This window comes from Mytilus californianus, unplaced genomic scaffold (genome assembly GCF_021869535.1).
Source record: "Mytilus californianus isolate M0D057914Y unplaced genomic scaffold, xbMytCali1.0.p SCAF_15, whole genome shotgun sequence".
Taxonomy (NCBI): Eukaryota; Metazoa; Mollusca; class Bivalvia; order Mytilida; family Mytilidae; genus Mytilus; species Mytilus californianus.
Window position 1 is genome coordinate 22690939 of NW_026262637.1, and position 132538 is coordinate 22823476.

Sequence of the window (132538 nt, forward strand, 5' to 3'; positions counted from 1 at the left end):
TAGTTTTTGCCGATTACATAATCAAATGCTATAATGTTCGTCACGTGATTTTAGGTCAGTTGCTCCCGAGATACTCCGGGGGTTTGAAAGACAATTATAATAACAAAGTTATAGAGATAAACAAAGAGCTACGAAAAAATGTATATCAACGTTGTGATATTAGCTACTGGTAGCACAGGGTTTTTTGGAAAAACACTCGAGCACTGTTTTCAAATGACAAGGTGCATTTAAACGCTATAGGTATGGTCAAATATGCCAAGAGTATTCGTGCAGCTGTAGGTAGTCCAGCTCGAAGTTAAATAGTTATTTTATCACTTTTGTTTGATATTGATGCAATTATCTAATATACAAAAATTGGATATGGAGGCTCTTGTCATGTGGTAACTTGACAAAATATTATGGTTATTTACTGAAAATATGGTACTCCATTACTACTTAATTTATATTATTTAACATATGTTTCCTCTGTCTTGCTTTGGTTTATTATGGTTGTGACACAAAAATGGTTGACATTACTAATGTCTTATATTATTACATGGTTCAGTTACATGTTATGTTTTACATGTGGATTAACTATTTAATCATTTTCCATGTACATACATGTGTATTGACTTTGGTTCAAGCAGAGGAACATACTAAATGGTTTATTACCCTATATGGTTGTGTCACAATAGGGTAAATTGGTTGTAAAATTTAATTTTACATGTTTTCTATACATATAATATTTGTAGTTCTGGAGTTATTATATCAGTATGTATAAATTTTAAATTCAATATTGGTTGAATCTATGTATTTATTTACACATGTATAGGCTTACAAATATGCCTAAAAAGTTTTGGATCATAATTTCCTCAATTGGCCATATTAAGAAAATATTTTACTAACAATTAAAATAGTATACACATATATTTTGTTTTTAATTCTTAATTATTTCAGTCAGAATGCCAAAGCAAAGAACAAAAAGGAAAGCTTCTCCCGGACATTTGACTGAGGCGACAATTGGGGATGTTTTTGGGATGGAGACTACTGCTTTGCTGCCATTAAATAGACCCAGGACAAAGAAACGAAGGAGTACTAGGACACAACCGCAACGAGCTGATTTGCCGGACAATATTATTATGAGTCCTTCCAACAATAATCTTCATACCAGTCCATCCGCTGATGACATTGCTGAAGCATTATTTGCAAAGTTGCACAGTTCTGGCATTCAACTAGTAAAGGACAATAACGTGATGCCGACCAGTGAGATTTCAGCCATACTGAATCCTTCATTACAAACGGGTATACCACCGTTGACAACTATACAACATGACAACAGTGATGACCATGGCTCATCATTAGCATTATTTCAGCCAACATTATCATCGGATCCGTGTGTAATACCTGGTGAGCAGTTCCACTCAAGCTCTGCTAATGTAGACACTCCCTATGCATGTCATATGTTAAAACATTCTATACCAATAGATTTTCATGTTAGTTGTAAGCTAAAAGATGATGTTTGGGCAGACAATTATGTGAACTTTGCCTTCTTGCTGCCGTCTCATATTGAGGAAGATTCCTCAACTTTGTTTGAAAATTTTAACATCACTATTTCAAATAGGAAAAACAAAGGGGAGCTCCAATCAATTCATCAGTGGATGAATAATTTTGACATATTTATGTCCATTTATTTAGGAAAGTCTTTGAATTCTGCTTTGGCCTTGATAAAGTATGGTTATACTATTCGTGGTTTATGTAAATCTTTGGGGTTTCAAGCAGCTAAAACATATGATGAGAAATTTAGAAGGGTTAGAAAAATTCTACATTTGAGATGGGATACCATAAATGACGAGTTATGGAGGTCTGTATCTCTGACTGAACGGTCTAACAGTGTCACGTCTCAGGATAGGAGCTCCTTTATGAATACCTCTAAAAATACATTTCCAAGAAGGGTCCAGCAACAATTTCAGTTCCCCATCGGCTATTGTTGGGCCTTCTGTAAGTCAGGGGAATGTACCTAAAAAAACTGTAAACTTGAACACCAGTGTGTCCATTGCAGCATAAAAACATTGTACCCTCATTTGTACAGAGAGCCAAGTTAAACGAGCAACCTCTGCCAAACCTTCCTTCTCCGGTAAAAGTTCATGAATTGGATAAATATTTATCGGGTTACAATCAACAGTTGAAAGAGAAATTGATACATGGTTTTACACAAGGGTTTTCAATAAATTCTTCTTTTTCAAGATCTGAATAAAATTTTCCTCGAAATCATAATAGCGCCAGAGAAAATCCAGTTGTAGTACAATCAAGAATTGAAAAAGAATTAAAGTTGGGGCGTTTTAAAGGTCCCTTCAAAAATGCACCTTTCCCTAATTTTGTTTGTTCCCCTTTAGGGTTAGTTCCAAAGAAAGAACCGGATTCATTTAGATTAATTCATGATTTGTCCTACCCTCAAGGAAATTCAGTTAATTCTGGTATTTCTCCAGAATTCTCAGCAGTGCAATTCCAAAATATTGAGACAGTTATAGAGTTAGTCCAGTTGTATGGTTCACGGTGTCTAATGGCTAAAAGTGACATTAAAGACGCATTTCGCTTAATTACTATTTCAGAAAAGGATCATCATTTATTAGGATTTCAGTGGGATAGTAAATATTATTATGACGCATCTATACCAATGGGGGCATCCTCGTCCTGTCAGTTATTTGAAGCTTTTTCAACGGCACTTCAATGGATTTTAAATGAGAAATTTCACATTCATGGGGTATCTCACTTACTTGATGATTTTTGTCGAGCCTTCGACTTTTGTCGAAAAAGCGAGACATAGCGATCCTACATTCCGTCGTCGGCGTCGGCGTCGTCGTCGTCGTCGTTGTTGTCGTCGTCGGCGGCGGCGTCCACAAATATTCACTCTGTGGTTAAAGTTTTTGAAATTTTAATAACTTTCTTAAACTATCCTGGATTTCTACCAAACTTGGACAGAAGCTTGTTTATGATCATAAGATAATATTCAAAAGTAAATTTTGTAAAAACAAATTGCATTTTATCCGTATTTTACTTATAAATGGACTTAGTTTTTCTGCCAGGAAACATTACATTCACGCTGTGGTTAGAGTTTTTGAAATTTTAATAACTTTTTTAAACTGTCCTGGATTTCTACCAAACTTGGAAAGAAACTTGTTTATGATCATAAGATAGTATCCAGAAGTAAACTTTGTAAAAACAAAATTCCAGTTTTTCCGTATTTTACTTATAAATGGACTTAGTTTTTCTGCCAGTTAACATTACATTCACTCTGTGGTTAAAGTTATTAAAATTTTAACAACTTTCTTAAACTATCCTGGATTTGTACCAAACTTGGGCAGAAGCTTGTTTATGATTAAAAGCTAGTATCTAGAAGGAAATTTTGTTAAAATTTTATTCCATTTTTTCCGTATTTTACTTATAAATGGACTTAGTTTTTCTTCCAGTTAACATTACATACAGTCTGCTGTTTAAGTTTTTAAAACATTTATTAGATTCATAAACTATCCTAGATTTTTACCAAACTTGGACAGAAGCTACTTACAATCAAAAGATAGTATAGAGAGGAATATTTTTATTAATTTTTTTCCTCATTTTTGTTGAGCCTGCGATTAACAGCAAAAGTAGGCGAGACACTAGGTTCCGCGGAACCCTTACGATTTTTTTCTTTGTAGGAAAGTTTGGTACTAATAATTGTTTGACAGCATTGCACACTTTTATGAGCCTTGCTGAGAAAGTGGGGGTTCCCATAAAAATGGAAAAAACAGAACTCCCAACAACCTGTCTTGTAATATATGGGATTGAAATTGATTCCGTACAGATGGTTGCTCGTTTACCTGATGAAAAAATTCAAAAAATTTCACTATTACTCAATAAATACAAATGTAAACGTAGTGTAACTTTAAATGAGTTACAGTCATTATTGGGTCTTTTGAATTTTGCCTGTGGGGTCATTGTTCCAGGTAGAGCTTTCTTACGCAGATTATTAGATTTGACTATAGGTCATACATCTCCACATTATAGAATAAAGTTAAATTCTGAAGCAAGACTAGATCTTAAATTATGGGATTTATTTATTAAAGATTTTAATGGCAAATCATGTTTTTTATATAACAAATGGGTTTCCTCAGATGTTTTGAAACTTTATTCAGATGCTGCTGGGACACATGGTGGATTTGCTGCTGTTTTTGGCATCAAATGGTTTGCAGGTGAATGGCCACAGGAGATAAGAAATTTACCCATTACAATAAAAGTACTTTTTCCAATTGTTTTGGCAATTGATATTTGGGGTTCATTTTTAGCCAACCATAAAATTTTGTGGAAAAGAAAAAGAAAAGAATATTATGAAATTGGTCCGGAGATTGGTACTAGCTGCTTTAAAATACAATATTCATTTTCGAGCTAAGCATATTCCTGGAAAGACCAATGTAATTTGTGACCTGTTGTCTCGTTTTTCTTTTCAAAAAGTTCATCGGATAGCTCCATGACTAAATCCTTCTCCTGTGTACATTCCACCTCAATTTTTGAATCTGTAACTGATAAACTCATTTGTTTTTTTTTTGTCGAACATGCTGGACTTACTAGTAGATGTCAACATGGTTTGCTCTGCAGTCTATTGTACCTTTTAGTATATTTGGGTAGAGGTAAAGATGGCTTGCTCTACATTGGTTTTTCATTCAACATGTCCAATACATGGTGTTTTGTGTAATAAATATATTTTGTTCGTTTTTTCTATATTCTAGAATTTTTAGTGAACATTTTTACATGACTATTATTAACAATTTTTTATTTTCACATGTGTTTTCGTCTATATGGACAGTACAGTTCAACATGGCTTCCTCTGCATTTAAGTGGTCAGTAATGGCTTATTTTCCTTAGCTTTATATACTGTCTTCCCTAGTTCTGGACAGGGAGTCCTCGGGTGGGGATCCCCTTTGGAGATTTGTGGCATTTTCTAAACCCCACCTTTGCTTTTTAATGTCATTGTCATTTATTTGCTACTATTGATATTGTTAATATGTCATTCTCAATTAATGATAAATTTTGAATAAATGACATTTTGCTCAACTTGAGTTTTATGTTAACAGCAAACTTAGCTCGGCCTCCCTATGGATTTGTTGAACATCATCTTGAGAAACCTTGGCCAGCAAAAATAGTTTTTTCAGAATTTTTTACCCAATTTTGTAGTTATAGTAGCTGAATCAGCCATGTTTGATGGCTTTTGGTGTCATCAACCATTTTTATGAAAGACAATCATAAGTGTTTCATTTATCAAGATTTTTTCAATTGATTTCTTGTCCAGTTTAATAGCAGTGGTCATGTTTATGGGAATCAACAATAATTCTTAAAGGGATCATGAATGTATCAGTTTGTCTACAATTGGCAGCTATATAACATTGCAATATAATAATGGATTTTTAATATAATGTTATATTGGTTTTATTCCCCTCCTTTCCTTTGTTATGTTTTAGGAACAGATAATATTTTTGTTGATCTACAGAAACATCAGATTAGATTTTGAAAATGGACACTCGACAGACTATAATTTCAATTTTACTAGTCACTAAAGATGGATGCTAAATGAGAAGAACGCTCAACTCTTTAACCTTTTTATACCTGTAATATAGTTTTTTCCAGGCCAACATTCTTTCATCTTGCATAAAAAAATCAATACAACAAACTTATAATGTTTTTATTGAATATTAAAACTACATAAAGAGGTACAGTAATACAAAGAACCCTGGTATAGTGTTAAATTTTTACAAATGAAAATTCGATATCTAGTCTTATCGACTAATACTTCTTTTTTCAGCCATTTACAGAGCAATGTTGAGTATTTCAAATGATTGTACAAAAAATATTCTAGATTGTACAAAACATATACTATACTGTACAAAACATACAAGTATGCACAATTTCATTTGTATATAGCAAACAAAAGGTAAATTTAGGGGCTGATATTATTGGATACAACTTGCCTGTCTACAAAAAATACAACTTGTAGCATTTATGAAAACATCTGGGGTCATCTATTAAGACAACTCAGCAGTCATTCTGTACTTTTTATTCAATTATGAAGGCATAACCAAGATATTTATGCAGATAGTACACTTGGTTTGTGAAATTTTGGCTAAATATTTTTGTTACATGTTAGTTTAGTCACCGTTTATAACCAACAATGATTTGAATTACTCTTCAAAATGTTAAATTGTTTAAGCTAAAAAGTAAAAGATATACCTGTCATAATATTTTACAAGAAATACAAAATGATGAGGTACATAATGTAAACATTGGAGAATAAATTTTAAATTAAAAGTCCAATCAATTAGATTGTTTATACTGTGAAAACAAGTTGTATTTCATAGGTTTCATATTGCCCTTGTTACAGACAAACATGTATGTAATCTAACATATCATTATTATTATTTCCACTGAAAGTTTAAGTTACAAGGTGACATGTGGATGATACAACATTTTAGGGCATTTGAACAACATAAAGGCTAAATAGCTAAATATTTATTTACATATTAAGTTTCCAAGAATTCTGTGTCATGTTTTTATTTAATCTTTTTCTCCCACAGTAAAAAGGTTTCCTTAGAATAATAATATTATGTTTTTCAATTGTATAAATAAATCATGTTGCTATGGAACACCAAAAAATATCTTAAAAAGGTCAGAAAACTCCTGTTCAGATAAATGCTTTCAACACCAAAAAATTCTTGGTTGTCCATTCAGTCTATAATGCAGAAATTGTTTATAAAATATAAAGCATCTGGATCTCATTGAAAAAATTAAACACAGGATTGTTCTTCTAGACATTGAAAATAGATCAACATTAGTTGTTTCGAAAACAACAATAATCTGTTATTTTTCCCATGAATAAAAAAAAAAAAGTTGAAAACACGAGTCTACAATTAAAATACTGATATACTTTGTTATTTTCAAATATATAATAAATGACAATAAGACAAGGGAACAGATAATGGAGGAAAGATGTAAACAAACAAAGAATACTTAAAAACAAGGATTTGGACAATAAGATCTCCCTCAAAGTGATATCTTGTACTCATTAAGGAAAGACAAAGCATATGCTGATTTACATGTAACACAGTGTGTAAAACCTTTTTTTTTCTTACTCAGCAAATTGGCGAGAAGCTTTTCATTTCAACTCGGCAAATTGAAATTCCACTTGCCAGCTTGTCAAGTGACTAACTTTGGGACTCTCTGTCTTTTCCATAAATAACTATTGTATGTAATAAAAAGATATTATTCGAAGTCTACTTACAAAATGTATGAACTTATGTATTTTATTCAAATCTTTAACTAGTAACCTGACAAATTAAATTACAATCTACATATATAGTAGTCTCAGTTATACAATTGTTATAAGGGAGCAATCTATTTAGTTCCTTCCATTTTTTAATTGTTTAGCCCTACAAACTTGTCCATATTGAAATTACTGTTTTAAAATTTGCCTCCACAATGACCAGATTGAACTTGTTGAACATTCAAAGAAGTATAAAATATGGCCTTCAAATCTGGTTAACAAATACAATGTCCATCCTGTATTTCTCTTAAAATAAACATAAATGGACCAAAAGAAGGTAAACATATTAAACATTTTTTTTAATTTGTGACTCATTGATACCCAACTATATCCATAAAAAAAATTTATTTCAGTCACGTCACGAAATGAAACTCAGTGTGGTCGGGATCTTATTTTAAGTTTTAGAATACTACTTCAATGAAGTGTCAAGGTTGTCAAAATAATGTTTTAGTTTGCCAATCGTGATTTGAATAAATTGTTAAGGAGCTAGGAATATTATTATCTAGTAACACTCCACATTGAAATTGGTTCAACAGACTTAAAATTCATGAACCTTTGACAATTTAAGTCCTTGCAACTGTCAAAATACTTCAACTGTCATGATCGTAGTCTAATAATTACATTGTCATGATTGTTGTCTGATAACTGCATTGCAGTCTAAAGAATAGGATAGTTTCACTTAACATCAGTTACCTTAGTTCTTTTCAATGATGGTTAGTTTAAATGGTAATTTCTGGGAATGAGTATTGATTAAAATAACTACAGTTTGGACCTGAAATTTTGGCGATAAAATTAAAAGAATTATTTTAAAAGAAATTTCATAAACAAAAAATTGATAACAAAAATGTATAGTGAATATATTTCTTCATAAAATGAATAAAAGCCCTAAGATAAAAATGTAAGGACAAATGCACAACTATTCTGACAAATATTCTTTAGTATAATAAAGTCTCCAATGTAAAAATATAAAATGATTTTTCCGTACATCATATTATGACAAAATGACACTGAGATTCCAAAACTGGTTCAACAGTTTAATATATGAATAAAAGTTCTATTTACATACAAACACAAATAATGTAACTGTAGAAATTATTGTGTATACTTTATAACACTTTTATATATCAACAGACAACAATGGTATATTAATGTATTTCAGAAAACGCAGCAAATAACGCTAAAAAATTAAAATCTACTGAAAACCATACTTGCAATGCTGCATTTTTCACAAAGAAAAGCAATTATTTAAGGTATTTTCCAAAATATTGCAAAAATTTCTGAATTTATATAACATTTATTACTAAAATTACTTAAATTGAAAAATGAAAATGAATTTCACTAAATCTATTTCAGAAATATTTTTAAATCTTGAAATTTTTAAATTATACAATCACCACTCGTGAAGAAAATTCAACCATGATCATTAATTTTCTGTTTGTTATGTTTTCAAACAAATCTTTATGTTAAACAACTATTTACAAAATTATATACATTTGACCAGCATTGAAATTCATATTAAGAAACTGTATTAAAATATATATACATATACAACCAATGGAAACTTTGTAAATAACAAATACACATTAAAAAAAAGTATATAAAAAAATTCTTTATTATAACCTGATAAATGCAATTTGACTTGTGAAAGATGAACTTTGGATTTTTTACCCATTTTTATTTTACAGAAATAATTTATAATTAATGAACAATGCTATGAATAATTGATAATTGTAATGGCTAAGATGATAAAATACATGAAGTTTTTTTGTGATCATTTATTTTGTCTGTGTAAAAAGAAAACAATACTTCAAAGCATTTTTTATTTTAGAGATGATTATATAATTTAAAAGCTAAAATGTCTTGCCTGCTTTAATGATTATAACTGAAGTTTTTTAGTGGGATTTTTGTTTATAGTTGGTAGTCTTACTGCTAAGACAATTTTTTTTTAACATGATCAATGATCCCTATAAAAGAGGTCACAGTCACAGGATTTCTGCCAGACAGACATATATACCTTACAAGGATTCTTTACACAAAATTTATTTGACTTTTAACTTAAAGTTACTGAGATTTATGCCTTGCTATTATTCGATATACCAAATACAGTTGTTCTATAACTCATAATGAAAATTGTAATGATAAAAAAACTAGGTTCCTTTTTGCATTCATGAACCTTGAAAATGTGGTTAAGGACAACGGTCATCTGCCAGATGGAAACTAGTGACCATAAGGCATCTTTATATAAATATGGATTGTCAAGCTCTTCTACCATTAAAATGCAAAGTTTTGTACAAAAAAAATTGACAAACACTGCTGCAGGACTAGCAAATTTGCATTTCAGGTCAAATATGTCACAGGCTATACAAAAATTGTTTATATTTCCATATTATCTAGAAACATGAGAAAATTCTTTCCACTTCTCAATTACAAATTTGTATTCAATACATTCAGAAGATCAGCAGATTCCATATTACAAAATTCTATTAAAAGTTGTCATGGATACATTTAACATAGGTTTCATTTGGGATTAATTTTAAAATGCATTCTACCGCTAATGATAATGTACCTATTTTGGCCTTCTATCTATATTTATCAAAATGTAGAGAGCATTATAAGCATCCTCAAGTTACCAATGAGATGACCATTTGTTTATTTACAAGAAGTAAACTTACACAATAAATTGTATTTTATACACAGTCTAAATGGTAATGAAAAACTTGATATAGCAGTTAAGATAAAGAAAATATAACAAATATTAAAAGCAAAATCTTAAAATATCAAATAAAACTTCATGGCTATAACATGCCATTTGTATTTTAGTTTTTTCTCCTATACAATAAAAAAAAAACGGTTGTTTAAACTCCATATTGTGTGTTCTGTTATTTACCCATTGGGAAATATTTAAGGATTCCAAATTCTTCATTAAAGAGCCAATAAAGATATCTCTAGATGTTTAATTAATTAATAATTGACTTCACAATTAATTTTATATATATTTTACTTTTTTAGAACACCAAACAGTATCTGAAAAAATAAATAAAGTGGCCTCCTCTGTTGAATTAGATTCTGGCAAAATTTCTAGTGATATAAAATTGTACTCTGTATTTCTTTGCTACAAAAAAAAATTTCATATAACTCTTGAAATTTCAAGAGTGACATAATATTGACTTCAGTGACATGACTCATGAAATGAAGAGCACCTCCAATTGATAAAATATACAAAAAATATACACATTTACTACTAGAAGTCATTAACTTATATTGGGATAAATGGTTTCTCCCCCATTATCAGGATCTTTGGGATCATTATCATCGTTATCGTTGTCTGAATTGTCTTTGGGTTCTTTCTCTCCGTCCTCAATTATGTTTAGTTCCATATTCATGTCAGGTACGTGGTTCAAATCAGCTGCCAGCTCGGCTTGAGATAAGTGAGCTACAATTCCTGCACCATAGCTGTCTCCTAAAACATTGATGGCTGTTCTAATTCTGTCTCTGAAATAATATGATAATATATTTGTTATTAAAAACTTTTTTATTTCTTGGATACTAAAATTCAATACACATCAGAATATTCAAAATTGGGGAAATACTTACGATCTTGTCAAATGTTAACGTCACCTATCCAAAGTCAGAAACCTCATCAAAGATTGTCTATAGATATATATACATGCCTTTGTCCTTCAGGAATCTCATCAAACATTGTCTATAGACATACTGTAAACTAACTAATTTTTCGCAAGCGATTTAACTTAACAACTTTAAAATATTGCAAATTTAAATAGTCGTTAATATATCAAATTTGATTACTAATCTTTTATATGAATACACCAACAAAGATAGGAAATCGTGAAAATTGGCTAGAAAGGGCTGAATGTGAAGGTAACCCTCATCAAAGGCTGTCTTTAGATAGATCTCCATGACTTTTGTCCTTTTATAAAGGAGTAGGTCCAGTAAGACCCCTTTTTGGGCCCGAAATATAGCCTTTTTACGAATTTATTGAAATGTAAACTTTAAGCTATTTATTGGAAAGAAGAATACTTATGTTACATAAATATGGGCTGTTTTTGACAATACAATGCACATGCATCAGATACTAGCATCATAAATTCATGCAATATTACTGAAATCTTCACAATTTTAGCATTTGTGTTAATTTTAAGATGGTTTTTGTCTCAAATGGAAGTGGCCGCATTTGTGTTCAGTCTTAATATTTAAATATATGTTGTATTTGGTGATAATACATAACATATATAAAGGTTGTGACTGAACACGAATGCGGCTACTTCCATTTTAGACAAAAAACATCTGAAAAGTGACGTTTTATGGCATATTTGATAGATTTTTGATACTCAAGCTTGAATTTGAACGTCTTTAATGACCAAATCAGTTCAAATCTTTTACATAAACTATTTGAATCGACTTAAGTAGACACATAAGTGTTTAAAAAATGTAAAAACTCTTTCATCAGATGTACTTCGAATTTTAGGCCAAAACTAGCCCTTACTGGACCTTCTCCTTTGTTGTTGTTTGCAGAACTTTTGTAGTCACTGTTATATTCAAAACTTTTCTAGAATTTGGGGGAATTCAAAGCTTCACATATGGGATGGATACTTATTAATTATTATGTTGTTAGGTTGCTGTCTCACTGAAACCAACTCCACACCTCCTTTTAATCATATTTATATTAAATGGAATTGTAGAAATGTACTACATTAATAAGATCTATTTCAATACAGCAGCTACATCTTTATATGGGTCATGTAATAAATAAATGTTGCTATTTCATAACTGAATTTAAAATGTTTGAATTCTGAATCAGATTTAGTGAAATTCACGTGAATCTTGTCTGGAGATAATGATCATTGCTTTATTGTCAACACTTACAAAGTTACTTAAGGATGTAGTCATTTCAGATTTACGAATTTTGTCAGATGTTAGGACTCCTTGGTTTTTTTTCTACGATACAGGGTAAAATATTTTGACCCATATCACCCATTTATCTTTTCATAGCAGACTTCAATAGCTCATAAAAGGTCATTACCAAAATTTAAGCTGATTTTAGATCTCTTTTCTTACGATTTGAGACCCAAATTATGACAATGCTAAATATAAGGTAAAAGTCCACGTCAGCCTTTTTCCCCATTTAAAAAAAATCAAATATCTCGAAAAGGAGTTCCATAGCCTATCAATACTTTTAGCTTATTTTGTTCCCTTAACTAATGCTCTTCTGATTTTTAGTATCAATTCTAAATTTCTGATTTTTTTTATTTCACCCGACTACATCCTTAATTCACAAACAATTTTGAAAAGCAATACTTAGGGAATGTGGATATTTCTCTACATAAACAATTAAATCTTTCTCTGTGTTACTTACAGAAACCAGTCAACAGCCAGAATGAGGCTGATATCCTCAGTAGGTAAGTTAACAGCTGTCAGAACCATCAACATGGTAACCAGTCCAGCACTAGGGATACTCGCAGCTCCAATACTGGCACAAGTGGCTGTCAAGCTGTAAAATAAAACATCAAATTTGTCATTTTACACTTAAACGAATCGGTGGTCTAAGTAGTTCATCTACTGTATCACTAGCCTGTCAACACTGAGATTGAGAGTTCGAACCCTACACACAGCAGGTCTTTCAACCTTAATCTTAATCGACTAGGATTGTCAGTTTTCCTTGGGAAGGTCAGTGGTTTTCTCTGGGCACTCCTGCTTTCTCCACCAATAAAAACCATATAACCAATAGTGCTGAAAGTGTCATTAATCACCAACAATCAATCAACTTAAAAGTATAATTATAAAAGAACAGAGTTCCAATGTCCCCCACGTTGCACATATTTTATCTATCAAAGATACAAGGGCAATACCTAAACAAAAAAAAATTTGTTTTTGTTCTTTAAAAGTTTTTATAAATATCTTAAGAGAAATGACGGCATGCAATGCGATTTTTTGTTATAATAAATATTTCCAAGGGCACAACTCATTAAAATATTTGATCAGCACTTATTTTAGAAAGTGTCAAAGTCATTGCTGATATAAACCTATGATATAAGTTTCATAAAATTCTGGCAAGAATTGTACACATGAGAGCACTATCAATGCAATTTTCCATATAATCAATATTTCCAAGGAGCATAAATCTTTTAAAATACAGTCAAACCTGGGTAAACCGGACCCTGAATAAACCGGTTTCCTGTCCATTCCGGCCAAAAATTGAAGTCCCATTTTTTCCCCTTCAAAGTCTTTGTAAAACTACCCCAGTAAACTGGACCCTGTGTATTCCAAATTCCGGTCTAATTATGCAGTCCCAATACTCTTAATCACATTAATTATTACCTGTCAAAACCGGTTTGTTTAATAAGTGATATCTGTATTGATTGATATGCAATCAAAACATAACTGTTTATACAAGATGGTTTTTCAGGATAACCAATTAGCAAGGTTAAACCATGAACTTACATTAGAGAGCTTTATTATTGAAACACTATTAAGTTTTAATCAAAAGAAACTAAAAGAAACGCCAAATATATCTCGGATAGAACTTTATGTTGTATCTTTGATAAATGTTTCAAATCGCAATGGAAGAAATTTACATCAGATGACCAGGATGACAACATTCCAATTTCGAGATTATGTGTATCATACTTTCTACGACAATGTTTCAATCATGATGAAATTTCTTTTGATAAAATTCTTGATTCTAAATCGGCTATTCCAACATAGAAAATGAACTATGGAAGTAAAACGAAACTATTGTCGAACAATTCAAACAGCTCAAGGATTTTGATGCAAATGAAAACAATGAACTCAAAAGTGAAACTGACAATGCTACCGAGGTCGATTTGACATACGAAGATATGTAAAAAAAAGTTAAAATATAATTTTTTTAAATTTTGGAGAACAACCAATTACTGAAATTTCTAAAGCCAATGAATATGAAGACTCAAAACAACAATCGTGCGTAGTTAAATGGTGAAAAGGCAGGGAACACTTTTAATGTTCATGTCACAATATTTTCACACAAATCATGACATAACTTTTAATAAATAGATTATTACGGCATTTGTATTTATTAGTTTACAATTTACAATGAGGCAGAACTTTTACGTGCAAAATATCTGACGTCACAAGTCAAAAACTTCCTGTCAACCTGAATAAACCGACCCATTGTCCAAACCAGCCCCTTTTCATAGTCCAATTATAAGCCGGCCGGTTTATACAGGTTTTACTGTAATTGGTCGGCATTGATTTTTCAAACTTGTCAAAAACATTGATGATATAAACCTATAATGAAAATTTCATAAAAATCTGGAAAGAATTGTACACATGAGAGGGCTAACAATGGAATTTTCCATATAATCAATATTTCCAAGGGGCAGAACTCTTTAAAAATAATTGATCGACACTGATTTTTTAACTCGTCAAAGACATTGATGATATAAACCTACAATATAAATTTCATAAAATTCTGGCAAGAATTGTACTCATGAGAGCACTAACAATGCAATTTTCCATATAATATTTCCAAGGGGTATAACTCTTTTAAAAATAATTGATTGGCACTGATTTTCCAACTCCTCCAAAATATTGCTGATTTAAACCTATAATATAAGTTTCATAAAAATTTGGCATGAATTGTACACATGAGAGCGCTAACAATGTAATTTTACATATTTTATTAATGTTTCCAAGGGGCATAACTCTTTTAAAAATAATTGATCAGCACTGATTTTGGAGTCGTCCAAGACATTCCTCAAATAAACCTATGATATAAGTTTCATAAAAATCTGGCATGAATTGTACACATGAAAGCGCTAACAATGCAATTTTCCATATAATTAATGTTTCCAAGAGGCATAACTCTTTTGAAAATAATTGATCGGCACTGATTTTCAAACTTGTCAGATACATTTCTGATATAAACCTATGATATAAGTTTCATAAAATTCTGGCAAGAATTGTACATGTGAGAGCGCTAACAAGACTGGATGGACGGACGGATGCCTGGTATTTCTATGTCCTCCACAACGTGTGTACGGGGGGAAAGAAAAGCTTTTGACATTTCCAGAATAGTGACTCAACAAATGAATGGGATTAAAATATCAAGAAACAAGTTAATTTTGCTAACTATTCCAAGGCACATAGACCTTACACAAGTTTACAAACAGCCTCTCATTGGGTATAAATCTGTTTTTTGTTTGCATCCTCCTCATCATGCATACAAAGATTTAATGATGGGAAAATAATTAGCATTGCCTACATTCCTCAATTATATATGATTTGTGTTACTGTTATCAATATTTAATGGCTAATCTGTTGTTTGTTTATTAGAATCTGATCATTCACAATTCTATTGTTAATGATTACAGAAATGATTGTGTGCATTTATTATTGAGATTTTTTAAAGAATGAACAAAAAGCGAGATTAACTATTCCAATTTAAGGAAAATCTCTATACAGATATGTGTATCAGATATTAGAATGAGAGTTCTTAATACTGTGATACTGAACCAGTCGCATGACAAAACTCGCAAAAAATTCTGAATTTACAGTAATCAAATGATCATTCATGCAAGGAATGATAAATACAGTCCTTAATATGAAATTATTCTTTACTTTTAAATTTTGAAAGGGTTAACTAGCATGACCAATTATCTATCTAGAAAAAGTTTCAAGATGCTAATAATTTATAATGTTGTTTTTTTAAAATGAGATTCTTGAAAATTGATGTATTAAGTCAAAGTTGAATTTATATTTTATTTACTTTAGTCATATTTCTTTGCTTTTGTCAGAAAGTAGAATGTCATGTTGGTAATTCCATAAGTCCATTACTAGAAGAAGTGTGTAAGCTCTGCATGTAATAAGTTTAGTAGATCACAATGTCCCCAGTAGACTTAGAGCTGTTTATAAGTCAGGGCTCTGTAGTACTATAAAAATGTGAAATTTTCCAAAAATATGAATAATAGATTTCCTGCCAGAGTTCAACTGCAGATAACATTTCACATTAAAAAATGTTTTCATTTTTTTACTAACACATAAAACAGATACATTGTACAGCTAAATGATATGGCCATGCTAATTAATTCATGGAATAGGTAAACAAAATTTCATACCCAGAATGCATTATCGAGTGCAGAACATTTTTCTGGACATCAGGATTTACATTTATCAGGACTCAGGAATAAATGATTAATTTTTTGGGATCCGTGAAAGAATGTTTTGTTTTTCAGGAATTCATGATTCAGCCTTTAATCTTCAAGGAATTCGTGATGACACCCCTCCGACCCCCATTATCATAGATACACTCTTGTTTATCCATGAAGTTTGAATTAATGGTAAACTTAAGGCCACTCATTGTTGCTGCCCTACATGCCAATGGCATACTGGGCAGTAAGTAAGTAAGTTAAGGCCACTCAATCATAAAAGAATATTACCTGACAATGATGATTTGTCCAAAAGAGAGATCAATGCCATTCATCTGAGCAATGAAAATAGGTGCCACTGCTTCATACAAGGCTGTGCCATCCATGTTGATAGTGGCACCAATTGGCAGAATGAAACGTGTCACACGTCGATCAACTTTCAAGTTTTCCTCTAAACAACGGAATGTAACTGGCAGTGTAGCAGAGCTGAAAAATCATAAACATATACTTAATATGCAGAACCAAAAAATCATTAACACATGCTTAAGATACAGAACAAGAAAAAAAGGAAAAAAAAAACATTTAGATAACACTACTTTCAAATCAACATATTTCTAGCTCATAAAATTATGTAATTGCACTAAAAAGTTATGTTTCAACTCCTTCCAGTAAAGTAACCATAGAACTTTGTTCTGTTTATGCCTAATTAGTTTAAATGCTATCATAAGTTTTATATACCTGATGAATATTATTCCAGAAACACATTGTGCACACAGTTATATCTTACATCTCTCTATCTCTCTCACTGTTATTCATTATTAAAATATTTGGACATGTATTTGATATGTGTTTAAACTAACAACACCCTCATTTGAATGTGTAAACAAGTTGTGTTCATTTTTAAAAATTTAGTTTGTTCCTTTTTCTTTTCGAAGATAGGCTGGTTTAAGGGGATGTTTAAGGGGATTTTATACAGTTAAACACTGTATTGTCATTCTTTGTGATATGTTGAAGATCTAGATAGGCTCTTATAAAAATTCACAAAATAAAATAAAGCTTACCGTGCTTTTTTCAAGAAAAACATGAAAAATGAAGTTTGATATTGGGAATTTTTGTAATTTTTATGAAATTTTCATTCACCTTTGAGATTTTGGAAAACAGGTATTTTTAGTGATAAATTAGACAACTTGGATATATATCTGAAAGCTATGATAAAATGAAAAACGTTGATAAAAAATCTCCAGTTATAAGGCCCAAAAACTCCAGCTGAAAATTTTCAAATCTACAGTTGTGACAAGACAACTCTGTCAAATGTATGATTTTTGTATTATTTGTTATAACCTTATTGCACATTCATTATTGCGTTAATAATTTTCTCCACTGAAACTGTTACAACTTTCGTGAAATAACAGAAACTGATTTTTCCTCCAAGTTGAAATGAGATATTACCTGGAACCAGTTCCCAGAGCTGTAACAAAGGCTTGCAGTATTCCCTTGAACAATACAAATGGATTCTTCCTCGTAAAGAAGAAATAAATGAGTGGTAAAGTAACGAGAGCATGTATAAATAATCCTGATAGCACCGTCACCATATACATTCCCAGTCTTTCACCGACAGCTCCAGGGTCCTCAAGTGATAAAATTTTACCCGTAACTAAGAACATGATACCTACTGGAGAATACCTGAAATAGATAAAAAAAAATGTAAAGATTACACTCTCATTATTTGCACATTGAAAAAATTCCTTTGATTGATCTAAATATCTATTTTACACTTGTTTCACTTCAGTGAATGTATTTATAATGTGATATACCATTTTAGAAGCTGAAATCTTTCTGTGTAATATTTTCAAAAATGTACTCCAACATTTGTCAGGGGTTAACAACTTCCTTTAAACGGAAATTTCCATCTTTATCAAATTCGAATCCTTTTTTTTTATGTACATATGAAGTGAGCTAAGGGTTTTCATAATATGTAACAGAGATTATTTACTCCACATTTATGATTACTCATGGTATTTGCATTTGTTACACTGATTGTTGATTGCTGCATTCAAATTATTAATTATACAGGATGGAATGTATGATCACTATGTTTTGCAAACACTTTGATAGTTGTGAATAAATGTCCTTGCTAATCACCTACTTCAATAATTTTTTTTTATTGTAATGGTGGAATGTTTGCTATTGGACAAGTAACTGTGTAACAACTACTACATACCACATCACTATAGTAACCATTCTCATGATAATCTCATTGAGTATTGTGAAGAAGTTGATCATCAATTGTGCCTCCTCTCCCATCTGACTCAACATCATTCCAAATGCAGTGAAAAAAGCAATTATACCTGTAATTATACATTCAAAATGAAACTAGCAGAAAGTCAATCAGTTAGAAGTTTGCAAGGCAGCATATATAAAAATAAGCAGATGTGGTATATCTGCCAATGAGACAACTATCCACCAAAGTTCAAATGAAGTGGATGTAAGCAATTATAGGCAACCATGCAGCCTTCAATAATGAGAAAAACCCATACCGTATAGTCAACTATAAAAGGCCCTGACATAAAAAATATGAAACAATTCAATTGAGAAAACTGACAGCCTAATTTATAACAAAACAATTTACAAACAAGAATGTGTGCATAGTACATGGGTGCCCACTCGCACTATCATTTTCTATGTTCAGTGGACCGTGAAATTGGGGTCAAAACTCTAATTTGGCATTAAAATTAGAAAGATCATATCATAGGGAACATGTGTACTAAGTTTCAAGTTGATTGGACTTCAACTTCATCAAAAACTACCTTAACCAAAAACTTTAACCTGAAGTGGGACAGACAGACGGACGGACGAACGAACGCACAGATAAAAAAACATAATGCCCATAAATGGGGAATAAAAACAAACATGACAGACATGAACCAACGACAACCTCTGAACTACAGGCACATATAGAATGTGGCTGGGTTAAACTAGGTTGCTGGCGCCAAACCCTCCCCCTAACCATGGACAGTAGTGTAACAGTACAACATTAGAACAAACCATAATAAAAGAACAGAGTTCCAATGCCCCCAGCGTTGCACATATTTTATCTATCCAAGGGCAATAACTTAAAAAAGTCCCTTTTCTTTGTTCTTTATAACAATTTATAAATATTTTAGAGAAATGAAGGCTTCAGAGCAAATGCAATGCGATTTCCGTTAAAATTAATTTTTGCAAGGGGCATAACTCATTAAAAATATTTGATCAGCACTTACTTTCGAAAGTGTTAAAGACATTGCTAATATAAACCTATAATATAAATTTCATAAAAATCTGGCAAGATTTGTACATATAAGAGCACTCATAAGGCAATTTTCCATATAATTAATATTTCCAAGGGGCATAACTCTTTTAAAAATAATTGATCGGCACTGATTTACGAACTCATCAAAGCAGTGCTGATATAAACCATTGATATAAGTTTCATAAAATTCTGGCAAGAATTATACATATCAGAGCATTAATGATGCAGTTTTCGATATAATCAAAATTTCTAAGGGGCATAACTCTTTTAAAAATAATTGATTGGCACTGATTTTCGAACTCTTTCAAGACATTACTTACTAGATATCATTGAGATGGGAGCCATCTCTGTGGGCCCCGCTGTGAATAATGTGTGGTAAAAAATTTGTATCTTTATCATTGGATATGGGGTTGTCAACTGAAACCAAAGTTTTTGACCTTGACCTTTGACCTAGGAAGTTGTACATAAATTATGACACACCCTCTGGTGTTGGTTTATATATATGTCAAGTATAAACTTTGAAATCGTAACGGTTCTCAAGAAATAGAGCAGACACAATTTGTTGTATCTGTATCATTGGACATGGGGTTGTCAACTAAAACCAAAGTTTTTGACCTTGACCTTTGACCTAGGAAGTTGTACATACATTATGACACACGCTCTGGTGTTGGTTAATATACATGTCAAGTATAAACTTTGAAATCATTACGGTTCTATAGATATAAAGCAGACACAATTTGTTACGGACAAACGGACAGACTCATCACTATAGGGCGTCCGCCATTCCGCGGGGCCCTAATTAAACCTATGATATAAGTTCCATAAAAATCTTGCAAGAACTGTACACATGAGAGCGCTAATGATGCAATTTTCCATGTAATTAATGTTTCCAAGGGGCATAACTCTTTTAAAAATAATTGATCCGCACTGTTTTTTATAAAGACATTGCCTTTATAAACCTATGATATAAGTTTCATAAAAATCTGGCAAGGACTGTACACCTGAAAGCTCTAACAAGACCGGACGGACGGACGCCCAGTATTTCTATGTCCCCCCACAACATGTTATCAGTTGAAAAGGGCTTAACTCATCAGATCGATACAAAGTAGAAAACATCTAACAAAAACACAGACCAGATGTGGCAGCTTTTCTATACATCCAACAACAAAACCGACACTAAGTAAAGATCTAAGAGTACTTGCAGTTACTGACAGCTAGTTCAAAGCCAATAACAACTTATAAAAAAAATCATGTATCTAAGACTAAAATATCAATCAGTACACATCCAACATCTAATGGATTTAGTGTAAAAATGTCATTAACAGTTGGAGAAAAACATGATATGTCAATTTCAATACTAAAATTAAGTTCATTGCACAATCAACGCTAACTGTGATGTAAGATCATAAGCATGGGAAAATGCACGAAAGTGAAAGTCTTCAAAACATGGAAAAACATAAAAACAACAATGATATGATTTGCTGAAGCCCATTTTCGGTTAAATAAAAGTAAGATTCATTAATTTTATTCAGTAATCAAGCAAGTAAATATACAAACGAAAGCGATATAGGTCTAAAATATTTATTTTTGGTTTGCATACACAGATACTTGCATCCGACCTACTTCATTCCACAGTGCCATTTGATATATATTTGTTTCACCACAGTTTGGCTCTTTATAAGTTTCAGTCCCAAAATTCCCAACTAATATGTTAGTTTATAAAAGCACAACATTTGACTTCCGTAATTGAGTATTCCTGATACGGTAAATAATAGTAAAATGCATTGAAAGCAGTAAAACACTTTTGATTCAGTAATTGCATCTCTGGAAATATAAATGGGGAATGTGTCCATGGAACACAGATGATGCCCCCGTTTGCATAAAACATTATAAAGGGACATTACTCAAGAACGGTAAAAGTGATGTTACCCAAATTTGTACTTGATCTGAGTTTTGTAGTAATAGGCATTGTGTATAAGTTTCATAACATTTGGTTAAGGCAAACTAAAGTAAGAGAACGGAAACGAAAAATTCAGCATTTTTTTCATTTGTAAAGGGCATAACTCTAGAACGGTAAAAGTGACACCACCAAAATTCAAACTTTATCTGTGTTTTGTGGTAATAAGCATTGTGCATAAGTTTCATAACATTTGGTTGAGGCAAACTAAAGTAAGAGAACCGAAATGAAAAATTTAGCAATTTTTTAATTTTGAAGGGGCATAACTTTAGAACGGTAAAAGTGACGCCACCAAAATTCAAGCTTGATCTGTGTTTTGTGGTAATAAGCATTGTGTATAAGTTTCATAAAATTTGAAACTAAGGTTGTAGAATGGAAACCAATTTGGGGACGTATGTACGGACTGACGTACAGACGGACAAGGGTATAACTGAATGCCCCCTCCGCTATGGCGGGGGCATAAAAATTTGCATTTCACTGATTGCTGAAGTTCCTATTTTGCTTTTCCCTATCAAAACCTTTGTACACAGTTCAAATAATACTGATTCCACTGTATCTATTATCAAAAATTTTTTTTTGAGAGTTTGAAATTAATTCCGTTACATATAATGATAAATTACCTAATACATTGATGCCATTACTAAAAGGATATTGCTGAATAGTCTTGTTATATGGCACTTTCATTTTGATAAGTGTGTAGTTGTAATCATCAGACATGTTGTATCGGCTTATGTTTACTACTTTAGCATTCAGCATCAGACCAAGCGTCTTGTTGACGTCATTAGATGACAAATTCAAAGCATCATAATCCGATGTCAATATCTTCTTGTCTACTTCTTGAAACTTGACAACATCTTTATATTCTGTCCTGACATGAGCAAAGCAAGCTTGTACTATGTTAGTTGGGAATACGTTCCTGTAAAAAAATTATTCATATTGTGTGTATATAACTTCAATTGGTGTTATCTATTGTATGTACAATTATATTCACTAAGTGATGTTTTGTAATCATGCCCACCACAGGCCTTTAATTGGTTTAACATGAAGTTGTTGTTCCTGAGAACGCTGTGACAAAATAGTTGTTTTTATTTACTGTGCTTGTCCTAAAGGCTTTGCCCTTTCACAATACCAATTGCTGAAATGTTTTACCAAAATTGAAGTTTGAATTCAGCTCTACAAACTGATCAACTGGCAAAACAGTTAAGCTCAAAGATAGTGAAAGTTTGGTAGTATGAAGCCAGTGCAGATTAATTTATTATAAGGAGACGTGTCGTGGTTGCCAATGAGACAACTATCCATTTAAGACCAAAAGACAGAGATGTCAACGATTACAGGTCACAATAAAGCCTTCAACAATAAGCAAAATCTATACAGTACAGTAGAACTGAGAATTTGATCCAATCACCGAAACTTAATGTCAATGTAAGAAATTGCCCCATGAAAACTAGAACTGTCCACTAAGCTGAACTAATACTTCCTGCATCCAGGATTGACTGAGTATACTAGTGATTGAAATACAGGGAATCAAAAAAGGTGATGATGTAAAATTGAACTTTTTTGTAGTATTTTATTTGATTTTGTCTCAGATGCATGTACATCCTACATACATGGCCCGAGAACACAGTTATTTCGTAGTGCATTTCCTTTAGACAATAAATTCAAATTAAAAAAATCGCACCTGCTCTATCTCAAAAAGATTTTTACAGTGCAGTGTACTACTATTGATAAAAATAATATCAAAATTATAGAAACTTCTACCAGCTCTAACTCAAAATATTGACAATTCTGTGTTAAGGGGGGCTAAAATTCAGTTTGACAGCTTCAGACATTCTAATTTTTGACCTTTTTTAACTGGACCAAATCACTACTTAACATAAAGATTCAGCACCCAAATTTTTTTAACATGTAATTTCATCCCCTTACTTAATATTTCATGCATAAAATATCAAGAAATAAATTGGAAAAGTGTATAAAAAAAAAATGCAAGTTATACACTGTTCGCACTAGGGACTATATTCGTAGACAACGAAAACCTAAGGACGATAACTGTGTCCTTGGACCACATACATATATTTGCATGTCGGAATCAAACAATATACTAAATTTTATATAGATATGATAAACCATCTTTGAGGAATTGCCATGACATGGTAGGAGCTGGACAAACTTTTCTAAGTTAAAAGAGTCATGACTCCATGGCCAAGGGCATTCTGCCCACATATACATCTGTATATTATCATCTAACGATATACCAAATTTCCTGTAGATACGATAAAATGTGTAGAGGATTTTGATGACAAGTTGAAAAGAGTATAAATAATCCACAATTAGTGTTTTTCATTTAGAAATCAACCATAATTTTCAGAAACACACTGAAGTACCAATAATTGTTCCTACCTTATGAGATCAAGGAATGCATCAATGGAACTAACTCTGTCATCACCTTTACCATCTCCTAAGTCTTTTGGTCGTAAATTTTCATCACCAGGGTGAATAGCTGTTACAAGCACTATTCCCAATATAATGGCACAAAATGTAGTTCCAAAATAATAACATATGGCTCTGAGGCCCATTTTACCACTCGTGTTTGCATCAATGGAAGCCAAACCTGATAATTAAAAAATCAAAAGATAATTTAAATACATTCACTGACCCCTTTTTAATTTGTCAGAAATTATATGTTTTTTCTAACTTTTTCCTTAACAATGTCAATATATTTTATCATAAGGTTAAATAAAGCTTCAAAAAACCAAGGAGTAGATCCAGAAATTTCTTTGGAGGGCTGAGGGCCTGAAAAGTTGAATAAAACAGTAATTGCTTTGAGGATGTTTAGAGGCAGTAGGTTGACTTCAAATATTCTTCCTGAAGGTACCCAGGGGAAAAGTAATAGGTCCCAGTTTCTCCCTCTGAGGGGTACGACTCCTGGACAAGGGGTGTCTGCTTGTCAGCAGGGTGTATAAAGATGCAAACACATCCAGTTTGAATGGGGACTTAAAATCTGATGCCAAGCATATTGAAATGCCAACTTGTCTGCACTTTAAAGTGTCTTTTTATCAACTTTTTGGGAGGTCTGTAAGTTGCTCATTGCAAGACAAAATTTCTGCTAACTTGCCTTAGTTTTCCCGTCCAAATGTCACCCCCTTCATCCCTGTGGACCCTTCTTGGAGCCCCAGTCAACAAAGAAACAAAAACTCTTTTATCTGAATTACCATGTAAACAATTCAATACAAGGCAATATGTCCATACACAGAAATATCATGTGCACATGTTTTTACTTTTTCTTTCTGTATATTAACAAAATATATAATAGATTCTGATCAATATAAAAGAGAAATTTTTGCAAATATAATTGATTGAATACAGTTATATCATTTGAAATTCAGATGGGAAATAAATGTTGATTTCAGTTTTATTCCAGCTTTCATTAGAAAAGATATTCATGTGATAGGAGTACTGTATAATATTTAGTGGCATCCTGGTACGTTGCAAATTGAGTTCATCAGCAAAGCCAATAATAATAAATATTTGCAACTAATTGTATTATTTACATATTAGGTATTATTTATATTGTGAATTTAATTAATAAAATATGTTAACACTACATTAATATGCAACTGTAAAAATAGGAAAAGAATTTCCATTTTTAGTAACCTATTTCTGACAGTATATCAAATTAATTCAAAGACGTCTTTTTTTTTTTTAATACTGTCCAATTATATTGCCAATACAAACTTCAAAGCGGCCTCGGTGGCAGAGTATTCTTAGTAGTTCAACTACTGTATCACTAGCCTGAGGTTGTGCCTCTTAATTGACTAGGATTGTCAGTTTTCCTGTTGAAGGTTGGTGGCACTACCACTTCCTCCTCCAATAAAAACTTACCACCACGAAACAGCAAATAGTGCTGCAAGTGGCATTAAACACCAATCAATCAATCAATCAAACTTTAATTACGGCATTAGAATCACTGATAAGGGAAATGTAACTAAGAACAGTGGATATTTTGTAAAATTTCAGCCATAAATCTATTGATGCAAAATGACCTAACATACTTTGAATCATTTTCCTATAAGATATCACATAATCAAATTGATGGGAATGTGGTGTAACAATGAGACCGCAACCCAATGTCACTGCTTTAATCTTACAAAATCAGCATTCAATTTTCTTCTCTTAAATTCACATATCGTTAAACTAATATAAAACACAGATCATATCAAATGATGACCTACTGTTAACACTGTCAAACCTGTTAAAGGTCACGACCTACTGTTAACACAGTCAAACCTGTAAATAGAGGTCATCATTGAGAACAGAAAAACTGACTCCATAAAACAAGTGAATTTGAATTGAGGTTAAAAATGTATGCATGCATAGGTATAACCAAAGCAGGGTGACCTGAGATGTCAGGGTTTGCTTTAAAAGAGATGACTTTATAGCAGGTTTGACTGAACTAAAATAAATATTTCTTCATTTAACAACAAAAATTATCACCTAATTGTAGTCTTGATAGAATAGATCTTCAATCTCAAAAAGCATTTTACAAAGTCAAGAGTAATTAACAGAAATTAATTCAGACCAGAAATTTAACACCTCATCTGACAACAAATAACCATAAACTTGAACAAATATTACATGATAACATCAACTTAATGAATTAAAAGCAAAATGTCATTATCTTATCATCTTTGTCCATTATAACTGATGTTTCTGGATGAAGTTGGTTTTTATCTCAATTAGCTGTAACAACTTTCACTGAATCTATGAAATGACTATAGGCTGTGTTGATGAAACAAGTTTACTATAAACTATAATGAATTACTAAAACTAGAGACCATTGTAGTGTGAATTAAAAATCAATTCCCTCCTGGTTTCATCTACTAAAATTAATAATGCAAACAGAATGTAATAAAAATGCATCAATGATTTTCTAAATTTTGAATTCTCCTTAGATTTAAAATTAATCATGTAAATGACTCTTTATTAACAAACAAAAAAATACCCATACAATAATATGAATGAATTAAACCAAAGATTAATTTTTTTCACAGTTGTAAATAATTTATCACCAACCTATTTTAAAGTACATTTTGTTGAGAAGATTGAGAATTTATACTGATGGTAAAAAATTACAGACAGAATGGACACATTAATTGTTTAATCTTGTGTGTACCTTTTTTCATTTCACTGATAGAAATTAAAAAGAGGGAGGGTTAAGAACTCTTTTTGAAATTAATTTGCCGCACCCTATATTGGTGCGACTTTCTCAAGTCAGAAAACTCCTCGGTGGTTGTTTTATGTCACATCTTATTGAGGGGCGTAAAGGAGGGGTATCTGCACGGAAGAATGCGAAATAAAATTGCCATTTCACGATGAACGAACAATTAAAAATTTCTTGCACGTTGATCTTTTTACAGGTTTCACGAAACACGGTGAATAACGAACCTTTTTCACTGCTGCTTGTGAAATAAAAATGGCAAAACACGTTGCACGAAAATAACCCTTTACCACCCTCCTTAATCTATTTTTGTAATCTGTAGTATAAGAGTTGATGGCAGTTCTTTGATATTTTCTGTTCACAACTTTTTTAGACTTGGAATAATTTAGAGCTTGACATATTGTAAAGACACCAGTCTGATGTTCTAAACTGTGTGTTGACTTCTAGATGTCTTTTGGCTATTTTTGTTATTGGTGTACTGTCTAAATTATATATACACCACATCTCCTTTTATTCATAAATATTATTATAACTGATTTACACTATATAGAGTTAGAGGGATGGTTTAACCCCACCAAATTGTTGATTAACTGGCCCCAAGTCAGGGGCCTTGGGCTCTTTTTACAAAAAGACTTAACTTTAAGAATTGATCTTAAGTTATATTGAAATGTTCATAACTTACGAATATTTTTTCTAATAAGATTTTTATTGAAATCCAGTGGTTGTTATTGTCTGGAACCAGAGAAAACTATTTATCTAGCACCTTTTTCAGTTTTTAAAAGTGTTTTTCGATTAATTGTAAGGAATGCTTACTTGGAGTGAAACATGTTGAAAAATTGCAAAATTTGTATGATTTATTTTACAACATCAAATTACTTTAAGGAAATAATTACAAATGCATCACACATCTTCCAACTTGATTCTACAGGTCATGCTGGCCAAAAGTCATTACTAAATCAGGTATCAAACACGGAAACTTTTATGTGGGATCTGAATTAAGATATACAGAGAGGAAATGGTTGTGTATTTAGCTATCATACAAGGGATATAATTCAAAAACTTATATAACATAAGGGAGGTAATCTATATCTTATATGCTATAAGGGAGGTAATTCTATAATTAATATAATATAAGGGAGATAATTTTATTACTTATATAATATAAGGGAGGTAATTCTATAATTAATATAATATAAGGGTGGTATTCTATAACTTATACAATATACAGGAGGTAATTCTTTTATTAATACAATATAAGGGAGGTTATTCTTTAATTAATATAATATAAGGGAGGTAATTCTATAACTTATACAATAAAAGTGAGAAATTCTATGACTTAAATTATATGAGAGATAATTTTATGACTTATATTATATGAGAGATAATTCTATGACTTATATTATATGAGAGATAATTCTATGACTTATATTATGAGAGATAATTCTATGACTTATATTATATGAGAGATAATTCTATGACTTATATTATATGAGAGATAATTTTATGACTTATATTATATGAGAGATAATTCTATGACTTATATTATATGAGAGATAATTCTATGACTTATATTATATGAGAGATAATTCTATGACTTATATTATATGAGAGATAATTCTATGACTTATATTATATGAGAGGTAATTCTATGACTTATATTATATGAGAGATAATTCTATGACTTATATTATATGAGAGATAATTCTATGACTTATATTATATGAGAGATAATTCTATGACTTATATTATATGAGAGATAATTCTATGACTTATATTATGAGAGATAATTCTATGACTTATATTATATGAGAGATAATTCTATGACTTATATTATGAGAGATAATTCTATGACTTATATTATATGAGAGATAATTCTATGACTTATATTATATGAGAGATAATTCTATGACTTATATTATATCAGAGATAATTCTATGACTTATATTATATCAGAGATAATTCTATGACTTATATTATATGAGAGGTAATTCTATGACTTATATTATATGAGAGATAATTCTATGACTTATATTATATGAGAGGTAATTCTATGACTTATATTATATGAGAGATAATTCTATGACTTATATGAGAGATAATTCTATACCTGTTATCATACAAGAGGTAATTAAAGGAAGAATCATTAACTTTAACATCCTCATTAACACATCTCCTGGGAATGATATAAGTAGGATGGCTTGCTCTGAAGGTTCTGCTTGCCGTAAAGAAAACCCAAGAATCAGTCCTGCAAACACACTGGCTATTGTCAACGTTAATAGCAGATTGTCTTTACCCCAGGTTCCCAACTGAAAAGGAAAAAAAAAACAAATTTTTACTTCATTTTTCATAATTTAAATGCATACAATATGTTCCAATTATTAGCATTTTTTCTTGTTTTTGCAAATATAATAATCCATGTCAACTGACTTCTGAGTCACCCATACATGCATTTTCTTTGTTGCTGTAATATATCTAACTGGCTGTTGGTGGCCATGACTATATATTGTGTCTTGATATCACAAAAATACAGTTCTTCCATTGTTTTTTCCAATATAATTTTTCCTGGCTATAGTTTATTTCTATGATATGATAGTGTATGGCTTGAATCCCCCTTGATTGTTCTCCACTATCCACTTGTTTAAATCTTAAATTTAAATATGACATCACATACTTTTGCGGTTCTAGCTAGAACTTGACTTTGAATGAAGTGCTAGATTTATTACCTTTTGCTTTTTGTTAACACAATTCATAAACATTCATTTATTTTAGCTGTTGTAGCAGGATCTGCTCACCCTTCCAGCCTTTAATGAGGATTAGTTTTAATTTAATATTTGTTTGTCTTTTAGTCTTTTTCTTTTGCATAAAGTGTGGTTTGAACTCATCAAATTATGATTTTTTTTCAACCCCCTTAGCATGTTCTTATTTTTCAACTATGTCCATGACTTCCCTTATATTGACTGTAGCAGTACTTTTTTATGAAGGTCAACCATTGCAGAAGTTTTCAACAACTGTCGACAATTCGTCTTATACCACAGTGAAAATAACATCAAATAATCATAAAGCTCTCTCAATCAAATAATAATTGCAGGAACACTTAATAATGCAAATTAGATTAGAAATTGGAAACTATATGAGATGGCTGAATGTATAAACAATATAACTGTTTGTTAAATATCAACTATTTACTAGGGAGGGCTCTGTGGCCAAGTGGTCTAATTAATCGAACTACTGTATCACTAGCTAGTCAACACTGAGGTTGTGAGTTTGAATCCCGAACGTGGCAGGTGCGCTCCTCTCCAATCTTAAGTGACTAGAATTGTCAGTTTTCCTACCTAAGGTCATTGGTTTTCTCCGGCTTCCTCCACCAATAAAAACTGACCACCATGAAATACCACAATACTGTTGAAAGTGGCGTTTAACGCCAATCAATCAATCGATCAACTATTTCCTACCATGTCTATCTTTGTGTGAACAGTTTGACATTCAGAAAGAAGACATCTACATTGTAATATAGTGTTTTCATATAGAAGTACCAGCTGATATTAGCTTCTGTGCAAAAATGATTATTTCATTAGAAAGCAGGATGATTTTTATATCATAAGAGCATATCAAATGGTAGAATTCTAAAACATAATATTGTAATTAAAAAATATTGAATTTTAGTGTTTTGTTGAATAAAACTCTATGCCAGTTTTATAATGTAATGGCAGAACTACATAAGGTTTTCTATCCTTCAATACAAGCTAATTTCTGTCAACTCTATATAGAATTATATCCCTTTAATACCATAGGATCAGACATATACTTGCTAACATGAAGAAATGGATTTGATCTGAAATGAAATTACTTGTCAATAAAAGTGAATTTCTTCAAAACCTGTCATGATGCATTAAGTCTGTCTTTCTTCATCAAGCTTGACGTGTGTCAAATCTCTGCAGAGCAATTTATTTATTTATGTCTTGGTTTAATGTGCAAACAAACCTGCAGATCTAATAGAAAACAAATACATAAGATTTTTCAGGCAGATAAGTTCCCATTTCTGGTAAACATTTTTTTCAAGGTGTTTTTGGAAAAAACCTAGATACTCCTACTTTCATTTGGTGTTAACAGAATTTATTACATTGATTGCTATGAAATAAGGGTAAGTCCAAGGAAAGATATGTGTAAAAAAAATTATTTGGTCACAGACTTAATGCAGAAAATTATACCAATTGTCACCACAAAGCAACACACTGCAATATCTGAATTGTTCACTTATCATGTTATTATGGATTCTGACTGTCTCTAGAGCTTCATATATTATCTCAATGTACATTTTCCCACTAAAAAGTCAATTATCCGTCCTCTTAAACTGACTCACTATCACATTATGCATGCATGAAAATGATAAAAAATTCACTCATAGGTACTGGTAAAGAAATGCATGCTTATATTGAAATTGTGAATTATGTCTTATGATGCATAACTTTTTATATGAAGAGATGATGATGGAGGGTTATTTAACGACTAATGGCATATTAAATATGTATTAAGGACCCCAGTGCATGTAAATGTGAAATGAATATGAACATTGTTTTGTACAAGACGGACACTCAGAGCTGTATTATTTTTAAAGGACTAGTTCACAAAGTAACAGTTCACAGGAGGACATCCTACCAGAGACAATTTCAGACTCCAAGCTGACCAGTCTTTGATCTTACTCCAAAATGCCACTTGCTTGGTTGGAAGCAGCAAATACCAGTTTACAAGTCTTTGGTTAGACCTGGCTGGGTATTGAACCTGGGACCTCCAACATGTGCACACTACCACAAGAGGCTGTTTTATGTAAGAAGCAACCTAATTCTATTCACTAAAGAATTCTGTATTGCCTAGAAGATTTTGTTAAAGTTTAAATATTTTGTTTTGTTCAATAGGTCCCTTACATCTGTCATAAAACTTTTGGTTTGGGTCATCCCCTGGATTTCCATTTTCTGATTCCCCTTTTTAGTACAGATTTGGTTTATCCTATCAGTTATTCAGGTAAAATTACCATTTTTGAAAGATTATTGTGGTCATTACTTATCCAATTTCCATGATTTTTTAAAATTTTTATACACAGAAATGCCTACTCATCTGCACATACTATTGACAACAGCTGTACTGACTATCAAGCAAAAGCACTCTATTCCCAAAATATTTATCTTATCTATGCAAAAATAAAGAATTCTGATTATCAAAGAACATGTGTTACATATTTGTTTTTCGTTCATTTTTTGTACATAAGTTTTCTCGTTTGAATTGTTTTACATTGTCATTTCAGGGCCTTTTATAGCTGACTGTGCGGTATGGGCTTTGCTCATTGTTGAAGGCCGTACGGTGACCTATAGTTGTTAATTTCTGTGTCATTTGGTCTCTTGTGGAGAGTTGTCTCATTGGCAATCATACCACATCTTCTTTTTTATATTTACAGAAAGTATATAATACTGTTTTAATTATTTTCAGGTGACTACTTAATTGTGACTGGGGATTGATTCTCACATACTGTAAGTTCAGAAATTATTGATTGTAATTTATGAAGAATGAACAAAAAATGGGGAATGTGTACATGGGACACAGATGATGCCCCCACTTGTCTATCATATAAAAATATAAAGGGACATAACTGAAAAAACGGTAAAAGTGACGCTACCAAAATTTGTACTTGATCTTGTGTTTTGTGGTAATAACAATTGTGTATAAGTTTTATAACATTTGGTTGAGGCAAACCTAAGTTAGATAACGGAAACAAAAAATTCAGCAATTTTTCCATTTGTAAAGCATAACTCTAGAACAATAAGAGTGACACCCAAAAAAACAAACTTGATCTGTATTTTGTAGTAATAACAAATGTGTATAAGTTTCATAGCATTTGGTTGAGGCTAACTTAAGTTAGAGAACGGAAACTGAATTTTTCCATTTGTAAAGGGGCATAACTCTAGAATGGTTTAAGTGACACCACCAAAATTCCGATTTAATCTGTATTTTGTGGTATTAAGCATTGTGTATAAGTTTCATAACAATTGGTTGAAGCTAACTTAAGTTCTAGAACGGAAACGAAAAATTCAGCAATTTTCCAATTTGTAAAGGGCACAACTCTAGAACTGTTAAAGTTACACCACCAAAATTCAAACTTGATCTGTATTTTATGGTAATAAGCATTGTGTATAAATTTCATAACATTTGGTTGAGGTAATCTAAAGTTAGAGAACGGAAACCAACTTTGGGACATACGGATGGATGTACGGACAGATGTACGGATGTACAGACAGACAACGGTAAAACTTAATGCCCCCTCCGCTACGGCAGGGGCATAAAAATGTGAAATTAAAGCTGCATACAGATATATGTATCAGATATCAAAATGCGGTTTCTTATAATTGCGATACTCACCCAGTCGCATTATTCGCATTAATAAAAACCTCGCAATAATTTCTGAATTTTCAGTACATTCAACATCATATTACCTTTTTTACTCTCTTCCTGACTTTACGAGGTTTCAGTTTAAGAAATCTAGACTTCTTTTTAGAATTCTTATCTACATTATCCTGTTCCACCATAGGCTCGGACCCTTCCTGATCAGCCATGTTGTTAACTTACAATGATTTTATCAATTTACTATCTGAAAAAAAACAAACACATCATTATTGTCTTTCAAAACGTTATTTTCAACACATATACTCTTGGTATTATTTTATGTTTGTTCTAAGATGTAAAAGAATAAGACAGCAGATCATGGTCACGTGACATCTTTCTTGATCAAAACTTTTCAGCAACACTCAAGAAATTGTGCAGTATTAGCTTTTTAATAAGAAACTGGCAGCCATGATATAGCTAAGTGTGCTTAATATAATAAACTGTTAACACAGAGATATGTCTCCATGGAAATGAGATGTGCCAATGCTAATACAACTGCAAACCAAATACCAATGACTTTTCATAAGTTGTTCCCTTTAAACAAACCTAAACACAAACATTTAACTTGTAAACTATGTAAAAGTTTCAAAGTCAATGAACCGTAATTAGGGGGTGGGGTTATATAATCTCCAAGGAAATGAAACTTGTAAATGCCAATACATTTGCATACCGAATATCATTGACTTTACATTAGTGGTTCATCTTAAACTGACCTAATCACAAACTAATACATGAAAACTAAAGCAAAAGTTTCAAAGTCAATAGACCATGAATGACGGGGCGGGGCCAAATAATCTCCATGGAAATGAGATATGCAAATGCTTATACAACTGTATACCAAATATCATTGACCTACCACTAGTGGTTCCCCATAAACTGACCTAATCACAAACTAATACATGTAAACTAAGCAAAGTTTCAAGGTCAATAGACCTTGACTGAGGGGGCGGGGCCAAATAATCTCCATGGTAATGAGATGTGCCAATGTTAATACAACTGCATACCAAATATCATTGACCTACCACTAGTGGTTCACCATGAACTAGACCTAATCACAAACTTATACATTGTTGACGCCGCTGCCGCCGCCGTCGTTGTTGTCAGAAACAGCATACCTATGTCTTGCTTTTTGACTCCGTCAAGGCGAGACAAAAATAAGAAGATGTGGTATGATTGCCAATGAGACAACTCTCTACAAAATGATGTAGTAGTTATAAAATAGCAACTATACAGTCTTCACAATAGACTTTTGATTCTAAAGGCCTGAAACTGAATTTTAAGAAAATTTTAGTTACGATTATATTGGCCTGTGGAGATGATTTTTACAGGCCAGACAGAAGTCTTACAAGCCTTGGCTGGTGGGCCTGTAGTTGAGCGTGAAAACTTACTATAGGTCATTGTATGGCCTTCAATAATGAGCAATACCATTACAGCATAGCGAGCTATACAAGGCTCCAAAATGACAAATGTAAAACAATTCAAATGAGAAATATAACAGCCTGATTTATGTACTTATCCAATTTCCATGAATTTTTCAACAATAAATGAAAAACAAAATTGGCTTTGAAGACCTACCATCAATCAATCATTCATTATGATATAACAGAGATAACTTTTTACCTGGGTAAGGGAGATAATCAGCATACCAACAGCTTTATTACATATTCTATCATTCATTATTAATCATGTGCTAGTTCCTTTAGATATTTGATCAGCTATATTGAAAAAAAAGCACATTTTTACTAATAAAACAAGAATGTGTCCATAGTACACGGATGCCCCACTCGCACTGTCATTTTCTATGTTCAGAGGACCTTGAAATTGGGGTCAAAACTCTAATTTGGCATTAAAATTAGAAAGATCATATCATAGCTATAGGGAACATGTGTACTAAGTTTCAAACTTCATCAAAAACTACCTTGACCAAAAACTTTAACCTAAAGTGACCAAAAACTTTAATCTGAAGCGGGACAGACGGACAAATGAACGGACGCACAGACTGAAAAACATAATGTCCCTAGGTTTGGCATAAAAACCGAACTCAAAGGTAAATTTAAAAAGAGTGAAGTTCATAAACAACTGACTGACAAAATCAAGCTTTAGACTTTACCCAAAGGAACGAATGGAAAACAACTGTCATATTCCTGACTTGGTACAGGCATTTCCAAAGAAAATGCAGCAAAGAAATTTAGTTTTCACAAATAAGAAGGTCATAAGCTGATAAAATATATAAAATTTATATGCTATAAATAATCATTTCTGAATAAGTTCAAATCAAAAAATCAAATGTGACCTACCTACGACTGCCTGCACTCAATATCAATGACTGCATGCCTGACATTAAATGATGAAATTCCCATGAGTTAGTTATATAATATTAAAGAACACACTATGTAACAATTTATAAAGTCAAAGTTGTCAGATACATAACAATTAGAGCACATATAACATGCTGCTAGATCTTTATTGATGTAAATTGTTGCAAACTGATTCAATTTTAGGACAGAAGCCCACTAACCTACATAGCACAGTCGTTAAATAAGAAATGATAGTTTTATCATCAGAGATCCTTATGGCTACAAATAAAATTAACTGAAAATCATTTAAAATATATCTGAACATACCTTAACCAATTCTAAAAACTTTTGAACAAGATTTTCAAGCATAAAATAACATAATTCAGTTTAATAAACTGACAATATCAAACTGTTATCATGTACCAATGTTTGAAGGGATTCAGAGGTACACCTAATCACTCCAATCTTTGAACATTGAAATGAGGTCAATGTATGATAGACTTTAAAACATTTACCAAATATCTCTGACTTTTCTTGTATTGCCTCGGTTACTAAGTTGTGCAGACTATATCTTGAAAACTTAAAACCTTTTCCAAGAAAACAACACAAAATATGGGAGTAATTGAAATTTAGGTCAAAGCCATATAAAATAGGTCAAACTAACATATACTTCTTATCACTAATCCATATAGCAAATTATTGTCTGGTAATGTAAGAAAATAGGGTCTGGGTTAGATGAAAATCATAAGCTGATAAGGTTCCTGTCTTAAAATCTTCCCTGAAGTATACATAACAGGGTAAAAACCCATTCAGGTATCTAACATGTCTAACAGAATCCTTATTCCTGCTTCCATTTAGGGCTTAGCATAATTATGGTATAGACACCTTTTTGTTGTTGAAGACAATACGTCAACCTTTAGTGGGCTTGAAATCTATTTTAACTTTACTGTATTGATAGATTGCTGTTTCCTTTTATTCATATCAAGATAAAGAGCCACACATTTTCAGCACGTTAATTACAGGTCAAACAAAGTCCGATAACGCTTTATCTTATATTAGAATGCCTGTAGAATTATTTGAGAAAATCTTGGCTTATTCCATATTTATGTCGCATGAAGACTTGAGGTCTAATGTCTACTTGTGGACCTAAAATTGGAACACTGTATAACTCTGTTGAGTCATCAAGACATATTGTGGTCATTACACCTGTATTACAAATTGTCTTTGAAAGTTTGAAGGAAACACTGTGGATTCAAGTATAAATTTTGCATAGGCTTGCATACAACTTTGACAAATCAATAAAAATAAAATTAAGTATCTACTAAAATTCAATTCTTCAATCCTCAAAAATTTGTATCAATGAAAATAAATGATTCCACAGCAAGCAAAAGCATAACTAAGTTAATAACAAAATATGTATTGAACAGACTGGCAGACATATGTTGACCACTGTTTGACCGATGTACAAAAAGTAAACGAAAATCCACTATCTTGTTCTGCTTCAACTCTATCCATGGTTTCACATTATAAATGTTATAATTATTTCTAATTTCTCCGGATATTCCCATAGTTTTATAGATTGTTATTATAATTATGCAGATTTCTATCATGGTAAATAATTGTGAAAATTTCAGGAAAGGATAGTTCAAGGTCAAATCTACATCAGCATAACATTTTATCTGTTTGTTTCTCATAGTTTTACTACAACATTTGAATAGTCAAGGCTATAAATATCAGTATTTGATCACTTGAAAACTACCATCCATGTCCTTCATTTATATTTGTTATAATCACAAAACAGTTAACAACTCTTAAACTGTTATTATTAAGTAGACATAAAAACTTCTTGTGTCAAGCTATTCTGTAAAAATCTGTTATATATTATATATTAGGGATATCACTCTCTGAATTGGCATCAAATGAAAAACAAATTACTAGGCTTAAATTCCTCACATCCAACCTAAAATCAAAAAGATTGCTACACCATAGTGAAATGCCCCCCACTGCTGTGTAAATGAGTTGCACAACAGGAACATTATAAGCTAACATTAAGAGTGCATTTGTATCAAACCCGAAATTTTGTCATTGATGACTATAGTTTAGTAAATGTTTAAAAGCTGCTAGAAACAAATTCATCGATTAATAACCTTTATCCATCTCTCGTATAGTGAGACAGAAATAGATTACATACACGTATCGTAAACAAACAGGATGGATGACCAGGACTTATTATAATAAACATGCGGTCGTAATTAGTTGAACGACAGAAACTACGCAACTATTTTGCCCATACATTCTTTAGGTGAACGCCATGTCGATGTTGACCAAAAAATATAAGAAACAATTGTTTACATCGTTCAGGTTAGGAACGAATATGTTCTTAGCTCTAGTCATTTCAAAGTTAATGTAGTGTTTCTGTAAATTGAGGAATACTCATTATACTGAAACCCTATGAGATGGTTCATCTACTGTACCACAATGACACTTAGTCTGTTTGGCCTATTGAATAATGACACCTTGTGAATGCATCACAATATTTACGTAGGAAATAGTTTTTGGAAATAGCAATTTGAATTAAAACACGTTCCAAATTTTGTTTTAATTTTTTGTTCATATCCAAATTTCCTTGCATATATGAGTTATGTGCACACATCTCATTTTGGAAGGATAGTAAAACAAAAGTCAAATTCCCATAACTCCAGGTAAAATAGTGGATTCAAAATGACAGTACGATATGTAAAACAGTATGATGACATCAAACAATCCTACTAAGTATGAGAGTTTTCTCAGAGGAGATGTGAGGTTACACAATAGTCCAAAGTTGGTGTCCATACGTAACTCACATAAAATTGTCAAATCAACCTGATAGTATAGTATGGTCAAGAGAATATAAAGACAAATAATCCTACCAAGTATACAAGCTGTCTGTCACATGGTCTAAGAGTATGGTTGTGTTTCAGACTGTTTACTGTAAATCCCAAGAAATATTTTGCTGAGAAATAAAACCATTTCATTAAGCAGTAAATCCCAAGAAATATTTTTGCTGAGAAATAAAATCACTTCATTAAGCAAAGTTAAAATCCTTTACTAAATTGTCTTTTCATTTACTAAGTTTCTATTTTACAAAAGAGACTACCACTTCATCATTTGAAGTTGACACTTGTGATGTAAATATACAAACAGAATGTATTATGTTACAAAGTGTTCAGATGTTAATTAACATGTAACACATATAAAGTCATCTGTTTTCATACATGTAATGTAACCAGTGAACAAAACTGTCAACTTAAATATGATTGAACATTTATATATCAGTGTTATATAAATAAGAAGATGTGGTATGAGTGCCAATGAGACAACTATCCATCCAAGTCACAATGTGTAAAAAGTAAACAATTATAGGTCAAAGTACGGCCTTCAACACGGAGCAAGCTATAAAGGGCCCCAAAAAGACTAGTGTAAAACAATTCAAACAGGAAAACCAACAATCTTATCTATATAAAAAACGAGAAAGGAGAAACACTTATGAACCACACCAACAAACGACAACCACTGAACAACAGGCTCTAATTTAAAGTTTTCCTCTGAATACTTAGATGTAGCAGTCAACTCAACTAGAGGCTCTCAAGAGCACGTGTCGCTCACCTGATTCTACTTTGGTTTTGGAAATCATGTAAAAATAGATTAAAATCATAACAGATACCCTAATAATGAGTGAGGCCAAATTTGGTTTAATATTGGTCCTGTAATTTAATAAAAAATCCTGGTGGCCATCTTGAACAGTAAATCGGCAACAAAGTAGCAACACTTCATCAGCACCTCATAAGAAACATTTATGCCATGTTTTGGTTTCATTCCATTCAGTGCACCTCTAGAAGAAGCATTTGTATGTATTTCCCATAGGGTCTTATGTTAAAGGAAGTCCCCCCATTGGCGGCCATCATGGATGAAGGATCAGCTTCAAAGTAACAAAACTTAGTCAGCACCTCATAAGAAACATTCTTGCTATGTTTGGTCTCAATCCATTCAGTATGTGGTTCTCTAAAAGAAGACATTTGTATGTATTGTCCATAGGGTCCTTTGTTAAACATTGTCCCCATCTGGCGGCCATCATGGATGAAGGATCAGCTTCAAAGTAGCAACTCAAAAGGAACATGCATGCCATGTTTGGTTTCATTCCATTCAATGGTTCTCTAAAAGAAAACATTTGTATGTATTTCTCATAGGGTCCTATGTTAAACTAAGTCCTCCGCTGGCGGCCATCTTAGATTATGGATCGGCTTCATAGTAACAACACTTGGTCAGCACCTCATAAAGAACATTCATGAAATGTTTGGTTTCATTGCATTCAGTGGTTCTCTAAAAGAAGACATTTGTATGTATTTCCCATAGGCTCCTATGTTAAACTAAGTCTCCCGCTGGCGGCCATCTTGGATGATAGATCAGCTTCAAAGTAACAACACTTGGTCAGCACCTCATAAGGAACATTCATGCCATGTTTGGTTTCATTCCATTCAGTGGTTCTCTAAAAGAAGACATTTGTATGTATTTCCCAATAGGGTCCCATGTTAAACTAAGTCCCCTGCTGGCGGCCATCTGGGATTATGGATCGGCTTCAAAGTAACAACACTCGGTCAGCACCTCATAAGGAACATTCATGCCATGTTTGGTTTCATTCCATTTAATGGTTCTCTAAAAGAAGACATTTGTATGTATTTCCCATAGGGTCCTATGTTAAACTAAGTGCCCCACTGGCGGCCATCTTGGATAATGGATCAGCTTCAAAGTAACAACACTTGGTCAGCACCTCATAAGGAACATTCATGCCATGTTTGGTTTCATTCCATTCAGTGGTTCTCTAAAAGAAGACATTTGTATGTATTTCCCATAGGGTCCAATGTTAAACTAAGTCCCCTGCTGGCGGCCATCTTGGATTATGGATCGGCTTCATAGTAACAACACTTGGTCAGCACCTCATAAGGAACATTTATGCTGTCTTTGGTTTCATTCCATTCTGTGGTTCTCTAAAAAAAGACATTTGTATGTATTTCCCATAGGGTCCCATGTTAAACTAAGTCCCCCGCTGGCGGCCATCTTGGATTATGGATCCGCTACAAAGTAACAACACTTGGTCAGTACCTCATAAGGAACATTCATGCCATGTTTGGTTTCATTCCATTCAGTGGTTCTTTAGAAGAAGTTCTAAAAGGTAAAAAGTTAACGACGACGACGGACGACGGACGACAAGTGATGAGAAAAGCTCACTTGGCCCTTCGGGCCAGGTGAGCTAAAAATGAAAGTAAGGGAATATTTAAACACATTCATTTAGCAATTGACATCAATTCATTAGAGGCTGAATATTCAATCAGGAGAACTGGATTCATTTGAACATTATATATTATACCAAATACACTCATAAATAAAGAAATTCTCCATTTATTACTGATCTTCAACTTTGACAGTTATAAACAGTTATCATTCTCTCTTTGGGTGGGGGTGGGCCAGGGATGTAGAATTCTAAAATTGTATTTGTGAAAAATTGTTTTCATACAAGCCCGAAACATTTTGTTCAGACATGTGTTACAGAAAAATCCATATTCATGTGTAGTATTTTGGCTGGACACAAAAATTCTAATCAAAGGGATTATAGAGCTAGACCTTTCTCTCTCTTTAATTGGTGCATTATTCCCATTTTTTGTGATTGCCAGCACCACAGAACATTCTATTCCAGTTTCTGACTGTCCTGCAGCTGTCCTTTTACATCTGTAAATGGTTAAATGGTGTTGAAGGACATGACTTAATTGAACATACTATATGACAAGGTTCATGCCCCATCTATGAGAGAAATTGGTGTATGGAAATTGAGGCCCTACAGAGCAGTTTAATTTTTCACTTACTAAAAACATTTCAATACAGTTAGTAATTTTACACCTGAAATGGAATAGAACCTAACTGAAGTGAGGTCAAGGTCAGAGGTGAATTTCCTATCCATACATCTTTTTTTTGGTTAAAAACATGGGAAAATGCACATCATGCAGATTGATAGTGTGATGAAAATTCATCTTCTTAGAACAACCAATAATAACACAATGGAACAACCTGATTAAAGACTATCAATTGGAAAGAGAGAGATTGTTTTTCAATTCAAAACATAAATCAATCCAACAATGAACACCCCATCTACATCCCCCATATCAATTCCATAATGAAGTGAGTGACATGTGATGCACTGTTAAGATAAGTCAAGGTGCATATTTGTTAACACATTTGACAGAGTGCATGTCTATAACATATGGCAAATATTAGTCAAAGCTGGCAAAATCTTCTTTTTTTCCCATAGTATTGACCTTGTTTATTACTACACCCAATAACATGATAGCTTTAAACAGTTTAAAACATGATATGGAGAGCAGAGGACGGGGGTATTTAAGGATTTGACATTTATTAAGATAAACATGATCATACACATGTTTTAAATGCTGAATTTTTCAAATAAATTTAATGACATCATGGTTTAAGTTATGTTTGATTGATATTGACCTCATTTTCTCTATTTTAAAGTTTGCTTTATTTATTTATCTTATAATAAAATGCTCCGCTGGGCGCAGCTTGATACAACCGCAGAGGTCGAACCCTGAACAGTTGGGGCAAATATGGACACAACATTCAAGCTTGATACAGCTCTGAATTTGGATTGTGATTAAATATTTGACACAGCATAGGTTTCTGACACAGAATGAATGTGGTCTAAGAACTTAAATTTTTTTTAATTTACCTATTATGGTCCAATATCCAAAATCTAAATACATGGTTAGATTCAGCATATAAAAGAATCCAAAGAATTCAATTTTTGATGAAATCAAACGAAGTTTAATTTTGGACCCTTTTGACCTCAATGTGGACCAATTTGATAGTGGGGCCCAAAAATCAAAATACATGGTTAGATTCAGCATATCAGATACAAAGTTAAATTTTGGACCCCAACTTGGACCAACTTGAAAACTGGGCTCATAATCAAAAATCTAAACACATGTTTAGATTCAGCATATCAAAGAACCCCAAGAATTCAATTTTTGTTAAAATCAAACTAAGTTTAATTTTGGACCCTTTGGACCTTAATGTAGACCAATTTAAAAAACGGGACCCAAAATTAAAAATCTAAGTACATGGTTAGATTTGGCATATCAAAGAACCCCAATAATTCAATTTTTGATGAAATCAAACAAAGTTTAATTTTGGACCCTTTTAACCTCAATATGATCCAATTTGATAGCAGGCCCACAAATAAAAAATCTAAATACAAGGTTAGATTCAGCATATCAAAGAACCCCATATATTCAATTTTTGTTGAAATCAAACAAAGTTTAATTTTGGACCCCAATTTAGACCAACTTGAAAACTGGGCCCAAAATCAAAAATCTAAATACATGTTTAGATTCAGCATATTAAAGAACCCCATATATTCAATTTTTGTTAAAATCAAACTAAGTTTAATTTTGGACCCTTTGGACCTTAATGTAGACCAATTTGAAAACTGGACCCAAAATTAAAAATCTGAATACACGGTTAGATTCAGCATATCAAAGAAATAAATGTGGTCAAAGATTTTACAAATCTAATGCATCATACTGTGCAATTAAAGATTACTTCTTGAAATTTTTCAATATTTGGAATTTGCAAAAAAAAATGATATTTGCAACCATAATTACTCATTTAAATTTACCATAGTGCTAACTTAATCTATTTTATAATAGAATTTAAAATATGGTGTCAAATCTTTCATATGGAATTTTTTTGTAAAAAAAAAAAGATGCAGATATTTTTACTGGTCTTCCTTTATAAATATGCATTTCTTTAAACATAATTTAATAGCAGTGTAAGGGAGGTAATCAAAACATTGTATTTGGATTACCTCCCTTACACTACTTTTAAATTGTCTTAATTGTTCATTAACCATTACTTAATATATAATTTAAAAGCAGTGTAAGGGAGGTAATTCAAATGATGTATTTTTTATTTATCTCCCTAATACACTGCTTTAAATTATGTTTTGTACTAAAGTATTTGTCCATTAACCAGGACAACCTTGTTTTTCCCCCTTTTTAGCCCATAATTCCTAAACGGTTTGAGCCATAACCCTCCAAAGCAAATCCTCACCATCCCTTTGTGGTATGGAAACTTGTGGTATAATTTCAGAGAGATCCATACACCGTTCCACAAGTTATTGTCTGGAAACTAGAAAATGCTTATTTTTGGCCCCTTTTTGGCCCCTAATTCCTTAAATGTTGGTACCATAACCCCCAAAATCGATCCCAACCTTCCGTTTGTGGTATTTATCCTTATGGTAAAATTTCATAGAGATCCATTCACTTAAACTAAAGTTATAGTGCAAAAACCAATGTGTCTTCGGACGACGACGCCGACGCCAACGTCATACTAATATACGACCGCAAAACCTGTGGTCGTATAAAAATTGTTGACCTATTGGTTTTAGTATCTGAGAAACTGACCTAACCATCAAAACTTAATATTAACCAATCAATCTTAAAAATGAGGTCAAGGTCAGAAAAATCTGCCAGACAAACATGTACACTTAACAATAATCTGATACACCAGATATAGTTGACCTACTTTATATTATAATATCTGGGAAACAAACCTTACCACTCAAAACTTTACGTTGACCAATGGAACATGAAAAGGAGGTCAAGGTCAGATGAACCCTGCCAGTTGGACATTTAAACTTAACAATCATTCCACACACCAAATATAGTTGACCTATTGTTTAAAGTATCTGAGAAACAGACATTAAATCTCATAAATGTAAAGTTGACCAAAGTACCATGAAAATGAGGTAAAGGTCAGATGAACCTGTCAGACAGACATGAACACCTTACAATCATTCCATGCAGCAAATACAGTTGCTGACAAATTGACCTAACAACTGAAACTTATCTTTGATCACTGATCTATGAAATGAGGTCAAGATCAGTTGAAACCCTGTCTGACGGACATGTATACCTTGCAATGATTATAGACCAAATATTGTTGTCCTATCACTCATATACTGATACATGTGTGAAAATCACGTAACCAACAAGAATGTGTCCATAGAACATGGATGCCCCACTCACACTTTCATTTTCTATGTTCAGTGGACCGTGAAATTTGGGACCTGGGTCAAAACTCTAATTTGGCATTAAAATTAGAAAGATCATATCATAGGGAACATGTGTATCAAGTTTCAAGTTGATTGGACTTCAACTTCACCAATAACTTCCTTGACCAGAAACTTTAACCTGAAGCGGGACAGCCGGACGGACGGATGAACGAACGAACGGACGCACAGACCAGATAAAATAATGCCCCTACTACTATCGTAGGTGGGACATACAAACTGTACTTGTTTAAACAGTTGCTGAACCATGAAAATTAGGTCAAGAACAACTAACATATGCCAGACGAAAGTTTTAGAACACAGTGCATCTGCACAAATATTAAGTATTCAATTCTTCTCCTTCTAAAACATAAAGCTTTAAACAGATAGTTAGCAATTACACATCCCTTTGGCTTGTATTTTGTGACTTCTTGGAAATTTGTGGTAGACAAGACAAAAAAAGCACTGTTCCTGTGATATTTTGGTTTCCATTAGTATTCAAGAGATTGTTATATCATTTATCATTATCCTTTCTTTGTCAAATTAAAATGAAACAAAATATCCTTAGTCTACAATGTAGATATAAACCAAAAATTCATTTACACAATTGATGGATAACTTTTTGTTTTCACATCCACTGAAATAATGACTATGATATATTATCTATATTGTATTAACATACCAACAACAAAGAATCTAAAGTTTGGAGCAATTAATCAACTAGCTATGTTAACAATGTTAATTTGTCTATAAAGTTAAATAGATCTGTGTGTTCACTGAATGACAGTGAGATTTAGCTAAATTTGGTAAAGCCATGATAAACATTAAATTAAGTCAAAACATATAGATGAGGGCCACATATGTGACCAAGTAAAGCCAAAAACCATGAGTAAGATTGAATAGAGACAAACATCACACAATTCAATGTATGGTGAAACTGAACAACTTTTATGAAGGTCAAAGGAAGCAAAAGCAAATATGATCAATGTCCAGTAAAGCAAAGAATTAAGGGCAGAACAATAACACCAAGAATTTATAGCAAGGTAAAACAAATATGTCATCTGTCATGAGGATAGCAAGGACAAAATGATAAAACAAGGGAACAAAACAAATCCATGATGATTGCTACTATGACTAAATTCAGCATTAAGAAAAAGTGAAAAAAATTGCAAGCAACCAAGAATTTGACTTTGAATGAACCAAACTCTGTTTTGAAATCTACTTAAACAAAACATAAACTAGTTTATGACATTACCATCATAATTCCTTCAATTCACATGTGAGGTACAAAAGATGAGAAAAATGTATTTGATAAAGTCTTGAGACCATATAGTAATAAAAAAGTTGATTTATTGGTTGAATTTTAACACAGACCAAATGTAGCAAAGCCCAGGAGAATAATACATTTTTACATGAAACATTAAAGAATTTCTACAGCTTGGATGACTAGGATCCTTCAGTGGATACAAGATTTATTATTTTGCTGCAGATGCTTCCTTTTCAACACGGGTGATCAATTACTGAGGATAAGCATTGATAACATATAGCTCATGTATATCATAATTAACAAGCAATATAATGGCAGATTCTTTTCCTGATGAAACAAAAAAATGCAAGATATATATGGTGTGATTGTCAATGGGATTTAATAAGCCAGTTAAAGACAATATGATACATTGTAACACATTGAACATTGAAAAAAAAATAACAATGATCAAAAGAAAAAAGGAAAAAAAGTTTTGTGAGAAACAAAATATAATTATGTTGAATTTGTCAGCTACTTGTGGATCATTGGATAAATATGATATATTGGAATTAAATAATCTTTAGATTTCAAATAAGAGAATATAATACGGGAGAACACTATTTTTGTTCACTGTCAAATTAAACAGTTTTTTCTATAACTCTAAAATAATTCAAGTAGAATCATAATAAAACTGATTTATCAAGCATTTTTGCTCTAATCATGATTAAACATGAATGAAATATTCCAGGAAACAATTGTTATAATTACAAGGAAAGTGATGTAATTCTATGAACCCAATTATCTTATCTAGGTCTGTAGAGTACAGTCAAACCTGTATTTATAGAAGGAATCCTTGGAACCAGAGAAAACAGTCCTAGAAAGACAAATGCCCTGTAAATTGAGGTTCAAAATGCAAAGGCATTATAAAAGCAGGACAAGAAGAGGGTGACCAGCCAAAACAGGTTTTCCTTTAATACAGGGTTGCATTCAATATCGTAGCAGCTAGTATAGCTATGTCTTAGATATCTATCTATGTTGAACGATATGCTACATAGCTAGCCTATCAAAATGACATCACGAGTACTAACCTTTCCGACACCATTTTGGATTCTCTAGATAGCATACATTTTTTGGGCTATTTAGATCTATTTAGCGGCTAGGCTAGCTACACATTCAGTAGTCAAAATCTAATTGTAGCCCTAAGTAGCAGCTATGATATTGAACGCACCCCAGGTGACCTTTAATGCAGGTTTACTTTACTATAATTTTGAGAAGTAAACTGACTATTAGATGTCTGCATTCTATGAAAAACATAGATTCACGTAATCATTCAAAATTGATTTCAGTCTTTGGAATTTCCACAAGGGAAAAGATGGAATTACTTGAAATCTAGGAAAACTCAAGCATTTCAATTAGGACTCATAAAATACATTAATCCTCTATAAATGTCTAACATTTTATCATGTTTTCACTGTACATTGTTTCGTGCTTCATGGTCATGCAGCTATATCAAAGCTTAAAACATTTCTGTTGTCATTTCCTTTTTTCACAGAGATTTATTTCCTGTTCTGAGTTTTAAAAAACAACTGGAAGGCAAGTCATTCAAGATGTTAAAGCTAATCACTTGGTATTATAAATTTTCCTTAAATTGAGTAATTGTTGTCACATAATACGGAATCACATTAGCTGCAGAAAATCGATACAAAAAACAGTAATTATTTTCTCAAGATGTTTTGTCTCCGTGGTAATAATTCATCTTTACTCAACAAGAAAAGCTTCCTTCAAGCACTTAACAAAAGCAAACATTTTTTTTCTCCAAACATTAAGAGTGATTTTTATCAAGTGTTAAACAGCATACTCCCTTTAGGTGTCAATCCATTATATGACAATGATCGATACCTCTTAAGATCAATGGATAGCAAAAATCTGTCTTCAGCATGAAGAATTATGCACCTATAGATTGTGTAATTAATTATGAATCATTTCAGAATTTCTAGCTTAGAACATTAATTGCTTTTTCAATATTTTTTTTTTAATATAATTCAACATTAAACCATTGATCAAAGGGAGTAAAAGTGAACAAGTTTTGGCCTTTTCAGGTATTTTGGTATATATTCCATTTCAAACAACAGTTTTGACCTACACACTATCACAATCCAAAATGTTTAACTATAAAGACTTAAATTCTTTATAAGATTTTAAGAATAAAAGTAGGTTTGGGCTTTATGTCAATCGAGACAGCAACTAGACAATACAAAATAGAAAAGACATCTAAAAGTCAACAATAGACAGGTGTCTAAACAATGTCAAGCTCTAAATTGCCCAGACTGCAAAAGTAAAAATAAAATAAACAAGTACCATCAATATTCTGACAACATCACAAAATTCAAATTTTAAACTATTTTCAGATGTGTTTGGTTTTAAGCCAATATAGATCTATTCAGTCTGATTTAAAACGGGAATTCAGTATACTAAAGTAGGTAACAGCTATTGGATCTTTCCTTAGATTGACTGCACCATCAGTCTTTACTTTACCACTACCACACGTCGACCACTTCAGGGTGTTGGTTCACTTTACCCATTACAGATTACTTTAGATAGTTTATTTTCCTAGTTGGTATCTTATGTGTTTTAACATAAGATACCAACAAGGACATTGTTTAAGTGTATATGTTCTTGCAAAGTCTAAATAAAAGAAAAATATATATTATGTTCATTTTTGTGACTGTCTGCCTCAAATGGCTGCAAGCAAAGTGTCTAAACAGTATTAAATTTAAGGAAGGGAATAGTTGAATGAACATAACTTTATTATTTCCTGTTTCAATTCTTTAAAACACAATTTAAACCACAATTTATATCAAAATGCCAGTTTCATTTCAAATTGTATTACTCACTGCAAGACCCTAAGTTTCTTATGCCCCTTGACGAAAGCTCTGTTCTAAATCACAGACAATAGATAAATTCCATCAGTGTTAATTCAATAATTATATTTGCTGACATTCAATTATAGCCATCATTTCCTCAATCAATCTGTAATGACCAGTAATTACAATGGTCTAATATTAATAAACGTTGGTCACTTAATCATGAAGGACATTCCATACAAAATATTGGTTATTTTTGTTCAATTCTGACAAGCAGACGGTCACTTGGATTAAACGGACAGACTTAATAACATAATGACATCACTAAAGTTCAGTTGATACTGAATTCCTAAGTTTTCACATATTTGGATCAAGTTTCACACAGGACTTCAATCTAGATGGGGAAGTGGGTAATACAGCTATAAATTGAGTACAGTCCTGTTGTTAACTTGTTTTCTTTAGTCCCTTTATTCATTAGTGGCAATTCTTGCAATTTTAAGAGAAAACTTTTGTCAAAGTGATTGCTATAAAGACTGTTACATATATCAGTATTCACTGTTTATTCCTAATGACTAACTTTTGTGGATTTCAAAGTTAATCAAAGCCATGAATTTTTATACCTACTAAAATTTATATTTTCAACTGATAAAATGTGCAAAATGTAAAACCACAAATTCAAAAATCCACTAAACCAAATAACATTTTAGAAAAGACTGAAAACTGCCATTGAATAGATTCTTTCATGTTCTTTTAAACACTTGTATTCCTTAAAAAAAGGCTGGTTTATCATTTCTAGCTTTTAAAAGAAGAGACTAGTAAGTAACGAGATTTAAATTAACTACTCAGAAAAGGAAGTAGTATTCTGAGAAGAATAAATATTTACTTTGTTGAAATGTTTGCACATGTGGCAGGAGAAGACATTACATTACAATTTTCCCATGAGAAGTCATGACTATCAGTTGATCACCAATCAGAGATAATTGTAATAAATCATCATACTATTATTGTTGGAAATGTCAGGAGAAAAATTTTAAAAACAAAATACTCAAATACTTTTAAATTTTCAGAAAAAAAAAGTAGATTAATATTTTCTTTTTACAGTATTAGGTAATATTTGAGTGCAGTTTTAATACAACAAAAATTAAAAAGGGTGGGTGGATGAGTCCAAAATATTCAATGGCCATTTTTCCTATGACTGATTTCACATAGCTTGAAGTGTAATGAAAGGTGCACATATTAAAGTATAGCATAGAAGCTATGCATATTCAATATTTATACATTTGTATTGTCCATTGTGTTTACATTCTCCAACCTTTTTAAAGAATCATCATTTATGTATAGTTCTTACAGATTTCCAATATAGCTGGTTGAAATAAATTGTTTTCAACAAGTTTGAAAATAACTACTTATAAATTGTGTTACTCTTTTTTCATTGTACACTGCAACACTAAACATGCATTATTTCATTTTACTTCAGTACATACAATTAATGTTACTATCAACTCTTCTAAAAAGACTGCATGACTGTCCTAACTTTTGCATCAACTTTATCAGATATTATCCATTCAGAATGATTAAAAATTACTGGCATAAGCAGACACATGTTTTTGATTAAACAAACAAAGACCAGAATTTTTTATAATTTTTTTATGATTACAAGCATAATAAAGTACTGACAAATGGAATAAATAATTCTACTGTGGACTACTTTCTAACAAAGTTAATCGATGATGCTTATTGTTTCATTAAAATGTTTTATCAAATTTTCTGACTTACCTTACTCTCTAACTCTGTATAACTTCTGTGAGACTTAGAGATCCTGAGAGTCTGTAATGATAAAATAAAAGATCAATAAAAACACACGACAAAATAACAGCATCTGTTTCTGGTTTATATGACACCATTACACTCAAGGTTGAAATTCAGCATGCATGCTAAAAATAGAATAAATTAAAACCAATCTTATGTTTACTAACATTGTAACAGCTTTTTCAAAATTTTAATGGATTTCAAATAGGATTAAAGATCGCAGGTGAAAAAAATATTTAGTAGTAAAATCAATATAACTATCTGTGTGAAATGTGATTATTTACAATCAAAAAGTAATTAACAAATGAGGATGCAAAGGGTAAATGTCAATTATTTATAGAGCCTTATTTTTTTAATCATAAATGTTTTGCTATTAAATGTATTACATAGATCATAAAGAAAATAAATCATCTGGTATTTATAAATTATTGATAAAGTAATTAAAGCTTCTATTGCCTGTAAATCTATATAAAAGTGTTCTATTTTGACAATATTTCTCAATTAAGGCAGCAAAGTAACAGTAAGTACCACACAAAGAACATTATGCTTTCAACTGATAATTGTGCTACGACAAGTTTCAACCGATACCGAAATTTGTTAATATCTTAAAAAAGACTCCAGTGTAAAGTAAATTTTCGGCAGTAATTTCAGAATCAAGCAATTTTTTGCACATTACTTGATAAGAACAACACAAATCTGGTTTCAATTGGTTAAGCAATTCTGTAGATATTTGTTTCATTAACATTACACTATCTTGTTGGCAGAACTCACAGCTCCATGCAAACAAATTGATGGATTTCAACATAATACACCAAAGTGTAAAAAATTCATGAAGGCAAAAAGATTCCAAGCTGACATTTTCCTTCCTGGTTTTGAATCATTACCTCCATGTAACTGGTTTTTCTTAGCTTTTTTGCAGCAGAGATAAAAAAAACCTTTGTCAATTAGACACAATGATATTGATAAAACCCTTATAATGTCAAGTATTTAACTTTCAAGTGGTTCCCTATAAGATCTTTGATGCTTCACCCAATTAGAAAAGTACATTTGTTTAAAGTGTTAATGTTAGCCATAGAACAAAAGTGACAACCTTTTATATAACTGTCATTATAAGGATAGTTTTTGCAAATATTGGTTATTTAGTTGTGTTCACGTTATTCAGTCTTTAGTATTTTTTATGTAATGTTTTGTAGACTGTTGTTTGTCTTTTTCATCTTGTTTTGTTTTTTGAGAAGTTTTTTGTCGGCCTCTCTACAACTTATGAGTTTTGATTCTCTTTTTTTTTACAACAGAAATATGGATTAAATATCGCATTTAAGTGGACAGAAACAAGAGATGCCCCAAAAATTTAATGGCCTTTGACCTAGTGATTTAAAACAACCAAAGGTCAATGGAAAAAATCACATTCATGAGTCAATTCATCCCTGATGCATGCCTTATATGACATAGGCTTACATCCATAAATTCAATTACAATTTCTTGTTTTAAGAAAAGAAATCAATTAAAACCTTGATCATAATGACAATCACAATAAGTTGTAGAAAACTAGCGAATATAAAAAATGTATAAAACCATGCCGAAAATCCTAGCAGCCTACTTACTTAATTCTTACAATAGATCTCTTATTTACTATAACAATGCAAATTTAAAGACATTTCTCCATTTTCTTCTGCAGAATTACATCCAATTTCATGCTTTATGCTTGAAAAAGAAATGTCCACAAAAAATACATTAAATTTTGGTGATTTATGTTTATTTCATTTTTTATGGAGAAAGAGGGTCTACAAGGAATCTTTTTGTAAAGTTAATTCTGATGTTAAATTTTCATGTCGAATTATTAATGCAAACTAAATACTGATTTTTAAGGCTTTTTTTAGACCAGTTGACATCAAGCATCATAAATTTTGACCTTTTTCTCCCCAATTTGTAGGATTATTCATGACTATTTTCTTTACTTTTTAACCATCTATAGGTCAAATCACACATGTTTATACATTGGATTGAGAGGTCAGACATCTTTTAAAAGAAACTTTCAACAATGTTTCAGACAAAGATTGTTCAGAATTGCTCTCTATATGTCAATGTATCAGAGAAGGTTTTTCTAAAGTTTACAAGTGATATGGCAAAAAATAAATGTTGCATGCCAAAAAAGTTGCATTTTGCTCCAAACTCATAACCTGAGATAAAAATTAATGTAAATGTATACAATTTAATTCTTTTTTATTTGAAAAAATCTTAATCTCAAATATATTATATTATTTTTACTGTTTTAAATTTTTTACTAAAATCAAAATTTTTATTTGCTGTATATCATATTTATTTTTCGTTCATTATTTTGTACATAAATCAGGCGGTTATTTTTCTCGTTTGAATTGTTTTACATTTGGCATTTCAGGACCTTTTATAGCTGACTATGCGGTATGGGTTTTACTCATTGTTGAAGGCTGTACAGTGACCTATAGTTGTTAATTTCTGTGTCATTTGGTCTCTTGTGGAGAGTTGTCTCATTGGCTATCATACCACATTTTCTTATTTTTATATTAATATAAATACTTAGTCATCCCAAGTGCTTTAATTAACAAAGTCATTTTCAAATTATTTATCACAAGTCTGTAATAATGATACAGATCAGATAAGTACTTTTCTACTTTATATTTTTTACTGTATCATTTGTAACTTTGCTAATGTAGGTAGAGAATATTATATGGCTTTTTCAATATCACACACCGTATCAACCCTCAATCAATATAATCCCTCGAGCAGAGCTCTTGGGATTATATTGGTGTCTCAGGTTGATACGGATGTGACACCAATATAATCCCAAGAGCTCTGCTCGAGGGATTATATTGGTTGAGGGTTGATACTCAACTATTTAATTATTATTACTTGGGATTGTACATCATTTTTTTATAATCCTATTGCAAATCCCAGTTTCTACAAACCGGATGTATAATGCACAAACCAATCGCAATATAAATTTAAGCACTCAGTTTGCTTTATAATCTGGATGCATTTATTTTATCTATCACATCTTTATATTTTGTTTCCTGCATGGATGCCTTCATATTCTCAACTCGTTATTGAAGTTGTCTGTACTCATGGTAGATGTTGTACAGATAAATTTAAAGTCCATTTTCCATGTGAAGTGAAACCTGTGGCATGCAACTTATAAGAAGGTTTTGTATATTTTTCTCGAGAGTAACACAACAGCTTCATTTGGATCTCTTACATAGAGACTTATTTTGGTCTCATAAAACATCTCAAATTTTAAGGATTTCCTGATTTTACTTAAATCAATCCAAATATTTTATAGTGAAACTTGGTTTTGAAGAATACCTTATTTTCAGAAGTTTTATGAATACCTGAACATACTCTCAAAAGAACCAATTTATATAAAAAGACATGTAGATATAAAAAAAAATACCAGGATTAACATGTTGCACGCCAGAAGCGAGTTAAGTCTACAAAGAATCATCAGTGACGCTCAAATAAAAATAGTTAAAAAGGCCAAATAAAGTACGAAGTTAAGTAATCTATTCCTTGGGTAGAAAATCCTTGGCATTTCGAAAATGTCAAAGTTTATAAAAGGACAGTGACCCAAAAAAGAAAACAAAAGAGAAACAGCCAGAGGTCAGAATACTGTAAGTAATGATGACCGTGCTTAAAAGTCACATGGCAAGCTCTTATTGCCGTGTCCTGAATTTAGATAAGAAAAGCGAAAATTCGCTGTCATAGCTGAGTGGGAGATCTCCCTCTTTGAAGGTTTCAGAGGTTGGCAGGTATGGGCATATCATGTTACCATATTCTTGTCTTGATATGCATGTAATATTTGTCATTTGATGCTAATAATCTAATCCATCATCAGCTATATCAACTTGTGATCAACAAATTTTTTTCTGTCTGCGGTGAACAGTAATACATTGACTTACGAGTGTTCAAAATTTGTAAACACTATTTCTTCTTCATTCAACTGAAGTTCAGGAAGATCTATGTTCAGGCTAGGTATCATATTGTTCGTATAAAAGGTCTTTGATGTTAATTTTTTTTTACATATTTACAAAAGAGAGGCGAAAGATACCAAAGGGACATTCACAAACTCACAAGTCGACAATAAACTGACAACACCATGGCTTAAAAGAAAAAGACCAACAGACAAACAATAGTGCCTAAACAAAACACAACATAGAAAACTAAAGACTGAGCAACACAAACCCCACCAAAACCTGGGGGTGATCTCAGGTGCTCCGTAAGGGTAAGCAGATTAACTAAAATTTACGAAGGGATGATTTCAATTTCATCATTTGGAACTCTTGGTTTAATAGATTCCTTGTGAGCAGCAACCCTATATCGAGGAAATCATGATAGGAAATACAAGCCCTGGAATAATGTATCAACTTGGGAGATTTATGCTCTGTATGCAGGCGCTGCTTGAAAGTTGCTAGATAGAAATGGAAAGTTCACAATTGGGAAGCTGAAATCATCTCTTTTGTCGTAAATTTTTGTTTTCAACCAAAGTCACAGAAGAATAAACAACAATGCTTATTCCAAAGAAAAAGAAAGTTTAAACTAGATGTTTAAACCGGAACAACAGGAATGGCCCCGCTCGCAAAAAAAGCTTGAAGCTATTTTAAGGAGTGGAAATTTTCAAAGCCTGTAATTTTTGGCAAAAATCAGTAGAGTGGAACAAAATGTAAACTCGATCTGTAACTGATCATAGACTTACATACTAAAAATCAGCTCAATATGTGAAGGCGTTCATGAAAAAAAAGTCTGTTTAAATGTTCGCTTCGGAATGATGGAATGACGGATAAGGGTAAAACTATATGGCCTTGACCGAGTACCCCTTACATTGCACAGAACACTTATGATTGACGTAACCATGAACACTCCTAAAAACCAAGATTTAACTAAGTTACTTTTGAACACTATGGATATCCTGCTACACTAGTGGCACCAATAATGTTGTTCAAGAACATTTTGTTTAATGCTGTCATCAATGAAAAGCCATGCATGATAATATTCTTTATGTTTTAAACAAATGATACAGTTCAGTTGTACAGTGTGGGTGAAAGGACTTATGGTGATAATTGAGCAATGATCACTAATTTGCCATCAAAATATTTTTTTTTATAAAAACAATGATTTGCTAAATTTAATGAAGTGAAAGTTAAACTGATGCAGCCTAAACTCCACTGAAATTGCAATTAATGTAAGATGGAAATTGCAGAATTTTTTATGGATTTGTTCAGCTGTTTGGTGTGAGAATAAAGCCAAATAGAAATCTGTTTAACAACTTTCTAATGATCTTTTATAAAGCCTGGTAAATCCTAATTAATTCTATACAACTCTTCAATATATTGGTAAGATTTCCTGAAATGATGATTACATGTCTAGAAGACCTACAAACAGACCACTGAAACCTTTTTCATTGTCTGATATTTAATGAAAATCTTGTTCACCTTCAATATTTTTTTACCAGTTCATATGAATTCAGTACAGAATTTTGAAAAATTGAAATACAGTTTTGTATCTAGATATACTGCATTAGACATTGAAAGCTATGTAACTCCTAAGTTCGCTGTAGTTTTCTGTAACAGTAAGATGTACAGTAAGTTACTCAGCTTATCTTCAAACCTCAGTAACTGTGAAGATGATTAGCAGCAATATCATAAAATGATTTTCATTCAAATATGGCAACAAGCAATGGAAACTGAACAACTAGAAATATTCAAACTTTCACTGGATCATGAATATTAATTATCGAACAAGCTACTTTGGAGATATAGGGATGTTTTAGATAGTTAAGATAACTGTGTTAGTTTTAATAGTTTGTTAGAAAAATTCAGTCAAGGAAAAGGGCTTAATACATATAAATTTTTTAAATACTTTATGTAAAAAGCTTTGAAATGCAACTACCAATTATTTCATATGAAACTTTGAACTTTTCAGACATTGTTTCAAGGTTACAGCAAAGAAAAAATCATTTGCTACTTAAAACAGTTTATCTAATTGAATAAACTTCATCAATTTACTCAAAAGAATTGAATTAGAATACATGATGTTGTAGATGAGTAAAATAACAAGGTTAAACATAATTACAAAAAAATTAAATTAAGTCAAACTGGTGTCAAAAACAGAAGCAGCGCGTTAAATTGCACATGGTCTTTTTATTAATGGATTCCAAACATAGAATTTTTCTGGAAATTATACAAACCAACTGATCTGATATACTGAGCGACATATATTACAGGTCTAAGAAGGGTTTACCTAAAAGAAGACTTGTCAACAGAGTAGTCTGAGAGTTGTCTCAAGGAGTTCACCTCAGTAATGCTTTCTTGCAGCAAATAAATCAACAAAATTATCTGCTCTCTTTTTTTCTCGTATAAAATGAAGACATACATCTCAGTATATCTCGAGTTTTTCAGAATCTCTCATCATGCATGAAATATTTGCCACAGGACGGTTTGCAAACAACAATAAACTATTTTAAAGAATCCTCAAGCTGATTGTTGTCCTGTGATGTCCAATTTCTAACATATTTACTCTTTTTTTATCAAATATAATGAACTGGAGCTAGCTAGTACACCAATTATAAGTTAAGGGTTATTAAAAGTAGGTTGATATGTATGAGATCATTTTTGCTCTCTCCAATTAACACAGCAATATTTACAGAAATAATGCAGAAATTAATATTCTAATTCATTGATTTACCAAAGCCATTATTTCTTCAAAAGTAAAGATATCACAATCCACCAGTACAGGTCTTGCATCAATACTGAAAAAGCCCAGGTGACCCAGTCAACACCCTGAATCTGAAGACATTACATTTAAGTTTCCATTGACAATTTTAATTATGTCAATTTGCTTGCCTTAATTAAATTGAAGTATAGATATAGTCAATTGTATAAAGAAACTATTATACTGGTATAATAAGATGATTAGCCAATACAAAGCATTATTTTTTTATCTACTATAGTATAAGTTTCAATTCTACTTCAATTTGCTATTTCACCATTGCAAAATACTGAATTCTTTTCAAGTTAAAACGGGCAAAGTTATTAACGAGTTATCAAACAATTTAATACTCTTTCGTGTTGAAAAAATGTTGTTATTACTTTCAAAAGAAATGAGTTAATTAATATAAGAATACACATGTTGCCTCCAATAATTTTCATGTCTGGTAAAAAAGAATATTAACAACACAAGGATATTCAACTGAAAAACAAGGAAAGATAAATGACGGCGGAGTCTATTGAAGTGGGTTAATCCAGGTTTAAGCCATTTCTTAGGCATCATAGCAAATAAGAAAATGAGCAGAAAAAATCCTTGATTGAACCGAGAAGTCATTTAGATGCTGATTTCCATTTACTTACTTAATGGGAGTTTTTTTACTTTGTCCTTAAAACTGGTATAGATTTTATTCATATTTCATATATACATATAAGCACTGACTAAAATGGATATTCAGCACACAAAATATAAAACTTGACCTGTTTAAATTAACATTGCTACAAAATGATGCAATTGTTTGTATCAATCAGTTAAAATTTAAATACATTTGGGTAATGAGATTGGATGCCTATAGATATAAAATAACTAGATGTGGTGGTATGATTGCCATCATTAAGACCAAAGGTATATGTCAAGAAAAGTACAGCATTCAACAAACATACATAGATACTGTATGGTTACATAATAGGTCCTGTGATGACAAAATGTGAAACAATTCAGGAGAAAAAACAGTGGCCTGATTTATACAACAGCAATACACTAAAACAATTATGAAACTCAGCAACCAAGGACAATTACAGACTGTAAAAATTAGTTGGAAAAGGCTTGACTCATCAGATTGCTGCTAAGCACAAAAACACAGATACAGTTTCCTTACCATACAGACATAGACATCTTTATTTTTTGTGAAATTTTCAAAATAATTTCATTATGTACAACATAAGTTCAAAGGAGCTTTTTTATAAAAATTAACAAGACTATATTCAACACTATTTATAAATTTAAAATAGCTAATACAAAGCAATATATAAAAGTACCAGTCAATGTTGCCAGTGCTTCCCTTGTCGGTTATTTAGATAACCTGGTAACTTGCAGCAACTAAACATGATTAGGATAAGTGGGTTAAGAACAAGCACAGATTTTATAACCAATTACTTAAAAGAGACATCAATAAATCCTGAAACTGACAAAGACAAACATACTATACAATCTATGTCAATCTATCCACATCAACAAACATACTATACAATCTATGTCAATCTATCCACATCAACAAACATACTGTACAATCTATGTCAATCTATCCACATCAACAAACATACTGTACAATCTATGTCAATCTATCCACATCAACAAACATTACTATACAATCTATGTCAATCTATCCACATCAACAAAGTTGAACAAACATACTGTACAATCTATGTCAATCTATCCACATCAACAAACATTACTATACAATCTATGTCAATCTATCCACATCAACACACATACTGTGCAATCTATGTCAATCTATCCACATCAACACACATACTATACAATCTATGTCAATCTATCCACATCAACAAACATACTATACAGTCTATGTCAATCTATCCACATCAACAAATGTTACTATACAATCTATGTCAATATATCCACATCAACAAACATATAATACAATCTATGTCAATCTATCCACATCAACAAACATACTATACAATCTATGTCAATCTATCCACATCAACAAACAACTGATTGATGAGCATCTGCTATCATCATTGAAAACTCCATTGCAACTGTCAAATTATGTATGCAAGGAGCTTTTCACATAAAGCATCTAAAGGACAAGAAGTTCCAAGGAGCCTGTATTGCTCACCTGTTATTTTTGTATCAAATTGATACAATGCAGTAAGTGTTACAATTTCGAAAAGTTTCCAGTAAAATCACAACAAGAGTGCACACGCTGAAATGTCTCACCTTCTTTACTAACCATTTATTTTATGTTGATAGTCCTAAATGTAAAGCTTTATTACAACTATCACATAAACTTAACATGATCCAAGAAAATGAGGTCAAGGTCAGATAAACCAAACTGGAAATACATGTACACCTTACAATCATTCCATACACCTAATATGCTTTAAATATAGTTGACCTATTGCAAATAGTATCTAAGAAACAAACTTAACCAGGGAAACTTTACATTTATCTTATACTTATTGCTTATAGTATTAGAAAAACAGACCAAAAAACAAAAACTTGACATTGAGCAATGAACCATAAAAATGAGGTCATGGTCAAATAAAACATGCCAGACTGACATGTACATGATAAAATATTTTCATACACCAAATATAGTTGCCCTTTTGCATACAGTGTTAGAAAAACAGACCAAAACACAAAAACTTAACTTTAACCACTGAACCATGAAAATGAGGTCAAGGTCAGATGACACCTGCCAGTTGGACATGTACACCTTACAATCATTCCATACACCAAATATAGTAGACCTATTACTTATAGTATCTGAGATATGGACTTGACCATGAAAACTTAACCTTGTTCACTGATCCATGAAATGAGGTCAAGGTTAAGTAAAAACTGTCTGACGGGCATGAGGACCTTACAAGGTATGCACATACCAAATATAGTTATCCTATTACTCATAATAAGAGAGAAATTAAGAATACAAAAAATCTTAACTTTTTTTCAAGTAGTCACTGAACCATGAAAATGAGGTCAAGGACAATGGACATATGACAGACGGAAACGTCGTAACATAAGGCATCCATATACAAAGTATGAAGGATCCAGGTCTTCTACCTTCCGAAATATTAAGCTTTTAAGAAGTTAGCTAACGCCGCCGCCGGATCACTATTCCTATGTCGAGCTTTCTGCAACAGAAGTCGCAGGCTCAACAAAAACTTTGTGTAAATTTCATCCTTCAAGGTCAATAACTCCTGAGGATTGGACTGAATATTCAAGGCATGTAGATGTTGTTCTGTTAATAATTTTTGCTATTTACAGTTTCTCTCTATCTACTTTAGTTTCTGCACACACAAAAAAACCCACAAACATTGGTAAATATGGTCTTTCAAAGGAAATAACTTATATAGGAGTCAACTGAAAATTTCAGCCATGTATTGTAGTTGCAGCAAAAAGATAAAAATGTAAAGTAAGTAAAAATCTTGATTTAAGGGAAATAACTCCTATAAAGAGTAAACTAACAATTTCAGCAATGTAGATTTTGTGATACTGTTTTTTCTCTATTTTTCTCTAACTGTAATTTTTCACACCAATAAACCCACAAAAATGGGAAAAAGCATCTTTGAAAGACCATCACTGACAACTTTGTACATGTTCACTTATTTGTAGATCTTATCCTGCTAATCTTTTTCTGTTTACATGTAGTTTTCTTTTATCTATTACAGTTTTAAAGATAAATTGCCAAATTCCCCAGTGGAAAAATGGTAAAAATTATCATTTAAGGTCAATAACTTCTGTAAAGGATTGTCTGCCAGTTTTGGATAAAGATGGAGGATGCCAAGTGATGATAAAAGCTCACATGGACCCTTTGGGTCAGATAATAATGTAACGGTTTAATGTTTGTTATTATATTTTTGTTTCATTTATATGAACTGATATGAGTATTTTAGTCTGTTTGTATCATCTGAAGACAACAATCTCTCTACACATGAGCAGATCAGATCATGACACAGATACAAATCACCTGAAGATTTTCAAAAATCTCCCTACACATGATCAGATCAGATCATGGCACAGAAACAAATTACCTGAAGACTTCCAATAATCTCTCTACACATGATCAGATCAGATTATGGAACAGAAACAAATTACCTGAAGACTTACAATAATCTCTCTACACATGATCAGATCATGGCACAGAAACAAATTACCTGAAGATTTACAAATAATCTCTCTACACATGATCAGATTAGATTATGGCACAGAAACAAATTACCGGAAGACTTACAATAATCTCTCTACACATGATCAGATCAGATTATGGCACAGAAACAAATTACTGGAAGACTTACAATAATCTCTCTACACATGATTAGATCAGATTATGGCACAGAAACAAATTAACTGAAGACTTATAATACTATAATCTCTCTACATATGATCAGATTAGACTATGGCACAGAAACAAATTACCTGAAGACTTACAATAATCTCTCTACACATGATCAGATCAGATCATGGCACAGAAACAAATTACCTGAAGACTTCCAATAATCTCTCTTCACATGATCAGATTAGATTATGGCACAGAAACAAATTACCTGAAGACTTCCAATAATCTCTCTACACATGATCAGATTAGATTATGGCACAGAAACAATTTACCTGAAGACTTCCAATAATCTCTCTACACATGATCAGATTAGATTATGGCACAGAAACAATTTACCTGAAGACTTCCAATAATCTCTCTACACATGATCAGATTAGATTATGGCACAGAAACAAATTAATTGAAGACTTTAAACATTCTCTCTACATATGAGCAGATCAGATCATGGCACAGAAACAAATTAACTGAAGACTTCGAATAATCTCTCTACACATGATCAGATCAGATCATGGCACAGAAACAAATTAACTGAAGACTTTAAACAATCTCTCTACACATGTACATGATCAGATCAGATCGTGGCATAGAAACAATTTACCTGAAAACTTATAATAATCTCTCTACACATGTACATGATCAGATCAGATCGTGGCATAGAAACAAATTACCTGAAAACTTATAATAATCTCTCTACACATGTACATGATCAGATCAGATCGTGGCATAGAAACAAATAACCTGAAAACTTATAATAATCTCTCTACACATGTACATGATCAGATCAGATCGTGGCATAGAAACAAATTACCTGAAAACTTAATAATCTCTCTACACATGTACATGATCAGATCAGATCGTGGCATAGAAACAAATTACCTGAACACTTACAATAATCTTTCTATACATGAACAGTTCTGATCGCTGCACATGAAATATTACAATAATCTCTCTACACAGCAATGAGAGCAAAGTTCAGAGAAGATCATTGCACAGAAACATACAATCTGAAGTCTTACAATAATCTCTTTCAATGAACAAAAGAACTACCAGAATACTTAGACAGACATTAATCCTGACATCATTGTAAAAGACAAATGACCAATCTACAATACTTATCACTAGTTCTAGTGATACATCAAGATTGTGAATACAATAGACTCTTAGACAGTGATAATACATCAAGTCTTAAGAGTTGATAACGCTGTATGGAGGAACCAATATTGGTCTCAATCAGTTAATAATTTCCCAATAACAACCAGTACATAAACTGCCACCTAGGGGCAACTTGAACTGTCTGTTTCAGTAAATCTTACGAACTGTAACTAATATCTCTGCACATAAATCACAAGCAAGAGTCCATAATATTGACTAAAAGTTCTCGCTGGGATAACTCTCTCAATCCATTCAAAGTTGTTTACATTTTATGGATGTTCCGTGGAGAATTTATCTGCCTATTTGAGGACATGACCTGTTTACAACTTGCAGACAACTAAAAACATTACTAAAGAACAGTGAAAATCACTTAATGGAATAATGACTTCCCAGATAAGCACTTTTAATTATTCTGTTGTTAACTCTGTAGGAGAACTGTCCCATAAGGATTTAGAGAATACATCCATAAACATGTTGATGTTCAATAGAATGTAGAGGATTAACAAGAGAGGATTATTCCAAGTCAAAGATGATTTTGGTTGTTAAGTTTGACAAAATTGTATAAAATAAAGCCATTTATTTTGGTGTATCAAGGGTCTTAAGCACATTATAAAGTACAGATCAGTAAACAACTACAAAGTCAATGATTACATGTCATTTTTCTTCATGTTATGGAAACAATGTTAACATAGCTTCCAACATGCAAAAAGTTTAGATTTCTAAAATTTCAGTTGGCATATTGATAAGTAACATATAGATTGTCAGATATTTATCATTTCACAAATATTATTTTTAACTTTGTTTGTAGTTGTCCCTGTGATCATCATTCATTATTCTAAAAGAGTGGATAAAGATCTAAGCATTGCTAAATTTTATCAGCCTTGCTGAAATTGATGGCCTGTTCTCTCAGCCATATTTTCATCAGATTTATCTGTTTAACAGCTTCTGTCCTGACAAGTTATGTAGACATAACAAGTCTTGCTTAAGTGCTAGATCGTTTCAAAATGAAGGAATCACAGATTTTAATTTTATAACACAACTTCATGTCTCTGGGGTCTCACCAGGCTACATGCTTTCTTGAGTGCAGGAGGTGGTTGATTTGATATTTGATCACTTGAAAATTTGAATTTGCCCCTATGCATGCAACATTTAGGAGTTACAGCAAAGACTGATCACACTTGGAGTGTGAATAATGTTTTAAAAGCAGAGTTCATATTCATTACTAATTAACACATTCTCGTCCTGATATGCATGTAATATTTGCCACTGGATGTTAAACACCAATTCATCATCATTTACTAAAATATGTGTTCTGAATTTAAAGCTGACATTTTACAAGAAACAAACATATAAGCAACATAATAAAATATTTGATAAGATTCCCACAAATATTTAATTTAAAAAAAGGTCACCTAATATTTTCCAAACAAAACATATAAGGCCATACAAAATAAATCTTTTTTTTTATATTTCTGACCAAATATCATCAGAAATATCTGTTACTTATACATGTACACGATTTGATTATTTTCCTGACTTTGCTTATGGTCCATAAATTAGGTTTTGAGTAGACAAGGGAGGGCCTGGGAAACTAAGGGAGGGCCTGGGAAACTAAATAGTTTTCATTTTGCCTTTATTATTTATCTGACTTAGTATATAAGTACATGTGATGTGCAATATCAACATTAGCCAATCATAAGTAATCTGAGATTATCAAATCCTTTTTCTTTACAATGTTGTTGTTCAATTAATGAACTTCAACGCCTGAAAAGGTGTACAGTTCAGCAACAAATCTGTAGCAAATAAAATAATATTTTCAACTAATTTTTAATCTCATGAACAGATTAATGAAATGTTTATTCACTAAAATAAATGTAAGCTCTCAATTTACAGGGGATTTAGTACAAAGTTTTACACCTAAATTTATTATTATCTAAACCTCATCAAGTTATTTTACATAGATATTTTATACAATTCTGTTATTAAGATTGGCCGAGGAATGCACATGACACCATACAGAATGTATTTTTGTCAAACCCCAATAAAATTACAAAAAGAAGCCTACAATTTATAGATAAATAAAGGAATAAGAGTAAGAGTATGGTAATTATGCCTTATAATGAGGTCAAAATTACAGAATATGTAACAGTTCTGAGCAGTGTTTTATAAACACATAAAGAGCTATCATCCTTAGTTTGTGTTAGGGTCCTAAGAAGTCCCATCACTTTTTAAATTTTTCTACAATTTTTTCAAAGTTCCGTAAACTGAGCTACGTGACAATCAAAACAGAATTAAAATAAAAATGTTGAATTACCAACGGATATGATGGTATAATACCTATTTCACTATAAATGGTAATTTTGTCACAGAGTAAATATATGTCATGCTTCGGTCTATCATTACAACAGTTTCTCAGACAGAGTCAATACCATGTAGAATAAGCAAGTGTTAAATGGAAAAAAAAAATGTCTCTGATTCCAATTCTATTAGGAAGTTAATCAATTATGAAGCTGTAAATTACATGTAATATAGCTAGCATAAGATATTAATGTAATAATAAATAAATGATATATTGGTACAATATTGTCTACTGGTACAGCATAATCATGATACTAGCACATTAGTTGGAAAAATAAATCTCTATGAGAGCAATAATTTCAAATCTACTGGTATATTACTCTAATGGCATTTGAAAAAGATTAACATACGATCAAAAAGTGATAAATAATGGAGAAATTTTCATGTAGGAAGTCATTACTGACTACAGAAAAATATTTCCAGGCGGAAATCAAATGTCAAAGGCGTACATGTATATTATGTTATCATTTAAGCTGACAAAGATCTCAGCTGGCTATCGGGAGATTCTTTGTCATTTCAGCTCATTATCTACTAATTACAATACTGTTCTAACCCCATAAATCTTTAATTATTTTCCTTTCCTTCCCATAATACATCACTTTTTGCAGATAAAATTGGGATATTGTTCAGGATCAGAAAGAAGCATTAAACTCAAGTACGGATGTTGTTATGTGTTGAATAATTGTAGCTGCTTCTTCACTCTTTTTTAATTAATTTTGTCAGCAAAATTTCAGATCAAATGAAAAAAAATATACAATTAGATAAACAAATCTATTGACAGTAAAGGATGCATTCTTAAATGCTCTTTGGTCGGGTTGTTGTCTCTTTGACACATTCCCCATTTCCATTCTCAATTTTATTAAATGCAGTTTTTCTACAGTGTGTCAAACTCAATTTTTTCTAGCTGCTGAAATACCGGTAAACAAATTTAATTAACGCAGGTAAAACTGAGATGTGAAATCATAAGTTTGGTTTGAGTCATTTTGATTTCAAAGTCCTTTTTTTCATAAAGCTTTTATTAAAAATTAGAAAACATCTAACCATTAGCCAGAAGTATGACTATAAGATTAGAGTAATTTAAATAAGACCATGCAATGCATGGTTATAAAAATGTGTCTGCAAAGAAATTTCAGAACTGTTTTTCAGTAAAGAGGGTCAGCTTGGACAATACTTAATTGAAAAACATCACTATACAGTATTGTTTTTGCTCATTGTTGATGGTCCCATGGTGACCTATACTGGTTTACGTCCTTGTCTTTTTGTCTCTGGTCTCATTGACACTCATACCACATCTCCTCATTTCTATATTACTATCACAAATACAGATAAAATCTCCTCTCAGTATATGCTTTCTTGCTATTAAAAAAATGATTTTTTTGTAAACCATATCAGCAATACACCAAGGAATATCAGTTATTTACCTTGATCATGTTATTGAGAGATCTGACACTTAGTCTCAGTTGAGCTCATTGGACTATACCAATGTCAATATAAAAACACAGCAGGTATTATGAAATTATGGAAATCACAGGTGAATCACCTGACAATGTCAATAAACAATTTCTACTGGCATGTGTCACAATGAATCCATCGAGTTTTAAGTGCACATCATTATTTCCACAATGTGCAGCATAAGTTTACAGCTACCTCAATAAATGGGTACATACATTCAGCAATAGAGTAATTCACAATACTTATAAAAATAAGGAGACGTGTTATGATTACCAATGAGACAACTATTCAACAGAGACCAATGATAGAGATGAAAACAACTAATTAGGTCACCGCCTTCAAGCATGAGAAAACCCATACATAAAAGACCCTGGCATCACTATAATAAGAGATTTAATGTGTTGACTTAGAGCCGAAACAACCTATGTACTCAACACAAGAAAAAATTTCCAAATAAAATTGCTGCTTGGCCTTATAACACATTACAGTAATCTGCAGACCAATGTTGACAGACTTTGAAAGTACAAGTACTTACATACTTCACAATTGTTAATGATTTAAATGAGAGCAAATGATGTCATCACTTTTTTCAAATATTTCCCAGGATTCAACAGTGAAGTAATATTCTAAGTTATCATAAGTTCACTAACAGTACTTCTATTGAATGGAAGAAATAATACAAACATTAACTGAACCGCTATACATGTAATACCAAATGGGAAACTACAAAGACTAAATTTGTTTCTATAACATATCTTAAGATACTGTAACAAACAAAATTTGTTTACCAGTCAACTATTAGCTATGCTGGGTGGGTTACCATGCCATAGCTGTATGCAGATTTTCCTGACATCGCAATCATTAATCTCTGACTTTTGTCCATTCTTCAAAAATCGAAATAATTATAGATTATTGTTGGTTATCTCAACGAGATTGAATTTCTCGCTTGAGCCGGTACGACGAAAGTGAGAAAAGCAATCGAGTTGAGATGACCAATGATAATCTGTTTATCGCTATTTTACCTATGAAGACATTGTTAATTTCCTTGACAACGGCACCTGTTCCCTTAGTTTCTAGCGATAATTTTCATATCACTCAACTCCATTTTCATATCACTCGACTCCGTTTTCATATCACTGGACTCCGCTGAGAACGGAAATTATCAGTTAGCAAGATCAAAGGAAAAATTCGTAAAATAGTGATAATAAATGCTCACAATAATTTCTGCATTTACAGTACATCATTATGAGAACAGATAAAAAGTAAACAAGAGTGCACACGCTGAAATGTCTCACTTTCTTTTCTTACCATTGATTTTATGTTGATAGTCCTAAATATAAAGCTTTACTACAAGTAACACATAAACTTAACATGATCCAAGAAAATGAGGTCAAGGTCAGATAAACCAAACGAGAAATACATCTACACCTTACAATCATTCAATAAACCAACTTAGTTGACCTATTGCTTATAGTTTCTAAGAAACAGTCTTAACCAAGAAAACTTAACATTGACCAATGAACCATGAAAATGAGGTCAAGGTCAGATGAACCATGCCAGACAGACATGTACACCTTACAATCAATTTATGCATTAAATATAGTTGACCTATTGCTTATAGTATCTAAGAAACAAACTTAACCATGAAAACTTAACATTGACCAATGAACCATGAAAATGAGGTCAAGGTCAGATGATACCTGCCAGACAGACATATACACCTTACAATCCTTCCATACAACAAATATAGTTGATCTATTGCTTATAGTTGAAGAAAAAAAGACCAAAACACAAAAACTTAACACTGAGAAATGAAATGTAAAAATGAGGTCAAGGTCAAATAAAACCTGCGAGACTGACATGTACATCATAAAATTTTACCATACACCAAATATAGTTGAGTTGACCTATTGCATATAGTATTAGAAAAAAAGACCAAAACTCAAAAACTTAACTTTGACCACTGAACCATAAAAATGAGGTCAAGGTCAGATGACACCTACCAGTTGGACATGTACACCTTACAATCATTCCATATACCAAATATAGTAGACCTACTGCTTATAGTATCTGATATATGGACTTGACCACGAAAACTTAACCTTGTTCACTGATCCATAAAATGAGGTCGAGGTCAAGTGAAAACTGTCTGACGGGCATGAGGACCTTGCAAGGTAAGCACATACCAAATATAGTTATCCTACTACTTATAATAAGAGAGAATTTAACATTACAAAAAGTGTTAACTTTTTTTTCAAGTAGTCACTGAACCATGAAAATGAGGTCAAGGACATTGGACATGTGACTGACGGAAACTTCGTAACATGAGGCATCCATATACAAAGTATGAAGCATCCAGGTCTTCCAAGCCTTTAAGAAGTTAGCTAACGCCGCCGCCGGATCACTATCCCTATGTCTAGCTTTCTGCGACAAAAGTCGCAGGCTCGACAAAAAATCACCAACTAAGATATGATTATAATGAAAAATTAACCGATAACCAGAAGGCAGACAGAACGTTTAAAGGGAGAAGAAAATAAAGGGCTGCCTCATAATAGAGGACCAAATGGTAACTGTAATAACGTAATAATAAAAGACATCTCATCAGATGGTCAAAGCTCTAAAAGTCAAGAAAATACCAGGTCAAAATGCTGAGAAAAAGAGGTCTTTTATCAACATTTTCACGCTGAGAAAATTTTGAAACTTAAAAATTATCAGATTTTACTGATTTTTCAAATCTAAATTGCCCTACAGCAGTTACATCCATGAGAAACTGACCTATAATTATTTCAACAAGAAATTATTTACCTGTTATAATTTATTTATCATGATTTGGCCGTAATCATGAAAAATTTTCAATTTCAATGGCCTAGCAATGAACCGTGTGTGTGTATATATATATATATATAATTAACCAGAGACCCAAATAAAATTATTTATTGTAATAACAAAGTTGTAATGGCCATAAATAAACGTAATAGTTTGTACCTGTCAACAGATGCATACCTGGGGAGGACACTGTGACAGGTTATATATAATGTAGTAATTTGTAAAGGTCTGTTCACTCATTTCTGTCAGAGGCATTCCTTAATTTGTTGCTCTTATACTTCAATAAATAATGCAAGGGTATACAACTTTGTGTGTGGGTTCTTCTTTCCATAAACCTAAATTACGAAAGAGATATTCTAATCACATGTTTTCTCTTGTAAGTCAAAGAAAATGGTCCAATTAAGTCCTCATCCTTCATATTGGGGTCTTCATACCACACCACCGTAATATTACATTAGGTGTAAATTTAATTCTTTTCAGCATCACCAACTGTGGTTTGTGCAAATGAATAAATTGTTCTGGTTAATTGAATGTTTATATTTTTTTTATTTCAAATATGGTGAAATTCCTTTGACTCCATAATTATGAAGTACAAACATGTATTCCAATGTTTATCAAATTGAAATCAGTTCAAGACTAAGAGAACATTTGTATGTTTCCATTTTCTAGGCATATGATCAGTTGTTAATTTTAATCATTTAATAAAAAAATATACTTAGTGTAGTAGGTAGGGGAAAATATTTCGTGGTCATCATCAATCTTTTCAATACCTAGTATATGCATAAAAAACATTCTTTACTGGAATTCTCATAAGTGTAATTAAAAGTAACCAACCAATAAGATCTTCAGTCTATATGATTTAACTTTAAAATCACAATAAACAAATTTCAATCTTGATGTCAATCACCTTTTTCATGCTAAAGAAATTGGCACCAAAGTTTGACAAGAATATCAAAAACACAAAACAACATTCAAATATGATGTAATAACTTAATTACACCACAGACAAAATATCACTTTCATGATGGAAATATTATTAAATAAAATTCACTTTTCTTCTCCAAATCAATATACAGGACAGGTTATTGTCTCGTTTGTTACAAAATAATGATCCAAAAGTGCAAAGTGATCTCTAAAATAACTTGTAGTTTCAGTTTTAATCAGGAGAGATTTCTCCTGAGAAATTTTCATCGACACTTTAAAGCCACAGATTTATGTGAATGACACTCAATATAAAATTGCTGTCTTTGAGAGATATTGCACCTCAAATTGTTTTGATACTTTTATTTTCAGTTCAGGATGAAGATTTGATTACTATCAAATACTTATTACTATATTTTTGATGTAGTACTGTCTGTGATTCCCACTGAGAGTTGATGAACCAAACTTAGAATCAACACTTTATTGAGATCAGAAAGCTCCACATCAATGCAATGAGAGAAGTTAAATATGACAACAAACTGACATTCAGCATTAAAAAAAAATAAAATGTATTACAACTTTTCAATGGAATGACCTGATAAACTTAAATATAGGACTGGATAAATAGTTAAACATTTCCTGTGCTTTACAATTTTAGTGTCAAGTTTTAAAGGCCACAATAACAATTTAACAAATTTTAATGTACACACCGGTACTCCAAACAATATAAAAATATCAATTTGTTAATATGTTTTACCCAATAGCAGCTTGAATTCATGTGTACAAACTGGTCAACTGGTAAAATATTTAAACTCTTTGCTTCAGTGAAAGATTGTTAGTAGTGTAATAAAGATTATTCTTAGGGATTTAAGCCCTAATTTCAATCTATTTATTACTGCTGTAACGTTGATCTTTGACATAGAAGGCAGTCTTTTCTCCCCAAAATGCATTATCTACCCCAGATAAGATAAGATCTGATTTATTACTCAACAGTGTCAATGTATTCATAGGATCTGTGAAAATTAATAGGATCTCCTTCAATCCAAGAGGTGTTTTCAAGCTAAGTTTAGTGAAGGCTGGATGCAAAATAACATTAAAAACAAATTTTGACCACAATTCTAGTCTTATGTAACTTGACCTTTGACCTATTGACCTCAAAATCAAAAGAGGTGTTTGTCATCTAATAGTGATTACCAAATCAAATTTAGTATAAGTTGGACATCTTGTTCAAAACATAGAATCTACGAACTAATAGTTGATGTGAGCATGACCTTTGACCTTTTAAACACAAAATCATTAGGGGTCTGCCTCTTCCCATTGGGCATTATCATACCATGTTTGGTCAAGATAATCCTTATGACTGAATTTTTTTTATTCGAAAACCCAAATGTGCATCTTGAGGGCATACCTCATATTCCAATTTCAACCTCATTGCAACTGAACCAGGAAATGTAAGTCCCAAATTCTTAATCTTATGGACACAAAGTTCATTTTTTGATGTACACTGTGTATGCATGAATTTAAAATAATATTATCAACATTTTTACTTCTCTTCAAAATCTTTAAACCTCAAATGTTATCAAAGTTTAAGCAATAAAGATGACATAATGCCAGAAATAATAAATACTTCACTTGCATTAAAGGTAGACAAGTAAGTAGATATGTGGTTATTTCTTATTCTTTTAGATAATCAGATCTTTATTTCAAAATCAAACTCCCTTTAGTGTCCAAGAACATATTGTCTTATAATTTTATAACCTTTTAATAGTCTATTTTAACATAAAAAAAGCTATGCAATAGAAACAATGTGTAAAATGATGGGCAATAATGATACCACAGGCACCTGATCCATAGAATGATACAAATACTCTTCAGTTATATAAAGGCCAAATTAGCATTGCCTTAATTTGTTTTGAGGAAGGATTAACACTTGACTTAAAGGAAAAGATGACAGAATAGTATTCTCTGGAGAAAGTTTCAAATATACATCAACATCATGCTGCATTCTATTTCATTTGTGTTCAGACACCTGCTTATAAAGCAATAACAGTACAGAATACACTCAAACAAGACTTTTTTATTCGCTTAAATATCCATCTGTTAAATATTGCATTGAAGACAGCATAATAATTCTGCAATCACTCAAGACTTCTCAGAGAAGAAACAATTTTCTTGTGCACTAAGGCAAAGCTTGCTGATAGATCTGGTTATTATTGGTATCTACACTATCAGATCAATTTCATTCTAATAAAGGTAAAGATAAATAATGAAACAGAGTGTTTGACAATGACGATCATCAAATTACGATGGCTTTAATTATTTACCATTTAAAGTCTGATGAAGATTTCTACTCAAATGTTCCATTCAGTTAAAGAAAGCTAAATTAGATTTAAAGATAATAACACACAGCTCCCCTTATTACTGTATGCTAACTTCATCCTAAACTATCTAAACGATATAATTATTTTGCCGCGAGTCAATCACATCACTGACACACTAATTATTTTCTCTAGAAACGATCATTAGAAAAACAATGATCGATTCCTTTGAAACATTTCAGTTTTCAGTTATTCACACCAATACTTTGACAAAAAACTAATTTTGAGAAAATGTTAATACAATTTCAATATTACACAATCTGATGGTTATTGGTTGTGCATATATATAATTTTAGATTAATAGTTTAACTGCTAAGGAACATTATATTTAGTTCTCCCTTCTAAGTCTACTCAATTGCAACAGAAAAATCTCTTTTTGTTGTTAATTAACTGAATAAGGTTCTGCTAAGAATCGTTGACCCCTGTGTATTTATAGTATGATAATTCATCAGTATCATGTATTTCAAGGAAAACTATTTGTTTGGTTCATTGGGTTGTTCTTTCCATATGAATAAAAGGAGATGTTAGTATTACATCAATGAGACAGCAACCCAATGACCAAAAGACATCTAGAGGGCAACATACAGTCCAACAATAGACAAGTGTTTACACAAAATATCAGCTATAAATTGTTCTGTTAGTCTGTGTTTAAAGAAGAATGACACTAATAGCTGGAAAACCATGAATTTGTTTCAGTACATGTGTACCTTAAGCTTTTTTGCACTCTTGTTAAAAGAGGTTACAGTTATATATTCTCTCAGATTGTTGTCAAAGCCAAAAATGTAAACAGCAGCTAACATATAGATGATTTCAACAAAATTAAATGGAAGCTATCAGACAACAATTATTTTCTTTTTTACTTTTATTTATTTTATTTTCTTTTAAATAAACAATAATAGATTACATGTCACGATAAAGACAAAAGATTGGGGATATTTTGAATAAAATGAATGATGATGACTCTAAAAAAGATGATCATTAAGACATTTTCTGTTAAAGTTTTATCTAAATGTAAAACTTATGATATCAGAAGAATCCATTAAGTTTAAATAAAAGTGACAACTTTCATAGTTAAAATGACTCCAGTGGGATGTGATTTTCTAACATTATCTGTCAAACTATCAGACATGGTAACTAAGACATTATTCAAATATGAACTCATGTTCATTATGTAGTTCAGCTTTTCAAGATCTAAAGTTTTTGAGTAAAAAACTGACCAAAAACTTGGTTGACTTAATTAATAATAATTACAGCCAGGTTACTATATACAAGAAGGAGTTAAATAGATGTAGATCCAACAACTAAAAAGCACCAAACAAGAGTCCATATGACACCCTACCCCACTCCCACTTTTTCTTGTTCAGTAAACCATGAAATCACGGTAAAACTATAATTTGGCATACAATTATAAAAGTACAAGTAAACAAAGTTTCAAGTGGATCTGACCACAACTTCATGGTACACTATCTATAATTACCAAATACTTTTTTAAACCTAAAAATGTACTGCAATCACACTATCATATTTCCATGTTCAGTGAACCATGAAATTGGGGCCAAAACAATTTGAAATTGGGGCCAAAATAATTTGACATATCATTTAAAATGTTCAAATCATAATAAACATGTGTACTAAGTTTTAAGTTGATGAGACTACAAATTCATGGTAAACCACCTTGACCAAAAAACTTGAACTTAATACAAGACAGCTGGATGGAAGTACAGAGTGACCAACAGACAGATGTACAGAGTGACCAACAGACAGATCTACAGTGACCAACAGACAGATGTACAGAGTGACCAACAGACAGATGTACAGAGTGACCAACAGACAGATGTACAAAGTGACCAACAGACAGATGTACAGAGTAACCAACAGACAGATGTACAGAGTGACCAACAGACAGATGTACAGAGTGACCAACAGACAGACAGAGTGACCAACAGACAGATGTACAGAGTGACCAACAGACAGACAGAGTGACCAAAAGACAGATGTACAGAGTGACCAACAGACAGATGTACAGAGTGACCAACAGACAGACAGAGTGACCAACAGACAGATGTATAGAGTGACCAACAGACAGATGTACAGAGTGACCAACAGACAGATGTACAGAGTGACCAACAGACAGATGCACAGACTGAAAAACATAATGCTAATCTAACATTGTTGGGAGGGCATAAACATAAATTGACGTTTTGCAATGGTTATCTTCTAATCTTTACAGTAATTTAATTTTTTTGAATGAAAATAAATTAAACTAATACACTGTAGTATGTACTGGATGTTAGTTTGACTAATACACTGTAGTATGGACTGGATGTTAGTTTGACTGAATTTGTCATCAACAATGGAAGATTTGTAAGGAACAAAAGGGAAAGTTCAGTGACCTTTAATAGACAAAAAATTTCACCTCTGGAGAGCTGACCCACAATATCAATTATCAATCTGTGGTCAAGGGTGTAATTTGATCTCCTTTTGAAATGATTTACACAAGTTTACTATGGTATCTAACATTTTTAAAGTAAAAAGAGCAAAAACAACTACTGATTAACTATAAATCACATTACATTTTATAAAACTTAGCACATTCTACAGGTATCAATGATCCAAGGAAGTGTTAAAGACAGAACATGCTTGAAACTTGAAATACTGATAAAAATTCCTCTTGTAGGTTTATTTCCAACTTTTTTTTATCTCCTTATGGAAGAGGGTATGTATTTCAAGCACATCATTATGTTTTAACCTTTGCTTTTATTTTATAAAATTTCATTTTTATACAATTCTACCTTGTTTCTGATTACCTTCACAGTACAAAATAATCCTGCAATATTTTTTACCTTCCTACGAAATTATGCAAATACCTTTGATATATCTAAAATCAAGTATAAATGTATCAAACATGTCAAAAACAAATATTGATTGTTATCAGTCAATAAAACAACCTTTTCAATAAAGAGAAACATTAAACACAATATCAGAATTAATATTGTAAAAAGACTCTTTTTAGTCCTATTATGATCTTTGCAAGCTGTTCATTTCAAATATTGATTTTCAACTTTCTATTCAAGAAATGAAAAGATTCGTTAAAAGCATAATGAAAGTATTGGAATATACTAAAAATACACAATGTTGACTTTAACAGAAAGGTAAAACATGGTATGTCTATTAAAGTATTGATAAAGCAAAGTAATTCTGAAGAGGTATAAAAGCATCCAATGCCATCATCACGAATACTCTAAAGTTGTTGTCACTACACTATTTTGTGGTTGCCATTACCAAAAACATATACAGGTTGCATTCACAACAAATATTTTATGGTTACCATCACTACAAACATTTTATGTTGCCATCATTAGAAACATTTTATTGTTGCCATCGCTACAAACATTTTATGGTTGCCATTCACTACTACTCCATTACTACAACCACTGTTGCCATCACTACAAACATTTTATGGATGCCATTCACTACTACTCCATTACTACAACCACTGTTGCCATCACTACAAACATTGTATGGTTGCCATTCACTACTACTCCATTACTACAACCATTGTTGCCATCACTACAAACATTTTATGGTTGCCATTCACTACTACTCCATTACTACAACCACTGTTGCCATCACTACAAACATTTTATGGTTGCCATTCACTACTACTTCATTACTACAACCACTGTTACCATCACTACAAACATTTTATGGTTGCCATTCACTACTACTCCATTACTACAACCACTGTTGCCATCACTACAAACATTTTATGATTGCCATTCACTACTACTCCATTACTACAACCACTGTTGCCATCACTACAAACATTTTATGATTGCCATTCACTACTACTCCATTACTACAACCACTGTTGCCATCACTACAAACATTTTATGATTGCCATTCACTACTACTCCATTACTACAACCACTGTTGCCATCAGTACAAACATTTTATGGTTGCCATTCACTACTACTCCATTACTACAACCATTGTTGCCATCACTACAAACATTTTATGGTTGCCATTCACTACTACTCCATTACTACAACCATTGTTGCCATCACTACAAACATTTTATGGTTGCCATTCACTACTACTCCATTACTACAACCACTGTTGCCATCACTACAAACATTTTATGATTGCCATTCACTACTACTCCATTACTACAACCACTGTTGCCATCACTACAAACATTTTATGGTTGCCATTCACTACTACTCCATTACTACAACCACTGTTGCCATCACTACAAACATTTTATGGTTGCAATTCACTACTACTCCATTACTACAACCACTGTTGCCATCACTACAAACATTTTATGGTTGCCATTCACTACTACTCCATTACAACAACCACTTGCCATCACTACAAACATTTTATGGATACCATTCACTACTACTTCATTACTACAACCACTGTTGCCATCACTACAAACATTTTATGGTTGCCATTCACTACTACTCCATTACTACAACCACTGTTGCCATCACTACAAACCTTTTATGGTTGCCATTCACTATAATTCCATTACCACAACCAATTGATGGGTACTGGTTTCCATCATTTCAACCATTTTTATGACTTCAAATATTATGCCCCTTTCATTGTTGTCATCACCACACTACTTTTATGGTAGCCTTTAACAGAAACACTTTTTTTCTTGCAATCACCATAAATTCTTTATGGTTGCCATCACTACAAAGGCTGATATAAGAAATAACTCCCTACCAAATTTTTTAAGAGATTCTGACTGGTGTATAGAAATACGGTCACCTTTGGTCTTCTTCAGACCAGCAGTTAAACACTTGTCGTTGGCTGTGCAGGATGTATAAATACACAGCCATGTCAAGTGAAAGAATGGGGATGTTAAATACAATGCCTCATGCAGAGAGAGTGCCATGCTCTCAGCTACTTAAGAACCCTAGCAATAACTCTTTGAGGGGTCAGTAGGTGGCCTGTTGCAAGGCTAAATTTCTGTTCCTATCCAATACACCCTCATTTTCCAGTGGCAGTCTCATCCCAGGTGGAACACTATTATAGGCTTTTCCTAGTGTGTTTTTTGTTGGTATGTTTTCGTCCTGAATATGCATGAAATATTTTCCATGTAAAGGATGTAAAGCAATCAATCAATCTGTCATACTGACATGCTAAGTCACATTTATAATATTTAAACTAACACCATAACAAGCTGCAGGAAGATATATAACCAAACCAAGATACATTATTTCAGCTGAGAGCTGTACTTGGTGGTGAAGCAGCAAATGCTTAGTTCATAGTCTTTGGAACCCATGACCTCCTTCGCTGGGAGCAAGCTTTTAAAATACCACAAGACCACCAAGGCAGTGATCATACCAGGACTAAATAATTACAATTAATTATACTGAAAACAACAACTATGTCAATTATTCATGTTATAATTTTTACTAAATAATTTAAAACACCATACATCTTACATGCACATCTGACAAAATGTTCTATTATTCTCATTATTCTTTTACATTATGTACTTTTCATATCATTCCTCCCATTAACTAACGAAACATTATTTTCCTGCTGATATTTAGGCTAATTTTCCATGACTTTATTTTATCTAAAAACAAATATTTAACTCAAAGAAAATATTTGTTACATAGAAATTTAACAAAATTCAAGAACTGATTTTTTTCTTGTTTAGAAAATAATATTAACAATATTGTATGGCAAAGTTGTAAAAATTAAACGTTTATATATAAATGGTAATACCGCTGCTGTCAGGTCTTCAAGTGGAAATTGTTCTCTTGCATTATTCATGTCATTTGCAATAAAAATTCATAAAATTTCCATCAAGTTTTTTTTTCTGCAACATTTTATTCGTTTTCCTCTCAACTGAATATATTGATTGGAAAAAGGTTAGAATGCTACATTTTTATTTGTTAAAATAATGCTGCCAATTTAAAGTGTTGTTGGTATCCTGATACTATTCATATTAGGTCAGTCACTTTTGTAAAGTTTTATAGAATTGGCGAGAAGTTTAATGTAATCCTTTATCAATTTAAACAAATGCATGATAAACATCTAAAACAAGATAAACATCAAACATAGCAATGACCTGAAAAGAATTACTTTAGAAAAACTTATCACAGTTCACGAATTCATCCCCTTTTAATGCAAAGATCATTAAGATGAAAATATAAACTTTAGTATGCCCAATGACCATATGGATGAAAGAGTTTCCTTTTTATCCAGTGGTTTAGGAGCAGTTATTAGTTGCAGATACAAGAAAACCAAAGAAGACACAATGATTACTCCCTATATTACTAATTGGGGGTATAATGATATTCTTGGACTAAATGCTAAAACAAAATTTATCAAAGTCCAATGGAAGTCACAGACGCTATTCTACATAATACACAAACTTTCGGCAACTTTCATTTTAGGGAGATGCATTCAATTATTTCTAACCTCATGCTCATTTTCTATAATCTATTTGTCAATTAAAAAGGATATAAATGATTTGAACTAATATGAAGAAATTTTTATCATGTGATGAAAATATCAAACTTTGAAAACATGCATGAATAACAAATTACAATCCTCAAACATGTTAGTATATTCAGCCGGATACAGCAAAACTGAAGTGGTATAATTCACAGAGTAAACAGTGGATCCAAATCGTAATTTCTATATCCTGTCTATTTAACTATTCCACAACAGAAAAACAGTTATGAAGTGTGGTTTTATTCCATAATTTATTCATGGTGGGCGGGGAAATGATAATAGATGAATCCTTGTAAAAATAACCTAAATGCTAATTTTTTTGTTTATACTGTGACAACTACAGGTATTTTTATTTCTGCTTCAAGTAATAATGAAGATTAAATGTCTGTCTACCAGTCAAGGTCGTTACCCATTTTCCAGAGGATGGGGTTAGATGTTCCTCTTATTTTTGAGTGACTTTGTCAATATTTGATTTTCTATTTTCTTACCTTGTATCCTTTCAACCACAAACTTTCTGCAAATTTTACTATTTTTATTTTTATTTAAATATTCTAAATGCAGATTAGTAAAAAAAAAATTTACTCCAATGTTAGTTCAGGTCAGACTTTATACAGCTGCATGAGTATATTTGTAACATTAAGCAATAGAGTTCTAATATATTTATTGACATTATCTCTAAAAATCCTGAATATAGTAGAGCTTTTTGCCAACATTTAAAATAAAATGTAGGCTTAATAGAAATTTCTAAATTTTGTACAAAATACTAACAATAGAAGTGACAGGCCACCCCCCTTAGGTAACAACCGATGTACAGAAAACTTTAAGTGTCAAACCTTTAAGTAATATTATTTCATGCAACAACAACAACTTCCAGCATGTAATTTAATAATTAAATTTTCCAGGACTATTTTCCTTTTTTTTTTTGCCATTTCCTAAAAAAAAATAAGAGAAATTCCTACCTTCCTACAGGAGTCAAGCTTGGTTTAGACAGGATACAAAACTACGTCTTCCTCTGAAATCAATTAAAACAACAAATTACTGTCGGTATTGTCACCGTTCAGCAGCCATTCACGTACAGATACCCCCTTAGGCTAATCCAACATACAAGCATTAAATGAAGTTAATCACCGGATGATTTGTACAGGATTGCTATTCAAAGACTAGATAAATGCAGTTTTAAATCAAACTAATTTTAGGTATTGTGTTTTAATTCAGTGTTAGTTTAAAATATGATGTATTGGTGTAAATGGCTTCTGAATTTTTATAAGACTTAAAGATGATTTAAATATTCTGGATTATTTTGAACAATGAGACCTAATTAATACATAGAATAAGTCTAAAAATATTCCATTGACATTACATTGCATTTTTTCCCTATATAATTTATGGAATGATAAATGTAATTATAACTTATTGAACTGAACATTAGCCTACTATAGTGTTACCTTGACTGAATACCTGTTGGTTACATTGTAGAAAGAATAAGAGGAAAAACACTATGCTGCCTTATAAATTTTCAATATCATAACTTATCAAAAAGTCTCCCTGTCTCACCATAGGATCCTGCTGGTCATTTGACTTCTGATTTGAGGTCCTGAAGCTGAACAAGATCTGTCAAATGTGACCTTAACAATTAATAAGATCATTATTGGGTTCGGGCTGTTTACCCCTGATGTTTCATAACTGCTGAACAAAAGAGTTCTAGGTTCATAGTATTGGTTTTCCCATATAAAACATGATTTGGGACTTTTTGGCATCAAAATTCAATCCATTCTTTTTTCACTCTCACTTGAGCAGTGTATGAAGTTATGAGAAAAGACTCCTTGAGTTAAGGTAAAATCCCTTACAACTAGTAACAGCAAGAAATTCATTGTGATTAAATATGATATTTACCTAAATAATGGTTAAAAGCTTCTTGACTTCTAAAAATAAAATTAACATGTTCTTCTTTTATAACAGCCTTTCAAGTACAGTCTTGTTCAAACATTCTAGTCAAATTTAAACAAATTAAATCAAATTATTCATGAATCAAAAGCAGACAAAATTTCAACATTTGTGTCAAAAGGTCAAAGAAAAGGCATATCTTTTCAGACATTTTAGAGAGAATTACTTTTCATTTTTTTCCTCTGACTAAGGATAAATACAAACTGGCAAATCCCTATATAATACAACACACTTATATAGGTAACTTTTTCTGATGCTAGACAAAAGAATTATACAGGAAACCTTTTCTAATGCTAGACTAGACTTACAAAGGTAACATTCTCTAATGCTAGACAAAAGAATTATACAGGAAACCTTCTCTAATGCTAGACAAAAGACTTATACAGGAAACCTTCTCTAATGCTAGACAAAAGACTTATACAGGAAACCTTTTCTAATGCTAGACAACAGACTTATACAGGAAACCTTTTCTAATGCTAGACAAAAGACTTATACAGGAAACCTTTTCTAATGCTAGACAAAAGACTTATACAGGAAACCTTCTCTAATGCTAGACAAAAGACTTATACAGGAAACCTTCTCTAATGCTAGACAAAAGACTTATACAGGAAACCTTTTCTAATGCTAGACAACAGACTTATACAGGAAACCTTTTCTAATTAATGCTAGACAAAAGACTTATACAGGAAACCTTTTCTAATGCTAGACAAAAGACTTATACAGGAAACCTTCTCTAATGCTAGACAAAAGACTTATACAGGAAACCTTCTCTAATGCTAGACAAAAGACTTATACAGGAAACCTTCTCTAATGCTAGACAAAAGACTTATACAGGAAACCTTCTCTAATGCTAGACAAAAGACTTACCCGGTATACAGGAAACCTTCTCTAATGCTAGACTAGACTTACAAAGGTAACCTTCTCTAATGCTCGTGACCACAGACTTATAAAGGCAACCTTTTCTAATGCTAGACAACAGACTTATACAGGAAACCTTCTCTAATGCTAGACAACAGACTTATACAGGTAGCCTTTGCTTATGCTAGACAACAAACATGGATAGTTGTCTCATTGGCAATCATACCTCATCTCCTTATTTTTATATAGGTCACCTTTTATAATCCTAGACAACAGACTTATATAGGAATATGTTTTCTAATTGTAGACAACAGTAAACATTTATACTCAATGTTAAAAATTTCACTGAATGATCTTCCTGCTGTAAAAGATCTAACATGTTCCAACATTTTTGTATTATATTTAAGGGTGATTTTATTCAAAAAGTACTTTTAGGATCATTAATTTAAAAATGACGCTCTTCCATTTTGTAAACAAACAAAGCCATGTTTTTATTCCAAAAAAGTAAACCTTGGGAGTACATGCTTGACGTTGCAATTAAAATTACAACATGAGAAAGTTTTTCCTTTGTCAATTCAAAATGGTTGTCTTTCTAAAATGTCTTATTGGTTCACCTTGAAGAATAAAAGTTCTGAATTTTCCTTTTAGAATCGAAATAATTCTTTCATTTCATGCTTTGTGCTCATTTTAACATGGGTTACCATCATATCTGTAAACATTTTACACCTTGCTTAAGCTTTGTGTAAAGATATTGACAAATATAATGTCTACCTATGTTAAAGAAATCAAGTTTAATACATCCTGCAGTTACACACAGAACTAATGAATCTGCTTGAAAATTCACTGTTTACAATACAACTACTCTACCAAATAACATAAAAATCTCTTTAGAATCAATACCAATATTAATTCAAAACATCACAGGGAAAAATTTAAAATGCAAATAAGAGTATTGATATCAGTCCAAGAAGTTGAAAATATCTTGCAATTTGTATTAATTATGAATGATTTTAATAAAACATGGTGTTAGGTAAGCCATTGTCAGCACATTGAAATCAGACAATAACACACACCTTACTCATAAAGAACCTAAGACATAAAGGCACAATATTCTGTAGTTTGTTGTAGAAGGTTATATGCAAATATTATCTCATCTCTATAAAGTGTATCCAATGTCAGAAAGATTTTTTTCTTTTGATTTAAATTTAAGAAAACATCGATTTTTTAAATGTTTTTACAATATGTACTTTCGAAGTCTAAAAGGGTTTTGGCAGAAAAAAAATTGACTGATACACTACACAAAAATTACATTTTTATTTTTAGTGTTTTACATATTATTACAGAAATCAGAAATAGCAAATTCACCATTTTCGAGCAGAAATTTGGTTGAATCCTCAGGAGATAACATCAAATAAACTTTTAAGGGAAACAGTGTCCTTTTATTCATATCGAATTTAAAAAAAAGAATGATGATATTCCTTTATATGAAATTCACAACAAATTCTGGCATATGATCTAGAAATTACAGAAAAAATATAAACTATTCACTGGAAAAGAAAATCAATTTGCTTCATACAAGGTGTCTAGTCTCTGTGGCCGAGTTGTCTAAGTAGTTCATTTACAGTGACCACCAGCCTGTCAACACTGAGGTTGTGAGTTTGAACCCAGGTGAGCAGTTATCCTATTTGTTAAGGATTACCAGTTTTCCTACCGAAGTGTGCTGAAAGTGGCATTAAACACCATCAATCAATCAATTTAACATGATATTCACACACCTCATTTTCTATAACACAACAAGAAATAATAAACAAGATCTAATCTGACCACTAGGATAAGATAATGAAGTCAAATTCTAAATACCAAATATTGCATCTAATGGTATCGAGAAAAAGCCGGTAATTAAAAAAACTTTTAACTAATCACTAGAGCACAAAAATGATTTGACATCTGTCAAATGAAATTGAACTTGTTTAAATCAATTCAGATGATAAATTTTGTAGATCTAATTTAAAAACTTTTATCTGATCACTGATGTGTTATGATTGGGTCAAAGTCATATGACACTTTCCACATATTCAATAACATATGTCCAGCAATTAAAATATGAAATATTACTAACTTATCATACACACTTAGTTATGCTATGAGTTAAATTGCTCATTAACTATACACCAACTTAAGAAGGTACGACTTGTAGTTGCTACGAAAAATATGACAAAAGTAAATTTTAATGCACAACATCTTAGGATCTTTAAAGTATCAAATGGTTTGGCAAAGCCAGATGAAGCTTGGTGCCTTATGTCAAGAACCTAATAGTAGTTGCTATGAAAATTGGATATTTGCATGACAGAAATGATAAAAGTTTTCTGTCAAACAGAAAGTAGAACATTGAAGTAACTGAAAATGTGTCATGGCACAACAAAATGAAGCTTATCAAGAAGCTATGACTTGTGGTTCCTAAGAAAATGTAACAGAAATGTGTCATGGACAGAGGTGTACAGATGTACAGAGGTTAACCAGTATACCCTCCCCTCCTTAGGAGTAGGGGTACAATTAATTAGGAGTGTATCTAAAAGTAAAAATGAACCTTCCAAATAAAAAAAAAGGTCAACATCTATAAAGGGTAGGGAACATAATTTTCTCACAAAAAATATACACATAAACAAGAATATGTGTACATAAGACACCTTCTGTTGTTTCCATCACGTTCAACTAGAAAAATACCTCTAAATATTTAACCTGATACAGGATGAAAGGACAACATGATGAATGAACAGAGGAGCACACAGATTAGAAATCATGATACTTGCCTATTATTGAAAGCTGGGCAAAAAATATTTTTGAGCTATCATGTACACTAATTAGAAGATATGCAGCCTCTGTAGCATATAGGTCATGTGACACCTGTAAGATGTAAATATACTAACAAGTGATACACATACTATTAATGGCAGATCTATCATGTACATGGATTTCTTAAAATAAACCATATAAAAATAAGAAGATGTGGTTTGATTGTCAATAAGAAAACCATTCATCAGAGACCATAGTACTGTAGCATTAGAGTCAAATTTTACATCAATACATTACTCCAGACAGGATAACCTAGGTAGGAGAGTATATATCGGTTTAAGACTACCAGACAAATATATGACTCCCCTCCATACATTCACAGCAAGAAATACAACTAGAGGCTCTAAAGAGCCTGTGTTTCTCCCCTAGATCTATCTATGTGCATCCTCAATAATGGACATCCCGAAAACTGTAGACTAGAACATAATTCATGAACAACGAAAACTGTAGACTAGAACATAATTCATGAACAACGAAAACTGTAGACTAGAACATAATTCATGGACAACGAAAACTGTAGACTAGAACATAATTCATGAACAACGAAAACTGTAGACTAGAACATAATTCATGAACAATGAAAACTGTAGACTAGAACATAATTCATGAACAATGAAAACTGTAGACTAGAACATAATTTATGAACAATGAAAACTGTAGACTAGAAAACTGTAGACTAGAACATAATTCATGAACAACGAAAACTGTAGACTAGAACATAATTCATGAACAACATCTTTTTTTTTGGTTGGTCATGTTCTGCTGAGCGTTTTTACTATTTACAGTTTCTATCTATCTTCTATAATTTTTGCCCAAAATGGCAAAAAGGGTAAAAATTGTCATTTAAAGGCAACAAGTCCTATCAGCAGTCGACTGATAATTTCGGCTATGTTGACCACTTTGTACTGTTTTACTGTTTTTCTTTATCAACCACTTTTTTTTTACCAAAAATGAAAAAAATTGGTAAAAATCATCATTATAGGGCAATAACTCATGTAAAGAGTTGACAAAAGATTTCAGCAATATCAATTAATTTGTAGATCTTGTTTTGTGGATCATTTTTGCTATTTAAAGTGTACCTTTATCTATTGCAGTTTCAGAATAATGGGCAAAAACTTTTAAAAAATTGGTAAATATCACCATTTAAGGGAGATAACTACTATAAGGAATAAACTGACGATTTCAACAATGCTGACTTATGTGTAGATTTTTTTTTTTCCAATTTAAGGTTTCTATCTATCTATCTATCATAATTTTCAAGATAAAAGATAAAAATGCAAAAAAATGGTAAAAGTTGTCATTTAAGGACAATAACCCCAATAAGGAGTTTACTGTCGATTTCATCCATGCTGACTTATTTGTAGTTCTTGTCTTGCAGATAATTTTTGCTATTAAAAGTTTCTCTCTATCTGTCATGGTCAGATTTTCTCTCTATCTATAGCATTTTTCAAGATAACAGACTTTTTTTGTTTTAAAAACTTGCATTTTACCAATATGTTCTATTTTTAGCCATGTCAGACATGTTGGTTTGGAGGTGGGGTCAATGGCCACAATTTTTAAACTAGATACCATAAGGATAATTGTAGCCAATCTTGGTTCAAATTGGCCCAGTAGTTTCAGAGAAGATTTTTGACATTCATTTCATTTATAAACTTGAGCAAATGCTAAAATAGTTCAAAGCCTCAATAAATTTAAGAGAATATTTTTAATCAGTAGAAAAACTCTTTTGTAAGCATAATAATATTGAAAAATACTCAATTATGAGCTGCATGTATGATAAAGACTTTAAAAATCACAAGACCTAAAAAAACAACTTACTGTATTTTGTCCTGAAAGATGCTTTACTGTTTGAGGACATGATTGCAAATACATAAATTACCGTTTGTAAATAAAGTACACACCAATCTTATATTATCTAACTTTTCCAAATAAATATATGCTTTACATAAAAGTGCAATTAATTTTCTTGTTTCTTCTGCTTGAATGAAAATATTTAATGAAATTTTAAAATTGAGAAATGTACTGAGGATTTTCAGAAAGAATCATTATTGTTAAAAAAAAAAATCATTTACACTTTTACAACATTATTCTATATGATAATACCGTGAATTATCTAAAAATAGATGTGTTTGTTTTCAAACAAATATATACTTTTAAATTTTATCATTTTTTGAGGTGCATTAAAATGCTAAACAGATATTTTCTGTTTAATTCTTTATAGCATTATTTACTGTAACATTTAAACAGCTTACCTATACAAGAAACTCCATTACCTTTAAATTATTACAACTTTTATCAAAAAATTTAAATATTATCATAATGACAATCAAATATAATAACTATTGATAAAATCAAAAACAAATAATACTCACCGTTTATTTTGTCCAATCTTCTTTTGAAAAGCGATATTGCCGCCTAAAAACAGCTTTATGTTTGCTGAGGCATAGTAAAGGGCTGTCCCTGTTACAATAGACAACTAAACAGCTTTACAATTTTCCTATAATAGATGCACAGCTCTGCTATTAACAATTTTACATTCAAATCACCACGGTATTGATGAAAGTTTTTTTCAACAATAGACAATCCACTGAATACCTCGTAAAGACAAATATCGATAAATCTACTGATAGTGAAAAGACACTTTTATTCAAATTACAACTAAGATTATATAATATAACCATCTATTGTAAGAAAAAAGTAACAATGAGAGAAATGTACTGAGGATTTTCAGAAAGAACCATTATTGTTAAAAAAAAAAACATTTACACTTTTACAACATTATTCGATATGATAATAGGGTGAATTACCTAAAAATAGATGTGTTTGTTTTCAAACAAATATAATGTTAATTGGTCAGATTCAGAAAGGAGCTTTAATAAGTGATGTTCCAAGCAAGATGGTGTATCATTTTACATTAGCTGGTACATGTATATGATCTGTACTTATTTAAAGAGTCTGCATCACATGATTTAAGCTCATTGTTAACAAAGGCTATTTTCCAACCCTGATAAACATAATATCCTTGAATTCAGTAGCAACTATATAGCTTGACTCATACTGGTTTTTACACTATTTTTAAAATTAATGAAAATTTTAAGAAGAATATATGTGATTATAATCTAGGAATTATAAGCACAAAGATTAAGCTTAGCATACAAGACAGCGGTTAATTGTATTGAAGGGATTTGATGAAAAGAATTAACCTCAGTGGGAAAGAGGATAAGCAAGCGTTAATATTTGCTCCATTAGAGAATCTAACTAGAGGCTCTCAAGAGCCTGTGTCGCTCACCTGTATCTACTGTTGTTTTGGAAATCATGTAAAATAAGGTTAAAATCATAATTAATAGTATTCACTGTGTCTAAACTACCCCGGCAAAAAATGTTTGGACTCGATAGTATCTAATGTCCGGTACGGTGACGGACAATCAACAGACAGAGAAAAGGTAGAATTTCTGTTTATTTATTTGTTATTTAATGACATTGAAGAATAAACATACACATATAACTATTTTCGATTGTGTGATGTAATATTTTCTACAACCGTTCTAGATTAATGGAGAAATAAGTAAAAAGGCACACGAAAATGGTGAATTGAGTGAACATTGCTACGAATTTGTTTAATTTCTCTTTAAATTGTGCACATTGTACGGAAAGAAAAGTACGGAAAGAAAGATATTAGCACAGAGATTGCATGGCTAGTCACTATGAGCACCTCAATATTTGCATTTCTGTGCATGGAACGAAATAAATGGGTCATGTCAAAATGGAAGGACCCTGTTTCGTCAATGTTGTTTATTACACAAGGACCCTGTTTTGTCTCAGTATAGGACCCGGTTTTGTTTTGAAACCACAAATTTATGAAAAGCTACGTTAGCACGGATCTGGACATTGCCCATCAGAAGAAATTAAATATTTGAGTCAAAAAGATGTTATTGCAATACAAACATGTGTTAAAATATATTTCAAACGGGAACTTTTCGAAATAGGGAGTAGACATTTTTGAATGCTATACGTATACCTTATTGATCTTATCTTCGAACTAAGTTTAAATGGAAATAAATACTTTATATCATGTACTTACATTAATTCCTTATGATAGAAAAAAGAAGATGTGGTGTGATTGCCAATGAGACAGCTGTCACAAGAGATCAAATGACACAGAAATTAACAACTATAGGTCGCCGTACGCCTTCAACAATGAACAAAGCTCGTACAACATAGTCAGCAATAAAGGCCCCCAAATGACAAGTGTAAAACAATTCAAACGAGGAAACTGACGGCCTAATTTATGTACAAAAAAATGAACGAAAAACAAATATGTAACACAGCAACAAACGACAACTACTGAAATACAGGCTCCTGGCTTGGGACAGGTAAATATATACAGAATGGGTCGGGGTTAAACATCTTAGCGGGATCCCGACCCTCCCCCTAACCTAGGAAATTGGTGTAACAGTACAACATAAGAAGGAACTAATAAAATCAGTTGAAAAAGGCTTAAGTCATCAGATGGATACAAATAGAAATACATCTCAAAAATGTTTGTTTGTTTTCTATACTACTGTAATGATGTAAAAATAAGAAGATGTGGAATGATTGTGTTACCATATCAATTTATCAAAAGAGTAAGGATAGTATGCTTTACTACACTATACGCTATGTTTACAAAATATTTACTCTTTCGTTCATCCATTGACGGACAGTGAGAGAAAAAGCTCCGTTTTGAAGGCCGTACTTTGACCTATGATGGTTTACTTTTACAAATTCTGATTTGGATGGAGAGTTGTCTCATTGGCACTCATACCACATCTTCTTATATCTATTAGAACGTTTTGGATATCTCAATCAAAATGGTTGCCTTTCGAACGTGTATTTTATGTCCGCTTCGAAATACACAAGTTCTAAACTTCCCCATTAGAAACAAAATAATTCTATCATGCCATGCTCTACACTCATTTTAACATAGGTAGGCATTATATTTGTCAAAATTTTATACCAGGCCAACGCTTGGTTTAAAAATTTTAACAAATATAATGCCTTCCTATGTTAAAATGAGCATTGAGAATGGCATGAAAGAATTTTTTCTTTTTATAAATAAAAGTTGGTTTGCAACATTATAACGTCCAATATCTTCGTCTTCGTCTTCGTAGAACAACCTAATAGGCAATTTAGCCCGTGAAAAATGACAATGAGACAACTTTCCATCAGAGACCAAATGACGTATAAGTTAACAAATATAGAACACCGTATGGCATCCAACAATGAGAAACGTCCATACGGCATAGCAAGCTAAAAAAGGCCCCGAAATGAAAACTGTAAAAAAAAAAACTAATGTGGAAACTAACGACCTAGATTTATGTACAGAATAAAAAACGAAAAACAAATACATGTATGATATATAGCAACAAAAGACAACAACCGATTTACAGGCTCCTTCGGTACTGGTACATACAGAATGGCGAGGTTGAACGTGTAAGCCCCCCCCCCATGCTCCCCCTCCAAAAAAAAAAAAAGTGGTATAACAGCACAACATATGAACAAACTATAAAATTCAGTGAGTTGAAAAAGGCTTAACTCATTTGATTACAGAGCCCCTATAGTAAATATGGGATTGGCGGCTGTCTCTTTTTTTTCGTCTTTTATTAAATTTTATGATGGTATACGATATAGTTACATTATATCAGTGGCGGATCCAGGGGAGTAGAGGGAGTACGCCGACCCCCCCCCCCCCCTTTTTGGTGGCTAGAAATAATTATTTTATCATGTTTTTTACGATTTATATATGATTTTTTATTTAGCATAAAATCGTTAAAAAAAGTTCCCCTTGCTACGCTCGGCGGTATAAAATCCGTTTATGAATACGTCCCTTTCAAAAATCATGGCCTCGGTCCGCCCTTGCATATTGACAATTTTAAACTTGACCAAATTGCTTAAATTGTAGAACATTTGTCAATGTACGATAATCATTATACAATGAAGAGATAAACCTATATATAATAGTTGTACTATATAGGGCAGTTGTTAACAACTTGATACTAGTGCATTAAAGAATTTGTTAATGTTAAAAAAAAAAAAAAAGAAAAAAAAAAGAGAGATGAAACATCGTTTATTTATATAAATTACTAATCAAATAATCATTATTGCAATTTCCGGATGGCCTAAGACTTTAATACTAATTTATACTTAGTATTATTATAACAAGGAGGGGTAAACAGATTTTTAACGCACTATTATTGTGATCCTTTGCGCCGCATGGAAATTCCTTTTCTTGGGCGATTCTGCATGCACATACATTTGTCTTATTCTCTTGCATTATAATGAACGTTTAGTTTCAGAATATTCATTTTCAAACGATTATACTGTCTTCCCTTTAAGTAGAGCGGAACACTAAGATAACCATCTTGTTGTCCCAAAAAATCACATATCAAATGTGCGTCCTTAAATTTTCAAGGCCGTGCACTAATTAAGTTTGAACACTTAAATTTACATAGATGATATAAAAAAAATCTAATTCCATTTCAAAACCTTCATTTCTTTTTAATTTTTCCTTTTTTTTTATACAAAACAAAATTGAAATTTGCTTTTTTCTAATATAGCAGGAGTTCAAGTGTTTACGGATTAAAAAAGGTTATAAGTTATCCTCTGAAAGAAAATGGTTTTCAACGATCCCTCAAACTGCTGTTGAACGCCATATTTTAATTTTCGTCATGCGATTATGCATTATTTTCTATGACAAAACCGGGTCTGCTTTGTGAAATATAAGGACAAAACCGGGTCGTACACATTGACAAAACCGGGTGCTTCAATTTTGACATGACCCACTTCTTTCATTCCATGCACAGACATGCAAATATTGAGGCGATCATAGTGAAAAGTCTTGAAATCTCCGTGTTAATATCTTTCTTTCCGTACCTTTCTTTCCGTACAATGTGCTCAATTTAAAGAGAAATTAAACAAATTCGAGGCAGGGTTCACTCAATTCACCATTTTGATGTGCATTTTTACTTATTTCTCCATAAATCTAGAACGGTGGTAGAAAATATTACATCACACTATCGAAAATAGTTATATGTGTATGTATATTCTTCAATATCATTAAAACAACAAATAAATAAACAGAATTCCTACATTTCTCTGTCTGTTTATTGTCCGTCACCGTACCGGACATTAGATACTATTGAGTCCAAACATTTTTCGCCGGGGTAGTTTAGATACAGTGGTATTAGATACCATAATAATGATTAATGCCAAGTTTGGTTTAATTTGGCCCAGTAGTTAAATCAAAAGCAGGTCATCCCATTTTAGTCTTACAATAGTTACTTAAGATCCCTTTTCATTATTTAAATAAGTTTTCAAGTTGTGACCATTTGAAATTGTTTTTTTTTACAATTTTCCCTTAGACTTCTATAGTAACCCCTATGTTCTATTCTTAGCCATGGCGGCCATGTTGGTTGGATGACAGGGTCATTGGATACATTTTCAATCAAGATACCCTATTGAAAATTGTGGCTAAGTTTAATTCCATTTGGCCCAGTAGATTAAGTGGAGAAGATGTTTGAAAAAGATTACAAAAATTTACGAAAAATTGACTAGAAAGGGCAAAAACTCCTTAAGGGGTCAATTGACAATTTTGATCATATTGACTTATTTGTAGATCGTACTTTGCTGAACATTATTGCTGTTTACAGTTTATCTCTGTCCATGTCAGATTTGCTCTAAATGCTTTAGTTTCAGATTTAAAAACCCAAAACTGCATTTTACCCCTATGTCGGCCATGTTGGTTGGCAGGCGGTGTCATCGGACATATTTTTTAAACTAGATACCCTAAGGATGATTATGGCCAAGTTTGGTTAAATTTGTCTCAGTAGTTTCAGAGAAGATATATGTAAAAGATTACAAAAATTTATGAAAAATTGTTAAAAAATTACTATAAAAGGCAATTACTCCATAAGGGGTCGATTGACAATTATGGTTATGTTGACTTAATTGTAGATCTTACTTTGCTGAACATTATTGCTGTTTACAGTTTATTTCTTTCTATAATAATATTCAAGATAATAACCAAAAACTGCATAATTTCCTTAAAATTATAAATTCAGGGGCAGCAACCCAACAATGGGTTGTCTGATTCGTCTGAAAGAATCAGGGCGGATAGATCTCAACCTGATAAACATTTTTACCCCGTGTCAGATTTGCTCTAAATGCTTTATTTTCAGAGATATAAGCCAAAAACTGCATTTTACCCCTATGTTCTATTTTTAGCCATGTCGGCCATGTTGGTTGGCAGGCGGGGTCATCGGACACATTTTTTAAAACTAGATACCCTAATGATGATTGTGGCAAAGTTTGGTTAAATTTGGCCCAGTAGTTTCAGAGGAGAAGATTTTTGTAAAAGTTAACGGACGACAACGACGACAGACGCCAAGTGATGAGAAAAGCTCGCTTGGCCCATTGGGCCAGGTGAGCTAAAAATGTGAAAACCCTTTATAAGCCCAGGATTCAAAACACAATTGGATTGACCTGATCCAATCTAACACGGCTGGTCTATATATTTTTTTCTTGTTGAGGAGGGAAGGAGGATGGGAGGCAATTTGCCCAATTATAGAAAGTCAAGTTATACATTATTTCTAGAGGATGCTGCAAACACAGTTAGTATCAAACTAATTTTCATGGTTCAGGTCCTCTAACAAATCAAAATAAAATACAATATGTACAAATATAACAATGACATTCAGATATATATATAACCCACTATGTATATATATATCATATTGTTAGCCCATCAGGCTAAATCTATATATATATAACCCACTATCAAAATAAAATACAATATGTACAAATATAACAATGACATTCAGATATATATATAACCCACTATGTATATATACCATATTGTTAGCCCATCAGGCTAAATTTATATATATATAACCCACTATCAAAATAAAATGCAATATGTACAAATATAACAATGACATTCAGATATACATATAACCCACTATGTATATATACCATATTGTTAGCCCATCAGGCTAAATTTGGAACAAATACTTTTAAAAGTGATCAAAATATTTACCCCAGTATTATACTTTTGCTTTCATTGATAAATTGTCTAGGTTTGCATTTTGATTCATAAATTGATAGTTATATTTCTTCTTGAATATATTCACAGTTGAAATACTACTGCTGTAAAATCTTATGTTATTTGCAACCAATGTGTTTGTAAAATACACTTTTAGGGTCCAAGTAAAAAACTAGAGCCTCCTTAAACCTTGAATCAATCACTTGCAAAATATAGCATTTAGATAAAAAAGATATAAGATGTGATATGCTTGCAAATTAGACAACTATCCACTAGAGACCAAATGACATAGATTTAAGCAACTATAGGTCAGCAATTTCCTGAAGTTATTTATTTTCAAATTAACAGCTTTTTCATTGTTATATGAAGTAAAATCAAGGCCAATAATTTTATTTGGTTTACTTTTTTTGTTACCAGGATCACATTAATTCTTTACTTGAAAATATCTTCTTGGTCCATCCACCCTTTTTTTCTGCTAGTATAATTGACCACCACTAAGCAGTCATCATATTATGAAATACCAATGAAATGATTTGTACATCTCAATTTGCTTGTTTATCATTGCGTGAGCCCCTGAGGGTTCACGCATATATATTGGTTGATGTTGTAGTCTTTCGGAATACCGGAAATGCCTACAGTCTTTTCGGAATACATCTGTTCTTTTCAATGGCCGCCTGTGTAATAGGAAATTAATTGATTTAATGAATATGTATTAGCGTTTTACAGTAGCTATAGAGATCAGTGTAAATCGAGCCCGATCGATATCCTAGATCAGTAGTTAATTAAATTAGAGTTGCATATTTTCTAAATTACAAGTTGGGTTCATATTGGAGATTAAGTGACCGTCAATGGATAGTGCGTTTTGAAACTGAGCCATTTTAGCATTATTAAAGGGGCACTAGCTGTCAAATTCATGTTCACCGATTTGACTCAAATTCTAATATTTGATTTATAACAATGTAAAACATTTATCCAAACTATTAAAAGTCTAAAATAAACAGTTAACAGGACATGGTCATGATAACATGTAGCTTCGTTTCGAGTGTATTTTAGTCTAGACGCCATCTAATTAACTATCGATGTAAACATAAATAAAGATATAGATAGATTAAGCGAACTCTTGCTATTGGATTTTACTAGGTCTGTTTAATTTCATATTATAGATTAAAAATATATGTTTATCATCGTTTTTACCTGTATAAGAATGATTTTTTGTGGATTGGATCAGTCAATCAAATGATTTAGCTTTGTTTCACTTTCAATGTTGACATTCTTTTCCTTTAAATAACTTTACACATACAATTCACATGTTATACATCTCTAGCTAAGGGGTTAAATTGAAGTTCACATGAATGCGGATTCAATGAGGTCGAATTATTCACTTGCAAGTGAATAATTGATCATCAATGTTTCTTAGCTTATTTTGACAAAATTGAACTATACTGGCGGCTAAAAGAGAATAATTATTTCACTATTTCACTTTCATTAACGATTGAACAAAAAAAAAATCATATATTAGATTTTTATATATCTCGTAGCTAGTGCCCCTTTAAAAAAGAGCAAAGTCCGTTTAAGCAGCGATTAAAATTCTACATGCATTCTACTAATAAATTAATTGAATCGACTGAAGTAGACCCTTTAGTGTTTAAAAAGTGTAAAAAATCATTCATCAGATGTACTTCAAATTTTAGGCCAAAATTAGCCCTTACTGGACCTTCTCCTTTGTTAACTTCAGTTCTACGTCATTTGGTCTCTGTGGAAGGTTGCCTCATTGGCAATCATACCACATCTTCCTTTTTTTATATAAAGAAACCATATGTAAAAATACAATATAACCCTGGAAATTATGACGAAAATTTTTAAGGCACCTCTTGCGTGTGTTAAATGCAGAAATTATATGTCATATCGATACAGCTCATAAATGAATATGCATTTGAGTCCTTAAAAATAATTCTTTTGATATGAAACGATTTAAAGACACACTGAGTGATATTCTTTGCGGTATGTGACACCCCCTCCCCCAAACACAAACACACAAAATCAGACCAAACGTTGAAGTAACAGGTGCACAACTTCATGTCCCACCTAAAGAAAAATCAGTTCAAGTTTCTGGGAATTCCGTCAATTTGTTTTCAAGGAGTTGAGGCAATCTGTTTTCATAACCCAAGTTAGAGGATCTAGTTGAAAGAGGCCAAGAGCGTTTTTTGGAGAAAAGATATGATGATATCTTTACAAATTAGACGATACAAAAACGTTTGTTTTCATAAGCATAAATGTTTGAAAAAAAACTGATTTAAGTATAAAATTCAGGTTTCAAATTGTTTCTACTCTAAAAGTCTGATTGGAGTTTTGTTGCCTTGGGTATAAAGAAATTGAAATCAAGCATATCTTGAATATGATAGCCAATAACCAAACCATATAAACCAGTGTAATTGGTTTTCCATAATGGTTTTAGTACGGGATGAACAAATAAGAATATAGCTTAGGGTTTTTGAACAATTTTCAAACTGGCTACAAAAACAAATAATCATGATTCATTTCTTTAAACATCTTCAAAACAAAGACTGTTTTCACATTAACATGTCGACTTTAGCCAGGAAGCCACCGTTAATTTCCAAAACAGCACCTCATAATGGAACATACAGTGGTTGCCTCCCATTTAGCATTTGTAATGTTATCTATCGGAAGAGAGAGGGATGGGAGAGAGAAATTATTTCTTGAACAAGAAAATTATGCCCAACATTGAACAGCAGTTTCATTAAGAATCCACGTCAGTTTTTCTACATCTTATATAAAAAAAATCATAGGTAAAATCATGCATCTTTATATAACAATTATCTGATCTTATATACCAAACAGGCATTTAGGTTCACGATTGCATTTCTTTTTTTAAAGAAAGCAACTTGTTTTTGCAGTTTAGTTTCTCTCTATCCAATAATCATGATAATTTGCTCAGATAACAAATAAAAACATTCAAAAATTTAGTTTTGTCTTTTTTTGTAAGTCTGTTATTTTTGGATGTGTCCGGTGATTTATTTGGTCTGTTATACTGGTCAGTATCTTTGGTGATTACTGTTATCCTTTTATTCTATACAAAAAGTATAAAAAGAATTAATAAAAAATAGTTGAGACTATGTACACCAACCATCAACACCTTACTCCTCTGTTTAAGCAACCAACAATCAATCAATTAATCCTCTGTTCAGATTGCCTGAATTGGTACATGCACAAAAATGTTGGGAATGGGTTTTACGTGAGAACAAACTTCCCCATTGCCTATCTAGACCAAATGTTGTTAAAGTAAAACAGGCAATAAAAACCTGCACAGTAGTGCTTAACCAACATGATGACTACTAACCTGAATAAGGATATAAAAGATGTCACATGATCTGGAAAGCAGGGTCAACTGAATACAAGATATGGATTATCCAGGTCTTCTTCTTTCTGGAATACATATGCACCACTGTCAGGTAAACATTCACATATTGCCTTCAACAATTTTCATCACAGACAAAAAAGTTATGTAAAACCCAGAACTTTCTCACATACTTAGATGTGCCAAATGATATAAAGGCATTCATTTACATTTTGATTCTCTTTCACTTAACCTAAACAAGATCAAATACCCCCGATCTAGGTCAAGATGACCCAATTTTAGCTTTGGCGGATTTCAAAACTACATGTATCAAAAAAGTGTCTTCTGTATATATCATTATCTGTCCAAAATGATGATACATTGTTCAATACTTCTTCCTTCATCTGTATTTTTTCAGGTGATTTGAATAAAAAGGTATATAAGAACTTGTTTTACATTGTGTAGACAGACACCTGTTTGTTGCCCTCTAGATGCCTTTGGATTGAAGTCTCATTGATGTAATTAAGCCCAACATTTTTAATTCATATATAAGTTATATAAAATAAAAGGGGATGTGGGGAGTACCAAATATGTATAGACATCCAACGTGTATAAGGTTGCACTTGGTAAATATAGCTGTACATGAATGACGCCTATTTTGGGGATTTTGGCCATTAAAGGATTTCCTATGGGAAATTGCATTGTCTATATTTACAGAAGTGCAACCTATAAATTCATGTTGTATAAATATTTTATCTTGTGTCATTTACATATGTTCAAATTTTACAGAATATTTACCTAGCAATCTTGTTATATGATTTTTAACAATATATCCTACAGTTCCATCAACCATCAGCATTACATCTCACCAAGGAATTCCTGCAAACAAAATTAGACATTTATCATTCCTTAATTAATTTTATCTATTTTTCTTTTATATTCTTTTCATACAAAAATGAATACTGAACAATAAAAGAATAAGAGGCTCATAAAAGCCTAAATTGGTTGACCAGCTAAAAAAGGACAATCAGATATTCTTATTTTAACCTTTTTGGCAATATTGGTTGACCAGCTAAAAAAGGACAATCAGATATTTTTATTTAAACCTTTTTGGCAATATTGGTTGACCAGCTAAATAAAATGCTTCGCTGGGGCGCAGCTTGATACGACCGCAGAGGTCGAACCCTGAACAGTTGGGGCAAGTATGGACACAACATTCAAACTTGATACAGCTCTGAATTTGGATTGTTATTAAATATTTGACACAGCATAGGTTTCTGACACAGAAAGAATGTGGTCTAAGAACTTGAATTTTTTTAATTTACCTATTATGGTCCAATGTCCAAAATCAAAATACATGGTTAGATTCAGCATATCAAAGAACCCCATATATTCAATTTTTGTTAAAATCAAACAAAGTTTAATTTTGGACCCCAACTTGGACAAACTTGAAAATTGGGCCCATAATAAAAAATCTAAACACATGTTTAGATTCAGCATATCAAAGAACCCCAAGAATTCAATTTTTGCTAAAATCAAACTAAGTTTAATTTTGGACCCTTTGGACCTTAATGTAGACCAATTTAAAAAACGGGACTTAAAATTAAAAATCTAAATACACAGTTAGATTTGGAATATCAAAAAACCCCAATAATTCAATTTTTGATGAAATCAAACAAAGTTTAATTTTGGACCCTTTTGACCTCAATATGAACCAATTTGATAGCGGGGCCCACAAATAAAAATTCTAAATTCATGGTTAGATTCAGCATATCAAAGAACCCCATATATTCAATTTTTGTTGAAATAAAAAAAAGTTTAATTTTGGACCCCAACTTGGACCAACTTGAAAACTGGGCCCATAATAAAAAATCTAAACACATGTTTAGATTCAGCATATCAAAGAACCCCAAGAATTCAATTTTTGTTAAAATCAAACTAAGTTTAATTTTGGACCCTTTGGACCTCAATGAAGACCAATTTAAAAAACAGGACCCAAATTAAAAATCTAAAAACACGGTTAGATTTGGCATATCAAAGAACCCCAATAATTCAATTTTCGATGAAATCAAACAAAGTTTAATTTTGGACCCTTTTGACCTCAATATGAACCAATTTGATAGCAGGGCCCACAAATAAAAAATCTAAATACATGGTTAGATTCAGCATATCAAAGAACCTCATATATTCAATTTTTGTTGAAATCAAACAAAGTTTAATTTTGGACCCCAATTTGGACCAACTTGAAAACTGGGCCCATAATCAAAAATCTAAATACATGTTTAGATTCAGCATATCAAAGAACCTCATTTATTCAATTTTTGTTGAAATCATACAAAGTTTAAATACTGGACCCTATCTTGGACCAACTTGAAAACTGGGCCCATAATCAAAAATCTAAACACATGTTTAGATTCAGCAAATCAAAGAACCCCAAGAATTCAATTTTTGTTAAAATCAAACTAAGTTTAATTTTGGACCCTTTGGACCTCAATGTAGACCAATTTAAAAAACAGGACCCAAAATTAAAAACCTAAATACACGGTTAGATTTGGAATATCAAAGAATTCCAATAATTCAATTTTAGATGAAATCAAACAAAGTTTAATTTTGGACCCTTTTGACCTCAATATGAACCAATTAGATAACGGGGTCCACAAATAAAAAATCTAAATACATGGTTAGATTCAGCATATCAAAGAACCCCATATATTCAATTTTTGTTGAAATCAAACAAAGTTTAATTTTGGACCCCAATTTGGACCAACTTGAAAACTGGGCCAAAAATCAAAAATCTAAATACATGTTTAGATTCAGCATATCAAAGAACCTCATATATTCAATTTTTGCTAAAATCAAACAAAGTTTAATTTTGGACCCTTTGGACATTAATGTAGACCAATTTGAAAACTGGACCCAAAATTAAAAATCTAAATACACTGTTAGATTCGGCATAACAAATAAATAAATGTGATCAAAGATTTTACAAATCTAATGCGCCATACTGTGCAATTAAAGATTACTTCTTGAAATTTTTCAATATTTGAAATTTGAAAAAAAAATAATATTTGAAGAATAATTCTTTTTAATTTCTGAAATCTGAAATGAGAAAAAATTGGCCCCCCACAATTTCTTTTTATCCCCCCCCCCTCTTTTTCCCCCAAAAAAATTCTTTCCCTCAAGATATGGTCATAATCTCAATTCAAATTTCCAATGGAGTTGGCAACCATAATTACCCATTTAAATTTACCATAGTGCTAACTTAATCTAATTTATAATAGAATTAATAAAAATATAGTGTCAAATCTTTCATATGGATTTTTTTGTAAAAAAAAAGATGAAAACATTTGCAGATATTTTTACTGGTCTTCCTTTATAAATATGCATTTCTTTAAACATAATTTAAAAGCAGTGTAAGGGAAGTAACCAAAACGTTGTATTTGGATTACCTCCCTTACACTGTTTTAGATTATCTTTATTGTTCATTAACCATTACTTTATACATAATTTAAAAGCAGTGTAAGGGAGATAATTTCAATGATGTATTTGATTTATCTCCCTTACACTGCTTTAAATTATGTTTTGTACTAAAGTATTTGTCCATTAACCAGGACAACCTTGTTTTTCCCCCTTTTTTGCCCCTAATTCCTAAACGGTTTGAGCCATAACCCCCCAAAGCAAATCCTAACCATCCCTTTGTGGTATGGAAAATTGTAGTATAATTTCAGAGAGATCCATACACCGTTCCACAGTTATTGTCTGGAAACTAGAAAATGCTCATTTTTGGCCCCTTTTTGGCCCCTAATTCCTTAACTGTTGGTACCATAACCGCCAAAATCAATCCCAACCTTCCTTTTGTGGTATTTAACCTTATGGTCAAATTTCAAAAAGATCCATTCACTTAAACTAAAGTTAGAGTGCGAAAACCAATATGTATTCGGACGACGACGCCGGACGACGACGACGACGACGCCAACGTCATACCAATATACGACCACAAAATTTTTTTGCGGTCGTATAAAAAGGACAATCTGATATTCTTATTCTAACCTTTTTGGCAATATTGGTTGACCAGCTAAAAAAGGACAATCAGATATTCTTATTTTAAACTTTTGGGCAATATTGTTGACCAGCTAAAAAAGGACAATCAGATATTCTTATTTTAACCTTTTTGGCAATCAAAGAATATTTTTAGCATCAAATATCAAAATGAATATACAGCTTTTCAAATGCATTGATGTTTTATCAAAAGGAATAAATTATTTTATTCAGTACCAGGATCATGTTAGGTATTTACGAAGATGAATCAGGTTCAGGATTTTTGGGGTTTATTTGCAAAATCTTCCCAGCCTCCCAACTCCACTCATCCACTATGTAATCATTACAATTTCAAAGAGAAATGAAACTTATTTAGATCATACTTAGCTTGGTTCAAATTATTTTTATAGTTTATCAGCTCTGTGTAGCCATTACTGTTGTTAAGGTAATATTCAAAATCATAAAAATATCATAAAAATTTAGGCAATGTTATAATTACTAATCATTTTTGCTGCTTACATTATTTAGTCTTTCTATTATACATTATGTACATATATACAAGATAACGAAGGTCAGTGGTTCTCTCCAGGCACTCCAGCTTCCTCCACCTATAAAAACTGACCACCACGAAATAGCACAATAGTGTTGAAAGTGGCATTAAACACCAATCAATCAATCAATCAATATATACAAGATAATGAGAAATGATGCAAATACTTGTCAAAAAATTTTCTTTTTTGGGGAACCTCTCTGAAAAGATCTTGTATTGCTGATAATGTTTGCTCTTTACAGTTTCTGTCTTTCAGGGTTTTCAAGGTAGTAGGAAAATGGAATGTAAGATTGGTAAAAGAAATCTTTCATTCAAGGGAAATAACTCCTCGATGGAGTGAATTGATGGTTTCATTTGATATTGACATTTTTACATATCATTTACTCTTGATTTTATTTTCTGTGTATAGTTTCTGTCTATCTATTATACTTTCCAAGATAAAAAGTATAAACACACAAAACTTTCATTTTATGGGCAATATAACTCCCATAATCCATATAAAATTGATTTTTGAGTTTGCATTGTGCAAGACTTGTGTATTGGACAGCTTGTGTATCCAGATTTTGTGTACTGAGAATTAACAACGAGAGAGTCCAATATTTATAATTTTGTTAACAAATATTCAATAAAATGTTAACAGAATAAAAACTGAAAATCAAATAAATAAAATTACTAAAGAAGTAATTAATGAATGTCCATACCGAAATAGTACAAAATAAGCCCCCAAGAAAATTAGTTCAAAATGGGCATAAACGGAAATGGACAATTACCAAATTTGTTTTATATGTATACAATGTAAATTATGTAATCATTACTACTGTCATGACTGTATATTACTGCTTATATTTGTAATCACATTCAACAAATTTAGAATGCCCAGGTGATGTTCACACCACTTATTGCTTGTAATTAATGACACATCATCACTGTCCCTTATCAACAATATAAGACAAATGTGCGTGCTGTGTGCAGAATGTAGGCCCTAATTCTGCATCACAACAATAGAAGTTGAGTTGAAATACATTTTTCAAATTTTTGGTTAATGTTTCTTTTCACCAATTTAAAATGTTTCACTGATAAATAAAATATAAAGTACTCATAGAGCTTGTGTGTGCTGGTTTATAATTAAGAGTTATGTACCTTTTTCATGTTTTTGTAGTTTCAATGTTAAACATATGGAAAGTTTATAAAAAATCCACTCCCTTTTCCCTTTCAAATATTTGACATTTGGGGACTTAATAGATTACTGCTGTCTGCATGCAGTGCTAGCAATGATTTCCCTAAAACAAGTTTTTAAATAGATATTTAGATAAAAAAAAGTACAAATATGAACCTATTCAAGTGCACCATTGGCACTTGTAGGGTGCCCTTGACTTAAGGTAGAGACGGACGGGTATCACATGACCTATTATAGCACGTGCATTTTGCGTAATTAAAATCGGTTCCGATTCTTTTTTTACGCAATCGGTAGACAAGGTAAACAAAGAAAATGGCAGACGACTGCGACCGCCTTCGTGTTCGCGGTCGGTTTATTAAGAACGACAGATTCAAAAAATCTAAAAGGATGAACACTTTGAACGAGAGAGATAAATTTACTCAATGGGGAGACCATGATTACGGTACGAGGGGAGAATTGCCATTAGAACCGACAATGATTCAAGAGACACCGGTATCAGTTGAGAACATAGCCTCCAATGTTACTGTTTCAACTGATATCGGACACAGTAAAAACATCTTATGGAATGAAGGCAGGAGGGTTGTTGAGTTGGAAGTGCTAGCGGAACAACTCTTCTGCAACAGATGCAACACCCCACTCTATCTGAAGGATATAGTAGGTGAAATGAGGTAAACAATAATTTTTAGCACCCCTTCATTTTTTACAAACTATCAAAACCATGTGAAGTTTGTAGGAATATGATTGCAATTCACTTTCAAATATGTCCTGCTGGCAGATATCTTTACAATTTTTCTCTCAATCCAAACCCTTGTAGGAAATCAATACTAACAGGACAGCGATTGTTTCTTTGCCTATTATACATTTTAGCTCACTATGCGATATGGGTTTTACTCATTTTTGTAGGCCCTGACTCACCGATAGTTGTTAAATTCTGTGTCATTTGGTCTCTTGTTGAGATTTGTTTAGAGAGTTGTCTCATTGGAAATCATACCACATCTTATATAAATTGAATTTTGTTTCTTTTCCCTTCCCCTTATATAATGCAACCTACACAAGAAAAATGTCCCTACTCAAAAAGTTTTGTTTTGACATTCTAAATAGAAATACAAAATGTAGTTGTTTTCTTTCAAGTCTCTTGATAAATAATAAAAAATATAAATTTCATGACATTTTTGTAAATTTCCTTTCATAAATGTTAAATAAGATATTTTTCCTACATGAACCTTCAGGTACATTTTTGTACATGTACCTACCCAGTACTTACCCACTATATAAAATTTGGGTCTAAAAAGGGGAAACAACATATATTTTAAGTTTGGCCTCACGATAAAACAAAATGATATCAGCTACCTTTCAGTATATTAAATTTTTATCTTACAGGTACGGCTTAGGAAGTCTTTTGGAGGTGGTATGTCAGATATGCTCTGGTATGAAACTGGTATCTACAGGCAAGCGGAATGAAAAAGGAGCATTTGATATCAACTCAAAAGTTGCTCTTGGTATGTGCAAAAAGCTTTATTGTAAGAAAAAAAGTAGGAAAGTTAGATTATTAATTCTATTTTATTTATCATTCTGACACGTTTAATGTTTTTTAAAGTAGTTTCTTTCAAACTCATGACATGGGTATGGGGTGTTCAAATTTGTGTACTATGTAGTGTAATTTATTATTTACAGTGTTGCTTACACCAAGGATTGCTAATATGTCTATGGCTTACAGCGTAGCTATTACAAATCACTGCAGGGGATGTATATATTGTTCTTTCTAATTTAAAACTTGCCTAAGTAAACTAAGAAAAAGATTTTCTCATTTCCTGGGATGAAAATTTTTATTCTATTTTTTTATAACACTATTTTGAATTAAGAGGGTTTTAAGCATCATTCAGAAAAGAAAAAAAAATCTTATCTTTATACCCACACTAGTTGGTAAACAGCAAAGCAATAATTTATTAAAGATGGCCTTAAATTGATTTAAGTAAGCTAGGAAGTTATAATTTCTATGTATTTCTGCTTGAATATTAAAAATGTCATAATGAACTTTGACATTGAATTTTGTGAGCTCACTAGGTTGTAGCTTTATCAATTGTCACCTGAGCTCTATTATTGAATTGTAATTAATTTAATTGATAAAGATATATATATATGCAGTATGTAGGTGGTAAAAATTGATAATCATAGTAAATCATAATGATTTCAGCAATGATGCACTCTGGAATGGGTCCTGATCATGTTGTGAATTTTCTCAGCACATGTAACATACCCCCACCTGATCCCAAGACACTGAAAAAGAAGGAGAAATGTATAGCATTGTCACTTATGGATGAGGCATCTGATTCCTGTAAAACTGCTAGTGCAGAAGAAAAAGCTATTTCCCCAAGTGATGAATTAGAATGCAGTTTTGATGCTGGCTGGCAAACAAGAGGCTCTGGTTGGCAATATAACAGTAACACAGGTATCATGTCAACATCAGTAATATTATAGAAATAAAAGTGGAGGAGTTTATTGATGTGTGCTCACTAGGTTACCGAATTGCATATAAACTGAATCAAGTCAGAAGGACTTTATGTAAAAATTAAAATATGCATGTTAGTCTTTAATTCTGTCAGGTTTACACATCAATAAACTCGTCCAAAATAACTATTTAGGTTCCAACTATGAAAATCATAGGTACATTTAGGTTTACCCTTGTCCCTCTGTATATCTGTCCTTTCCTCCCAATTTTAGTTAAGTTTTTATGTTTAAGTCCATATCTCACCTACTGTACATGGTAGACCAATGATATTTGATCAATAGATATACCATATGAATAACTAGTAGTACTGCACATTGGGGTTCACTAAAAAGTAGGCCATTCTACCCTACAGTAATGTGTTGAGTATAAAAAAGAAGATGTGGTATGATTCATAATGATTGCCAATGAGACAACTCTCCACAAGAGACCAAATGACACAGAAATTAACAACTATAGGTCACTGTACAGCCTTCAACAATGAGTAAAGTCCATACCGCATTGTCAGCTATTTAGGGCCCAGAAAGGACAATATAAAACAATTCAAACAAGAAAACTAATGGCCTAATTAAAGGTCCATTTCTCAGCTACTATTTTATTTCAATGAAATTTGGTAATAAGGTAGATTGTGATATTGGAACAGATACCTGACATTGGAATTTTTAGGTTTATTTGTAACTTATGGCTAAACAGCAAAAAAAGCTAAGCAAAACTCACATTTACATCTGTGTCATATAGATAAACCTTTTAAGTTATATTTGCAAACATTATCCTTTTTTTTCTATTTTGAATATAATTATCAGAAACTGTTTTTGACCTTTTCTTATGTGACTAAAAAGGACACGGACTTCGTATATTTCAGGACATTCCAGTCTAGTTGGTGTAAAGACAGGGAAAATTCTAGACTATGATATAAGAACTAAACTTTGCAGTATATGCCAGCATCATTTGGGAAGAAAGGAAAAAATTCCAAATCATCAATGCAACAGTAATTGGCAAGGTACACAAACAACAATTTTTTTAAAACGTTTTTTTCCAGCAAAATCCAAAGATTTAAGGTTAATCCAGCCTTCTGTGAAAACGTCACCATATCCACAATCTGTTTTAGTTTATGCAAATTAGTTATCCAGACAACAATAAGAATATCACAAGTTGTAACTATAGCTAGCACATACATTTGTAACAAATAATTTTTTATAGCAATCTTTCCGAATGGAGGTTGCCCTATAGTGACCAGTCTGTCCGTCTGTAACAAGTTGTGTCCCCTCTATATCTAGAAAATCATTATGATTTCATACTTGGGTTTCAGTTGACAACCCATGTCCTATGGTGAAGATTGTGTCTGCTCTATATCTTCAGAACCATTATGATTTCAAAGTTTATACTTAACATGTATATTAACCAACACCAGAGGGTGTGTCTTTATGTATGTACAACTTCCTAGGTCAAAGGTCAAGGTAAAAAAACTTTGGTTCTGTTGACAATCACATGACCATAATGGTAAAGATACAAACAAATTTCCACACATTATTCACAGCGAGGCCCACAGAGATGGCTTCCATCTCAATGAGTCTAGTTTTAATTATTACAGTTACAAAAACATAACTTTTTGTTTTGGTCCTTGAAAAAAGGACAATGATATTTGGTTTATGATTGCATAGTCATAACACCGCCTTATGGCTATGCACTTACAAATCAAGTATGTGTGTTGTGTACCACCATGACCTTTAAATTACCTTATTCTTAGACTACAATGTCAAATAATTTAGTTTTTGTCAAGCCTGCGACTTTTGTCGCAGAAAGCTCGACATAGGGATAGTGATCCGGCGGCGGTGGCATTAGCTAACTTCTTAAAAGCTTTATATTTTAGAAGGTGGAAGGTCTGGATGCTTCATACTTTGTATATGGATGCCTTATGTTACGAAGTTTCCGTCAGTCACATGTCCAATGTCCTTGACCTCATTTTCATGGTTGACTACTTGAAAAAAAAGTTAAGATTTTTTGTAATGTTAGATTCTCTCTTATTATAAGTAATAGGATAACTATATTTGGTATGTGCGTACCTTGCAAGATCCTCATGCCCGTCAGCCAGTTTTCACTTGACCTCGACCTCATTTCATGGATCAGTAAACAAGGTTAAGTTTTGGTGGTCAAGTCCATAGCTCAGATACTATAAGCAATAGGTCTAGTATATTCAGTGTATGGAAGGACTGTAAGGTGTACATGTCCAACTGGCAGGTGTCATCTGACCTTGACCTCATTTTCATGGTTCAGTGGTTATAGTTAAATTTTTGTGTTTTGGTCTGTTTTTCTTATACTGTATGCCATAGGTCTACTATATTTGGTGTATGGAATGATTGTAAGGTGTACATGTCTAGCGGGCAGGTGTCATCTGACCTTGACCTCATTTTCATGGTTCAGTGGTCAAAGTTATGTTTTTGAGTTTTGGTCTTTTTATCTAATACTATATGCAATAGTTCAACTACATTTGGTATGTGCGTACCTTGCAAGGTCCTCATGCCCGTCAGACAGTTTTCACTTGACCTCGACCTCATTTCATGGATCAATGAACAAGGTTAAGTTTTGGTGGTCAAGTCCATATCTCAGATACTATAAGCAATAGGTCTAGTATATTCGGTGTATGGAAGGACTGTAAGGTGTACATGTCCAACTGGCAGGTGTCATCTGACCTTGACCTCATTTTCATGGTTCAGTGGTTTTAGTTAAGTTTTTGTGTTTTGGTCTGTTTTTCTTATACTGTATGCCATAGGTCTACTATATTTGGTGTATGGAATGATTGTAAGGTGTACATGTCTAGCGGGCAGGTGTCATCTGACCTTGACCTCATTTTCATGGTCAGTGGTCAAAGTTAAGTTTTTTGAGTTTTGGTCTTTTTTTCTAATACTATATGCAATAGTTCAACTATATTTGGTGTATGGAAATATTTTATGATCTATTTGGCAGTCACGCAGGTTTTATTTGACCTTGACCTCATTTTCAAGGTTCATTGCTCAGTGTTAAGTTTTTGTGTTTTGGTCTGTTTTTCTTAAACTATAAGCAATAGGTCAACTATATTTGTTGTATGGAAGAACTGTTAGCTGTACATGCCTGCCTAGCATGGTTCATCTGACCTTGACCTCATTTTCATGGTTCATTGGTCAATGTTTAGTTTACTTGGTTAATGTTAAGTTTATGTGACAGTTGTAATAAAGCTTTATATTTAGGACTATCAACATAATATCAATGATTAGTAAAGAAGGCGAGACATTTCAGTGTGTGCACTCTTGTGTTAGTTATAAGACGGGAGATGAAATATGTTTCAGTCATCCAAAACAGTTCTCACGTAATTAATTGTATTAATTACAATGTCCTTTTTTGTTACAGGGTCAAGTAAAGGCATGGAGCCTGACATGGCTTTATCCATGGTTACAAGGATGGACGACAGAGGGTGCACAGTTGGCATTATTCACGCAGATAATGACTCTACAACAACATCAAGGCTGAAGCAAAAATTTGAAAAAATTAAAAAAAGAGACGACAAGAACCATGTCAAGAAAAATCTGTCGAAACAACTGTATGCAGCAGCAAATAAGTACAGAGAGCTGAAGGGGAAAGGAGTTATTCCTTACATACTTAGATGCTATATGTATGCTATAAGTTCAAAACAGTCAAAGGAGGATGAACTTTGTGAAAGATTAGACAGTATAGTTCCACACCTCTTTGGAGACCATTCAGGCTGTTCTGGGGATTGGTGCACATATTCCAAGCAACCATCAACATACAGGTTTGAATTTTTTTAAATTTGAAGGATGTTATACATATATATGAACGTTTTTTTTATATTTTTATTATGAGTGATATATGCCAGAACAAAAGTTAAGTTTGGGAGCTGTTATTGCTATTTTAAATGCTGACAACCAGTTTTGTCATATAAATGCAGAAAAAAAACAATATACAATAAAACAAGTACATCCTCTCATTCTATAAAACAAACAAAAACAAAAGGTTTTTCTCCAGGTAAATACAATTATAGGATCATTAGTACCAAAATAATTTACAGACAATAAAAAGACTTGTAATGGTTAATTGAAGAACATTTTTTCCTGGAATTGAACAATAATTGTGTTGTATTTGAATACTTGCCAATGGACTATTCCATCTGTGCTGTTACTATCACCAAATGAGTTTTCGGGTGACTAAAAAATGTAAGATAAAACCATCAGCAAATATTCAAATACAACACAGTTATTGTTATGCACAAGTCTTATTTTCTCAATAAATTTTTATGCCCCATTTATGGGCATTATGTTTTCTGGTCTGTCTGTGCGTCCGTTCGTCCATATGTCGGTTCGTTCGTCCGTCCGTTCGGCTGTCCCGCTTCAGGTTAAAGTTTTTGGTTGAGGTAGTTTTTGATGAAGTTGAAGTCCAATCAACTTGAAACTTAGTACACATGTTCCCTATGATATGATCCTTCTAATTTTAATGCCAAATTAGAGATTTTGTCCCATTTTCACGGTCCACTGAACATAGAAAATGATAGTGCGGATGGGGCATCCATGTACTTGGGACACATTCTTGTTGTTTTTATATTTTGGAAATGTCATCTGGCACAGCGCAAAAAATTTCTTCCAACAGGTACATCATCAGTTTTACCCCCTGAAGATATGTGATGTTGTCCAATCAAAATCCTTGTTATAAAAAAAAACGCATTACAATACATAATGAATAACACAGTTCAGCCTCTTTAGGAATATTCAAGCAAGCTATTTAACTAAATGGACAGGTAAATAAAATTGTACAGTATAGATCAATTTGAAACATTCCCATAAATCAACATTCATATAATGTATGACATTTCAACTATTTTCTTTGATATCATTTCAGATATAAACATCTCCCAAAAGGTGAACCATTGACAAATGAGAACCTGCGTAAGCAGTTAGAGACAGTGACAGAAAATTACAAGAAAAGATCAAGCCAACTTGTAGATTTAGGCTCAACACAGAGCAATGAAAACTTCAACAATATAGTTGCAAGCAAGGCTCCAAAAAATAGGTCAGTAACTAAAAACATTGATTATAACCTTTCAGTAACATCCCAAAATGATTCCAACATCAAACACAAAGAAAATGAATATAAACATAGCAATACAAAATAGAATTCTTTCAATTTCAAAGGGAGATGATTGCTGTTTATCTGTCATTAGAAAATTGACTATTTCAGAATTTTTTTCTCTGAAAACTGACTTAGCAGAATTCTTTTTTAAACTATGATCATTAGCATATTCTTAAAAAACAATCCTTCATTTTGATATCACTGTATAAACAAAAAATAACCAACAGTGCAAACAGTTTAACATGAATTTAAGTTTCACTTTATAAAATTAAATTTTTGATATGAGGGGGGCAGGCCTAGGAGACGACAGGTGGCAAAGGTTTTGTGATTCAACTCCAAAACTTTTATAGATATAATTTCAAAATTTTAAAAACTAATATGAGATCTTATGAAACAAAAGTGAACAATTCAAAAATGTTTGAACAGTTATTCCCCCTGAAACAGTTTTATAATAATTTTAGCTAGTTTAATCTTCTGACAGCTGCTTTACAATATTAACTGTGAAATTTCTTTTTGTAGATCATATGGTGGAACCAGCTCATTAAAAGCAAGAGTTTCAGCTGCAGTTCTTCAGAAGAATGAAGGTTATACCTGGGTTAACAAGGTATTGTGTTACAGCTTATATATTATAAATACTGTGTATTTCCTGTTTTATTTTACCCCATGTAACATAAACATAGTATAATGTTTGTGACCTGTCATTTTAGGTTTCTAAACAATAATTTGAAAACTGACACAGTGATTTTTAACCTGATTTTGGAAGGAAATATTAGTTATTAAAATGGTGATGTACGGCGGGCGGCTGGGCGGTCCTACGGGCGGCTGCCAAACAGTGTCAGCACAATAACATGAAAACGCTTTAACAAATTTTTTTCAAATTTAAATATGTTGTTTCCTGGGACTTAATGAAGGTCTAGTTCAGTTTTCAAGATATAAGTATATCTCCTTTGTGTTTTAGCCATTTTTAAAATCCAAAAGTGGAATTTTCAAATATTTTACTCTTGTTATCTTTTTTATGACTAAGCATAATGTCTTATCTCACAATAAAAATTGGAGTGACAGATTTATTCGAAAATTATCTATTTCCTAAGTGGTAATGATGATAAGCTATATTATTAGACATTTTGAAGTTAATTACATTATTAATTATTAATTAGATCTGGGTTATATCTTAACATATAATATCATTGGAGTGACAGATTTATTTGAAAATTTTCTGTTTCCTGATAAGATCTGTAGGACTGTATATATAAAGTTTGAAATTTACTAGTAGGACTGTATAAATGAAATTTGAAATTTACTGTTCATTATTAGACATTTTGTAGATAATTAAGTATCCCTGAACCATATATATTCTTACCCCCACCCGCCTTCAATTTGAGAATGTGCTTTTATCTTGTAAACGGTTGATATCCCCACCCCTAAACCATATATATTCTTGTATGGGACAATAAAACAAATCAAATGAAATAAAAGGCGAGTCCCCTGGGGTCACCCCACCCCATCCTGTTTAAGAACTTGTAAACCGTCGAGATCCCCACCCCTAAACCATATATATTCTTGAATGGGAAAATAAAACAAATCAAATGATATATAGAGGAAGTCCATGGGGGTCACCCCCACCCCCCTTCTTTTTGATAACTTGTAAATAGTCGAGATCCCCACCCCTAAACCATATATATTCTTGAATGGGACAATAAAACAAATCAAATGAAATTGAGATGAAATCCCCTGGGGTAACCCTCACCCCCTTTCTTTTTGAAAACTTGTAAACGGTCAAGATCCCCATGCGGAAACCACCACCCCCTTCTTTTTGAAAACTTGTAAACGGTCAAGATCCCCACCCCGAAACCATATATATTCTTGAATGGGACAATAAAACAAATCAATTGAAATATAAGGCGAGTCCCCTGGGGTCACCCCCACCCACTCCTGTTTAAGAACTTGTAAATGGTCAAGATCCCTACCCCTAAACCATATATATTCTAGAATTGGACAATAAAACAAATCAAATGATATATAGGGGAAGTCCATGGGGGTCACCCCCACCCCCCTTCTTTTTGATAACTTGTAAACAGTCGAGATCCCCACCCCTAAACCATATATATTCTTGAATGGGACAATAAAACAAATCTAATGAAATAAAAGGTGAGTCCCCTGGGGTCACCCCACCCCATCCTGTTTAAGAACTTGTAAACCGTCGAGATCCCCATCCCTAAACCATATATATTCTTGAATGGGACAATAAAACAAATCAAATGAAATATAAGGCGAGTCCCCTGGGGTCACCCCACCCCCTCCTGTTTAAGAACTTGTAAATGGTCAAGATCCCTACCCCTAAACCATATGAACTTGTAAACGGTCGGGATCTCCACCCCTAAACCATAAAAAATAAAGAAGATTTGAATGACATACAGGGTCAATCCATAGGCGTCACTAATGCATATCATAAACCAATTTGTACTGGACATTGCCCAATGTCAAGGGACAATGGGAATGACGAATTATTGGAGCTTTGTTTGGGAGACTTAGTAACAGCATTCTGTTACAATTATTTCTTGTTACTGATAAGTTTTATAGATTTTGAAATGAAATTGTATTAATGATAAATAAAATTTTGGATTTTTTTCTTCTTTTCTTTGGTAAATTGTTTGTAGAATTTTGTGGCAAGTTTGTTTGTTATTCTGGAAAAACTAATTTTCTGAATGCTATATATATTTTTTTTTTGATGGAGTAAACTCCTTTAAAAACTAAGCTTATATTGTCTATTAATAAACATATATTTAGATTTCTGATTTTGGGTCTAGTTTTCAAGTTGGTCCAAATTGGGGTCCAAAATTAAACTGTGTTTGATTTCAACATAAATTGAATATATATAGGGTTCTTTGAAATGCTTAATCTAAACCTGTATTTCTTTTCATTATTAATAAGATAATACCACATTGAGTTCCAAAGGGTCCTAAATTACACTTTTGATTAATTTCATCAAAAATTGAATTCTTTGGTTCTTTGATATGCTGATTCTAGCAATGTTTGAGTGATAAATGATATCTAATTTTAGAGAACTTAGTCATCACTGGTTGTTGTTATCATATTATTGGTTATGATTTGAAAAATTGCATCATATCTTATTTTAGAGAACTATTTATCCAGTTTGAGTTATTTCCCTTTGCACAGAAAATATTATGGATAAAATTAACCTGTGTTTCATTTCAACATAAATTAAATATATATAGGGTACTTTCAAATGCTGAATCTAAACCTGTATTGAAATATTAGATTTTTGGGCCCAGTTTTCAAGTTGGTCCAAATCAGGGTCCAAAATTAAACTTTGTTTGATTCAACAAAAAAATTATTTATGGGGTTCTTTGAAATGCTGAATCTAACATGTATTGAGAGATTTTGGATTGTGGGCTCCTTTATCAAGTTGGTCCACATTGAGGTCCAAAGGGTCTTAAATTAAACTTTTGTCTGATTTCATCAAAAATTGAATTCTTGGGGTTCTTTGATATGCTGATTCTAATATGTACTTAGATTTTTGCTATTGGACCATAATAGGTATTTAAATGTCCAATTTCAAGTATTTCAGTTCTTAAACCACATTCATTTTGTGTCACAAACCTATGCTGTGTCAAATATTCAATCACAATCCAAATTCAGAGCTGTTTTAAGCTTAAATGTAGTGTCCATACTTGCTCAACTGTTCAGGGTTCGACCTCTGCAGGAAAATCCGGTTTGCTGTCACTCTGACAGCCTCTTGTTGTCAAATTATATACAAAGGTGAATGACCTTACAAAGGTGATCAAGTTCAAATTGGACTTAATTGTGTTTTTTTAATCAACTTTTTCTCAGCAATACTTGTCCACACCATAAATGATGTTAATTTGGTTTTTAATTGTTTGAATATAAAGCAGTGTGTGGTTGACCTTCATGTGACCTTATCCAAAGGTCGAATATAGAATTTAAAGGGAAGGTTTATGATTTTTGTCATCTAAAACATTTCTCACTAGTTTACCTTGTTTTAGGTTAACAAGAAAGCATTGCTGTCACCAGGCACAATTTCTGTTAGAGTTGGACAGAGGTTTGACAGAAAGAGACTCTGGCAAAAGAAGAATAGCTCCTCAGTTCATTTCAAACGTGACAGATTTAAAAGAAAGGTAAAACTTCATGGCATATAATTAGTCAATTTAGTGACAGCCATATAACAGAAAAAACAAAGGATATGGGGTATCCAGTACATGTACAACAAAAAACACACAAAAAGAAAAGGAACAGCTCTTTTATTGAGGTTCTTCATCTCAAAGTCACATTAAAGCCTCAACAGGAAGAAATATATAAGTCTCACCTCACTGCAATTTAGTGATAATTTTTAATAATACAGAAGTATATGATTGAATTCTAAAATTGGAGGCATATTTAGCCTGTTTCTCAGATATGAAGTGCCTTGTTAGGTGTATCCAAAATTCTATTAACCAGTGCAGTACCCTCTGCTGTATAAATACAGGTCTATTGATCTCGCTTCCATGAAATGTTTTGAAGTGAAAATTTCAATGTGGATAGGAACGAGGGCCAAGAATAGGTGGTGTGTGTCTTATTTAGATTTTAGTGTATCAACTGTCTTACAATTGAAAGCATGATGTGGCATATATAAGAGAAGTTATCTCAAGAATAATTACACCACAACTTTAAAAATACAGAATAGTCCAGTCAATCTAGCATAAATTTGACCCTAACCTTAAAGTAATTGCAACTGAAGATTTTTAAGTTTTAATCTTCAGCATTATACCCAAAATATACACAGAAAAAAGTCCCATAAAATCTTACTAAAGGAAGACTAAAAAAATCACGATTTAAAATTCCTATGGAGATTTGCATTGAAAAGGGAGATAACTCTGCAAAAAAGGCAGAAATATCAATGAAAATTGATAAAAAATTATAACTTTACCGCTTCTATTCAACAAAATGTATTGATTCTTGATATTTTAGCCGTCTTTAGAGTATAACAAACAACTCTAAAGGTGTTTTCATATCTTTTATCAAGCTACAATCTAGATTTCATAATTCATTAGTTGACCATTTATTGAATTTTTCAACATGTCAAGGTAAAGAATGTCAAATTTGATAAAAATAATTAAGCATACATTCTTCTTTTTGTTGATAAAATTTTCTTTAAACAAGGTAGATGCTGAACAAATATAATATACAGATATAAACAATACCAAATTTTCACATTTTTTTTTCAAAATGGTCACAAAGCAACAAATTTGCAATTTCTTTAATGAAAAATGCACCAAAAAAAATAAAAATACCCATAACACTTCGGTTTTGTACATTTCATGAGCAGAAGATTATATAATATAGTCAAATATAAACTTATAACCCCATCTAAGTATCATCCTTTACATAAATTTTAATAAAAATCAACCAAAAACTGACAAAAGAAGACTCATTTTTGCGGAGTTATCTCCCCTTCCAATGCTAATTTCCATAGGAAATTTTAAAAAATGCTGATTTTGAGTTTTCCTCAAGTTAGATTTTATGGGACTTTTTTCTGTGTATATTTAGGGCTTAATGCTATAGATTAGAACTTAAACATTTTCTGTTGCAATTAGTTTGACTGGACTAGAAGACCAACATATTAATAAGCACAGGGACATGGTGAAACTTACATGAATTATGTTAAATTGTTAAATCGGTAAACTATAATATAAATTGCCAAAGACAATATGAATTGCAATTTGGCCAAAAATAGAGAGAAAACAAGATGATGACATTTCAAAAGAAAAATATGGTTATAAAGAGTTATATTCCCTTTATTTTACAATGTACATGTAACAACACAATTAAGGAAGGACTGTAATATTTTTTCTGTCTATGAAGAAATAACATCAAAAATGTGGTGCACACTGAATAACCCGTGTAGCGGGTTATTTTAAAGTGTGCACCACATTTTTTATGTTATTTCGAATAGACAGAAAAAATATTACAGTCATTTCTTATAATTTAGTTCTAAATTCCATTTTAAACCGGAGTAAATCATGAAAAAACGTTGATGACGTCACGGTCACATGACAAAATTATGTCTATGAGCTGATAAACAAAACAACGTCAGCCAATCAGAAGACGCGTTACATCCAAAATCAAATTATTAAGGTATAAACAAAAGATTTTTCTGAATATTTTCTTTTTGTCTTTTTTAGCATAAGAAAACTTTTCAACAAATTAAAGCAGCAGTTATAGAAGGAGAAACATATCAACCACAAATTGAAGAAAATGTGACGGTAAGAGACATTGAAAAGATTCCAACTAAATATTCTTTGGAAGGCATAGACGAATATGTCGTGTTTGATTTAGAAACAACTGGGTTATCAAGAACCTCTGATATAACACAAATATCAGCATATGATGGGACCAACATGCTAAATCTTTATGTGTCTCCACGACAACCTATTTCATCAAAGGCCAGTGATGTTACCGGCATTACTTTCTCTTTTGAGAGAAACCAAATGTATTGCCATGGTGTTCCAGTTGAAAGCGTATGTATAAGAAAAGCCTTACTTCAACTAATTGAAATGATACAGAAAAAATCTCGTCCTGTGCTTGTTGGTCATAACATCCATTCATATGATGTACCTGTACTAAGAAATTTGTTGCAAGAGTTTAATCTGCTGAGTTCTTTTGATAACCTTATTTATGGATGCATTGACACTTTGAAAATTGCAAAACGTGAAATACCAAAAGCTGATGTTCAAAATTATAAGCAACAAACATTAGTTCAAAAGTTTCTGGAGATTGTTTATGATGCTCATAATTCTGAGGAGGATGTAAGAAGTTTATACAAACTGTTCCATCTTAAACTGAAACAGACATGTTCTGCAAAGGATTTATTTCCGTTTAATTATTTGTCAATTGTAGAGGGTTTTTCTAGTGTCATTGTTAAAAAAGTTATTTCAAAAGACACTGCAAGGAAACTTTCCTGCACAGGTCTCAGCCTTCATCACTTGGAGCTTGCTTACAAAAGAAACAATGAAGATGGCGTAAAATCCATCATGCAGGAACATGGTTTGAAAGGGAAAATGGCAAATGTGTTCAAGAAGTTTTTTTCTGAAAAAGAGGAATAGACTGTATATGTGGTTAAAGACTGAAAATTTGATATTTATATGCTATAATTCAGTAGAAAAATTGGTTCTGCCTATCTAAAAATCTAACCCTTTGAAACAACCCTTGCTAAAAGTTGATTATGAATAAATTGAAGTTTTTACTAAAATTTGAGTAACCAAAGAGTACTTACACTTCAAATATATAAGAATTAGGGATCTGTTATAAAATTGCAGCATCCTTTAGTAATTACTCTGTATGTACATCTGTCACAGTTTCCTATTTTGTACAATAACCCAAGTTTGCCTCGACAGATACGCAACAATAAGTATCACATGACATATAAATATTTTCCAATTAGTCAATATTGGTGGATAAATTTCTGAAGCCTGAAGGATTATTTCTCTTACAGATTTTTATTTTGATTGACAAATTTTTCAACAGATTTTTATGAACTTTTATACAAAAGTAGGTGCTTATTTCACAATACAAGTCAACTGAATATTAATAAAGGGGAGATAACTTCACTTCATTTACATGAACCAACATAAGAAGCATTAGGCTAGGCCATAAATCAGAAATGAGGGGACTCATAAGGTTGAATAAAAGTAACAATATAGTAATGTATCAGTTCCAAAGTTTTACCATCTTGCCCATCCCTACCCCACCCCTTTTTCCACATTTTTCTAAGATTTGTTGTAGCAATCTGATCTAAGGGCAAGACTATTGCTTTATATAAAGTTTTTTTAATGGAATATTTTTCAGAGATTGCAGTTTTCATGAAATTGGACAAACGTTTCAGTGAGTCCCTTGGAAACTGAATCTGCCCCATATTTATTTTTTATTTTTGAGAATATATACTTTTGCAAGTTTAATCCACATTCTCATCCTGGATATGTATTGTAAATTGATGTTATATTATCATGCTTCTTATATGATTTGCATATTAGGGAATACTTTGATATAATTGGTCAAGAGGACCTCGGGTAGTTGTTCTTGAAATTGTTTATTTTTCATTAGACGATGTTGACCGAACTTCTTTTTGTAATCAATGAGGCGATAGTAACACAATCCGACTCAATGTTAAAACTATTTATTTTCACTTTGCATTAATCTTTAAATTGAATACAAACACAAAAAATTCATTTGAATGAAAATAAGACTTTTTGTAGTTTATTTTTTTATCAGATAACAAATTACACGGAGTACATATTTTTGCGTTAACCAACAAATAAATTCATACGCCTGGCCAATTCAATGACACACATATACTACATGTATTGACGTATGATGATGATTACGAGTGTGGAAAAATAATTTTTTTGGTAAAAAATTAAAGAATAATATGATTAAACACTTTTTTAAAGGAATTTATTGGTGTATAAACTGGACCAAGTCACTCGCAAATATATTTTCAGAGATTGTAGTTTTCATGAAATTGGACAAATTAAACGTTTCAGTGAGTCCCTTGGAAACTGAATCTGCCCCATATTTATTTTTTTGTTTTTGAGAATATACACTTTTGCAAGTGTCATCCACATTCTCATTCTGGATATTTTTTGTAAATTGATGTTATATTATCATAATGTTTTGATAATTACAGTGGTTTGTTTTATATCATTGAGACATGGTCCATCTAGATAAAAATCAATTGGTGTCTGTAAAATGTCTGCTCTTGAGTTTTGTTTACATTTATGAATGTGGATGGTAATTACATAAAAAAAAATGATGTAAAAATAAAATTTATTTTACATATATATATATATTCTTTTTTGCTGCATCATTATAATCATGAACAGTGATTAATGAGTATGTTGATTTTTACACTTCCAAGACTTTCACAACAATCATTCAGATCAAACATCACACTATTCAGTCTATGTAGATATAGGAAGATGTGGTATGAGTGCCAATGAGACAACTCTCCATCCAAGTTACAATTTATAAAAGTAAACCATTATAGGTCAAGGTACGGCCTTCAACACGGAGCATTGACTCACACCGAACAGCAAGCTATAAAGGGCCCCAAAAATTACTAGTGTAAAACCATTCAAACGGGAAAACCAACGGTCTAATCTATATAAAAACGAGAAATGAGAAACATGTATGAACTACATAAACAGACGACAACTACTGTACATCAGATTCCTGACTTAGGACAGGTGTAAACATTTGCAGCGGGACTGTTTTTAGGAACGTCTGTATTGAAAAATGTACAGGAAAAATGTCGTTTTATTTTAAGGTTAATTGAAAGGATAAAATAATATTACAAAGACAGGATGCTGCAAAACCAATGCTCATTTAAGAAATAATCCCACCTTTAGTTAAGAGAGTTAAAAAAATAAGTGAAAAATTTTGATATTTTTCATGAAATATGCATAAAAGGGAGTGTGACAGGGTGTCATTCTACCCCCGTAACTTTTTATTTTCCCTGGAAACATATCTTTATTTTTTTATGACTTGTAGCATGGATATAAAGTATTTTATATACCAATTTAAAAAAAAAATTCATTGACACAATTTTTTTTTTTTTTACTTTTAAAATATTTTTTTAGCAAAATTTTACACAAGACAGCAACAGGCATATTACAAAAAAGGGTAGCCATTTTGAAAAAAATATTTTTTTTTTTTTAAATATTATGTCTAAAATATTTCAAAATATTCATTTATCATATTGTTCTGAGAAAAAGTAAAAAAAAATATATATGCCATTTTTGGCAGGTACCTTTATAGCTTAAAAATGGCCAAAAAATGACATTTTTAGGACTGCAAAGGGAGGTAACTTTTTCAAAGAATATTTCTAAAAATAGCCTGGAAACCTATTCTCAAATTTTGATATTTTGTTAGGTACACCCCAATGAACAATATATGGGAAATTTAAGAAAGTTCATTGGCTAGATTTTTTTGGCCTACAGTGTCCTTCTCTACCTTAAGAGAGTAAGAACAAGCTTTTTTGGATTGTAAAGGTTGTATAGGAATTTTTGAAAATAGTAAATGCTAGCACAACATCGAACCAAGTGAGTAATCTATCTTTAAAATGTGATAACAAAAACCTCTGTAATAAAGTATGTAGATTTTCTGTATAAAACTAGGCTTGATTTGCCACATACATGACATAATCCCCATGTTTTACTAAATACAACAGAGACATACATTATATACACAGAGATCGGCAACTCCAACAGCGAAATCCAAGTTAAATCGCGCGGCCCCGCATGACTTTATCGAGAAGAGATTATCGCCATTTGTAACAAATAACAGAAAAGATCGCAACTGACTTACGATTGTTATTTTACCTCAAGCATTTCAAAACAGCATAATGTAAGTACATGTATATATTTCAACTTCTTATATTATTTACTTTCTCTTATCCAGTTTGTAGCAATTCTTAGGTGAAAATATTGTGACGATTAACGTTTATTCCAGTCATTAATAAGGGGAAAGCTGGGTCAACATGGACGTTACGAAAATTTGGAACACAGTCTTATTTCTTGGTTAAAACTTTTTCACTCTAAAAGAAAGACAAGAGTGCACACGCTGAAATGTCTCGCCTTCTTTACTAATCATTGATATTATGTTGATAGTCCTAAATATAAAGCTTTATTACAACTGTCACATAAACTTAACATTAACCAAGTAAACTAAACATTGACCAATGAACCATGAAAATGAGGTCAAGGTCAGATGAACCATGCTAGGCAGGCATGTACAGCTAACAATTCTTCCATACAACAAATAGAGTTGACCTATTGCTTATAGTTTAAGAAAAACAGACCAAAACACAAAAACTTAACACTGAGCAATGAACCTTGAAAATGAGGTCAAGGTCAAATAAAACCTGCGTGACTGCCAAATAGATCATAAAATATTTCCATACACCAAATATAGTTGAACTATTGCATATAGTATAAGAAAAACAGACCAAAACACAAAAACTTAACTATAACCACTGAACCATGAAAATGAGGTCAAGGTCAGATGACACCTGCCAGTTGGACATGTACACCTTACAGTCCTTCCATACACCAAATATACTAGACCTATTGCTTATAGTATCTGAGATATGGACTTGACCACCAAAACTTAACCTTGTTCATTGATCCATGAAATGAGGTCGAGGTCAAGTGAAAACTGTCTGACGGGCATGAGGACCTTGCAAGGTACGCACATACCAAATATAGTTGAACTATTGCACATAGTATTAGAAAAAAAGACCAAAACTCAAAAACTTAACTTTGACCACTGAACCATGAAAATAAGGTCAAGGTCAGATGACACCTGCCCGCTAGACATGTACACCTTACAATCATTCCATACACCAAATATAGTAGACCTATGGCATACAGTATAAGAAAAACAGACCAAAACACAAAAACTTAACTATAACCACTGAACCATGAAAATGAGGTCAAGGTCAGATGACACCTGCCAGTTGGACATGTACACCTTACAGTCCTTCCATACACCGAATATACTAGACCTATTGCTTATAGTATCTGAGATATGGACTTGACCACCAAAACTTAACCTTGTTCACTGATCCATGAAATGAGGTCGAGGTCAAGTGAAAACTGTCTGACGGGCATGAGGACCTTGCAAGGTACGCACATACCAAATATAGTTATCTTATTACTTATAATAAGAGAGAATCTAACATTACAAAAAATCTGAACTTTTTTTTCAAGTAGTCACTGAACCATGAAAATGAGGTCAAGGACATTGGACATGTGACTGACGGAAACTTCGTAACATGAGGCATCCATATACAAAGTATGAAGCATCCAGACCTTCCACCTTCTAAAATATAAAGCTTTTAAGAAGTTAGCTAACGCCGCCGCCGTAGCCGCCGCCGCCGGATCGCTATCCCTATGTCGAGCTTTCTGCGACAAAAGTCGCAGGCTCGACAAAAACTATTTGCAGATGAAATAGCTTCTTAAGACATTCAGGCTCTGTCTATATCAGTTGAATTTTGAAAATTTTCATCCATTTTGATGCAATTTACACCAAAAAAAATCAGTATTATGGCTGTCGGCTATGTTGATTTGGTTATTTATATAACAAACCCCTGTACATGTACTAGTATCTGGTTTTAATACTTGCTCATCTTCAGAGAATGGTTGTACTTATCACATGAATTACTTTCCTAAGACATACAGGCTTTGTCTATAATGGTTGCATTTTTATAATTTTCAATCAATTTGATGCATAAAAAGAATCAGTACAATAGCTGTCAGCTATGTTCATTTTGTTAATTTATACACAGACCCCTGCACTAGTCCTTGGTTTTAAAACTGGTTCATCTTCAGATAATGATTGTACTTATTACATGAATTACTTTCTTAAGACATACAGGCTCTGTCTATACAGGTTGACTTTTTAAATATTTCACCCACTTTGATGTAAATAAAAAAAAAAGGCAGAATTATAGCTGGAAGCCATGTTATTTTGGTCATACAAATCAACAGAACCCTGTTCTAGTGTGTCTGCTAAAAATTTATTTAATTTCAAAGATTTATTCTACTTACATCTCTTGAAACATCAGAAAATAATGTTCCTCAGGAATTATTCTTCTCCTGACAACATTTTATAGAAAATATTGTTTGCATACAACATTTCATTAGAAAAAAACTCTCAATTAGAATTTTCTTTTTGTCAAAAATGCAAATCATAATAATATAAAGTTAAAAGCCAATAGCCCTATCTCAGAGTTAAATAGTTGTTTCCTGAAATCAAATGTCACCAGTTTAAGCCAAATAAAAATATATAATTGTATTCTGTCTCCTGGCAGAAAAATATAGTGTACATGTAGGTTACTTGTAGTTTATATATATATATTTACATTCAGTATCTGACAGCATTTTTTTTCTTTTTTAACAGGATCCTGTTATAAAAAGAACAAAGATATTGAGAAAATTTCCCTAACAGCCCAGCATACAAGAGATGTTATAACATGTGCTGAATGCAGGACTCCAAATTCTTTCTGTTTGAAAATAAGACTCCCTGGCATAGAACAACTATTAGTGATTACTTTTTTCAGAATATGACAACACAGTCATGTAGTGGACCGATTGCTACTCCTATCATGCCTATCAGTATGATACTTAAACATGTTTTTGTGAGAGAAAAACTTACATGTGTTTATCCTGTGAAAACACCATATTATTGTAGTTCATATGCCAAACCTGATGTATGCGCTTTTTGTGCAATTGATGGTGGTATCATTGAACTAAAAACAAATACAAGACTCTGCTTCCAATCTATTGTATTTGAAGCAGAAGTGGTACAGTGGCAGTTGTGCAGAGACCATATGGAAAGAAATGCAAATAAATATCTTGTGTTCAACTTCCTTTGTCTTCTTTACGAAAAGTTTACAAAGTATACATACATGTACATGTATAACAATATGGTGATGTAGCATGATTGCCAATGAGACAATGATGTACAGGTATGACTATCATTGGAATGCCACTCTATAATATTTTTGTACATTATGAAAACAGAAAATAATGTAAAAAGAGAAAATGTTATATTGGTTTATGCCACAACACCCCTATGAACATATAACTTGACAGTACATGTACTTAAAAAAGCTAAATATTTCGATTCACAAAGTCCTTCCTCTACATGTATATGGAAAGTAACATATTTGACTTTACATGAAATGAAAAAAGATGTAGAATAAGAAGCAAGAAATGTTCACTCTACTGGTACACTAGTCTTTAATGGTGTCCTTTTACAATGGTGCTTGTTTGTACTTATCTGTAGTGTTGTTTCAGTTTTACATGTCCTCATTCTGTGATCACTAAATCACCTCTGGTGTTTTGAAAAATGTGTATGCAATATGCAAATATTTTCTGCAATTCATTGATGCTATGAGTAAAAGGAGATGTGCTGTATATGTCAATGAGACAACAACCCAACAACAAAAATATTCTTAACACATATATGTATGTTAAAGAATTCTTGTGTAGTACAATAGCACATACTATACCTATTGATGCATTCCGTCCTAAAAATTAGTTGTGTGAAGAGCCCCAAGCAGTTTATTTGCTAATAAAAAAACTGATATTAAAATGAATTCCTGTATAACAAATTCAGGGAATGAGACACTATCCTATTAAAACAAACCACAAGAGATATTAGTGGTTAAGGTTTATTTTAAATCTTTAGAATGACCAAAGTAGCTTAAAATAAGCAAACAGAGGCAGAAGATGTCAAGGGGCAATACAAAAATGACAAGGTCATGTAACAGTAGGAAAAAAAATAAGAAAAGAAAAGAAAATGACAACCCATATAGCACTACGCCGAAAATTACCTTGAGCAACATGAACCCACAAAAGATCAGATAGAACTTATGAACAATTTCAAATCTGTCTAATTTCAAACTCGAGGTTCACTTCCAGACAGCAAAGAGTAAAGATAAAGATAGACAAAATTGGACATTTGACAAAATTCCACTGGCTATATTTTTCATTTATGAAAAGGTTGTTTTATTCCTTTTCTAAACATGTTAATTGACTATTTTTGTTTTCCTGATTGAATACTATAGTATTGCCCAGTGCTTCTGTTTCAATAAAGTTCTGGTCATGGTTAAAATAATATGTCAGCATTTTTTTAGTTGTAAAAACAATTACCAAGTGATAATCCCTTTAGAACTTCACCTCCGGCAAATTTCAGGTGATAGGAGAGCAATAAATTACGTAATTACACACCTGTGAATCCACAATCACACCTCTAAGGAATTAGTTACCGGAGAGAACGACTTAGACATAATTTCACTGTGTAATTATTAAAGGAGCAAATTTAGCAAAGAAATGAAGTGCAGAAATGTTTCTTGCATTATCAATATAATGATCATTCCCAGATTTTAATCTTAAAATAATTAGAAATACCGAAAAGCAGAAAATATTTTTCTCAATAAATACATAATAATAAATACAACGATTTTCAAGTAGCTTTTTAGAAAAGAAATTATTTGACCATGTTGATCTGAGGTAAGTTTCCAATTGTGTTTTTTTTGTTAGCTATCAGGGGTTATTCGTCCCGGATTCGTAGAGTAATTCATTGGTGAGATTTTCAAACCGGGCAGCGCGATTTAACGTGATTTCATGGAGTTGCCAATCTTTGTGTATATATGTCTCTGAATACAATGAAACAAACAATAAATATTATTACAGTGAAAGACGTTTATATGTTTATGTACAAAATGGCACGTCTCTTGTATTCAGTATTTTTGTAACATTTGATAGCCTACGATGGATCAGAAGGGGTCATAAACCTTAATGGGATCTGAGACATATAATATTGTATTATAAAGTTCAAAGTCCTTTTTTTTCAAATTAAAGGCCCCTGACGGGACATAATGACAACAATACAAAATACATTCTCATTCATAACACATAAACATATAAATGAAGATATGTCTCTGATGGGATAATATATAAAAGGATATTTTAATCCAAGTTGTAACATTATCCTGACAATTTCACTATGTCTGTTGAGTCAACTTTTCCTGATCACAACAGAATTTCTGGCCAGTGACCTGTACTGTACATAGGCGGATCCGGGGGGGGGGGGGGGGGGGGGGGGGGGGGGGGGGGGGGGGGGGGGGGGTCTTAGAGGAAGGGCCCCCCCTTTCGTGGGAAAAATTTTGTTGATTATATAGGGAATCACTGAAGCATGACTGGAGCCCCCCCACCCCCCCCCCCCCCCCCCCCCCCCCCCCCCCCTTTATGAAAAGTTCTGGATCCGCCACTGCTGAACATTCCAATGCCAGTATGTCTTTAAATCATTTATGTACTGTATTTGAATCCTTCATAAAAATTCGCGGGATTTAGAGTGACTTCCCTTCAGATTAATTTACAGTAAAGTGTTGAAATTCAGCCAAGATTCTGTTTTTTTCTAAACCTGATATTATTTATCTAATTATTATAATTAATTCTTGTTTAGGTGTTTATTTTTAGAAAAAGAAATATTTATTCAATAGATTTAAAGAAAAATTAATTGTTAAACAAACCCATACTTTATGTTAATGTACTTCCCAAAATTTTTAAATGAACATTACACTATTTACATACAAAAGTTGTTTAACTTATAAAAAAAAGCTTGCCGGTTTGAGCAATAACGATTTCTTCTGAATTCAGAGTCAATATAGCATTTTTAGTTTACTATGCCTGTCGAATCCGTTGTGGAAGAACAACAGAAGGAGACAGAAGCTCCAGTGGACAGAGAAAAGGTAAAAAAGACAAAGCAAGTTCTAAGGACAGTGGTATTACTATTAATACACCTTATCGCTAATCCCGCTTGACCCGAGAATTAGTCCCGCTCGAACTCTTGACGTCATACAACAATCACTTTTCCATTGTGGCGTCAGATATTTTCTATTATGACGTCAAAATTTTACGGGAACTTGTGTGATGTCCAGTAATGGCGGACAAATAGCGATAAGGTGTATACTAGTAGTCCTTTTGGGATTTAGAGATTAGAGTTAATTTACTGTTTTGCTGGCTATATGTTTTTGTAGAGATGTATTTCTATGATATATGATAGTGGACAAGCAACTATATCTTTGATCGACTTAATATCATGAATATTTACTGGCAAAATTTCATATACCATAAGACAAATTAGTATAAATAAAATACTGTTAGGCTTGACACCCTGCTCCAAGAATAACAGTCAAACCAATCTAATATGCACTACTTGAAAAAAAAATCTTGTCTTGAAAAGAAAATTGTACAAAAGTGCATAAATTTAAGTCAGCGGTTAGTAAGTACAATGTATGTATATAAAACATGATCATGATGATTCAAGATACTTTTATGTTAAAGTTTTAAACAATTCGAACTCCAAACAATGGTTATCATCATAATAATACACAATATTGGCGCCTAGAATGACTCCAACTTTTCTCATTACAAGACTATCCTTATCTACACTACAACTTTGATTTTAATCTCCTCCTTCAAAATAAAAAGTTTTAATATGAAACGTGTATGCTGCATGGTGTATTTTGGTATTTTATTACCTCAGAAATAATGTATGAAAGAGTGTTTTTTTTGTTGTTAATTAAATGAAATTGATTGTTTCTGATAGATTGTCAAACATCCTACTGCTCCATTATAAACATATGGGCACTGTAATATACGCAATAAAGTTTCACATTCAATCAAATGTTGGAACACTGAAGGCAAAACACAAAAAAAGAATAAAACATGTAATACAGACAGATCTGTTTATTGTTAATTCATTCATAATATACAACTTTCCCAACATTTCAGACATGTCCTTTGTTACTGAGGGTATTTTGTAACCAAGGTAGACACCATCAATTGGGTGATTTTCAGAGGGGACAGACACCAAGTAATGAACTTCAAATTTATACATGGTAAGTTTTATTTGAAAGTAAAACAGATCCTTTATTTTATTACCCATACTGCTATTTATTTAACTCTTATCCATTGTTTCCTTTCCTGGTTCTATGAGTAGGTTCTTCAATACCTCAAGTTTTGCAAAAATTTACACAGAATAAAAAAAGATAATATATAAAAATATTTTAAAAGGAACTGTGGTGTGATTGCCAATAAGATAAATATCCAGGAAGACCAAAGAACCAAAGATGTAAACTATTACTGGTCATTGTATGGCTGGAACTATAATCAAAGGACATGTAATAAAAGAACAGGGTAATGAGAGTATGACAAAATGAAACAATTTGAAGCTTCTTTTGATCTCAATAACTTTTATTTTCTGTTAGTTGTGCATGTCGAAATTAGTTTTCTTGCACATCATGATCTTATTGTTTTGATATTTTTATAAAAGAAATTTATCTCCTTTAAATGTTATCATTTGGGTTTTTGCTGTTACTGATTGTAGTTCTTGATTATTGTTTATTTACAAAAAAAATGACATTTTTGGTATGTTTGATGATAACACAGTCTCAGAGTTTCATTTTTATGTTCAATCCTTAGAGTTAGGTATGATTATGACAAGCTTGTCATGGATTTAAGTAGTAGTAACTTTCAGTTTGCCTTTGATTTTAGAGCATTCGTACAAACTGTATTAAACATGTTAGAAATAAACATTATTTCAAATGGCTGCAAAGTTGTGAATCAGGTTTTTCATGCTCATTTTGGAAAAGGCAATATTTTTTAATTGGATGTAATGTAGTTTTTAGCTCACCTTGAATGAAGGGCCATATGAGCTTTTGCCATCACTTTGCATCGGCTGTCCATAAACTTTTTTTTCAAAATCTTCTCCTCAGAAACGGCTCAATAGATTGAAACCAAAGTTGTGTACTTCATCTTATATAGGATATCAATGTCAACTATAAAGTGTGTGATTTTCGTCCAGGTTGATCAACCCACCTGACCACTGTGGCTAATATCTCAAAAACTACCAATTAAAGAAAAACGACAAGAGTTGAAATAGTCAGCACAACAAGCTCTATCTACCCTGGTTTTTTTTTTAATTGTTAATTTTTAACTAATTTTGGCATTTCTTGACAATTTTTTTCAAAAAAAGTAGGCTTACAACTTCTATGTCATTTAGTCTCTGGTGGAGAGTTGTCTCATTGGCAATCATACCACATCTTCTTGTTTAAAAAAAAAACTTATATGGAGTTATTGCCCCTGAAATGTAAGTTTTTACTGTTTTTTTACTTGTTACTGGTATCTATAAAACTGTAGGATAAGTCAAAAGTGTAAACTGCAAAAATGATCAGCATGACAAGATCTATCTAAGTACTCTGAGAATTTGACATTATTATTCCAGGTGTTCTAGCTTACAATAAAAGTTTTACATTATTAATATTCTATATTTTCAGGAAAGATGCAACATTGAAGGAATTAACAAGTCTAGTAAAAGAAGTAAATCCAGATTCTAGAAGAAAAGGAACATTTTTTGATTTTGGCATAGTTTATCCAGATTTAAGAACACCAGTGTACAGACTTCGGGAAATCGGTACAACCTGTTCTGGTCATAGAGGTCAAGATGATAATGTTACTTTAGCATCCAAAAGATTTCAGACAGGAGATTATATTGACATAGCAGTAACACCACCAAGAAGTGGTCTTCCAATGAGAAGAGGTGGTCGGCCATTTTGAATTTAATGTAAAGATATTTTATACTTGATTTGTGAATTGACTTTTAAAAGTTGAGAAAAAGAATGGTCGACAGAGAAAACAGGTCAGAGGAAGGCAGCTGAAATATAAATAAAAGGAGATGAAATTCTCATATCAAATATGCAATGTTGGGGACAAAATTTATATAACAGATATTTTTTTTTTAAAATGGTAGATTTGAATTCAATTTTTAATATTATTTTAAAGCAAAGAAGTTACATTTATAGTACTCGATAAAAAATCTCAAATTATATATCTTTATTAAAAATGGATATGTTAGTAATCAATTTTTTTTTTTCCATGTAAAATTGTGCTGATGTGGTAATAAAAGGAAAATGTGTAAATCGTGGACAAAATGAAAGAATTATTCATGAACAATCATGTACATGTACTAACATGTAATATTCAATCATAAGATATGTGTGACAGTGTTCATATTAGCTATATTTTGTCTATTTCAATATAAAGTAAGGTAATGTTAAATCAAAATGGAAATAAATCTGTTGAATTAGAACTAAAAATATACATTAACACACATTCTTTCAACATGTTTTTAATAACTCATATGATTCAAATTTCATCATGTCTTTTTACATTGTACAAAATAAAAATTCCATTTTTAAATTGCATCTCCTTTTGTATGATCCAGAAGTGATTGCACTAAATGTACAAAAAGAAATATGGATAAAAGATGTCAGTGTTCTCCCAGGGCCTTTCAGCATCATAGTAATGTGATGATGTATAGATGTATTTCATTAATGTGATGGTATATCCAAATTCCTTGTTTACCAGGATACAGACTCCATCAATATTAGTTTCAAAAAAAGACATCCTAATCAAAGGTCATCCTACTGTCCTCAATAGACTTCTGGAGGGCATTTTTTTTTAATCGTATGCGAAGTTTACTCTACCTGCCAACATAAAGTTACAGGTAAAACAGTTGTTGATTTTGTTGTTAATAAAAAAAATATATCTTCTTTGAAGATTTGTCAGAGGAATTTTATTAAATGGTAGCGTGTTTTAATTTACTAAAACATCACATTTTGACCACGCTTTCCTAATTATGTGCCATTTTTTATTCCTTCGTTCAAGTTAGTGGTCATCCTGTTGGTAGCTGGTCATTGCAGAATTTTTATTGTGATTAACTTTTATATCATCTGGTCTAGATAGTTCCGGAAAGGTGTGTCAAATCTGGCCATGGTCAACTCTGCCTGCCTGTGGACATGTGGGTAGCAAAACCTTGGTGTTTTGAATGGTTTTAATATTTTATTAAAAGTAAATTTACAGAATATAACTGCATCAATGATAATTCATGTCAGCACAGGAGCACGGACTACTTGGCTGGTGAAACCCTTTGGGACAAAATATCCACCAGGATGATAATTCATGTCAGCACATGAGCACCGACTACTTGGCTGGTGAAACCCTTTGGGTCAAAATATCCCCCAGGATGATAATTCATGTCAGCACATGAGCACCGACTACTTGGCTGGTGAAACCCTTTGGGTCAAAATATCCCCCAGGAGTGCATTGATCCAGTTAAGCTCATTATAGAACTAGGCATATAATTTAATATGCCAGACACACATTTCATCTACATAAGACTTGGTCAATGGAGCCCACAGTTTAAAAGCAGTGACCAAAACAAAAGTTTGAAAAGTTGGACAGCAAGCTATCAATGCTAAAATTTAGTAAAATGGACAAATATCCTTCAACAAAATGTCTCAGTAGACAATGAAAAATAAAAATGACAGCAATAACCAATGAAAAGATTGAGGAGGTAAGCTAGTTGTAGGGCCATGTGAGCTATTGTCATCACTAGGCATCAGTAATGGTTTTCGTCAGCCTCCCATGTAAACTTTACAAACATCTCTGAAACTACAGAACCAATTTAAACCAAACTTAGGGTGAATGATCCTTATGGTATCTAGTATAAAGTTTTGTATTTTTTTTATTCTGGTTGGTCAACAAACATGGCCACCATGGCTAAAAAAGAACATAAGGGTAAAATGCAGTTTTTGGCTTGTATCTTAAAAACTAAAGCAGTTAGACCAAAATGAAATGGGATCAAATTGATCAGTAGGTCAAGATTTATTTGCTATGTAATTTTCAGACTGTGTTATTGCCCCTGAAATAATAATTTTTATGAAAATTTTATCAATTTTTGGTTATCCTGAAAATAATCATAGATAGAAATTTTAAACAAAAAAAATCATCAGCAAAGTGACATCTACCAATAAGTCTAAAGACAGAATTCTTCAACTGATCCCTTTTAGGAGTTATTGCCCTTGAAAGATCATTTTTTTTGCAGAAACTATCATAGAGAGAAACTTTGAGCAGCAAAGTAAGACCTACAAATAAGTCAACATGACGCAAATCATCAATAGATCCCTTTTTGTAGTAATTACCATTTATGCTCTTGAAAATATACATTAAACAGCA

At 32.0% G+C, this 132538-nt stretch overlaps 3 protein-coding genes across 5 annotated transcripts; 2 read left to right on the plus strand and 1 right to left on the minus strand.

The window, feature by feature from the left end:
* Nucleotides 1-5678: 5678 nt before the first annotated feature.
* Nucleotides 5679-87552, minus strand: LOC127725687 (excitatory amino acid transporter-like). 3 transcript variants are annotated; one of them, XM_052232846.1, is made up of 12 exons: nucleotides 87429-87552; nucleotides 80361-80413; nucleotides 50704-50754; nucleotides 33414-33568; nucleotides 29039-29237; nucleotides 24114-24324; nucleotides 22337-22632; nucleotides 18692-18818; nucleotides 17920-18153; nucleotides 16762-16956; nucleotides 12702-12836; nucleotides 5679-10819 (listed from the first exon to the last, which is right to left on the minus strand). In XM_052232846.1, the coding sequence occupies exons 4-12, from the start codon at nucleotides 33531-33533 to the stop codon at nucleotides 10579-10581; spliced, it is 1758 nt and encodes a 585-aa protein (XP_052088806.1). In that variant the 5' UTR covers nucleotides 33534-33568; nucleotides 50704-50754; nucleotides 80361-80413; nucleotides 87429-87552; the 3' UTR covers nucleotides 5679-10578. The 3 variants fall into 3 exon arrangements, with proteins under 3 accessions (XP_052088806.1, XP_052088807.1, XP_052088808.1); XM_052232847.1 differs by lacking the exon at nucleotides 87429-87552 and adding an exon at nucleotides 86875-86910; XM_052232848.1 differs by lacking the exons at nucleotides 50704-50754; nucleotides 80361-80413; nucleotides 87429-87552 and adding an exon at nucleotides 38570-38798.
* A 15905-nt stretch (nucleotides 87553-103457) lies between these two features.
* LOC127725685 (uncharacterized) lies at nucleotides 103458-119731 on the plus strand. Its single transcript, XM_052232842.1, has 9 exons — nucleotides 103458-103923; nucleotides 104636-104754; nucleotides 105450-105704; nucleotides 106624-106761; nucleotides 109146-109545; nucleotides 110646-110816; nucleotides 111396-111480; nucleotides 114902-115033; nucleotides 117077-119731. The coding sequence occupies exons 1-9, from the start codon at nucleotides 103568-103570 to the stop codon at nucleotides 117995-117997; spliced, it is 2577 nt and encodes an 858-aa protein (XP_052088802.1). The 5' UTR covers nucleotides 103458-103567; the 3' UTR covers nucleotides 117998-119731.
* Nucleotides 119732-127059: 7328 nt separating this feature from the next.
* LOC127725689 (histone deacetylase complex subunit SAP18-like) lies at nucleotides 127060-130255 on the plus strand. Its single transcript, XM_052232851.1, has 3 exons — nucleotides 127060-127209; nucleotides 128255-128361; nucleotides 129799-130255. Exons 1-3 carry the CDS (start codon nucleotides 127144-127146, stop codon nucleotides 130076-130078), a joined length of 453 nt encoding a protein of 150 aa, XP_052088811.1. The 5' UTR covers nucleotides 127060-127143; the 3' UTR covers nucleotides 130079-130255.
* The last annotated feature ends 2283 nt before the right edge of the window (nucleotides 130256-132538 follow it).

Excerpts from the sequence above, each read along its gene's own strand:
- LOC127725687 (XM_052232846.1), bottom strand. The coding sequence starts at position 33,533 with ATGGCTGATCAGGAAGGGTCCGAGCCTATGGTGGAACAGGATAATGTA. Across the intron at positions 24,325-29,038 it reads TACCTCTTGTATGATAACAG|GTTTGGCTTCCATTGATGCA; the intron begins GTATAGAATTAT and ends TTTAATTATCAG. Across the intron at positions 12,837-16,761 it reads GGACAAATCATCATTGTCAG|CTTGACAGCCACTTGTGCCA; the intron begins GTAATATTCTTT and ends TTTATTTTACAG.
- LOC127725685 (XM_052232842.1), top strand. The coding sequence starts at position 103,568 with ATGGCAGACGACTGCGACCGCCTTCGTGTTCGCGGTCGGTTTATTAAG. Across the intron at positions 109,546-110,645 it reads AAGCAACCATCAACATACAG|ATATAAACATCTCCCAAAAG; the intron begins GTTTGAATTTTT and ends ATATCATTTCAG. Across the intron at positions 111,481-114,901 it reads GTTATACCTGGGTTAACAAG|GTTAACAAGAAAGCATTGCT; the intron begins GTATTGTGTTAC and ends ACCTTGTTTTAG.
- LOC127725689 (XM_052232851.1), top strand. The coding sequence starts at position 127,144 with ATGCCTGTCGAATCCGTTGTGGAAGAACAACAGAAGGAGACAGAAGCT. Across the intron at positions 127,210-128,254 it reads CTCCAGTGGACAGAGAAAAG|ACATGTCCTTTGTTACTGAG; the intron begins GTAAAAAAGACA and ends CCAACATTTCAG. Across the intron at positions 128,362-129,798 it reads GAACTTCAAATTTATACATG|GAAAGATGCAACATTGAAGG; the intron begins GTAAGTTTTATT and ends CTATATTTTCAG.